At 36.7% G+C, this 121,896-nt stretch overlaps 14 protein-coding genes, 1 long non-coding RNA gene and 1 other non-coding gene across 24 annotated transcripts in view; 8 read left to right on the forward strand and 8 right to left on the reverse strand.

The window, feature by feature from the left end:
• The window catches only part of LOC112733470 (mediator of RNA polymerase II transcription subunit 16), a 10,529-nt gene extending 4,575 nt beyond the window's left edge, over window positions 1-5,954 (forward strand). For all 5 annotated transcript variants that reach the window (XM_072212572.1, XM_025782430.2, XM_072212570.1 and 2 more), the window contains exons 7-16: window positions 1-541; window positions 1,087-1,705; window positions 1,863-1,942; window positions 2,116-2,198; window positions 2,489-2,725; window positions 2,895-3,066; window positions 3,384-3,898; window positions 4,047-4,223; window positions 4,614-4,988; window positions 5,486-5,954. The exon at window positions 1-541 is cut by the window's left edge and continues 53 nt beyond it. In XM_072212572.1, coding sequence (XP_072068673.1) covers window positions 1-541; window positions 1,087-1,705; window positions 1,863-1,942; window positions 2,116-2,198; window positions 2,489-2,725; window positions 2,895-3,066; window positions 3,384-3,898; window positions 4,047-4,223; window positions 4,614-4,988; window positions 5,486-5,632 — 2,946 coding nt within the window. In that variant the 3' untranslated portion in view covers window positions 5,633-5,954. The remainder of the gene's footprint in view (window positions 542-1,086; window positions 1,706-1,862; window positions 1,943-2,115; window positions 2,199-2,488; window positions 2,726-2,894; window positions 3,067-3,383; window positions 3,899-4,046; window positions 4,224-4,613; window positions 4,989-5,485) is intronic.
• Window positions 5,955-6,888: 934 nt separating this feature from the next.
• LOC112733471 (uncharacterized) lies at window positions 6,889-11,099 on the forward strand. The gene is made up of 12 exons (XM_025782432.3): window positions 6,889-7,364; window positions 7,450-7,534; window positions 7,649-7,779; window positions 7,872-7,974; window positions 8,100-8,114; window positions 8,692-8,837; window positions 9,017-9,212; window positions 9,412-9,486; window positions 9,716-9,832; window positions 10,012-10,056; window positions 10,471-10,569; window positions 10,689-11,099. Exons 1-12 carry the CDS (start codon window positions 7,081-7,083, stop codon window positions 10,707-10,709), a joined length of 1,317 nt encoding a protein of 438 aa, XP_025638217.1. The 5' UTR covers window positions 6,889-7,080; the 3' UTR covers window positions 10,710-11,099.
• Window positions 11,100-11,764: 665 nt separating this feature from the next.
• LOC112736045 (stem-specific protein TSJT1-like) lies at window positions 11,765-13,690 on the reverse strand. Its single transcript, XM_025785407.3, has 5 exons — window positions 13,472-13,690; window positions 12,924-13,312; window positions 12,443-12,683; window positions 12,242-12,362; window positions 11,765-12,138 (listed from the first exon to the last, which is right to left on the reverse strand). Exons 2-5 carry the CDS (start codon window positions 13,130-13,132, stop codon window positions 11,945-11,947), a joined length of 765 nt encoding a protein of 254 aa, XP_025641192.1. The 5' UTR covers window positions 13,133-13,312; window positions 13,472-13,690; the 3' UTR covers window positions 11,765-11,944.
• Window positions 13,691-39,130: 25,440 nt separating this feature from the next.
• Window positions 39,131-40,141, forward strand: LOC112735428 (uncharacterized). Its single transcript, XM_025784964.1, has one exon. It carries the CDS (start codon window positions 39,131-39,133, stop codon window positions 40,139-40,141), a length of 1,011 nt encoding a protein of 336 aa, XP_025640749.1.
• Window positions 40,142-41,411: 1,270 nt separating this feature from the next.
• On the reverse strand, window positions 41,412-43,128 carry LOC112733473 (serine/threonine-protein phosphatase 7 long form homolog). The gene is made up of 4 exons (XM_072210890.1): window positions 43,066-43,128; window positions 41,849-42,573; window positions 41,673-41,754; window positions 41,412-41,594 (listed from the first exon to the last, which is right to left on the reverse strand). Exons 1-4 carry the CDS (start codon window positions 43,126-43,128, stop codon window positions 41,412-41,414), a joined length of 1,053 nt encoding a protein of 350 aa, XP_072066991.1.
• Window positions 43,129-64,145: 21,017 nt separating this feature from the next.
• Window positions 64,146-67,913, forward strand: LOC112733477 (E3 ubiquitin-protein ligase AIRP2). Of its 2 annotated transcripts, none has more exons than XM_025782437.3 (5): window positions 64,146-64,547; window positions 65,253-65,403; window positions 65,494-65,560; window positions 65,652-65,886; window positions 67,278-67,913. In XM_025782437.3, exons 1-5 carry the CDS (start codon window positions 64,468-64,470, stop codon window positions 67,486-67,488), a joined length of 744 nt encoding a protein of 247 aa, XP_025638222.1. In that variant the 5' UTR covers window positions 64,146-64,467; the 3' UTR covers window positions 67,489-67,913. The 2 variants fall into 2 exon arrangements, 1 of the variants encoding a protein (XP_025638222.1); XR_011870241.1 differs by having other exon boundaries at window positions 64,226-64,547; window positions 65,652-67,141.
• Window positions 67,914-68,053: 140 nt separating this feature from the next.
• LOC112733478 (tetraspanin-19) lies at window positions 68,054-69,852 on the reverse strand. The gene is made up of 6 exons (XM_025782438.3): window positions 69,638-69,852; window positions 69,342-69,441; window positions 69,039-69,119; window positions 68,858-68,962; window positions 68,578-68,749; window positions 68,054-68,487 (listed from the first exon to the last, which is right to left on the reverse strand). Exons 1-6 carry the CDS (start codon window positions 69,799-69,801, stop codon window positions 68,444-68,446), a joined length of 666 nt encoding a protein of 221 aa, XP_025638223.1. The 5' UTR covers window positions 69,802-69,852; the 3' UTR covers window positions 68,054-68,443.
• Window positions 69,853-69,974: 122 nt separating this feature from the next.
• TRNAV-UAC (transfer RNA valine (anticodon UAC)) lies at window positions 69,975-70,047 on the forward strand. Its single transcript has one exon. It is a non-coding gene; the product is annotated as a tRNA-Val (tRNA).
• LOC112733480 (general transcription and DNA repair factor IIH subunit TFB2) lies at window positions 70,014-75,334 on the forward strand. 2 transcript variants are annotated; one of them, XM_025782441.3, is made up of 16 exons: window positions 70,014-70,123; window positions 70,215-70,401; window positions 70,869-71,036; window positions 71,381-71,449; window positions 71,792-71,885; window positions 72,072-72,172; window positions 72,253-72,298; window positions 72,382-72,441; window positions 72,524-72,592; window positions 72,799-72,882; window positions 72,992-73,075; window positions 73,900-73,985; window positions 74,119-74,209; window positions 74,426-74,506; window positions 74,596-74,670; window positions 74,753-75,334. In XM_025782441.3, the coding sequence occupies exons 2-16, from the start codon at window positions 70,289-70,291 to the stop codon at window positions 74,885-74,887; spliced, it is 1,356 nt and encodes a 451-aa protein (XP_025638226.1). In that variant the 5' UTR covers window positions 70,014-70,123; window positions 70,215-70,288; the 3' UTR covers window positions 74,888-75,334. The 2 variants fall into 2 exon arrangements, with proteins under 2 accessions (XP_025638226.1, XP_072068674.1); XM_072212573.1 differs by having other exon boundaries at window positions 70,107-70,401.
• A 5,459-nt stretch (window positions 75,335-80,793) lies between these two features.
• Window positions 80,794-81,926, reverse strand: LOC140178201 (uncharacterized). Its single transcript, XM_072213420.1, has 5 exons — window positions 81,669-81,926; window positions 81,544-81,597; window positions 81,358-81,461; window positions 81,223-81,261; window positions 80,794-81,123 (listed from the first exon to the last, which is right to left on the reverse strand). Exons 1-5 carry the CDS (start codon window positions 81,850-81,852, stop codon window positions 80,992-80,994), a joined length of 513 nt encoding a protein of 170 aa, XP_072069521.1. The 5' UTR covers window positions 81,853-81,926; the 3' UTR covers window positions 80,794-80,991.
• A 363-nt stretch (window positions 81,927-82,289) lies between these two features.
• Window positions 82,290-88,247, forward strand: LOC112733481 (uncharacterized). Of its 2 annotated transcripts, none has more exons than XM_025782442.3 (6): window positions 82,290-82,947; window positions 83,563-84,523; window positions 84,621-85,145; window positions 85,705-86,166; window positions 86,546-86,907; window positions 87,306-88,247. In XM_025782442.3, the coding sequence occupies exons 1-5, from the start codon at window positions 82,466-82,468 to the stop codon at window positions 86,846-86,848; spliced, it is 2,733 nt and encodes a 910-aa protein (XP_025638227.1). In that variant the 5' UTR covers window positions 82,290-82,465; the 3' UTR covers window positions 86,849-86,907; window positions 87,306-88,247. The 2 variants fall into 2 exon arrangements, with proteins under 2 accessions (XP_025638227.1, XP_072068675.1); XM_072212574.1 differs by having other exon boundaries at window positions 82,333-82,947; window positions 84,621-85,595.
• Window positions 87,040-88,127, reverse strand: LOC112733482 (stress-related protein). Of its 2 annotated transcripts, none has more exons than XM_025782444.3 (2): window positions 87,990-88,127; window positions 87,040-87,858 (listed from the first exon to the last, which is right to left on the reverse strand). In XM_025782444.3, exons 1-2 carry the CDS (start codon window positions 88,014-88,016, stop codon window positions 87,253-87,255), a joined length of 633 nt encoding a protein of 210 aa, XP_025638229.1. In that variant the 5' UTR covers window positions 88,017-88,127; the 3' UTR covers window positions 87,040-87,252. The 2 variants fall into 2 exon arrangements, with proteins under 2 accessions (XP_025638229.1, XP_025638228.1); XM_025782443.3 differs by having other exon boundaries at window positions 87,975-88,103.
• A 6,251-nt stretch (window positions 88,248-94,498) lies between the features above and the next one.
• On the forward strand, window positions 94,499-97,264 carry LOC112733483 (monothiol glutaredoxin-S17). The gene is made up of 3 exons (XM_025782445.3): window positions 94,499-94,888; window positions 94,983-95,057; window positions 95,915-97,264. The coding sequence occupies exons 1-3, from the start codon at window positions 94,715-94,717 to the stop codon at window positions 97,139-97,141; spliced, it is 1,476 nt and encodes a 491-aa protein (XP_025638230.1). The 5' UTR covers window positions 94,499-94,714; the 3' UTR covers window positions 97,142-97,264.
• A 485-nt stretch (window positions 97,265-97,749) lies between these two features.
• On the reverse strand, window positions 97,750-100,541 carry LOC112733484 (heat stress transcription factor A-2c). Its single transcript, XM_025782446.3, has 2 exons — window positions 100,109-100,541; window positions 97,750-98,583 (listed from the first exon to the last, which is right to left on the reverse strand). Exons 1-2 carry the CDS (start codon window positions 100,382-100,384, stop codon window positions 98,236-98,238), a joined length of 624 nt encoding a protein of 207 aa, XP_025638231.1. The 5' UTR covers window positions 100,385-100,541; the 3' UTR covers window positions 97,750-98,235.
• Window positions 100,542-107,153: 6,612 nt separating this feature from the next.
• On the reverse strand, window positions 107,154-114,860 carry LOC112733486 (vesicle-fusing ATPase). The gene is made up of 21 exons (XM_072212575.1): window positions 114,532-114,860; window positions 114,258-114,352; window positions 114,092-114,173; window positions 113,948-113,998; window positions 112,933-113,103; window positions 112,409-112,563; window positions 112,220-112,328; window positions 111,941-112,040; window positions 111,806-111,861; window positions 111,340-111,405; window positions 111,171-111,253; window positions 110,812-110,945; window positions 110,345-110,555; window positions 109,666-109,797; window positions 109,530-109,590; window positions 109,338-109,397; window positions 108,552-108,610; window positions 108,384-108,471; window positions 108,100-108,222; window positions 107,803-107,868; window positions 107,154-107,651 (listed from the first exon to the last, which is right to left on the reverse strand). Exons 1-21 carry the CDS (start codon window positions 114,715-114,717, stop codon window positions 107,508-107,510), a joined length of 2,232 nt encoding a protein of 743 aa, XP_072068676.1. The 5' UTR covers window positions 114,718-114,860; the 3' UTR covers window positions 107,154-107,507.
• A 3,175-nt stretch (window positions 114,861-118,035) lies between these two features.
• On the reverse strand, window positions 118,036-120,918 carry LOC140178012 (uncharacterized). Its single transcript, XR_011869974.1, has 4 exons — window positions 120,737-120,918; window positions 120,587-120,641; window positions 120,386-120,508; window positions 118,036-118,315 (listed from the first exon to the last, which is right to left on the reverse strand). It is a non-coding gene; the product is annotated as an uncharacterized lncRNA (long non-coding RNA).
• Between the last annotated feature and the right edge of the window lie 978 nt (window positions 120,919-121,896).

Below are 121,896 nucleotides of genomic sequence, written 5' to 3' on the forward strand. Positions count from 1 at the left end.
CAGCTTCATTGGGCCCAGTGGCCTCCTAGTCAGAATGGTGCAACACCTAAGTGGTTTTGCACTAGTAAAGGACTCTTGGGTTGTGGGCCCAGTGGCATTATGGCTGGTGATGCTATCATAACAGACAGTGGTGCCATGCATGTAGCAGGTGTACCAATTGTTAATCCATCCACCATTGTTGTTTGGGAAGTCACTCCTGGGCCTGGAAATGGTTTCCAAGTAACTCCAAAAACAAGTACTACTTGTGGTGTTCCACCTCTTAGCCCACCCAATTGGGCTGGTTTTGCTCCTTTAGCTGGATATTTATTTAGTTGGCAAGATTATCTATTATCTGAAGCAAAGCAAGGGAGAAAACAGACAGAACAAAACCTTGGTGATGCTGTACCCCTATACTGTTCACCAGTTTCAAATTTTTCAGCATATGTGAGTCCCGAAGCTGCAGCTCAGTCTGCAGCCACCACTACATGGGGTTCTGGTGTAACAGCAGTGGCTTTTGATCCTACATGTGGTGGTTCTGTCATAGCCGTTGTGATTGTTGAGGGTATGAAGCTGATTCTGTTTTATTTTTCACCTGAAAGCAAGTTTCAGATTGTTCTATGCTATGGTGTGCTTACATCTGAAAATGACACACCACAAGTCTTTATTAGTAACGTGCTAAAAGATTACAGCTGATTTGTGCTAATTTGCTTGGAATCTGGTGTTTATTAGTTAAACATATAAAGTAACCCTTGTGTTGTGTTCAATCCCATCTTTTGTCTGCTGAAAAATCAATTAAGCTGTTATGAAACAAAATAATTTGAAGATAACAAGAAGATAAATTTGAATGTCAAATTACTTTCTAGTGGAACAGATAGAAGGTGTACCAAGTCCCCTTCCCCTTTGACACAGTGGTACCAGTCTCGCACTATTCATTCCTAGGTAAAGCTAATATTATTGTGTGTGGATAATCCAGAAGTATCTATATATACCTCTATTCTGTGATAGCTATGCTGTGATGCATATTTATCTGAATTTTATGATAGGTTTCATTCCTTTGCACTGGTAGTTGAACCAACACATTGACGAATAATTGATTTACTCGCACAGGACAGTACATGTCGCCATATGATCCAGATGAGGGCCCATCAATTACAGGGTGGAGAGTGCAACGCTGGGAGTCATCTTTACAACATGTTGTTCTGCATCCTATATTTGGGAACCCTACGTCTAGTATGGGTGGACAACCCCCTATGCAAACTGTCTGGCAGTCCAAAGTGGACCTTAGCATAGCACCAACAAATGATTTCAAGAATCATCAGGCATCTTCAATTGGAGTGGCTTCTGATGTGCAAAAGACATTTGACTCTGGTTCTGATAAATCAAAAATGGTCAATTTTGATCCATTCGATCTACCAAGTGATGTTAGGACACTTGCCCGAGTTGTTTACTCTGCTCATGGTGGTGAAATTGCCATTGCTTTTCTTCGGGGTGGCGTCCATGTCTTTTCTGGTCCAAATTTTGCACCTGTGGACAACTATCAGATTAATGTTGGATCTGCAATTGCTGCTCCTGCATTTTCTTCAACTAGCTGTTGTTCAGCTTCTGTTTGGCATGACACTGGCAAGGACCGTACAGTATTGAGAATAGTTCGGGTTCTTCCTCCTGCTATTCCTGTTAGTCAAGCCAAGGCCAATTCATCAACTTGGGAGCGTGCAATTGCTGAAAGGTGATTTCGAAAATCCCTTTTAGTAAGCGTCTTCACTATTTACTAATTGTAAATTTATAAATTCTACCCTTTCTTTTCTGCTGTCATATAAAGGAAGTTCTGATTTTTCTTTCATCAATGATTTGCACGTCTATGCTAACTTATGTTTCACCTACAGGTTTTGGTGGAGCCTTATGGTTGGCGTTGATTGGTGGGATGCTGTGGGCTGTACACAGAGTGCCGCTGAGGATGGTATTGGTAAGTAGGTGCTTAGTTATTTTTGTCTGCTTCAAGTTGTGCTAGTTAAAGAGAGAAAAGAGTATTTATTTTCACTTCCATAGTAAATCTCTGCCGTCTGCATAATATGCTGTTTTGTTAGTGTTGTGTATACTGACAAGTTCTTTTTTTGTGTGGGGGATTCTTCGTTTCAGTTTCACTTAACAGCGTTATTGCAGTTTTGGATGCGGATTTCCATTCTCTTCCTTCTGCTCAGCACAGGCAGCAGTATGGTCCAGTATGTTACTATTGCACTTTCACCATTTCAGCATCCTGTTATTGGCATGCATAGTTTATATAATTTGTTCGTGAATTTCATCATTATTGTGAGCAGCAGATGGTTATATAAAAAACTAGTCATATAAAACAATACACTCTGGTTTTGAATCATTTAAAATTTTGCTTGTCCCTCTGTTGGTTTCAATCTGAACAAAAAATCTGCTACAGTGCACTTTTCAACGAACTTGCACCCATTTCTGTTTAACTACCTTCAATGCTAAATGAACTTGGTTCTATTTATAATTGCAGAGTCTAGACAGGATAAAGTGTAGGCTACTGGAAGGATCAAATGCCCAAGAGGTCAGGGCAATGGTTCTGGATATGCAAGCTAGATTATTGTTGGATATGCTTGGAAAAGGAATTGAGTCTGCTTTGGTAAATTCTTCATCTTTAGTGCCTGAGGCATGGCATGCATCTGGTGAAACGCTATCAAACATTGATCCTGAATCAATGGCTATAGAACCTGCGTTAATTCCTACTATTCAGGTCTGCTTTCTTTACTATTTGGAAACTTTGCTTGCTTTATTTTGTTTAACTAGAATATCTAAAATGCAATTTTCTGGTTCACTGCTTGATTCTTTCCACTCTCATCAGTCATCATTGCTTTGTTCACTCTTGCAATTAATAAATTTTCTGCTCGTTTCAATTTCTGCAGGCTTATGTCGATGCAGTTCTTGATCTGGCTTCCCATTTTATTACACGATTGCGTCGTTATGCAAGTTTCTGTCGTACACTAGCATCTCATGCTGCAACTGCAAGCACTGGAAGCAACCGCAACGTGGTTACCAGTCCTACCCAAAGTTCTGCAACTCCTGCAACAAGTCAAGGTCAGTGTGATATTTTGTAGTTGAGAAGGTCTTCCATAAGTCCTTATAGTTTAAAAATTGTTGGTTTCCTATAGTATTGAAAACATGTTCATTGTGGTCCACTAATCCATTCTATTTTCAGGTCCCTGAATTAAAATATTTTTGAAACTCTAGTTTGGTCTGGTATCATTTTGAATCTACTGTAGAAATGCAAATTTGGTGCTTTTCTTCTAATGCAAATAACCATCTCATCTTGAATTGCTGTTTTATCGTTACCACCAGCACTGCTTTACTGTGTATTTTACAATTCAAACTAAAATGGTGACAATACTTTTCAGGAGGTCAAAATGGGACCACCAGTTCCATGGGGAGCACACAGCTGCAAAGTTGGGTTCAAGGGGCCATCGCTAAGATGAGTAATCCAACTGAAGCAGTGTCCAATCCAACTCCTCCTCCCATCAGTGGTCCTTCGCCATTTATGCCTATCAGCATTAACACAGGAACATTCCCTGGAACACCAGCAGTTAGACTTATTGGGGACTGTCATTTCCTTCACAGATTATGCCAACTGTTGCTATTCTGCTTTTTCTTTCGGCGAACACAACTCCCTCGCTATATGGGGGTTGCAAATAGAACCACTGATACCACTGTACAAAAGCCTCAACCAAATGCTTCTGCTACTGGCAAGACAGAGGAGACTACAAAACCAGTTTCAGCTGTAGTTAAGTCAGATGATGGTCCGACAGGTCGGGGTGGTCAGATTGTGCCTGGGATAAAAGCAGGTGAAGAAACAGCTCCTGGGCGTTCAAGAGTAGGAACTGGGAATGCTGGCCAAGGCTATACATTTGAAGAGGTATAAAATGATAGTGTTTCAGTTTATCTTGGTGACTCTATTTTTTGTGATTGTGATGTTAATTGTTTTCAACATTTTGTGTGGGAGTTTCTTTTCCCCAGGAGATTGTAAAATAGACTGTTTCTTAGTTCTTGTACTAATGATACAGGTCAAGGTGCTTTTTATGATACTAATGGATCTATGTCGCCGGACAGCTGGGCTGCAACACCCTTTACCAGTTTCCCAGGTGGGGAGCAGCAACATTCAGGTTCGGCTGCATTATATTGATGGGAACTACACTGTACTGCCAGAGGTTGTGGAAGCATCTCTTGGCCCACATATGCAGGTAACCTTGTGCTCTTCCTATTCTTTGAAATTTAGTATTTCCTGGGAGACAATTAAACTGATGGTAATTAGTATTTCATGATATTGGTTCAAGTTTGTCATGCTGCTTAATTAATGATTTGCATTGATGATATTAAAGTTAATGAGTGGCGCTCGAAAGTGTGGCCATTATCTTCCTTTGTATGAAGATTCCCTTCAACGGAAAATACTTACTCTGACTTAAATGATATGATGCGGTTTATTAGATCATATTTATGTTTTAAATTTTAAGCTTTCAATGTCTGTGTAGTTGCTTTTGTTGGCCCTGTACTTCCTCTGTTTTGGTGTCTCATGATTTATTTTGTCGGATAACATCTTCTGTGAATGACCCTGCCTAAAATGTTATATGCAGAATATGCCTCGTCCCAGAGGTGCCGATGCTGCTGGTCTTCTACTTCGTGAACTAGAACTTCACCCTCCAGCAGAAGAGTGGCACAGGCGGAATATGTTTGGTGTACCTTCATCTGAATCAGAGGACGTGGATTTTGGAAACGAAGCACCGAAACTAGTTACTTGTGACCCACTTGATTTCAGTTCATCGGAACAATGTGATGTATACTACGGAGCCCAGCAGTTATGGCCAAGGAAGCGCAGGATGTCCGAAAGAGATGCTGCTTTCGGGTTGAACACTTCTGTGGGCTTGGGAGCTTATCTTGGCATAATGGGATCTCGACGAGATGTTGTTACTACAACGTGGAAGGCTGGCCTCGAAGGAATCTGGTTCAAGGTTAGAAAAGAAGAATGATTTATTTCTCAATTGAGTTTTACCAATAATTATTAACTCTACAACTCAGGAATTCCAAAATATTTGTTGTATCATCAATTTTTCATGTGAATGCAGAGATCTATTTTGTAAATTCTCTAAATGTGAAATGCTAGTATAGATTCTGAAACAAGGTCATTTCAGCTTGAGCTAGAAATCGTTCAGTTACCCTGCAGAAACTAGAAACCATAGGACATTTTTGCCCTTAATTTTTAAAACTCTGGATATATTGTTTTGGTCTACAAGGATGTTTAACATCTCTTGACATGATAAATACCAGGCCAATTAACTTTCAGAATTATGTCTCTGAAGTTCCTTTGTATATATACCTTCCAATAGATAGGAGAAAAATTGCCAGTACCCAAGTGATGGAGATATTCAGAAATTATGAATGGTTAATCTCCTTATTGTATTGTATTCTGTATATCTATTGCATGATTTTGTTTACATGTGTGGTGCAGTGCATAAGATGTCTGCGTCAGACCTCTGCATTTGCTTCCCCTGGAGCTCCTAGCCCTCCTAGTAACAATGACAAGGAGATTTGGTGGATCAGCCGCTGGGCGTATGGCTGCCCAATGTGCGGTGGAACATGGGTTCGAGTTGTATAGAGATGGCTTTCTTATCCTTGTATTAGAACTTGAGTTCAATCTGGAGAGTATTGTGGATGAAATGTATAGTAGAGGGGTAGATTTTGTTGCCAATTATAATCATGTATTTTGGAGGTCTAACTTTACTTTCTTGGGTTTGAGTGGCTGTTTTGTTGATCACTCTGATGGGTCAGATGTTCGGAAATTAATTCAGGAGAAACCTCTGCTTTTGAGGTTCTGACCCTCTTGATTTGTACTATGAACACATCAGTGGCTTGCGCACTGGAATATTTTTGTCAATTTGCCTAATAGAAACCATGTAAATTATTAGATTAGCTTCGCACTTTCTTGTCTTCATGAGAACAACTACATTGACGAGATTTTTTTTTTCCGGAGATTATTTACTTATTTTCCAACACTACTACTTGTTCTTTTTGGTAACTTAAACATTAGAAGTTGTACTTTAAATTTTACATGAGATAAGTAGAGTTAGTGTGTTGTTAATGGGGATTGTTGGTTTATACGCTTTTCTAGTACAGTTCAAAAATTGATTGATTACGAAGAAAAGAAAAATGAAAGTAAAATTATCAGTTAGAGAAATAATTGTGTAGTGTAGTCTGATCAGTTAAAAAAAAAAAGAAAAATTTACCAAATAACTTCTCTTAAATTAACTGAGATTACACTACATAAACGTTGTTGTAGCACTTAAGATTAGTATGATTTTTCGTAAAAGTATTCCAGAAACAAATGCACTAGGTTTACGTTGGATTCCTGGATGGTAATTACTAATTAGTAATTAGTATCGGTTTTGGTTGAGTGAAAAAGTTTTTTTTTAAAATAAAGTATTTTTTATTTAATTTTAAATCTATTTAGATACATCTTTTTTTAAAAATTTATTTTTATTCAAAAAAACAAAATGTGTTTTTTTCAAAACTAATAATACTTTTTTTAAAAAAAAAGTAGAAGTAAAAGATATTTTTAATAATTATTTTTTTTAAAAAAAATCTGTTTAAATATAAAATATTTTTTTAAAAAACTAATCCAAACGGACCTAGTCTTGTAAACCAGCTCAAATGAGCAAAATGTATAAGCATATCTCGTGAAAAATTAGAGGATCGATGGAAAAAAAAATTGGAGACCATTGAGGACCCCCAAGGCCCATTTGCGAGATGTTTTTGATATTGGATCATTACTCCTTGGGCTAAAAATGTTTTTGATGGCCCATCGTGAAACCCATTAGTTCATAGAGAAAACGTTGCACCGTAATGCACACTACTACGCATCACACAACAGAAAATAATAATACTAACAATTAAAAAAAGAAAAAGAAAAAAGCAAAATAGGAGAGGGTGAGTGAGTTTGTGATCTGGTTTGGAAAAGGTTCAGTCTGAAGTTGAAGAACAGAGAAGTGAGGAGCAGAATTCAGCATTTGAATTGAATTGAAGAGAGATTAGAAGAGAATAATCGAGATGAGTCAAAGCGGAGGTGGATCTCACTCGCTGGCGTTTCGCGTTATGAGGCTATGCCGGCCTTCCTTCAACGTCGACCCTCCCCTCCGCCTCCACCCCTCCGACCTCTTCGTCGGCGAGGACATCTTTGACGATCCCCTCGCCGCCCCTTCCCTCCCCCCTCTTCTCTCCCCCGCCACCTCCTCCCCTTCCCCCGACCCCAACTACCGCTACCGCTTCCTCCTCCACCACTCCTCCGACGCCATGGGCCTCTCCGCGCTCCTCGTCCTCCCTCAGTCCTTCGGGTACTCTCTCTCTCAAATTTTCTCTATTCAATGTCACGTCTCACGAGTCGCTCACTGAAACTTGGGATTTCATTGCTGCCTGCAGTGCCATTTACTTAGGAGAGACATTCTGCAGCTACATCAGTATTAACAACAGCTCCACTTTTGAAGTCCGTGACATTATTATCAAGGTCCTTCGTTATTGCACTCTTGATCTGCGGGGTTTTTACTTTAATTTAATCTATTCTTAATTCGATTGATGATTTAGTTTAGTGAAATTGTTCGAAACGGTTTGTGACTGGCAGGCTGAGATTCAAACAGAGAGACAGAGGATTCTTCTTTTGGACACATCAAAATCTCCAGTTGAAACGATACGTGCCGGTGGCCGTTATGATTTTATAGTGGAACATGATGTCAAGGAGCTTGGACCTCACACGTATGTTCTAATTCCCCTATATACTCCCCTTGTTTCAGAATGTGTTTGCTTTGGGATATCTATTCATTGATTTGATTGTGGTCTCTTGTTAGGCTGGTCTGCACCGCATTGTACAACGATGGTGATGGTGAGCGTAAATACCTTCCCCAATTCTTCAAGTTCATTGTTGCTAACCCACTATCTGTGAGGACGAAGGTATTAATCTTGTTCCGTGTTAAATGGTATTCGTCGTGTATGAATGAAATCATGTCATTAAATGCTTCCTGATTGTTCTTCTGGCATTTAAATGACTGCTGCTTTTGTTGGAAATCTTTTTGCAGGTCCGTGTTATCAAGGTATGTTGATAATTTGAGTGTTCTATTCAATTGTAAGTGAATATCCTTCCCTTGATAAAATGCTGATCTTATTTCACTGAACCTGGTCAAATCAAAATGATTACATTGTTTGAATAATTGGATTTTGTATTACTTCTATGCATGTCCATGTTCTTAACTTCTTATAATGGGAGAGTATAATGAAATTTTAGATGACCTTCACCACAAGCGAGAAAATCCTTAATAGCATTATAGTCTCACCAAGTGCATTGCTTAGCTTCTAGTCGTATGAACACCTGTCATTGTAAACCTGCAGTAACCAATCACAACAATATTGTAGTTAAATCGTTATGTTGAAAATGTTAATATTACAACACCTCCCCTACCCGTTTTCTTTTCCAGAAAAAGCATTCACTTGTTTTGAGATACCCTACTTTGGATTTGCATATCCATGATATTTTGTATGTTATCAGCATTAGGTGAATCTGAATGCCATGTTTTCATCTTCGATGGAGACTGGAAATATGTCAGCTCTGTAAATTGAAGTGTTCACCCCTACCTAAACTTGTGCATCAAATTATGTCTTGATGGGTGTCAGGAAACTACCTTTCTGGAAGCTTGTATTGAAAACCATACAAAGTCAAACCTTTTCATGGACCAAGTCGATTTCGAACCTGCACAGAATTATACTTCGGCAACTCTTAAAGGTGATGGGCATCATTCTGAGAGAGAAAGTCTTATAAGGTCAGTATTATCCATACTGTTCTGCATGAAGCATTCCATAAGTCAATAAACATCAAATTTGTCTAATATTTTCGCTAATACTTCTAGGGTCATCTAGGGTAAATATATTTTCCATTTTTATTCTTTGATTGATCATTATTATCATTTATTATTAATTATGAGGCAAATTGAACTTTCAGAGAGACATTTAAGCCTCCAATATTGATTAGATCTGGTGGAGGAATTTACAACTATCTCTATCAATTAAAATCATCAGCAGACAGTTCTGCTCAATTAAAGGTTGAGGGAAGTAATGTTCTTGGTAAGCTCCAGATAACATGGAGAACAAATTTGGGGGAACCTGGTCGCCTGCAGACCCAGCAGATATTGGGGACTGTAAGTGCATTTTCTTTGTGTTCATGTAACTATATAATCTATGAGGGGTCATTCATGGGCATGCCTTCAATTTCCTAAATTATGATCATATTCTTTAATCTTTTCTCTTCATGCACCAGGAGTTTTCCTCACACATGTAGCATGCACACGCTAGATAGTCGACACAGATGTCTTACTCTTTGGAATTGTTTCTTTGCAGCCAACAACAAAGAAGGAGATGGAGTTGCAGGTTGTGGAGGTTCCGTCTATCATTAACCTTCAAAGACCATTTGTGGTAATTTGTAGTCCTTTGGTGTCTTGCTCATTATGCTACTCGTCATATAAATAGAAAACTACTGCTTAAATTATATAGGTTTCTTTGGGCATTGGTAGTTTTTCTCTTAGTGAGCAGGTATTGGTGAATATTAGATAGCAACTTCTGACCAATTACCATGCCCAACTTTTATTATACTTCCTCCCCCCAAAAAAAATGGATGCTGAGGTTGAATGTTCATTTGTTGCAGCTAAAACTGAGCCTTACAAACCAAATAGATAGAGAGATAGGCCCATTTGAAGTAAGCTTATCTGACAATGGATCATATGTAGAGAGAGCTGTCATGATTAATGGCCTTCAATCAATGGTAATGTATTTGTTTGCTTTCATCTGTGCCTTTGATTGCCAGTATTATCTCTATATTTATCTGTGATACATGGTGCTTATATTTTAAGTATGTTGTATCATATTCATAGCTTATGTTTGGATCATAGAATTGCTAATATTTAACTATGTCTGAGCTTATGGCTTTGGGTCGATCTACAGGTTGTACCACAGGTTGAGGCTTTAGGATCCACAGAGATCCACCTGGTATGAATTTAAATAATTTTGCTTATATTTGTCGGATATTTATGGGGAGATAGTATTGAAATCATATTACTGAACAATTTAGTCACTTTTAGCCTACTTTATTATAAAAGGTCTTTCATTATCTTCACTCTCAGCTATTTTTCATTTTTCATGAAATCCATTTTTTCTCTTAACTACTAGCTTATAATGATTACTACCAGTATTACGTGTTTTGTACAAATCACTAGTTGCACCTCTGATATTTTTCCCCTCCTTCAAAATAACTTAGGGTTTTGGATGGTGATGTGACAAAAACAAAAGTAGTTGACTTTACAGTTTACACTAATTGGGGGCAAGAAAGGATTTACAACTTATGCTTCATTTACAGTGACATACTTGGGTGTTTGATGCTTTTAGCAATCATGACTTGTGCAGAATCTCATAGCTACTAAAACTGGAATTCAGAGAATTTCGGGCATTACAGTGTTTGACTCTAAGGAGATGAAATCTTATGAACCACTCCCTGATTTAGAGGTTAGTTCTACAACTTGATTATATTTCGTCGGCAGTTACAGTTTTACTTGTAATGACTTAGGGTCTCCGCCCCAAAATTTGGATAACATTCTTTACTTATATTGAATGAACCATTGCAGATTTTTGTGAACATGGATTAATATTTTGGATGGGAAGTGGTTGTCATTGCCATTTTTAATCTTTCTGGAACATTGGTCAGCTGCACTTCAAAAATCATGTTTTGTATCATCAGTAGGTATCTTGTCAGATCAGCCATGTCCTCCATTGCTGACTCTATGATGCCCCTATGCTTAGATTCTATTCCAGCTATGGCCAACAACTCTAGCCTCTTCATCAAACCACAATTTGTTCAAGGTTGCATTTTTTGAAAGGGATGGGATCTTGCTTTTGTAGGTTAAAGGAACTACTTTTTCCCCCCTATTTCAATGTCATTAAAAACCTTAATTCCTGTAACTCCTTACTTCCTTGTACATGGTGTACATCACGATTTTTCTGATAATAGAATATGGGTCACTATACTAGTTTAGATATCTCTTAACACACGTATAGTTCATTTTATTGTTTATGACATCGAAGGACATGCTGAAGGGCACTGCCATTTGCAAACTATAATTTGCATATGGATAAGTAAGTTGTTATGGCATAACACTTGGAACAAATGTATTTTCTAACAGATCACAGTGATTATATATACCGAAATTATAAATTAAATTTAGATTGCATAATATATTAACAAAGTGCTGCATGTATCTGAAAATATTAACTAACAATTTAGTTTTAAATTTCATATACATACATATGTGAAAAATATACAAATTTGTTTCAAATTGTATCCCAAATTTAAGTGTTAATCCGGTTATTGTTTTGTTGAAGAAAGAAAAAAATGTTATAGTAGAAACTAACGTAACACGCAAGTTCACAGAAAAGAAGCATTTTTCAATCGAGTAAATACCTAAAACTTTCTTTGAAATTTTAGTTTCTCACTCTAATAAATGACCAACTAAATCCCATAAACTCCACATACATTCCCGTTAATCCCTTGGCAAAGTGCCGTTTAAACGTTGCTGACGTGGAACCTCATTTTTCTCTTTTTCTTACTGCTATTTCTCTTTAAGCTGAATAGCTTTAAATAAGGATTTAAATAGAGGTTTCAATTTTTGTTAGTAATTTTATTCAGAATAACAAGTAGAAATACTGTAATATAGATATTATTGATTCTTTTAATATATGCATTTTCGTAGCTGCTGTTCAAATTGAGAAATCTACCATATAAAGAAAATGTCACACCAGAATCATGCTGCAAAGTACCAAATTCAAACACATGTTTGTCTAAAAAGAAGAAGAGTATTGGATTATATTGGTTAATTAATAATAGTTAGGCTTGTGGGCCCCAGACAGCCCAGTTGGCTTCACTTCCAACACGTGGCATGATAGACTTCCTTGATTGGGAGTCAACGAGGAAAGTGGCCCCACACATGATCCCCTCACTGTCAACCCTTGGCATTGCCTTCAGCTTCCTATTTGGATGCTCATAACTCATCAGTCCATGCCCACTGTGAAACATGCACCCTGCATGCATTCACCATTCCAAATACATACATTAATTATTGTTCCACACATGTATGTGCAAAGTAGAATACAACAACTCTTGATTTCAACATATTATACCAACCAGAGGGAAATGGTGCAAATGATTTAGCACAGCTTGCTTTAATAAGCTCCTTGCTATCAGAAATAACTACAGATCCATCAGCTGCAATGCCCCAGAAGAGTCCAATATCTCCATTTGAATCCTGCTCCAATAACATAAACAAACACATTATTTAATTTGTGTGCATTATAGATGGACATTCAGAAAATGGTGGGTCCTTACTGATGCAACAAAAATTGTTCCATTCTTGTCATCATATATGACAAATGCAAAACTGCCATCAAGCTCTTTGAGAACCTGATCAGCAGGGTATGGACCCCTATCACGTAGTGTCCTATAAGCTTCAATTGTAAACATGGCATCATTGCTTCCCTTTGATAGTCTATACTGTTTTATGAGCTGGCTTAGGTTGTTCAGACCTCCCATGAATGCACAGTATATATTGTCCAAACCACAAAACATTCTGTGTCACAAACCTTTCTATCAGAAATACAATCTCACTAGTCAATATAATATAATGTTCCTTTCTTTTTTGCTTTGATGTGTAAATAGCATTCTTAATAATATATGCATACACAGAGAACATAAATATTGGTCAGAAATTTTAGATCCAATCCATTCACAAAACGGGTTTCTTTCTTTTATAAATTTCGTTCACTAGTTTCTAACCATTTTGAATTTTGAGTGATAGGTGTATGCATACCCATGATGAACTGATGGCTTTTTTGATGGGGAATAAGCAAGAAGAGCATCATTTCCAAAATTCATGGAGAAAGCATTGGAAGGATCAGATGACAAGAAATGGTGAAGGATCTCATTGGGAAGCATAGAGTTTGTGGATGAATCCATTGAAGCAGGGCTGTTGAGCTCTTTTGGTGGATCAACCAAACTGCTTTTGAAAATAGCCAACATCCTTGCCTTCAACTGAGGAATATTATTATTATGATTGTAATTAAAATTGTTAATATTAATACTACTTTTATTGTTAGTATCAGACTCCAACAATGTCACCACATTTTTCTCTTTTTTCTTTCCTCTAAGGAGTGAATACACCTTCTCAATGAAATGCACCAATATCAACAAACCAATTAACTGCAGAAACAGAAAGTAGATCATGAGATATAATTATCTCAGAGATTTATTTTAATTTAGACAATAATGAACAATGAAGTGTAAACATGAATAATGAAGAAACCAATAGTAAATGTAGAGAAAGGAGGAAGGAGAAAGAGTGAAAGGAAAAAGCATTACCAAAATGAGTAATCAAGATAGCTGCAGATAGAGAAGATACTAGAGAATGAGATTTAACGATGACACCTTTGAAAACGGAGAGTGAGAGTCATTCAATGGTGTTTAGTTTAATTATATATAGAGGGGCAGAGAGAGATTGTGTCAAGGTGGCAATTTTATCCAAATCAAGATAAATAAAGTAAATACATTATAATTAGAAGATCCAAGATAGAAAATGTTGCCGAAAATGGATATGCTTAGTTGCTTATAATAGAAAAGCCATAGTAGTAACTTAACTTTGTTCTACTTGAACCAATCAAAAGAGAAGAAGAAAAAGAAAGAAATAGTATGCATGTCTCTACAGATTTATTTTGTTGAGTTCTTTTATTTGGGGGGAAAAATGCTTGTAAATCTCTTTATTTTGAAATAATTAGCTGTCATTTTGAATAATATTTTGAGTTTAATACTATTGTCATTTTCACATTTTAATATAGTGTGCATGGGTATAATATATTCTACACAATTTTGAAGTTTAAACAATGAAGTATTTATATTTTATATTGTATAAACTAAAATTGGGGAGTGTAACTAAATAATGATCATTTTGAACAATATGAATAACCACCAATCAAATAAAAATACACTATATCATAATTTAATGCTACTAATTAAATTTAAGATTAATTTACTCTTTTAACCCTATTAATTCACATTGTTCACACATTGTTCAAAAATGTTGGTTACCTATACTTTTTCATTAAAATTTTGTCAATTAGTATTTTAAAGATATTCTTTAAAGACCTAAAGTTAAAATATATTGCTTAAGAAATTTTTTTAATATATACATATATATATTAAAAACATTCTTTATATATTGTTTACTTGTGAAAAGTAGTGTTGATATCCTTACCTAACAAATAAAAGTCAGACCCAACAAAACAAAAAGGCTCATTCAAAAGGGTGGTCTTTACAACACGTCTGACTTTTTTAAAGAGGTCGGACACGAATTTAATGAGACAAAATTCTACCTACCCAAGGCAGATAACTACCTCCAAAAATCTCTCCTACTGTCTCTATCTTTTCTAAAAGATAGATCCTAACAAACTCTCAAGATAAAGAGAACAGTTATCCATCCGAAAAGATGGAATTACTCCAACAAAAGTGGTTATCTATTCTATTATAAATACACTGACACCCCTCAGGTATAGGACACGTTTTACTCTACTAAAAAACCTGTTCAAAACCCCTGCTAACTTAAGCATCGAAGTCTCTTACAGGTACCACCCCCACCTCCTCACGAGGAACTTGGACAGGCAGCACCTCGGCACCAAAGAAGTCGGACGCTGCCATAGCAAGGAATCTGGACCTCACGTTCAGACTCAAATCACTGTTTCAGGTAACCCTCGGAACAAGTAGTAAAATTCTAAATAAAAATAAATAAATTAAGATTTAACTAATAAAAAAATAAAAATAAATAATTAAAAGACTTTTTATATAAATTATATAAAATTTTTAACTTTTCAGAAATTAATATAACTAGTAGTAGTAGTTGTTGTTGCTAGAAGTCACCAAAAAAGGTTGTTGCTAGATACAAAAGTGATTGTTTAATCCAATCCAACTATGCTTTTTCTTTTTAGCTAACCGTTCTTTCACAACTCTGAAAAATAAATGGAGTTTCTAAAAATCTGTGGCCCAATTCAAAGATCTTGCAATTCCTTTTAGAAAAACTGAAATCTTATAACAAAAACAAAGGGAAACTGAAATCTTTGTAAAAAGGATAAGTAGCTAAGTACCATAAAATTGTATTATTAGAAGTTAGAGTTCCCAACCAAAACTCAAAAAAAAAAAAAAAAAAAAGAAGTTCTAGAATTTTTTTATTGCCATAATTTTTATTAGTTAGAATTGTAAAGATAGTTCTATTCTATATTTCTTATAAAATTATTCTCCGCATCCAAATAATTTTAGCATCCAAGTTTATCTAAATAATTTAGAGGCACCGCGCTTCTTCTTATTCTTCTCCTTCTTCTTTACTTTCTTCTTTTTCGCGTTCCTCCTCCTTCACGTGTTTTCTTCTTATTGCCATTTTTTTATTGTTGTTGTTGCTGTATTTTTTTTTCTTTTTCTCCTTCTCTCTAGTGAATAAATAGTAGAAGGTGACGAGGAAGAATTTTAAATTATGCAGAACAAAAATGAATCGAAATTATATTCAGAAATGAACTGAAATTACAGTTCATTTTTTAATATAATTTCGGTTCATTTCTACAATTCAAAACTCTTCCTCCTCACCTACTCCTTCTTCACTAGGGAGAGAAGGAAGAAAAGAAAAAAAATACAGCAGCAACAACAACAACAAAAGAATGACGATAAGAAAAAAACACGTGAAGAAAAAGAAATGTGAAAAAAAGAAGGAGAAAGAGGAGAAATGCGAAGAAGAGGGCGAAGAAGAAGAAACTCCGTGCGTAAACGAGTATGAGAAGAAGAAAAAAAAAAAAGAAACGAGCGTGAGAATAAAAAAAAAAAAGAAGCAACAACACGTATAATCATGCTCTTTTAATGATAATAATTTTTGTTAATATTGAACCTATTTGAATAAAAAAATATTTAAATGTATACCAATCCTATTTCTTATATAAGAATAAGAATGTCATCCTCTAATCAACGAAAGCATTAATGTATGATGGCACATGTTGGTTTATATATTATGTGGCGACATGGAACCACCAAATTCGTTTTCAATGGACCTATTGTTTTCACTTGTCCCTATCATTACTCACCACCAAACATTATTTTCTCTTCTCCACTTCATTTCATCCCCACTTACAAGTATTCACAGTCTCTTCTTTCCTAATAACACCAAACATAGTTAATTCTATTTATTTTTGTACTACCTACCATAGGTACTGCATTATAACTAGTTTCTTTACATTGACTATTTAATTTTTTTTTTAATTTTATTGCACTTTGTTTCGATGATTCGCCTATGCTAGCTGTACATATAAGTATGTCTTAGTGTAAGAATATATAATTGTTTGAAGCAACCGATATTCTTCCTTTTCTACCTACTAGAATATAAAATTCTATCTAATAGCGATCATAACTTATTAATTATAGAAATCAAAAGACTACATTGTTGTCTACATTAAAAATATTATTATCATAATGATTTGTAATAAACGGGTAAGAAGAGAATGAAAATAATTGCAATCTTAACACTTATAATTTCTTCTTAAGAATAAATAATTTAAATAAAATATCAAACCCCATTGCGCGGGTAAACTCTAGTTGTATTAGTTTCAGTAAATTTCAGAAAAGGAATATATATATATATATATATATATATATATATATATATATATATATATATATATATATATATATATATAATTCAATTTAGATTTTAGATTTAACTAATATATATTTTAAGGAGACACGGTAAAATTATAATTAGTAAAAGTTTTTAAATTACTTAGTTTATATGCTTTCCAATTTTTTTTAAAAATGTTAGTAATCTTAATATGTAGAAAAGACAAAAGTTAGTTAAAACTCGTTTAATTTGTTGTGAAATAAAAGATATATATATAATAGAAATGTATAAATAGAAGACTCTAGTATTAAAATAATTAGCTCAATAATAATTTATATATATATAATAATATTATATGTTGTAATGTATATATATACAAAGATAGAAAGAAGTATTAAAAATAAAGAGAGAGAGAATCGCATTTGTTTATTGTTACAATCTCAATATAATAAAGATGATTAATATTGCTATTAATATTATATGTAAAGAGTAATAGAAAATAGAATTTAAAATACTTATAAAATAAAAGAAGAGAAAGAATTGTAGTAGAAATATAAGGAGAAGAGTATTTGATTGCAGCATAAAAGAGAGAAGTGATTTTATTATTACTTGCTTGTGTATGAAAAGAAAGGGAGAATAGTATTTTTGTTGTGTTACATTCACGGAGGTTCACCTCCTATTTATAGGCTTATGGAAGGAAGATTGTCAACCTTCATTTATTTTATTCTCTTTTGAGAATGTAAACTTTATATAGGAAATGGGCATCCACGTCCCATTCCTATCACAACACTCCCCCTTGGATGACCATTTAGGATTATTGCCTCGTTAAAACCTTACTAAAGAAAAATCCAGTGGGAAAAAAAACCTTAGTGAAGGAAAAAGAGTACAATATCCTTTAGTGATAGGGACTGCCTCATTAAAAACCTTGTCAAGAAAAACCCAATGGGAAAAAACCTGACCAAGGAAAAAAGAGTACAGTCTCCCCCTCTTGTCGACATCAGTTGATGTCTCGAAATCGGCGCATCCCAATCTCATGTACCAATCTTTCAAAGGAGGATTTTGGGAGTGACTTCGTGAATAAATCTGCCAGATTGTCACTTGAACGGATCTGTTGGACATCAATTGTCCCTTGATTTTGAAGGTCATGAGTGAAGAAGAATTTGGGAGAAATATGCTTTGTTCTGTCACCTTTGATGTATCCACCCTTAAGTTGAGCAATGTATGCTGTATTATCTTCAAACAGGACAGTTGGAGCTATCTTATGATCAATCAGTCCACATGATGACAGAATATATTGAATCAGACTCCTCAGCCAAAAACACTCGCGACTAGCTTCATGAATCGCCAGTATTTCAGCATGATTAGAGGAGGTTGCTGTTATCGTCTGTTTCGTGGACCTCCATGATATAGCTGTACCACCATATGTGAATAGGTATCCTGTTTGAGACCTCCCTTTATGTGGATCAGACAGGTATCCGGCATCTGCATAGCCAACTAGTTGTGACTTGGATCCATAGGGATAAAACAATCCCATATCAACCGTCCCATGAAGATATCGAAAGATTTGTTTGATTCCACTCCAATGTCTTCTGGTTGGAGAGGAACTATATCTTGCTAGTAAATTCACAGCAAATGATATATCGGGTCGCGTATTATTAGCAAGATACATTAGCGCTCCAATGGCACTAAGATATGGTACTTCAGGACCAAGGATATCTTCATTTTCTTCTTTAGGACGGAATTGATCCTTTTTCACATCCAAAGATCTTACAATCATTGGGGTACTTAATGGATGTGACTTATCCATATAAAATATTTTCAAGATCTTTTCTGTGTATGTTGTTTGATGAATAAAGATCCCACTTTTTATATGCTCGATCTGCAGGCCGAGACAAAATTTAGTCTTTCCAAGATCTTTCATCTCAAACTCTTCTTTTAGAATTTTTATAATTGTTGGAATCTCTTCAGGAGTCCCAATGATATTTAAATCATCAACGTACACAGCAATTATAATGAATCTAGATGCAGATTTCTTTATAAAAACACACGGACAGATATCATCATTCTTGAATCCGTTTTTGGCCAGATACTCAGTAAGACGATTATACCACATTCGTCCAGATTGCTTTAGACCATATAAAGATCTTTGCAATTTGACTGAGTATAACCCTTGCGAATATTCATTGGATGGTTTGGATATCTTTAGTCCTTCAGGGACTTTCATATAGATATCCCGATCTAATGAGCCGTACAAATAGGCTGTTACCACATCCATTAAATGCATATGCAATTTATGATATGCAGATAAACTGACCAAATAGCGCAATGTTATCGCATCCACTACAGGGGAATACGTTTCTTCATAATCTATACCGGGCCTTTGTGAAAAACCTTGTGCCACAAGTCGAGCTTTGTAGCGCACAACTTCATTTTTCTCATTTCGTTTTCTCACAAATACCCACTTATATCCAACAGGTTTTACATCTTCAGGTGTACGGACTACAGGTCCAAAGACTTCACGTTTTGCAAGTGAGTCTAATTCAGCCTTCATGGCTTCTTTCCATTTTGGCCAATCATTCCTTTGTCGACATTCTTCGACTGATCTTGGCTCAAGATCCTTACTTTCATGCATGATATCTAATGCCACATTATATGCAAATATTTCATTGACAATTGTCTTATTTCGGTCCCATTTCTCTCCTGTAAAGACATAATTTATCGAGATCTCGTCATTTTCACAATTTTCAGGTACCTGAACGTCTTCTGGCGTTATATCAGAATTTTGGACAACTGTCGGTGTCTTTACTATGTCTTTTTCAACAGGAATATTATTTACCTCTTTTCTCTTTCGAGGATTTTTATCTTTGGAACCGACAGGCCTGCCATGCTTCTGGCGTGTATTTGCTTCCGTGGCTATTTGTCCTACTGGGACATCAATTCGAATTGGAGCATTTTCCGCCCTGCCACGCTTCTGGCGTGAATTTGCTTCAGTGGCTACTTGTCCTATTGGGACGTCAATTCGAATTGAGGCATTTTCCGCTGGTATGTAAGATTTGGTTATCCTCTTTGTATTGGAAAATGCATCAGGCAATTCATTTGCTATTCTTTGCAAATGTATAATCTTTTGAACTTCCAGTTCACATTGCCCTGATCGAGGATCTAAATGCATCAACGATGATGCATTCCAATTAAGTTCCTTTTCAGGAAGCTTATTCTCTCCCCCTAATGTTGGAAATTTTGATTCATCAAAATGACAATCTGCAAACCGGGCTTTAAACACATCACCAGTTTGTATCTCAAGATACCTCACTATAGAGGGAGAATCATATCCAACATATATTCCCAATTTTCTTTGGGGTCCCATTTTGGTGCGATTAGGTGGTGCAATAGGAACATATATCGCACACCCAAATATTCTTAAATGGGAAACATTTGGCTGCTGGCCAAAAGCTAATTGTATAGGAGAGAATTGATGATAACTCGTTGGCCTCAAACGAATAAGTGCTGCGGCATGTAAAATAGCATGCCCCCAAACCGAGGTTGGGAGATTTGTTCTCATAAGCAAGGGTCTAGCAATTAATTGGAGGCGCTTAATAAGTGATTCTGCTAACCCATTTTGCGTGTGAACATAAGCTACTGGATGTTCAACACTTATTCCATTAGCCATACAATAAGCATCAAAAGCTTGGGAAGTAAATTCACCAGCATTATCAAGACGAATTGCTTTGATTGGATTTTCTGAAAATTGTACTTTTAATCGAATAATTTGAGCCAATAATCTCGCAAACGCCAGGTTGCGAGAAGATAATAAGCACACATGTGACCATCTCGAAGATGCGTCTATTAGGACCATAAAATATCTAAAAGATCTACATGGTGGATGAATAGGTCCACATATATCACCTTGAATCCTTTTCAGGAATTCAGGAGACTCAAATCCAATCTTTACTGGTGATGGCCTTAAAATTAACTTTCCTTGAGAACATGCAGCACAACAAAATTCACTAGTTTTAAGAATCTTCTGGTTCTTTAGTGAATGTCCATGAGAGTTTTCAATAATTCTTCTCATCATGGTTGTTCCCGGATGACCCTGCCAAGTTATGAATTCATTTGGGCTAATAAACTTCTGGTTTACAGTGGCATGTGATTCAATTGCACTAATCTTGGTATAATACAACCCAGATGAAAGTGAGGGTAATTTTTCTAATATAACTTTCTTATTTGAATCATGAGTTGTGATACATAAATACTCATGATTTCTCTCATTCATCGTCTCAACATGATATCCATTTCGGCGAATATCTTCGAAACTCAACAAGTTCCTCAGAGACTTGGTAGATAATAGTGCATTATTTATTATAAATTTTGTTCCTCCAGGAAACAAAATTATAGCTCTTCCGGAGCCTTCTATCACATTACCTGAGCCAATAATAGTGTTAACATATTCCTCTTTTGGCACAAGATGGGTAAAATATATATCACTTTTGAGAATAGTGTGCAAACTTGTACTATCCGCAAGGCATACATCTTCATTACATATCCTTGCCATTCTTCAAAAACAAATAATAATAAAATGAGTAGTATGCACAGTTAAATTGAATACTTGATCAGAATTATTTTTCTAAGAAACACTGTACATAAAATAATGTCATATACTAAAATTTTATTTTAAAATTTGACACATTTAATAATTTCAAAATTCATATTAATATTTCATTATTTATGTACATCACATTTGAAACTTAAATACATAGAAAATAAAACTTAACAATAAATTTTACATAGATACTTCACAATTTCACATATTAAACTATTCCATCATTGATCAAATGACCAATATTTCCTTCAGGGTCCTCAAAGAAATCAGATACATCATAATGAGTGGTGGAGTTCTCAGCATCATTTGAAACAAAATTTGTTTCCTTTCCTTTGTCGTTCTTTTTTAAAGATGCCTGGTAAAGATCGACTAGGTGCCTTGGGGTACGACAGGTACGTGACCAATGGCCCTTTCCACCACAGCGGAAACACTTCTCTTCGGTTGATTTATTCTGTCCGATATTCCTTTCTTTGTCCCACTTCTGGTGAGATCCTCTCTTTTGAACATAATTCTTTTTCCTTCCATAATTTTTCTTGTTATTAAAAGCTTGCCATTTACCTCTTCTGGGGTAACGATTTGCTGCATTTACTTCAGGAAATGGGGCGGCGCCAGCTGGGCGCGCTTCATGATTTTTCAATAACAACTCATTGTTGCGTTCGGCAACAAGAAGGCAAGAAATTAACTCAGAATATTTCTTAAACCATTTCTCTCGATACTGCTGCTGCAGGAGCACATTCGAGGCATGGAAGGTTGAGAAAGTTTTTTCCAACATATCATGATCAGTTATTTTTTCCCCACACAATTTCATTCGTGAGGTGATTCGAAACATTGCAGAATTATATTCATTTATAGATTTAAAATCTTGTAAATGCAAATGCGTCCATTCATATCGGGCCTGAGGAAGTATCACCGTTTTCTGATTATTATACCTTTCTTCAAGGTCTTTCCAAAGATCTGCAGGATCTTTTAATGTAAGATATTCATTTTTCAATCCTTCGTCAAGATGACGACGGAGAAAAATCATGGCTTTGGCTTTATCCTTCTGGGATGCATTATTTTCAGCCTTAATGGTATCTCCAAGATCCATTGAATCAAGATGGATTTCAGCATCTAGTATCCATGATAAATAATTGTTTCCAGATATATCAAGAGCATTGAATTCAAGATGAGAGAGTTTCGACATAATGAAAATTTGTTACCTGAGTCTTCCTAAAAATTTGATCAGAGTCTCGTGCTGATAACGTGTTGTGAAATAAAAGATATATATATAATAGAGATGTATAAATAGAAGACTCTAGTATTAAGATAATTAGCTCAATAATAATTTATATATATATATATAATAATATTATATGTTGTAATGTATATATATATATATATATATACAAAGATAGAAAGAAGTATTAAAAATAAAGAGAGAGAGAATCGCATTTGTTTATTGTTACAATCTCAATATAATAAAGATGATTAATATTGCTATTAATATTATATGTAAAGAGTAATAGAAAATAGAATTTAAAATACTTATAAAATAAAAGAAGAGAAAGAATTGTAGTAGAAATATAAGGAGAATAGTATTTGATTGCAGCATAAAAGAGAGAAGTGATTTTATTATTACTTGCTTGTGTATGAAAAGAAAGGGAGAATAGTATTTTTGTTGTGTTACATTCACGGAGGTTCACCTCCTATTTATAGGCTTATGAAAGGAAGATTGTCAACCTTCATTTATTTCATTCACTTTTGAGAATGTAAACTTTATATAGGAAATGGGCATCCACGTCCCATTCCTATCACAACATAATTTACCTGGGAAATAAAGCAGTGACATATTAGTTAGCACAATTTCCCGTATTTAATGTTTAATACTAAACCATTGAATCTTTTTAATTAACAGTTCTAAATATATTGGAAATACATCGTCTCCAATTTTTTTAACACTTAAAAAAATAAAGTGTGATCTTTTATCTTTAATTCTATAAGTGGGACCAAAAATAAATATAAAAGTGAGAACAATAAAAAATTAAATTTAACATTAGACATCATCCAATTTTCTTTTCACCAAAAATGATCCACTTCCTAAATATACTTAGGGTGTGTATGGTCCATAGATGTGTGATATTTTTTAAATTGAAGTGAATTTCGAATATACAGGAAATTAAATATTGTAATTACTTTCACTTTCAATATTTTTATTGAGGTAATTATGCTAATTGATGAGTTTTGAAAACTCTAAATTAATTTTTATGATAACTAAACATTATTAGTATAATTATTTATAAAATTATTAATTTGATCTTAAATCATACTTGTTTGATTAATAATTTTGTTGATGCAGGTTTCTATTGGGCCGAATAAATTGATCAGCCCAACATAAATTCATATATTCAGCCTTGGGTGTAAAAATGATAAATTAAGTGGCTGAAGTAATTTGTAGTTGATTGGTTCGAAAGGAAAAGAAAAGATCCTAAGCCCAAACAAAATTATATTTCAGCCTTGTGCAAGTTTGTTATAAGATTATTGGTTGAAGTGTTTATTATGGGCCAGTTTTTTATATCATTGATACAAGCCCAAATAATTTTGCTCGCTTGGACCGAAACCAACTTTTTAAAGGAAAGCAAATTGTTTTGCTTCCAACGGATCCCACCTTTCACTAAGTAATTGATCTCAAATTCAATTAATTTGAATTTAAGTTGTATTGGGAACCATGAGAGAGAAAACGTGATTGGCATGATTGATTGCATCAAGCTACACGCTACTCAGCAAAGGGAGCGGGAAATTAATTCACTATTACTCTCTTTCTTTGTTTCATTAATTGTACATAATTTCTCTTTCTTCTCTCTCATTTCTTTCTTCTCTATTCGGTCTTTACACAGCAAACCATGGAAGCTACAACTAGCCACTGTAGAGAAGAAGAAGCACGCCACAAGACCATCACAATGATGGCAAGAAAAAAGAAAACTAAAAGTATGTTGTGGCTAAGATTCTCATTCACTTGTAGTAAGATTTTGTGAAGAGATCTTGGCTTCTTCATACCAAAAATGAAAGAGAAGATCTCGGTCAGAGAAGAAGATCCTTGGAGAGGATGGCTTATCTCTGATTCTACTCAACCACCACAGAAGGTAGCTAGAGCGGCTACGTGATGGAAGAGACAGAGATTGGAGCAGATGAAGTTATCATCGTCATAAAGCATCAAGGGCCAGAAGTTCATCTTGGAGAGCAAGGCAAGGATGAAGGGCTCGGATTGATGAAGAGTGGTGACCAAGGAAGGACTAGAGGTAATTGCATGTTGGGTTTTGCATGAGTTATCTCTTCTCTCTCTCTGGCCGAACCGGTTCTGACTTGAAGAAGAAGAATATTGGCTTGGTTTGTTTGGTTTCAACCTTGGAGGCTTCTCCCTATAAGTAAGGGTGAACAGTCAGGGTTTGATTTCAAAGAGAAAGGAAAAGAATGAGCACAGAGTTTCTATAGCTTCCCAAGCTTACAGAAGTTCTTCTCCTTCAATGTTTTTAATTTGTATTTTTCTGTTTAATTTTGTCATGTCTTGAGTCTCATGGAAAAAGGCAAACATTGAGGTTTGTAATGAAAAAGCCATAGAGCGGAAAAAGACAGAGAGTGCAAAATTAAAAGAAAAAGCCATAGATGTCCTTAGAGGTCTTTTGTACATCTGTGTTATGTTTCATGATTCTGTGGGAATCCCCTTGTAAGTTGGGTTAGCACTTTACAGTTGAAAGCTTAGCAGTGACCAAGTCAAGTTCAGTTTGGGATTAGATTCTGGACTTGTCCCAGATAGGAAGGGTAGTTTCTAGGGAGAATTAGTGATTGTAATCAAGAATGATTATAGTGAAATTCTATCATTATTGTGATGGAGACTGGATGTAAGCTTCCTTGCACTTAGCAGCTGAACCAGGATATATCTTGGTGTAATTCTTTCTCTCCTACTCCATTTTTATTTCTGCTGCCTATGAGATAAAACTGGAAATATCTCGTGCTGACTGACGAGACAAAAAGAAAAGTCTCGTGGCTGGGGACGAGACAAAAGAAAAAGTCTCGTGGCTAGTTACGAGATAAAAAGACAAAAAGTTCTCAGAAGTGGTTTCAAAGGCCAGCAAGTATTGTCAAGCAAAAAGGGGGCTAAGATTCAACCCCCCTTCTCTTAGCCACTGAGAACCATCAATTGGTATCATAGCTTGGTCTCAAAGAGATCAAGCTTTGCAGCTTGGAGAAAAGATTCTGATGGCAGAAAACAGTGGCTCAAATTTGGTGTCCTACAACCTGACTGAAGGACAATCAAGCAACATGCCTCCTCTTTTTAATGGGAAAAACTATACATATTGGAAGGAGAGAATGAAGATCTTTGTGCAAGCAGTGGACTACAGACTTTGGAAGATTATCCTTGAAGGTCCTCAATATCCGACCGTCACAAGTGCCGAAGGAATTGTCACTCCTAAACCAGAAGCAAGCTGGACCGAAGAGGACCAAAAGAAGGTTGAGCTCAACGCCAAGGCTATCAACTTGCTCAACTGTGCTATTATCTTCGAGGAGTACCGACAGGTATCACGATGCACAACAGCAAAGGAAATCTGGGACAAACTCCTAGTTACTCATGAAGGAACCACCATTGTAAAGAAGACCAGGATAGATATGTTAAACAGAGAATATGAAATGTTTGCAATGAAGGAAGGAGAATCCATTGATGAGCTGTTTGAGCGCTTCAACACCATTATTGTCGGCTTGGATGCTATGGGAATCAAGTATCCTGAATCAGTGCTAGTGAGAAGAGTGTTGAGATGTCTCACAAAAGAGTGGGAAACAAAAGCATTAATTATTTCTGAGAGTAGTGGTCTTGACTCCATGACTTATGATGATATGAGAGGAAATTTACTTGCTTTTGAAAACACCTATTTAAAAAAGGATTCAAAAAAGAAAGGAATAGCTTTCTCATCTGTTACTAATCCTCTGGATGATGAATCCAGTGATGACTCATCTGAAAATGAATTTGTATTGTTTGCCAAAAAATCCAGGAAAATGATGAAGCTTAAGGAGAGAGGCAAATGAGGCAGCTCAAGAAAACAGAAGAAAGATCTCAGTAAGGTGACTTACTACAACTGTAAGGAAACAGGCCACTTCAAATCCGACTGCCCTAAGTTGAAGAAGGAAGAAAAGCCGAAGAAAGGAAAGAAAAAGGGACTGATGGCATCATGGGAAGATCTGGAAAATGATTCAGAAGATGATGAAGAAACCGAAACCATGTCTCAACCATGTCTTATGGCTGACCATGTTGAACAGGTTATCATTCCTAACCCTAACACTATATCTCTTCATCTTATGATAGATCATCTTTCTGAAAAAATAAGATGCTTTCTGCTGGATAATCAAGAACTTGAACAACAAATTATCATTCTTAAAGCAGAAAATGGATTTCTCAAAGAAAAGCTAAGGGAGGTAGAAACTGCTTGTGATCTTGTTGAAGAAAATAAGCAGTTAAAAGCCCAACTTAGGAGCTGTGAAAGTGACCATTCGGTTGTTGCATATGTTGATTGTTTTAAAAGAAATGAAGAGTTTCTTAAAGAGGTCAAAAAGCTTAAAGAAGACTTAGCCAAGTTCACGCAAAGTTCTGAAAATCTGAATCAAATCTTGGCTAGCCAAAAACCTCTTATGATAAAGCTGGTTTGGGGTTCTATAAATCTGTTGAAAAATCTCATTTTGAAAACATTGCTTCATCTTTCAATGATACAAGATTTTAAAACCCAAGAAGCTTTAACAAAATAGCAACTCCAAGATTTTGTAGACTATGTAACCGAAATGGACACTTTCCCAAACAATGCTTTTTTGGTGAAAGAATGATAGGTGATAAATTTTACAAGATTGTTTTTTATTATAATGGCTTAGGACATAAGAGATGGTTTAACGTGAAAGGATCCAAGAAAATTTGGATACCTAAGGTCACTTGAGCTTGTTTTGTAGGTATGCCTAGCATCCAAACGGAAGGAGAATATGTGGTATATGGACAGCGAATGCTCTAGGCATATGACCGGAAAGACAACCTTCTTCATAAAGCTTGATGAATATGATGGAGGATTTGTCACTTTTGGTGATGATGCGAAAGGAAAAATTGTGGCTGTTGGGAAAGTTGGTAAAAGCTTTTCATCTTGTATAAATGATGTTCTTCTTGTAAATGGTTTGAAACATAATTTACTTAGTGTAAGTCAATTGTGTGATCTAGGTTTTGAAGTTATTTTTAGAAAGTTTGTGTGTTTGGTTGTTTGTGAAAAATCTGGGGATATTTTATTTGAGGCTAAAAGGTACAATAATGTGTATGGATTGACTCTTGAGGACTTGAAAGAACAAAATGTAACATGTTTTACTTCTCTTGAATCTGAAAAATGGCTATGGCATAGAAAGTTGGGTCATGCTAGCATGTACCAAATTTCTAAGCTAGTTAAGAAAAATTTGGTTAGAGGAATTCCAAATATCAAATTTGATAAGGATCTTACTTGTGATGCTTGCCAATTGGGCAAACAAGTAAAATCCTCTTTTAAACCAAAAGATGGAGTCTCAACCAAAAGGCCTTTAGAGATGTTACACATTGATCTTTTTGGTCTAACAAGAACTCAAAATTTAGGAGGTAAACACTATGGTCTTGTTGTGGTAGATGATTACTCTAGATTTGGTTGGGTACTTTTTCTTGCTCATAAAAATGATGCTTTCCATGCATTTTTAACCCTTTGCAAGAAAATCCAAAATGAAAAAGATTTAAAAATTGCCCATTTTAGAAGTGATCACGGAAGAGAATTTGAAAACCAAGACTTTGAAAAATTCTGTGATGACTTTGGAATTGCTCATAACTTTTCATGCCCTAGAACCCCTCAACAAGATAGGGTGGTTGAAAGAAGGAATAGAAGCCTTCAAGAGATGACTAGGGCCATGCTTTGTGAGAATGAGATTCCTAAATTTCTATGGGCTGAAGCTGTAAATACAGCTTGTTACATTTTGAATAGGACAATTATTAGAAAAGGGTTAAAGAAAACTCCATATGAGCTATGGAAAGGAACCCATCCAAATCTTAAGTATTTTCATGTTTTTGGATGCAAATGCTTTGTACTTAACAATAAAGAAAGCCTTGGTAAATTTGATCCAAAATCCTATGAAGGGATGTTTGTTGGATACTCCACTACTAACAAGGCCTATAGGATTTATCTCAAAGAACATAGGACCATAGAGGAATCCATACATGTTACTTTTTGTGATTCTAATTCAATTTCCAGTGTTGTGATAGAAGATGATACAGATTGTGAAGATGTTATCAATAAAGGAACCAGTAAAAAAAATTCTAAATCTGCTCAAAATGAAGAATCAGCCAGTCCAGTTTTGTCTCGTTAGATTGGAGGAGACATTTCTATTTTGTCTCCTGAGCAGGCATGAGAAACTGAAACAGTGAGACCACCAGAAGTTCATCAAAGCACAACACCACTCCGGAAGCCCAGGGAATGGAAGTCTATAAGGGATTATCCTCATGACTTTATCATTGGTGATCCCTCTCAAGGAGTAACAACAAGATCCTCAACCAAAAGGCAATCCGAACCAAGCAATTTTGCCCTCTTGTCACAAATGGAGCCCAACAATGTCAAACAAGCTCTTGAAGATCCCTCATGGGTCAAAGCAATGCAAGAAGAGCTTGTCCAATTCGACAAGAATGAGGTTTGGACACTAGTACCTCATCCGGATGGTAAGAAAGTAACGGGTACTAAGTGGGTCTTTAAAAATAAACTTGGTGAGGATGGACAAGTTGTTCGTAACAAGGCTAGATTAGTGGCCCAAGGTTACGATCAAGAAGAGGGTATAGATTTTGATGAGTCTTTTGCTCCGGTAGCTAGAATGGAAGCAATTAGGTTGCTTCTTGCCTATGCTGCCCATAAGGGTTTCAAAATATTTCAAATGGATGTTAAATGTGCTTTCCTAAATGGCTTTATTGATAGAGAAGTGTATGTGGCACAACCCCCCGATTTTGAACATAAAGATTTCCCAAATCATGTTTTCAAATTATCAAAGGCCCTTTATGGCCTTAGGCAAGCTCCAAGAGCTTGGTATGAAAGGCTTAGTGCCTTCCTATTGGAAAATCACTTTCAAAGGGGAACCACCGACACAACTTTATTCATTAAAGCATCTAATGATGATATTCTCCTAGTTCAAGTTTATGTGGATGACATTGTGTTTGGTTCGGCCAATGAGTCCTTGTGTGAAGAGTTTGGAAAACTCATGACTAGTGAGTTTGAGATGAGTTAAATGGGAGAGCTTACTTTCTTTCTTGGCCTCCAAATTAAACAAACTTCTAGTGGTATCTTTATTCACCAAGAAAAGTATGCAAAAGAACTTATCAAAAAATTTGGCCTAGAAAGTTCCAAACCAATGGGAACACCAATGCATCCTAGCATAAAACTTGAAAAGGATGATGATGGCCAAGATGTGGATGAAACAAGGTATAGAGGAATGATAGGTTCGCTCATGTACCTTACCTCTTCTAGACCGGACATTATTCAAAGTGTGGGTGTATGTTCAATGTTTCAATCTCACCCAAAAGAATCCCATCTTTCAGCCGTTAAGCGCATCATTAGATACATTAAGGGAACTAGTGATTATGGCTTGTGGTATCCTAAATCTGATGATTTTTGTGCAGTAGGATTTTGTGATGCAGATTATACGGGAGATAGGGTGGATAGACGGAGTACATCTGGCATGTGTTGCTTCCTTGGAAGCTCACTCAACATGTGGTCAACCAAAAAGCAAGCCACAGTGGCTCTATCCACAGCCGAAGTTGAATATATTTCCGCATCTGCATGTTGTTCACAATTAATTTGGTTAAAAACGCAGTTGGAAGATTACAAATTAAAGATCAATGGTATACCCTTATTTTGTGATAATATGAGTGCTATAAATATTTCAAAAAATCATGTTCTGCACTCAAGAACCAAGCATATTGAGATAAAATATCATTTCATTAGAGAACATGTGCAAAAGGATACTATTGATATTCAATTTGTGAAATCTGAAGACCAACTTGCTGACATTTTTACAAAACCCCTCTGTGAAGACAGATTCTGTACTTTGAGAAAAAGTTTGGGAATGATTGATTTAAGTTCTATTGATAACTTGTGAAAATTTTGATTCTGCTCAATTTTGTCTCGTAGGAAAGGACGAGATAAAAATCAGAGAGTGTTGGAAGGGATGTATTTAAGGGGGAGACCGTGCCAAAATTAATTCTCATGGGTCCCACCAAATTTCTTTGACCCCACTCTGACCGTTTTGTTAGTTTCCTTGTGCATAAATCACAATCTCTTTGTTGTCTCATCAAATCTTGATTGGAAGTGGTTATTGTCAAATCAAATTCTTCTCCTCAACTAATCCCTTGATTCTAGGAAACCACTTTTCAGTTTATTTCAAATAAAAGAGAAACTTCCTTGGGTAATAACCGCTTCTTAATGGTCATTAACTTTCCTCCAATTCTCTCTCCACTCCTCATTTATTACGTCTCTAACCTCCCCACTCCCACACTCAATTCGGCCTTCATCAACCCTTCCTATTCCACTTCACCATTATCATCATGAAAAAGAAAACTGCACCTAGAAAAAGCGAACGGATTCTCTTCTCTCAAAAACTGTCCACACCACAATCACACACCCATATCCATATTCATTCTACATCATCATCTTCTCCCTCACCTCCCTCAAAATAAACCGACACCATGAGAAGGAAGGTCATAGCCACGAAAACCTCTTCAAGGAAGAAGAAAGAGAAAGTTCCTGTGGAAGAAGAGGAAGAATCTCACACCTCACCAATTCCATCATCACCACCATCTCCACCGAAGAAAGCCACGCCAGGAAGGAGTTCTCAGAAAACAAAGGGGTTCGCGCTACACAATACCAAGGAACCAGCAAACCTGGAATCCTTGGATTTCAAGAACAAATTCAGCAAACCACACTCTCACTATGATCCTGCCAGATTTAACTCCTGTGCTTCATATGAATTCCACAAAGAGGTTATGGAAAAGCGTCATCTCTGTCAAACTTATCTAGTTAATCTTGACTCTCTCACCAACAAAGGGATAAATGTCTCTTCACTTTTTGAACTTCTTCAATGGACTCCTCTGCTTCACATCCAGAAACCGATTTACCCAGGTTTAGTTCGTGAGTTCTACGCCAACATGCGACTAATTGATGGCACCATCCACTCATATGTGAAGAGGGTTCATATCACTCTTGACACTGGAACCATTGGGACGGCTCTAGGCTACAAGGAGGAATGGCCGAGAAGTGGGACTCACAGGTCGGCGTCACCTACAAGGTTGTCCTTCAACACATCTGTGAAAATCTCTCTGGCTTGGATGGAACAACTCCTACCCACAAAGCTCTCGGTCCCACCAATTCTCTGCTTCACAAGATTATTACCCACATTCTGACCCCTCAAAGCGGCTCCCATAATAGAGTAACATTCTCTGACTCTCTCATCATTTTTGCACTTGTTACATCTACTCCTATATCTTTTGGTTACCTCATGATCAGACACATGTGGGAGTTAGTTAAAAGCACCAAAAAGGCGAATCTGCCCTATGGAATGTTTTTAACAAGTATTTTTGAGTATTTTAAAATTGATCTCCTGAATGAGGCTGTAGAAAATAAAGTGTCTATGATCAAAGGAGGTAGAGCTGTTAAAGGAACCAAGGGCAAGAAATCTGTGGCTTCGGAGAGCGACTATGAGAGTCGACCTGAATCCTCCAAAGAAACCGAATCTTTCAAAGAAATTCTTACTAAATTTTTAAATATGTCGGAACTCATGATACAATTCCATAAGGCTGGACGCAAGCTAGCTTATGAAAATGAAAATGCTTGGATGAGATGCAAGGAAAAGGTCAGCCTGATGCTGGAGAGTCTTGAGGAGGATCTGGGAGTTGCTAGTGAGGAAGGAGTTGAGGAATCTGACCTTCATTTATCTGATAATTAATCTGTTTCTTTTAGTATTTGATATTGGCATGTTTAGGCTCAATTTGATACTCTGTTCTGTTTGGTTGGATACTGTTAGTACTATAACTCTGTGATACTTTGTGGATACTTTTGGAAAATATTTTGGATATTCTGGTTGCTATGTCAAATTCTTTTTGCAGGTACCCCTTGATGCCAAAGGGGGAGGAATTGGTTCTAAAAATTGAAATTGAAAAACAGGGGATGAAATTCTTTTGAGAATTCATGATCACCCTTGTTGAAATGAAACAGTTATTGCTTGATAATGCATGTTGATAATGCATTTGTTTTATCCTGTGATTGCTGCTGTTGCTTGATATTTATCTTGGTAAAATGCTTGGTTGATTATAATTGTGATGCATTTGTCTTACCTTGATATAATGAATGATGTTTTGGATTTATTTTTGGAAGTTCCTTTAAGTTGAGAAATATGAAATTTTCTATGGTTTGAGATGATCATAAATGATTAGAAAATTTTCCTTTGCTATGATCAATCTGCCTTGATTTGATTAGAAAATATTCAGGAAACATCAACCTGGTTGTTTTTGTATGTTTGAGCAGAAAATTAAATTATTAATAACAAATGAGTTTTGATTATCATTCAGTTCTGCTCATAAATCAAGCCATTCAACATTACATAATGAATATGTTGAATAACATTGTTGCCTTAGGCTTGATAAAAATTGTTACAGGTATGAAGCTTCCCTTGGTAAAATAGGCATACATTAAGGGGGAGCCTTGTGAAAATTAGAAAGGGGGAGAAATTCAAATATTCAAAGGGAGTACTCTATATTTCAATCTTTAATTTCTTTCCATTTCAATTTTAATAATGTTTGTCATCAAGGGGGAGATTGATGATTTTGGAAAACTCTAAATTAATTTTTATGATGACTAAACATTATTAGTATAATTATTTACAAAATTATTAATTTGATCTTAAATCATACTTGTTTGATTAATAATTTTGTTGATGCAGGTTTCTATTGGGCCGAATAAATTGATCAGCCCAACATAAATTCATATATTCAGCCTTGGGTGTAAAAATGATAAATTAAGTGGCTGAAGTAATTTGTGGTTGATTGCGCCGAAAGGAAAAGAAAAGATCCTAAGCCCAAACAAAATTATATTTCAGCCTTGTGCAAGTTTGTTATAAGATTATTGGCTGAAGTGTTTATTATGGGCCAGTTTTTTATATCATTGATACAAGCCCAAATAATTTTGCTCGCTTGGACCGAAACCAACTTTTTAAAGGAAAGCAAATTGTTTTGCTTCCAACGGATCCCACCTTTCACTAAGTAATGGATCTCAAATTCAATTAATTTGAATTTAAGTTGCATTGGAAACCATGAGAGAGAAAATGTGATTGACATGATTGATTGCATCAAGCTACACGCTACTCAGCAAAGGGAGTGGGAAATTAATTCACTATTACTCTCTTTCTTTGTTTCATTAATTGTACATAATTTCTCTTTCTTCTCTCTCATTTCTTTCTTCTCTATTCGGTCTTTACACAGCAAACCATGGAAGCTACAACTAGCCACCGTAGAGAAGAAGAAGCACGCCACAAGACCATGACAATGATGGCAAGAAAAAGAAAACTAAAAGTATGCTGTGGCTAAGATTCTCATTCACTTGTAGTAAGATTTTGTGAAGAGATCTTAGCTTCTCCATACCAAAAATGAAAGAGAAGATATCGGTTAGAGAAGAAGATCCTTGGAGAGGATGGCTTGTCTCTGATTCTGCTCAACCACCACAGAAGGTAGCTAGAGTGGCTACGTGATGGAAGAGGCAGAGATTGGAGCAGATGAAGCTATCATCATCATAAAGCATAAAGGACCAGAAGTTCATCTTGGAGAGCAAGGCAAGGATGAAGGGCTCGGATTGATGAAGAGTGGTGACCAAGGAAGGACTAGAGGTAATTGCATGTTAGGTTTTGCATGAGTTATCTCTTCTCTCTCTCTGGCCGAACCGGTTCTGACTTGAAGAAGAAGAAGATTGGCTTGGTTTGTTTGGTTTCAACCTTGGAGGCTTCTCCCTATAAGTAAGGGTGAACAGTCAGGGTTTGATTTCAAGGAGAAAGGAAAATAGTGAGCACAGAGTTCCTATAGCTTCCCAAGCTTACAGAAGTTCTTCTCCTTCAATGTTTTCAATTTGTATTTTTCTGTTTAATTTTGTCATGTCTTGAGTCTCATGGAAAAAGGCAAGCATTGAGGTTTGTAATGAAAAAGTCATAGAGCGAAAAAAGGCAGAGAGTGCAAAATTAAAAGAAAAAGCCATAGATGTCCTTAGAGGTCCTTTGTACATCTGTGTTGTGTTTCATGATTCTGTGGGAATCCCCTTGTAAGTTGGGTTAGTACTTTATAGTTGAAAGCTTGGCAGTGACCAAGTCAAGTTCAGTTTGGGATTAGATTCTGGACTTGTCCCAGATAGGAAGGGTAGTTCCTATGGAGAATTAGTGATTGTAATCAAGAATGATTATAGTGAAATTCCATCATTGTTGTGATGGAGACTGGATGTAGGCTGCCTTGCACTTAGCAGCTGAACCAGGATATATCTTGGTGTAATTCTCTCTCTCTTCTACTCCATTTCTATTTCTGCTGCCCAGGAGATAAAACTGAAAATATCTCGTGCTGACTGACAAGACAAAAAGAAAAGTCTTGTGGATGGGGACGAGACAAAAAAAAAGTCTCGTGGCTAGTTATGAGATAAAAAGACAAAAAGTTCCCAGAAGTGGTTTCAAAGGCCAGCAAGTATTGTCAAGCAAAAATGGGGCTAAGATTCAACCCCCTTCTCTTAGCCACTGAAAACCATCACTAATTATATTTAAAATTATTTTGTTTGAACAAATAGTTAAATTACCTTATTCATAAAATATCTAGTTGAGTTTATCTTTTATTTTAAAATGATCTTATCATGTATTAATTTTAAATATTAAGTAATACATATAATTAAATACATTTTGAAGTAAGGTAAAGAGTGTTAGAGATATAACCATTAATGTTGTCTTCTCCCATCAGCTTAAACTTTTGGATTGAGTGGTTTCATGACATGGTATCAAAGCTCTATGTCCGAAAGGTCAAGAGTTCGATTCTTAGTAAACCCCAAAAATAAAAAAAATAGCATAAAGCAAATAAAAGAAAAAAGAAGGCTTATGCAAAATCAAATAGAAAATGGAATCCTCTAGTTTTAGTAGTTAAACTTCCTTTCAAAATTCTTTTAAATTTGAAAATGCTTCTAATTAAATATTCAAATTCAATATTTCATCCTTACAAATTTTAACTTCTCTAGCCAATGAGTAATAGCTCAAATGGCATAGTCTCCCCATATTCAATTAAGAGGTTGCGAATTCGAGTCTCATATCTTTGGTAAAAAAAAAAAAAATTTAACTTCTCTCAAAAAGAAAAAAAAAATCCTCCTTGACATACATCATCTAAAAACATTCTTAGAGTTTGGCTTCAGATACATAATAAATTTATTATTAGTTAAATTTTTTATTTTAACAAATATATAATATATATTAAAAATTATTTTTATATTTTTATAAAAAATTCAATAAATAATTTTAACATATACCCTAAAAAATAAAAATATATTTTAGCTAAATCCATATACTTATGATGGTCGTAAATATGGAGCCATAATTTTGTTTAATTTATTTCTTGTGTACAATCATTGACATATACACTACTATATATAGTCTATATTACAATCTTATATTATTGAAGTAAATTAAAGGTGAAAATTCAGGTATACTCGACTTTACGTGAAGTTGATATCTGAAAGCTGTTAGATTTCGCGTAAAGTCGACTTTACCTGAGTTTTTATCTAAATTAAATAAAGCAGGAGACAAATGAAGAGGTGCCTCTTCTCTATCATGAATATAAAACTTAAATTCTTGCAAATTAGAGAAAAGAAAGGACAGTAGATCTGATTGTTGTTGCAACTGCAGCTTCGCATTTATGAATCAGAGCAGCCATGCATGATGATGATAAAGAAACTGTTTATATCTTCGATTAATAGCTTCTTCTTAATGTAGTATTTGAGAACATTTTAAGAAAATATCGTCTTTATATTATTATGTTATTTACTCCATAATTTTTATAAAAGTTAACTACTAAAATGATATTCACAAAATTTTAATTTCGATAAAATAACTCTAAAAATACGAATGATAAAATAAACTCTAAAAAAACAATAAATTTAATAATTTTTATATTTTACACATGTAAAAGGATCTGACATAAATATAATTTGATAGTATCGAATTGTGACTTATTAAATTTTTTAATTTCTAAAAATACAAAATAATAATACCAAATTGTCAAAAAAGTTATTTGATTAAATATAATTTGTAAATGTCATATTATATAAAAAATTATTTTTAATTAATAAAAGTAAATCAGCAATAATACCGATTTTTTTTGTGAATAATTTTTTTAAGGACAAAAAACGGCAATGTCGATTTGTCAACTCCCATTCTGATGGTTTTACAAATCCAAGGACATGTATTTAAATTTTGATTATATTATATCAATATTAAAATCAATCCTTAAAATTAGTTATTCATATAAAATATATGTTTGTTAGAATATAAATATATATTAAAATAAATTAAATTATATATATATTTATACATAAATATATTAATGATTGATTTTAATGACTAATTTTAATATTCGAATAATATTTTTAATTTAGACTAAATCTACCACATTTCAATATCCAAATTAATTTGCGATTTCTTTATTATTTGTTATTTTTTTATAACATGAATGAAAAGGCTCAATAATTTGTATATGGGAATTAGATTAGTGTTTTGCTTAGTAATGGAGGAATAGTGTGATTTACGCGATGGTGGACCTATCTTTAACACGCAGGGGCGTGGTGGCTGCGTGGAGTGGCAGGTGAGATGACGTGGCGCCGGATGAGTGAGACACGGTGGCAAAACGCAGAGGCGTGCTACCTCATCACGTGGGGGCGTGATGATGATGAGGCGGAGGAAGAACTAGCCACGCTGGCATCACGTGGGGGCGTGATGATGATGTGGCGCACCAGGATTTGGCCACGCAAGCACGTGGGGGCGTGGTGGGGTGCATCACGTGGGGGCGTGATGACGTGGCACGTGGGGGCGTGATGACACGTGGCAGTACGTGATTCGCCTGAGGCAATCAAAACGTGGGGGCGTAGTGAATGCTACCCTCTATATAAGGCAGTGCACAGCTTCATTTTCATTCTGAGGAAGTGTGTGAGTGTTCTTTGAGTGTGTTTTTGGTGTAATGGAGGGTACTACAAACTTGGTAGTGTATCGCGACGGTGAGATAATACGTAATACTCATGAGGGAGTGAGGTTTGTGAGCCAGAATCCGTTTTCGTTTGTGGTTCCATGCACCATGACGTTTATGGAACTTCAGAATGGTCTCTGCCAAAGCATGGAGAACGGAACGTTAATGAGAGTGAGCAGAATTCTGTACCGGAATCCGGTTGTAGTTTTTGGTGGTCTAATACAGTTTGATACCATGCCAATTACTGACGAAGTGACTATGCATAATATGTTTCAAATTCACCGGCAGACGCAGATGCGACAGCCACATATTGAGCTGTATGTTGAGTTTGAAACCGTAGAGGCGGAAGGGATTCAAAATGAATTAGAGGTGGAGGATGATAGAGCAGCAGTCTACGAGGGAATGAATAGTGACAGCGAAGAGGACTTCGAAGCTACTTATGAAGCCGGCGACGAAGACGAGGATGGTGATGTGGGAGTTGAGAAAGCAGCTCATAATGTAGTGGTTCACCCATCGATTAGTCAACCGATGAACGTGCCACCTTTTATGCGTGAGTTGGATCTCGACGCCATGCATGCACCGGAGTTTCCGGAATATTCAAACATAGGTACGTGATGACCAAATAATATGTTATCTTTAATATATACTTTGGATTGATTAGTAAACGATGATGGGCACTTTCTGTAGGCGTTCCTGATCCCGAGGACGGAGAGTTCCGGATTGGAGTGGAATACAGTTCTAGAAAGTCGGTCGTGGCAGCAATTAGAAGTTACACTATCGCTAGAGGAGTTGACTACGAAGTGTATGAGTCTGAGCCACAAACGTTCTATGCAAAGTGCAAGATGTACGGGCGTGGGTGCGACTGGCTTATCCGAGCCAGCTTGATACGGAAAAAAGGTTGTTGGGAGATACGCAGATACAACGGTAGGCACACGTGCACAACTGGAGTGATTTCACAGGATCATTCCAAGTTGGACTCGGACACAGTTGCTGAGGCTATAAGGCCATTGGTCGAGACTGACCCGTCCATAAAGGTGAAAACTATAATAGCCGAAGTCCAGTCAAGGTTCAACTATACCATCAGTTACGAAAGGCTTGGTTGGCAAAACAGAAGTCCATAGCGAATGTTTTCGGTGATTGGGAGGAGAGTTACCAAGCCTTGCCGTGGTGGCTCTCGGTTATGGTTCAGAAGATTCCTGGGTCAGTTGTGCAGATAGAAACACGCCCACTCTACAATGGGAATGAAGAGGCTCAAGGGGTAAAAATACTTCATCGCGTATTTTGGAGTTTCAATCCATGCGTTAGGGCATTCAGGCATTGCAAACCCCTAGTACAGGTTGACGGAACACACCTATATGGAAAGTACAAAGGTACACTTCTGGTAGCTGTTGCACAAGATGGGAACCAGAACATTGTGCCTATTGCTTTTGCTTTAGTGGAGGGGAGACAGCTGATGCGTGGCACTTCTTTCTAAGGAATCTGCGAATGCATGTTGTTAGAAAAGATGGTGTGGGTATGATCTCGGACCGGCATGAGTCAATTCGGGCAGCGGTAAATCGTTCCGGAAGTGACTGGCAACCTCCAAGAGCATGGTGGATGTTTTGTATAAGGCACATCGGCAGCAACTTCCTACGCGCATTCAAAGTCCCTCACTTGCAGAAGCTTGTGGTCAATATTGGGTATTCAAGAACGGTGGAGGAGTATAACATCAACTATAAGAGGTTGGAAGAGCGAGGTGAGGCATATGCCAGGTGGTGCGATGCCATTGGGCTTAGACATTGGGTATTGGCATTCGACGAGGGACATCGTTGGGGCCATATGACGACGAACCTTGTCGAGTGCATTAACTCAGTGTTGAAGGGTGCCCGTAATCTACCTGTGTTGGCACTAGTTCGAGCAACATATTATCGGTTAAATGAACTTTTTGTGCGGAAGAGTGTTGAGTCTTACGAACGCAAACGTGCGGGACATACTTACTCCGTATTCGCACAGCAGCGGATAGAGGCAAGTATGCAACAGGCTGGGAATATAGTCGTGCACCGTTTTGACAGACGGAATGAAGTATTTGAGGTGCGCGAAATGACTAGTGGAAAGGTGTTAGTCGTTGATCTTGCACGACGTACGTGTGACTGTGGGCACTTTCAGGTAGAACGAATACCATGTCGTCATGTTATTGCTTGCTGTGCTAACCAGCGAATCGATTGGCACGTGTATGTGCATGACGTGTACAAGATGTCAGAAGTTCGTAAGGTATATAAATTTGAGTTCTCACCGTTAGGTGATGCCGAGACATGGCCTCCGTATGAGGGACCCACATTGGTCGCTAATCCCGACTTGAGGCGAACGTCAAAAGGTCGACCAAAATTGACCAGATACTTGAACGAAATGGACTCACGCGACATGCGTGGTCCTCGGATATGCCGTCTCTGTGGTGCCCAGGGACATAGTCGGAGTCGATGTCCTCAGCGTGCCGGATCGAGTGGTGGGGGGGAATGACTTTTATTTTCATTGTATTTGTATTTTTGAATTTGCACTTTTATAATAAATTTTCTTTCTTGTCTAAGTCGTGTTTGAATTTTTAAATTTGATATTATCCGTTGATGGTTAAGAACATGATAAACACAGAACATTACAATACATTGAAACATAGTATGAAATAACATTTACTGCCTTACTGAAAGAAACATACATATTTTAACTACAGATAACATCGACCAACATACAGAACATTAAAATACATTGAAACATAGTATGAAATAACATCGACCAACATACAGAACATTAAAATACAGTGAAACATACTATCAAATCTTAAAAACCCAACCCGATGCTCACTTCTTACGACCCATCCAGTGCAATGCCTTATCCATCATGCTAAGACCTGGCTTTGACGGAGTATACCTATCAGGTGGATGTCGCTCCGTCCGAAGGTCATATGGGTGACCTGCAACTGGGTCACCCATACCTGTCTCTACCCGAGGTGCCGACCCACCCGCCCCTGCTGGATCTGCTGACCCACCCGCCTCTCCTGGATGTGCCGATCCACCTGCCTCTGCTGGAGCAGATGCACCGGGGTTGTACTCGTCAACAAGTGTGTATGTCCGCCGAAGGAATCCACTATCACACGATGCACCTTCCGACGTGTGGTCGGAAGCAGGATGCTCCAAACCATGGCTCATACCAACTGATGCCCCACGTGGATCAGCTGTACCCGACGGTGAATGCAGAGCACTAAAATCTGACCAACCACCCAAACTATCATTGGCCCAATTCTGTAGTTGTTGATCTCCGTGACCGCCGATGGAAAAGTCGAACCAATCATCAGTACCGGCTGGAATCGTCAGTACCGGCTGAGAGTGCTGCGAATGGTGGCTGGATGCACTTTGGTCCTGTGGCTGAGAGTGGTGGCTGGATGCACTATGGTCCTGTGGCTGAGGTGGCTGTGGTACATAATAAGGAACCGGCTCAAACACTGCATGCTGAGGTGGCTGAGGTGGCTGAGGTGGCTGAGGTGGCTCAGGTGCAGGTGGCTCCGGTGGCTGAGGTGCAGGTGCATGAGGAACATATGCCGACAATCTCAGCAGATGTCCGAATGAGCGCACGTACCAATCCCGATACTCCGGGGTCGGTATGAAGTCCCATGTCGGAAGGGGGTGTAGATCCCGCATACGAGTGTTTCGCCTGTTGCCCCACTCCACTATCCAATCCCCAAGCAAAACTGTCCAGTCATAAAGCTGCACTCCGCGAAGAGCCATGCAATGCTGCTCTAGTGGAATGTCCCTAGGTGCTCGCGGTGGGGCTGTAAGAACCCAAACTGACGCATCACTCGATCCGCAGGGTGCCACTCGATACACTCAAACGACAACAACGGAGCAACGATATCACACACATCAAGATGTCTGTGTAACTCGACGGGAATGTTCATTCCCTGGTACGGCCGCCACTCAAACTGCCACAGATAATTCGAATGTCAGAACCATAACATTAATCTTTGGATCTAGCATTCATTAAAACCATAAATAGTTACCTCCTGCATGTAGTCTATATCAACCCTAAATGTCACAACAGTCTTCTCCAACCACGCTGTACTCCGATCCGCATGACTCCACCTGAAACATGATACAATGAAAAAATCTATGTCAGTAACCGTAACTGAAACATGCATAATGAATATATTGTCCGACAAGAACCATAAATATTTACCTCATGGCAACTGGTATCTCAGCAGGTGGAAGGATATGCCTCGGTGCGGGTGAAATACACGGCATTCGCTCCCATGCCCAAACAAACAACAGGTTAAGAGGACCATCCATCTCCTTCGTATCATATCGTGATGCACGGCATAGTGCTCGGTAAAGATGAGCCAGACATGCTGAACCCCAACTATAAGTATGGATCCGCTCGAAATCGCGAAGCAATGGTAGATACTTCGCATGGGCATATGCGGTCGACTTATCTGTGAATAGAGTCGACCCTAACAGACAGAAAATCTGACATCTCACGTATCTCCTTATGGACTCTTCAGTGTCCAACGGCTCCGCATCTCTGACACTTCGAACCCAACCGAGCTTTATATAGGATTTTGAATTACGACTGAGAACCGGTTGACGACCGAATATTTCCATGCTGTGACTCTGAACGAAATCACTACTACTGTCAGTCCATCCACTCACGGGCTCTCCATCAATTGGTAAGCCAAATATATGTGCGACATCCTCCAATGTCACCGTAACCTCACCCACCGGCAACACAAAAGTGTGAGTCTCCGGCCTCCACCTTTCAACCAGAGCAGCTAACAACGGGTGAGATCCTCTTATCATCCCAATCCTAGATACGTGGTAGAATCCGGTGACACGTAAGTAGTTTTCAACCCTCGGGTTCCAACTCTGTGGCGGATCCAATTTACGCACCAACAAATTTCTGTTCGGCTGCATCAATAAAATTATATTTGTTATATTACCTATAAATATGCATGTATTATTAATAAACAAATATTAATAATAATATTTACATATTTATTTACTTCATTACAAACAAGCTATATATTTTTTTTTCTGATATTTATTTATTGATTACTTTAACAATGTATTAAACTTTTGAATTTGGTCAACATTTATATTATTTATTTATTTTACTATATATGGTATTATTTTTATATTTTTGCCGTAAAAAAATTTTTTTTTTTAAAAAAATTTTAAATTTGTCGTATTATAAAAAAATATTGTATAACAATTAACTAATTATACACAAAAAAGATTATATTTAAAATTAAATTAAATAACAGCAAATTAATTTTTTTTTTATTTTTATAACAGCAGAATAATTTAAAATTAACAAAAACAAACTAAATAAATAACATAAAAAACAGAAATAAAAATAAAAATACACAACCCTTCCGAGCTTATAATTTAGCAACTTACATAGATTGGATGATCCAAATAATTTACAATATGTTCCTCTGGAGCTTTATAATCACGAACCATTCTTTAAAATAAAAATAAAATAATATTTTTTTTTCTTCCCTTTTCCCTTTTTTTCCAGCTGGGAACGGTGAGCAACAACAACACAGCCCTCCTTGAAAGAACACTTCTCAGCTGCTTATATGGAGAAACATTAAGCTCTCCTGCCCACTCTCCATAAAATGCATAAGGCTAGCTTCCTTCTTCGTTTATATAGAGCTTCAAGCTCTCCAACCTCTGCTGCATGCTGTTTACCGGGGTGATACATGTCCCCTGCATGCCAGCAGCTTCAGCACGCCCCCCCGTGGTGCATCGGGACTCTGCCACGCCAGCTCCACCACGCCCCTGCGTGGTGCCAGTCGCTGCATGTCGGCCACCTCAGCACGCCCCCGCGTGGTGTGCCACGACGGATTCCGGCCCCGTCATCTCGCCCCTGCGTGGTGAGACACGTTGAATCCTGGCTTGGTCACCACGCCCCTGCGTGTTGACCACCACTTCCACCATCGGGTAAATCCCCCCATCCCCCAATATTCTCCCAATACACCAACACCTTTTCCATAAGAATAATAATTTCCGGAATGAAAACCTAGGGAGAATCTGAAAAAGCATTATTGTACAACATACTTTTTCGTACTTTCCATTTTCCAACTTGCAAATTTGTCTTGCTCATAAGCCATGAACAATGATCAAAGAACAGTATGAAAGCTGTCACCTTTTGATTTTGTTGTTTGCCCTTCCTTCGGGTGGTATTTTTTACCAATATCAAAATTTGGTGTATTTTTTTATGTAAAGACTATAAATTTAAATATCAGATTTATAATTTTTTATTTTGTTTAAAACATGCAAATTTAAAGGTTAGGTTTTTTATTTTAAATCTTTTAAAATATACTCAGATTTATATTTTAGTAATAAATGTTTTAAATGTGCAAATCGAACCTTTCAATTTATTTTACGACAAAAAAATTATTTTAATAGAAATTAGATATGTCAATTTATGCATTATAAAATTTCACTCTCAAATTTTTTTTACAAATTTTTATTATTTCTCAAATATGAAGATCCAATTGTTATTTAAAATAAAAAAATTAAAATTTATATAAAAAAAATACACCAATTAATCATGTTGCACTAAATTATACACCATTTTTTTCTATTTCTAAAAAAAATAGCTGAAAACTGTAGCCTGAGTTTCATTGTAGTACGGAAATCATTGAAATATAACTTAAAGTGGTTATTACATGTTCCTTAGTTTGGTTAATTGATATTTATGGATGTCACGTATTGAAATGCTAAAGTTGAAGGAAAAATGGCAACAAGTGAAATAAAACTATATTTTCTTTCCCCCCAAAAACAGAGTGTAAAAGTGTGAAGTTGGGGAAAAGGGGGGAGAAGTGTAACCACAAAATCAAATGGAAAAGGGAGCGTGGAGCGAAAGCTACCAAGAGCACTAGGGTAGGGGCAAACCAATAATAACAATTAATTATTGATTTATTGATGATAATGCATAAATATAAAGAAAAAGGTGGCATTGATAATTTGATATTAAATATTTTGATGAAATAAAAATAGATTTGAAATATCCTAAGACCATCTCCAGCAAGGAATTGATCTCAATTTCTATTTATAACCCATTTGTCATAAAAAGTAACTCCACATCAGTTTTTGCATTATAAACAGTAAATAGGAACTCAAAACATCTCTCTTCTTCATTAGGAGGAACTAATTTTAGTCCCTGTTGTGGTCCCACTTAATTAATTAATTAAAATAATTAAAATTAATATAGCTATTATTTTTTCAATAATATTATTTAAATTTATAAATTAAAAAATAATTTACTATTAAAAGATATTAATATTAAAAAAATCATATATAACAATAATACACAATATATAATTCGGAATTACATTAATTTGTAAAATTACTTAATACAAAAAAAATATAGTTAAATTTTATAGTTAACGACAAACATTATGAAATTGACATATGTGTTCAATCAAATTCTCTTTTAACTATCTATGCTGCTATCTATTTAATTATTATAATTATTAACTAATTTAAACTAATTTATAAAATTACTTAATATAAAACAAATATAATTAAATTTATTTGCAAAATTAATTAACATACATATAATATGTATGTAATATATATTTTAATTTATTTATATGTAACATATTTTTTAATTCATTTATATGTAATAGCAGCCGTTATAAGTTTCTCTAAGTGGGAACTCTCCTCATCGATCCATGTGAAGGAACTCATTTGAGTTCACACTCCAACGGGCAAAAGTGCCTTTATGTTAGAGGAGAAACTTAAAATAGTTATCATTGGAGTTGCTCTAAGACCATCTTCAGTAGGGAACTCATCCCAATTTCTGTTTATGGTCCATCTGTCATAAAAAGTAACTCCACATTAGTTTTTGCATCATAAATAATAAATAGAAACTCAAAGTATCTCTCTCTTCTCCATTAGGAGAAACTAACTTTAGTCCATATTGTGGTCCCACTATGTTGATATTGCTGCGGATCGTGAGAAAGTCATTCTTGGTGGCCCGTGGTTGATAGACGGTCACTATGTTGCAGTAAAGCCATGGGATATGAATTTTAGGCCATGCGAAAAATCCTTTGGATCAACGCTGGTATGGATTCGAGTCTCGGGACTTCCAATTTGGTGCTACCAGGAACAAGCAATGCTGCGAATTGCTTCTGCAATAGGGATTCCGGTGAAAGTAGATTTGGCTACTAAGCTTGCAGAAAGAGGAAAATATGCCCGAGCTTGTGTTCAAATTAATCTTGAGTTGTCTGTAATCAAACATATTATAGTGGAGGGTGTGACTTATGAAGTGGAGTACGAGAGTTTACTATTGATTTGTGCTACTTGTGCACGATATGGGCATGATAAATCGTTGTGCATGGAGAAGGAGTCCTTGGAAGGAAACGGGAATTCCTTTGGTGATGAAAAAAATAATGAAGCCCCGACACTAGTGCCACACAACAATAATGAGATTCAACAAGAGGCTGAATCAGAAGCTCGTGTTTTGGGTGAGAATCCTCGTAATTTGGGTGAGAAATTAGGAGTTGTTAAAGGGAAGGATGTGGTTACGAAATCATTGGCTCCTCACGTGCCTGATGGTCATGTTAATGAGGCATGCATGGATGATGGAGAGGGCTGGCAACAAGTGCTCCGTAAGGGAAAATTCACAATGGGTCAGTCATCAGGTTTGAAGGACCAAGATGGAAAGCAGCACAAGTTTGGTTCGAGAAGGGTTCCAAGACCCAATTTGCATGGTGATGGAGGTAAATCAATTGGTATTAGGATGGGGAAGCGAGAAAAACATGAAATTGCGCCATCTCCATCACGCAGAACTCCTGCACGTCGTGGAATTTCTCTACGGAAGCGTCATCGGCCTTCCTCCTTGCAGAACTCGCCAGTTGATAAAAATGGTGGCACAATGGAGGAAACCTTAGTAGATGGAAGCATGGCAGGTGCAGTGTCAGGAGGTCCGAAGGTGGCAATTATTGAGGATCAGAGTGTGCCAGTACCGCAGGACAAACCACCTATTGAGGTTGGTGATTCTGTTTAGAGTTTTATGTTCTTATTTATTCTGTCCCTATTATTTATGGATAGTTTAAATATGATTGTTTGGAATATTAGGGGTGCTTCTAATAAGTTAGCCCGTGTGCATTGCAAGGAACTTGTTAGAAAATTTAGACATATTTTCTTTATTGTGGTTGAAACTCACTCCCCTTTTCAGCATTTAAAATTATTCTGGGAAAGATTGGGGTATCACTCTGTTGGTATAGTAGAAGCAGAGGGGCATAAGGGAGGTATTTGGTTTCTATCCTCTATGAAGGGTGTTTGTTGTAAGTTCATTGATGCTTTTGATCAGGGTGTTACTGTTGAGGTTCACTTTGATAATTTAATTTGGAGGTGTAGTGGTATTTATGGCAGTCCTCAATTTAATAAAAGGGTTCTCCTTTGGGATTATCTTGTTGCACAATCCATGGTTTTTCAAGGACCTTGGATTGTTCTTGGTGATTTTAATGAAGTCAAATTTTCTCATGAATTTAAGGGCTGTCAGTTTTCTCATCAAAGAGCAGACATGTTTGCTACTTCATTAGGGGATAGTGGTTTGTTTGATCTGAAGACTATTGGGAGGCAGTTTTCTTGGTACAGGAGGGTGAAAAATTATGTTGACGTGGCAAAAAAGCTTGATCGAGTCTGTATAAATAATAGTTGGTTATCTATCTTTCCAGAGGCTTATGCAGAAGTTTTAAATAGGCTTCAGTCTGATCATTGCCCTATTCTAGTGCGTTGTAAAGGTCGTCCTCAGCCTAAAGGGAATCGACCTTTCCGATTTGTTGCTGCTTGGGCTACTCATCCTGGGTATAGGGATATTGTGAACCAGTCATGGTGGTTTGGTAATAGAGGAATTCATGGCAAGCTTTCGGAAGTACAGAAGAATTCACTAGAGTTTAACTCGAAGGTATTTGGTAACATTTTTGTTAAGAAATGTGAATTAGAGCAGCAGATTAATTATTTACAAAAGCGTTTGGAAGTGGTGGATAGTATTTATTTGCGTCAGAAAGAGCGACAGTTGCTTGATGATTATAATAATACTCTAGTGCAAGAAGAGCTCCTATGGTTCCAAAAGTCCAGAGAGCAGTGGGTAAGGTTCGGGGATAGGAATACAAGATTCTTTCATATTCAAACTCTTGCGCGAAGGAAGCATAATAAGATTCATGGCCTTTTTCTCAAGGATGGAGTGTGGGAAACTGATTCAGAGGTTCTGAGTCAAGAAGCAGAGTCTTTCTATAAAAGATTATTCTGTCATTTGGATGATGTTGATTTGGGTTGCCTTGGTGATGTGCCTCTTCCTTCTCTAAATGAGGAAGCTTGCAATAACCTTACGGCACCAGTTACTATGGAGGAAGTCAAAGCAGCGGTTTTTCACATGAACTCTTTTAAAGCTCCGGGTCCTGATGGGTTTCAAGCTTTCTTCTTCAAAGAATATTGGGAGATCATTGGTCTTGATGTTTGGAAGATAGTTAAGCAGGCATTCTCCGGTGTTCCTCTTGATCCGAGAATGTTGGAGACTTTACTAGTTCTCATTCCAAAGGTTGAATCACCGGTATCTATGAAAGATTTCAGGCCGATTAGTCTCTGCAATGTAGTTTACAAGATCATCACGAAGGTCCTTGTTAATAGGCTTCGTCCTCATCTTGCGGAGATTGTTGGCCCGCTTCAAGGAGGATTTATTCCGGGACGAGGAACTCCTGACAACATCATTATTGCCCAAGAAGTCCTCCACTTTATGAAGAAGACTAAATCAAAGAAAGGCACACTGGCATTTAAGATTGATCTGGAGAAAGCTTATGACAGAGTTGACTGGAGGTTGTTAGCTCATACCCTTAAAAGCTTTGGTTTTCCTATTCCTACACTTAATTTGATTATGAATTGTGTCACTGCTTCTTCCTTATCTATTCTTTGGAATGGGAGTCGTCTGAATGGCTTTACTCCTAGCCGAGGTCTTAGACAAGGAGACCCTATGTCACCCTATCTTTTTGTGTTGTGTATGGAACGATTGGCATGCTTTATTAGTCATCAGGTTGATTTGGGCTTGTGGGAACCGGTTGCTATTTCTAGAGGAGGACCAAGAATATCTCACTTAATGTTTGCGGATGACTTGCTTCTATTCTGTAAAGCTACAAAGAGACAAGTGCAAAATGTGATGTTGGTTTTAGAGACTTTTTGCAAAGCATCTGGGATGAAGATTAATGTGGAGAAGTCTAAAGCGCTTTGCTCCAAGAATGTCTCTGCAACAAGGAAAGAGGTTTTCACTGGGGTATCCTCTATCAGATTTGTCCAGGACTTGGGCAAGTATCTTGGAGTTACCCTTATCCATTCTAGGGTGACTCGTTCAGCTTTCAATGGTGTCTTGGATAAGATTCGGAGTAGGCTAGCAAGCTGGAAAGGAAGTTTACTCAATCGGGCTGGTAGACTTTGCTTGGTTAATTCTGTTATCGCTGCTATTCCCACGTACCAGATGCAGGTCTCTATTTTTCCCAAAGGAATCATTAGTAAATTGGAGTCTATGATGAGGAATTTTCTTTGGAAAGGACACGTTGATGGAAGAGGATTGAATCTTGTTAGTTGGAAGGTACTGGTTACTCCAAAAAAATATGGAGGTTTAGGGATTAGAGATCCTTATTGTGTAAATATTGCTCTTCTTGGGAAGCTAGTTTGGACTTTCTTCCAGCAGCCAAACAAGCTATGGGTCCAATTGTTGGATGCCAAATACCGATCATCTCTATATGACTGTTTTAGTTATCCTAAGAACAAGGACTCTCTCATTTGGAGGTGTCTTTGCAAGGCTTGGGAAGTGTTGAAGGATGGGTTTGATTGGTGTATTGGAGATTTGAAACAGAACTTTTGGTTTTCTAGCTGGAGGAAAGAAGGACGGTTATCTAATGAGATCGATTATGTTCACATTTCTGATTCGAATATCCGGATACAGGATATTTGGTCGGTTGAAAGGTGGCATTTGGATACTCTTTATTCTCCTTTATCTCAAAATCTGAAAGATAATATTCTTTCTTACAATCCAGATGAACAAGCAGGTCCGGAAGTGTGTTGGTATTGGAGTGGGTCTTCTGCCAAAGTCTATAACTCTCGCAATGGTTACTTGTGGTTGTGTAAGCAGCTGTTTGGTTGGGAGGAGTGGGAGAATTGGCTTTGGCTTTGGCGCCAGCTTGTTCTAGAAAAGCATAAATTTTTAGCTTGGTTGTGTCTTAAGGAGGCTCTTCCTACTGCAAGTTTTCGCTTTAGAAGAGGGATGTCGTCATCGGATAAGTGTCCAAGATGTCTTTCTAGCCAGGAATCGGTTTTACATTGTATTCGGGATTGTCCCAAAGCTCAGCTTGTCTGGCATAGGTTGGATATTTCTTGTCATCCTTTGGATTTGAAGAACTGGTTCTTGTATCATAGCAGAGAGCATCCGTTCAAGTTCTTTTCGGGACTTTGGTGGATATGGCGTGCAAGGAATAATGACATCTTTAATCCCGATGAAACTTGGCCTCCAGAAAAAGTGATTTGTCTGGCATTAACTTCAGAAAAGGAGCTTAGGAATATCTTTGAATTACAACGTATGTCCCTTCCCTCTACTCTAAATGGTTTTTGGGATCCCCCATCCATTGGTACTTTTAAGATTAATTGTGATGCTAGTTATTTTGGTTCGGGTGATAGTATTGGTTTTGCTTGTGTTATTAGAGATTGTAATGGGAGCTGGCAAAGGGGGTGTTTGGGAATGATTGAGAGTAATAGTATTCTTCAAGGAGAATTGTTTGCTATTTGGAGAGGATATCTCTTAGCTTGGGATGTGGGTCAACGAGATGTTATTTGTGAGACGGATTGTGTGGAAGTATTTAATCTTGTTACTTAAGATGGTTTTGGGTTTATTGATCCACTGGTGCTCAAAATAAGAGATATCATGCATTGGAATTGGCGGGTTGACTTTCGTTTGATTATGAGAGATGCAAACACGGTGGCAGATACTATGGCAAAGATGGCGATGAAGTTACAACTTTCGCATGTGGAGCTTCTTTCACCTTGGGAGGAGTTTAAGAGTAGTCTTAAACGGGACTGTCCCTCTATTTAGGCAGTTCTTTGTTTTGTTTGTTTTATTTTTCTTTGTTTAATTTATTTCAGTCACCAAAAAAAAATATTGTGGTCCCACTTAATTAATTAATTAAAATACTTAAAATAAATGTAATTAATTTTTTTAATAATATAATTTATAAATTTAAAAATAATTATTAATAAATTAATTACTATTTAATTATTATTTAAATAATTAATATAAATCATTAATTAAATAAAAATATAATTATTTAATATAACTAATTATTATAATTATTAAAAATTTAATTATTATTTAAAATAACCAACCCAACAAAAAATTATTTTGTTAAATGTAAAATTAAATTTGTTTTTTTTATGTAAGTAAATTTAATTAATTATAATTTATTATAGTAATATAAATAATATTTAATATTAATTATGATATAAATAATTAATATAAATTATTAATTAAATAAAAATTTAATTATTTAATCTAATTAATTATAATTTAATTACTTAATTAATTATTAGTTAAATAATTAATATAATTTATTAATTAAATAAAAATATCAGTATTTAATATAATTAATTATTATAAATATTATTGAATTAATTATTATTAATTATTTAATATAATTATTTAATTAATTAACATTTTATATAATAATTTATTTTTTTACCTAATTTGCCATATTTGGCAAGTGTTGATTGAATAATGGGAGTCCCCGTTCAGAGGGACTCCCTCTTCTTGAAATCAGTGAGAAAACTCGCTCTCTTTCCACTCCAAAGCTTCAACTCTTTTTTTCTCTCTGACATAATAGAAATTGGGTTCCATTTTTTAGCCCGTTGAAAATGCTCTAAAGCATACATATGTTATAGTTTGTGGTTTGTTGTTTTGAGCAATAATAAATTTCGTAATACTTTTATATTTGATAAATTTAATTTTTGCTTTTATTTGATATAATTTTAGATACTACATTTACATGCTACCATTTGAATCCTTCATTAATCTTGAGAAGATTAGAAGTTTATAAATTTAACCTCATTTTTTTGGTTAAATTTTACTAGCAAGTATTTTAAGAATAAAATTACTTATGTCAACAAATTTTAAAGGTTAGTATTTATTTTAATAATAAATACTTTTAAAACTTAACATTTATAGTCATTTTATAAATACTAATGAATTAAAACTTGTGTCTATTGATTAATCCACCATTTTATTTATTGAATATATGTCATACTAATAAACGTGCAGTAGTTTTTATGTTATAAAATTGAAGTCTTTTATGTTAATCCACTTAATCACATAATTATATTCACATAATAATAAATATATAAATTTAATTAAAATTTTTTAAATATAAATTCTATCCCTTTAAAATTTTAAAATGACAATAAACGTGGAGTAAAATCTCAATTAAACCAACAAATAAAAAATATAACATATATATAAAGTTTGTAGGGTCGTAGCTTTGCGCCAAAGCTTCCTGTTACGGCCTGGCCCAAAACTCGCGCGGGTCAACCCGACCCGAGTTCTCGCCGGCCCAGTGGTGCGTCCTCCACCCGACCCGGACACGCGTCCCGTACGGTTCGCACACAGCCGTGGGACAACACCTTTAGAGTATGGGCCTGCCCACTGGAAGGGCCCACTACTGACATGTATATAAGGGGGAGACTGGCTCTCCCCCAAGGTACGTCACATTCACACATTATTTCCTCTCCGCCTGCACATATTCTGACAAGGGCGTCGGAGTGTCTTTGCAGGTGGCACCCCCCTTCTCCATCAGAAGTGCTCGGGATTCCGCTCACCCGGGGATAGGAAACCACGACCAGACGAGCTTCCCCATCATCCGAAACGTTGACCTCAGGGTCCTAACCCGAATCGTCCGGTACCCGACCTACCGAACATTGGCGCCGTCTGTGGGGAAGAAACGTTCATGGATTTCGTGCTGGTCCAGACTGGGACAGGTTCCGAAGTAGCGCCTCTCGTGCTCGGGGGAGGCGCCGTCGCGACGGAATCCCGGCAGCAGCAACGGTCGCCCCCGAGGGATGCGACGCAGACTCACGAGAGACGCCCCTTCGGGGGGACGGGTGACAACCACGCCAGGATAATGCAAGAACTACGCCACAGAATGCAGGACTTAGAGCGCAGGCTAGCAGAAAGAGAGCGCGACCAACGCTCCCTAGAGCGGAGCCCCACCCGTTCCCGTTCAAGAAGCCGCTCGAGGCGCACGCCGAGCCCCCAATACGAGTCGGAGAGCACTGGGGAACGGGTACGCCCCAGAAGAAGAAGTTGCGACCCCATTATCTACGCCCGACACGAAAGGCGACGCGCGTCGAACAGAGGCAACGAGGAAGCCCACCGCGAGAATAATGAGTTGAGAAGAACTGCCCGAGGACCCGTCATAATAGGAGCGACCCCTTTCCACCGCTCTGTACTCGAGGTCCGACTACCAAAACATTTCGACAAGCCGACAGACATGAAGTATGACGGAACGCAAGACCCCCTGGAACACTTGACGGCCTTCGAGGCCAGGATGAACCTAGAAGGGGTGGGAGACGAGGTCAGATGTCGCGCTTTCCCGGTCACCTTAGCGGGCCCGGCAATACGGTGGTTTAACAACCTCCCGCAAGGCTCGGTGACCCAATTTACCGACATCAGCCGCGCCTTCTTGGCTCAGTTCACAACTAGGATTGTCAAAGCCAAACACCCAATCAATTTGCTGGGGGTGACACAGAGACCCGGAGAGCCGACCAGGAAGTACCTGGACCGTTTTAATGACGAGTGCTTGGAAATTGACGGTCTGACGGACTCAGTGGCAAGTTTGTGCTTAACGAACGGGCTCTCGAATGAGGATTTCAGGAAACACCTCACCACGAAGCCCGTCTGGACGATGCAAGAGATCCAGTGCGTGGCCAAAGAATACATTAATGACGAGGAAGTCAGCCGGGTCGTGGCTGCCAATAAACGGCAGCCCGCCTACAACCAACCCCGGCACTTCGAAGCCAGAGAAAGACCAAAGGAACACGCCAAGGACGGCGGTCCGAGTAAACCATCCAAACCGTTCCCCCGAGTTGGGAAGTTCACCAACTACACCCCCCTCACGGCATCGATCACTGAAGTTTACCAACAGATAGCAGAAAAGGGGATACTGTCGAAGCCCCGACCACTGAAGGACAGGACGGGAGGAAACAAGAACCTCTACTGCGAGTACCACAAGGGTTACGGGCACAAGACCCAAGACTGCTTTGACCTAAAGGATGCCCTCGAGCAAGCTATCAGGGACGGCAAACTCGCCGACTTCTCCCACCTTATAAGGGAACCAAGGAGACGCAACCGGGACAACGACAACGAGGACAGATCCCGACCAACAAGACGACGACAGGAGCCAGAGGGTGACGACCACGGTCTCACGGTGGTAAACGTGGTGACGGCCAAGAATACCGCCCCGAGGTCGAAATCGGCGCAGAAGAAAGATGCCAAGGTCTTAGCGGTCTCCACCCCACCTGTTAGAGGTCTTAAGGGTCTCCCACCTATCTCTTTCGGGCCGGAGGACCAATGGTTTGACGAAGTGCCGGAAAGTCCGCCCATGGTCATCACGGCTAGGGTCGGAACTGGCCTCGTCAAACGAATCCTGGTAGACACGGGGGCAGACTCAAACATCATGTTCCGAAATATTTTCGATGCCCTGGGATTGAGAGATTCCGACCTGACGACCCACCAGCACGGTGTGGTAGGGTTAGGAGACCACTTCATCAAGCCAGACGGAATCATCACACTCCCGACCTCTGTGGGACAAGGGCAAAGACGAAGGACAATCATGGCAGACTTTGTAATATTACGAGATTCGACGGCCTATAACATCATCCTGGGGAGAAAGACCATTAACGACCTGGGGGCAGCTATCAGTACGAAACTACTGGTGATGAAGTTCATCACCGATGACGGATCCGTGGGGTCCCTCCGGGGCGACTTGGAAACGGCGGTCGCTTGCGACCATGCCAGCCTTTCTCTCAGGAAAAAATCCAAGGAGGCGTCAGGGGTTTTCCTGGCCGACCTGGACGCCAGGGTAGACGACAAACCCAGACCAGAGCCAGAAGGAGACTTGGAAAATTTCAGAGTCGGCGAGGAGCACGATAAGTTCACATTCATAAACAGAAACCTCCCGCACGAAATAAAGGAGCCTTTGATGGAGATGATCAGGGCTAACGCCGACCTCTTTGCCTGGACGCCTGCCGACATGCCAGGGATAGACCCCCAGCTCATGTCGCATCACCTGGCCGTAAAGGCAGGAGCCAAACCAGTGGCCCAGAGAAGGAGGAAAATGTCGCAGGAAAGGGCAGACGAGGTAGCCAAGCAAACGGCCAGCCTCTTAGAAGCGGGATTCATCCGGGAATTGGATTACTCGACTTGGTTGTCGAATGTGGTTCTGGTTAAAAAACACAACGGGAGGTGGAGAATGTGCGTAGACTACTCTGACCTCAACAAGGCTTGTCCCAAGGACTGCTACCCCCTACCTAATATTGATACGCTCGTCGACGCAGCGGCAGGGTACAGATATCTGAGTTTCATGGACGCCTATTCAGGGTACAATCAGATACCGATGCACCGACCCGACGAGGAAAAAACGGCGTTCATAACGCCAGGGGGGGATCTATTGTTACAAGGTAATGCCATTTGGCCTAAAAAACGCAGGAGCCACATACCAAAGGTTGATGAATAAGATATTCAGCGAACTCCTGGGCAAAACAGTGGAAGTTTATGTAGATGACATACTCGCAAAGACCGCCCGACCTGACGATCTCCTGAGTGACCTTAACGACGTTTTCTCGTCCCTACGACAACACGACATGAGGCTTAATCCACTCAAATGCGCGTTCGCCATGGAGGCCGGAAAGTTCCTAGGCTTCATGATCACTCAAAGAGGAGTGGAAGCCAATCCCGAAAAATGCCAAGCGGTCCTTCAAATGAAGACTCCGGGTTGCATCAAAGACGTCCAGAGACTTGCTGGGAGATTGACAGCTTTGTCCCGTTTCCTCGGCGCATCGGCGGCAAGGGCCATACCCTTCTTCAACTTAATGAGAAAGGGAATGACGTTCGAATGGACACCAGCGTGCGAAGAGGCATTCAACCACTTCAAGCAAATCTTGGCGGCACCACCAGTCCTCGGGAAACCCAGAGCCGGAGAACCGCTCTACCTCTATCTATCAGTAACCGAGGAAGCGCTTGCCGCGGTCCTCGTTACAGAAGAAGCAAGGACACAACAGCCCGTCTACTTCGTGAGCAGGGCACTCCAGGGACCAGAGCTGAGGTACAGTAAACTGGAAAGACTGGCGCTGGCGCTCCTAGTATCCTCCCGAAGGTTAAGACAATACTTCCAGAGTCATCGTATAGTCGTGAGGACAGATCAGGCGATTCGGCAAATACTACAAAAACCTGATTTGGCTGGTAGGATGATGACCTGGGCCATCGAGCTCTCACAATATGACCTACAGTATGAGCCGCGACACGCAATTAAGGCCCAAGCGATGGCAGACTTCTTGGTGGAAGTAACGAGTGACCCTCCCGAGGAAACGGGCACACGGTGGAGGCTTCATGTGGACGGAGCCTCCAACCAAACGTCCGGAGGAGCAGGGGTCATCTTGGAAAGCCCAGCAGGGGTCATCTATGAGCAATCGACCAAGTTCGAGTTCCCCGTGTCGAACAACCAAGCAGAATATGAGGCTCTCCTAGGCGGACTAGTGCTGGCTCGGGAAGTCGGGGCGACGAGGGTCGAAGTATGCAGCGACTCCCAAGTCGTCACCTCGCAGATAAACGGAAGCTACCAAGCCCGGGACCCCCTCCTCCAAAAGTACTTGGAAAAGGTTAAGCAAATGACAAGCCAGTTCCAGGAGGTCATTATCCAGCACGTTCCAAGAGAAAAGAACACACGAGCAGACCTTTTGTCGAAGCTTGCGAGCCCAAAGCCAGGATCGGGTAACCGGTCGCTCATCCAGGGCATGGTGAAGGAACCAACGGTCACCCTCCACCTGACGGAGTCGAGCCCCTCATGGCTGGACCCCATTACCAACTTCCTGGAACTCGGCAAGTTGCCTGAAGATGAGAAGGCGGCCAAAGCTTTAAGAAGGGAGGCGGCCAGATACGCAATCATACAGGGACAACTATTCAAAAAGGGACTCAGCCAGCCCCTATTGAAGTGTTTGCACCCCGACCAAACGGACTACGTGCTTAGAGAAGTCCACGAAGGGTGTTGCGGACATCACATCGGGGGCAAAGCCCTGGCAAGGAAGCTCATCCGAGCAGGATACTATTGGCCAACAATGATGAAGGACTCGAAGGAATTTGTCACAAAATGCACAAAGTGTCAACAAAACGCCAACTTTCACAAGGCACCAGCCTCCGAGCTAAGCTCGCTAACGACTACACGTCCTTTTTCACAATGGGGAGTCGACCTCCTGGGACCCTTCCCGGTCGGCCCAGGACAAGTCAAATACCTCATTGTAGCCATTGACTACTATACCAAATGGGTAGAGGCTGAACCACTAGCCACGATATCGTCCTCCAACTGCCGGAAGTTCATGTGGAGGCAGGTGATAACCCGTTTCGGCTTCCCAGAGGTCGTCATCTCGGACAATGGGACCCAGTTCACCGACAAGAAGTTCATGGAATTCCTCTCTGGCCTGGGGATAAAGCAAAAGTTCTCCTCAGTAGAACACCCCCAAACAAACGGGCAGGTAGAGGCCGCAAACAAAGTCATCCTTCTTGGCCTAAAGAAGCGCCTGGACAGTAAGAAGGGAAACTGGGCCGACGAACTCCCCTCCGTCTTATGGTCCTACCGGACAACCGAGCAAAGCGCCACGGGGGAAACCCCCTTTCGCCTAACCTACGGGGTCGACGCGGTAATACCAGTCGAAATCGGCGAACCAAGCCCCCGACTACTCCTCGCGGGCATGAGCGAAGCGGTTGAGAAAGACCTGATCGAAGAAACAAGGGAGATGGCTCACCTAACAGAAACGGCGCTGAAACAAAGAATAGCCCTGCGTTACAACGCAAAAGTCCTCAAACGAGACTTCGAAGAAGGGGACCTCGTCCTGCGACGCAACGACATCGGCGTCCCGACCCCAGGAGAAGGCAAGCTGGCGGTAAATTGGGAAGGTCCCTACAGGGTAAGGGAGGTACTCGGAAAGGGCGCTTACAAACTCGAAAAACTTGACGGCAAGGAAATACCCAGAACATGGAACGCAAGTAACCTAAAGAGGTTCTACTCCTGACCCACCGGCTCACCGACCAGGGAACCTAGCCAGATAGTTAGTATTCGCCCCATCCACATGTTAATTCAACTTGTTTACTTACTTTGTGACAAATACTTACCCAACTGACGAGTAATTTTCACTTGTTCAAAATCTTTACTTGTTAAAACTTTCTTACTTCATATCTGTTCCTCGTGACCAAAATCTAAAACGGCACCCCGGGACTGATCACCCCGGGAGCCAGACGGCTCATAGGTCTCAACCAATTCGACGACTACGCGACCGAATCGGTCCGAACTGCTACCAAATGCGAAAACGGCAAGACGGGCACAAGATATAAGCCCGCCCAGAATAAACGGTAACACGAAAACGACAACACGACAAAATAATGAAACAAGCAAAAATCATAGCAATCAAACGACGATAACTTATAAAGCGTCAGAATACGGAACGGACAAGTAAAATTGTTCAAGGCAAACAAAATGACAAAGTATCAACAAGTTGTTCAACAAATGCATTACAAAATATCCTAAGTTGCGAGACTTCACTTCCTCGGCATATCGACAATTTTCCCGTCCTGGATAGTCTTGAAAACACCAATTGACGACGTCTCGAAATCAGGAGCAGCAATCTTCAGCTGGGCCTTCAGGGCATCTTCGGTCATCAAGATGGCATTCTTCCCTTGCTCCTTGGCCACCTTAAGCTTCTTCTTAAGATCAACGGCCTCTGCCTTAGCGGCTTTCGCCTCCGAGATGGCCTGCTCCCGCTCCTTTTCCAAAGCGACAACTCGACCCTGAGCGGCGTTCAGTTGACCTTCCAATGTCATCTCACGCTCAAGAAGCCGAGCCACGGTCTTATCGGACGCCTTCAGCCTCTCCGCAACAAACGACGACTTCTCCTCAGCAGCATTAAGCTTTCCCCCCATCTCGGACAGCTGACCCTGGAGGAGCTCAACTTGAGCCTTAAAGTCATTATTCGCCTTAACAGAAGACTCAAGCTTCCTCCGAAGCGCCTCCATACCAGATAGCTCAAACTCGGCCTTCCGAGCTATCACCGCCCCACGAAGCAAGGTGCGATACATCCACCTCGCCTGCCCGGACAGCTCGGTTGCATGAAAATGCTCTTCTGTCCCGGGTATCAGCTGGGAGTCAATGAACTTGGAAGCATCAAAATTCCTCTCCATTACGGTTAGGACCCCCTCCGGGCTGGAAGACATCTTTCATTTCTTAGGAGTGTGGATAAGCTCCACGTCGCTATCCGGATGAGGGGAGAGGGTCGCCTTCCCGTCAGCAGGACCCTCCTCATGGGCAGGGGAAGCCTGGCCCTCCTTTTCCCCTGACGGACCCTCCGACTTGCCGGCGTCCTTCTCTTCGGCATTCTCATCATCACTAGCCTCAAAAAAGGTCTTCATCAAATTCTCGAGACCGGTTACGGTGGCAGACATTTCCACTGCGAATAAACAACAAGAACGTTAGTCGTCAAACCGGAAATAAGAAGAACAACGACAAAGAAACATAGACAAACAAGAAAAGCAACTCACGAATATAGCTTCGACCGGCCTCCCGTTCACCCATAAGAAGGTGGGGGTTCACAGGATTCTTTTCAAAGATAGCAAGAAGAACGTTCGCTATCTTCTTATCTACAGCCGACAACCTCTTGTACGATACTTTCACAAAAGGATTCGACCCCGCGCCGAAGCTCCAGTAAGTCTGGATAAGGCGCTCCCCCTCTAACGACAACCAGAAGGGGTGGCGACACTTGACGGGACGAACCTTGAAATACTTATCCTTAAAACCATGGTAGAAATCCTCAAAAAGGCTAAAAATCTTCCTACCCTGGGCAGCACGGAAAGAAAGAAACCCTTTTCTTGCTTTCCCCTGTTTGGAGGGGTTGGTAAGGTTGAAATAAAAGAGAAAAACGTCCACCGACGCCGGTAGCTCTAAGTACTCGCAGACCATCTCGAAGCAGCGGATCGAAGCCCAGCTGTTCGGATGAAGTTGAGACGGGGGGACGGATATCCGGTTCAGCAGCGCCATTTGAAAATCGGAGAACGGTATCCGAACACCAACTTGTGTGAACATGGATTTATAAAACCAGATCCAATCGGGGACGCGGGGAGAATGAAAATTGAGCTCATAAATACGCTCATGAGGAAGCGGGACAATGGCCTCATAGTTGGCCTCCTCATCAGTACCCCCACACAAGTAGCCGGCTTACCGGAACTCCGTCAGCTCCCTCAAGTCCATCTGGTTGGGTGAACTCCTTATATCGTCAGTCACCCAAGCATACGGGTCGTAAGCCGCAGCAGATCCGGAAGACCGGGAGACGACGCGAGGCATACCTACAGCGGGGTACCACTCCGTTAGTCTATGAGGTCGGGAGCCCGAAAAATTCTCAGAAACTATACCTTTTCAACTCAATCATAACCATATACGACTAGAAACTACACCTACCTCACAAACCACCGAAAAAGGCCTATCCTGGAATGGTACCCCTTCCCTAACTCACCTATCCCAACACTACAAAAACCTCTTAACAAAAATAAAACCAGCCATGCAGTAGATGCAAACAACAAATCACACAACAACAGAGCATAACGCAGATACCAGAAGAGAGAAACCAGAAGATTACCTGGAACGATGAAGGAGATCTGGGCTGGAAGTAGAAGCAGGAAGGAGCTCGCGCAGGAAGCTTTGGATGTTAGGGAGAGAAGAAGTTGGAAATGATAAGAGTGGGAGGTGGATAGGGAGAAAACTGTTTAAAAACCACCCCCAAAAGCGCGAAAGGAAGCAGGGGCAAGATGGTCTTTGCGCACGGATTTTTTCAAATCATTATGAGCATTAAATGCCCAGCGCGGAGAACGAAACGGCAAACAGATGCCACAGCAGATCAAGAGACACGCGCACAAGAGACGCGTCCCTCCCACGATCAGCCGACCCAACGACAACGCACGAGTGTAAACATCACGCGCCACCAATGGCCTCCACGGCCATCGCTGACGCGTCGGGGGCACTGTTACGGCCTGGCCCAAAACTCGCGCGGGTCAACCCGACCCGAGTTCTCGCCGGCCCAGTGGTGCGTCCTCCACCCGACCCGGACACGCGTCCTGTACGGTTCGCACACAGCCGTGGGACAACACCTTTAGGGTATGGGCCTGCCCACTGGAAGGGCCCATTACTGACATGTATATAAGGGGGAGACTGGCTCTCCCCCCAAGGTACGTCACATTCACACATTATTTCCTCTCCGCCTGCACATATTCTGACAAGGGCGTCGGAGTGTCTTTGCAGGTGGCACCCCCCTTCTCCATCAGAAGTGCTCGGGATTCCGCTCTCCCGGGGACAGGAAACCACGACCAGACGAGCTTCCCCATCATCCGAAACGTTGACCTCAGGGTCCTAACCCGAATCGTCCGGTACCCGACCTACCGAACACTTCCTAAACCTGTCACTGAAAAGAAATTCTGTAAGAGAGTGAGAACATCGTCCTCGAAAAGAGTTCTTAGTAGAAGGTTTAAAAATGGTTATAAGAAGATATTTTAAATAAAACTATTTTCAGTTGCTGTAAACGTCAGTTCATTATCCAAATTTTAAAACTTATATTTTTCTTATAAAATTTCACACAAAATAACACTTCATACATTACACCATTTACTAAGAAACCATTTTAAACAAACTCACCACTGATTTAATCATTTTCGGCCTCTGGACCCAATTCAAAAAGTTATTCAATCAATACATTCATCAAATAAATAATCACAGTCATCCAAATAGTTCAATTCAATTCATAAGACTCATGTAATTATAAAATTATATTTTTTATACTATTATCAACTTATAATAATTTTTGAAAGTAAAATAAATTTAACAAACCACAAAAGACACTTTTAAAAATATATCGAATTTATCTGTTATAGTTTGACTGTAATTATTCTATAATGTGGTCCTTATTACAAAAGAATGTTATAATATAATTTTTAAATTTAATCTTTATAGTTTATTAAAAGACAGAAATTGATCAACAACTATTTTTTACAACGTACATTTATAAGAAAATAATATTTTTAGAAGAAAAATGTTAAAAAAAAGTTCAATCTTAATTTTATACAAGATTACATTAAACACGTATTTGAGAAGAATAATTTTTTGTTTATAATACTAAATTTTAAGTATAATAAATTTTTGTTTATAATAATAAGTTTAAAAATAATGCTTTCACACTTTTTTTTTTCCAAAGTTAAAAATGAGAGTCTAATACATGCCTTTTAAGTAAGTACGAGGAGATTATATGATACGTGTTTTAAATATTTGTGATATGAAAAGTTCAAGTGTTACTTAAAAGATATTAATTTATATTTTTAGAATATTTTAATTTAATTTAATATATTTTGATTTTGTTTATTTAATTACTAGATTGAACTTTATATTTATGGGTTTTAGAATTTTCTTTGTTTTAACCTAATAAGAGGTTATAAATACCTCCTTAATTATTATAGTCGTAATACAGAATGATTTAGAGGTTTAAAAATCTTTTTTTAATTTCATGATAAAATTATAGTGTAGACAATTAAAATTGAAGAGTCTCTCTTTTATTGCATCAAAAATTTGAGTAAAAATTTGATAAGTCTCTTCAATTTCATTCCCAAATTTTCACATTTATAAGTTATATTTTAATTTAAAAATTAAATTATTTTTAAAACTTTTATCCAAACATAATTATTGTTTTGAATTTTGATATATGGATAGGAAAGAGAATAGGAGTAAACTAAAGTGGATAAGCGCGTCATTCACTCATCCCGTCACATCATAAACGCACACCCTCCTCCACTTGGCCATTCGTGCATCTTTTTTTTTTTTTTTTTCCAGAAATTAATTTTTCGTTTCTTTTAAATAGATAAATATGAGAAATGCTATGTATTTTTTAATATATTTTTGTGTGTGTATTTTTTATTTTTAGTATTAAAAGTTATTAAGAAAATTCGAAAAAACCATTTTTATATATTGCAGAAAAATTCAGTAAAAATACGAAGAAAAATAATAAAAATTATTTATAAATAAAAATATTATGTGTTGGTGAATATTTAGTTTCAGAAAAAGGATTTGATTTGCTTAATGTGTTTTTTCCCCTTAGTTTTGTAAACAATAGATTGAAATAAGTAATAATATTTTTGTTATTGATTGTTTTACTTTTTTTGGTGATTATTTTACTTCCATGTCTTAAAAGAAAAAAAAATAGTAGGACTAAAATTAAAAAGTATTTTGGATACATTATATAGGATAATGGAGATATTGAACAAGATGTAAATTATAAGATCTAAGCAGGTCGGTCAAAATAGAGGAGCACATATTGTTTTATATGCGATAAAAAAGTGCCTTTAAAAATTAAAGGTAAATTTTATCGCACTGATATAAGATCGGCTATGTTTTATGGTACAGAGTGTTGGACGGCAAAAAATGAGCACGAACATAAGCTAAGTGTGGAAGATGTTGAGATGGATGAGCGATCATACGCGATTGGATAAAATAAGGAACGAAAATATAAGGGAAAGAGTTGGAGTAGCACCTATTGTGAAAAAGATGGTAGAATGACGTGATTTGGACATGTGAGAAAAATACCGACATAACACCCAGTCAGGAAGGTGGATGAGATGGAGGATGAACAAGGAGTGGAAGGCAGAGGAAGACCTAAGAAGATCATCTATGAAGTAGTCAAACAAGATCTACATGTAAACGGTCTTGCTCTCGCTGTAGGCATGATACATGACAGAGTTCAATGATATCGTTTGATTCATGTGGTCGACCGCATCTAGTGGGAGAAGGCTTTGTTGCTGTTGTTGTACTAAAATTAAAAATAATTTACTTTTAAATATTTTGTTTTAATAATAAGATAACATTTTGTAAAGTTATCTAATTATATTATTTTTTATTACATAATAAATATAAAAATTATTTTTTTTGCTCAAATAATATATAATTAGATAGATATATAAAATATAAAATTATAATAATACACATGATACATTAATTATTAATAAAAAAAATTAAATATTTATTAAATATTTAAATTTTTTTATATTTTTTAATAATTTTTTTTAATTTATAAACTTAACATTCTAATTTAAATCTATCAAAAAGAATTTATCTATCAGAGACCTTAACTAATGTACTTTCAACATTTGTTAGCAAAATTTGATGCAATCACAAATCACAAAAGTATCTATTAGAGACCTTAATTAATGTACACGTGTCCCGGCAAGTTCACCGTCTTGGCTTTCAAGAACAGCATCGAAGCAACACGAACCCCCAAGTCCCCAACCACTCTCTCTCTCTTCCGTCACACACAATCACACATACTTAACCCAATCCCTATTACTCATTCTTTTTCTGGATTCCTCACTCACTCCGTCACTTAACCAATCTCCATTCTTCTTCATCCACCGAGATTTTTTGTTTGTTTTTTGAGGTTGACTGTGAGTGAGAGTGGGAAATAGACATGTACGTTAATTCCATGAGAAAGTCCTTCAAGGACTCCCTCAAGCTCCTTGAAGCTGATATTCAACACGCCAATACCCTGTCAGTTTCTTTTTCTTCTTCTTTCTCTCTCTTTATCTTCAATTTTGAAATTTTTGGGCTCAATTTTGTTTTCTGAATTGAACGGTGATCATTTTCCTTTACAAGGTGCTTTTTTTTTTTGAAAAACGTCTTAAGGCCTCTCATACTTCAGCTTTTAATATTTCCCCCCTTCCTCGCGGGAAACGGTTGATGAATGCATAGTGTAAGATTTTTCTCGGTATGATTCTTCTTGGTGGGGGTTTAACCTCATGACAGTATTCTTACTTGGAATTTTCCTCATTAATTAGGGTTTGTTTAATTTGTTGAGTTATCATGGGCAGTGTTGATTTACACTTGATATTCCTTTTTGTCTTTTTCCCTCTAACTCCTTATCAGCTTTGTGAAAACTTAATACTTCTGAACCCCCTAGCTTAGCTACCTTTTTTCTTTAATCAAAACCTCGGCACATACCTCTAATTTTGTGTGTTTTTGGTTGCAATAATTTCTCCCCTTGAAATGTGACATTATCACATGTATTACAAGAGTTGAATTTCCCATTATGTATATGATGATATGCTTTCCCTTTGGTAAAATTCCCCCTGAAGGTTTAGTTAGTCTAAAGTTCTGAACAGTGGATTTTGTAGGGATTCCAATTTTAAAATTCTTCGTAATTATCCCAAATTATCTACAATTTTCATGATGCAAAATTCTTGTATGTATGTGTAGGGCGTCAGATTTTTCAAGGGAGTATGATGGTGCATGCCTTCAGATGAGAATGTCATACAGTCCAGCTGCACACCTCTTTCTTTTTTTGGTGCAATGGACTGATTGTCACCTTGCGGGAGCCCTGGGATTGTTGAGAATCCTAATTTACAAGGTAAGATGTTTTGGTTTTTGGTTGTGATGCAATATTGGAATGAAGGACATGGAGAACAATGAAGAGTGAAGAATTTGGATCATGATGTAGGTGTATGTGGATGGGACAACCACCATGTCTACCCAGGAAAGGAAAGCAAGTATTAGAGAATTCTATGGTATAATAACTTTCAACCTCTGGTATTAATGCAAGATTGAACTTGCAAATTTGCATGGGGTTGTTGATATCTTGGTTTATGGTTTCTGCAGCGGTCATATATCCCTCTTTGTTGCAACTTCAAAAGGGGGTCACTGATACGGAGGATAAGAAACAAAAGGCTATGTGCATGGAGAGGTATCGTAAAAGAGATGATGAGGAGTATTGGCAGTCTTCTGACATAGACATTGAAAGAGAAGATGAATGTGGGATATGCATGGAAATGAATGGCAAAGTTGTGTTGCCCAACTGCAATCATGCCATGTGCCTGAAATGTTACCGAGAATGGTACTCCCTCCCCTCCTTCCCTCTCTCTTTCTCTCTCTCCCCCCAAAAGAATGTGAATAATTTGTCTACTACTTTCTTCGATATGTTTTACCTGTGTTTCTGTGATAACAAATTTACCTCTATGGTTTAGTTTGGCTCGTGCATTATAATTATAGTTACTGTAACTTCTTCAAATAATAAAATGTAATCTGCTGGCTATTCCCAGGTCCTCAAGGTTTTGGGCTTGCTCAGTTAACCTTATAAAGTTAATGTCTTATGCCCATGCGTTCAGGACTTGGTCGTTTTATGAGTCTTACTATAAGAATGAACTGGTTTTAGAATCCCATGCTTGATTGCTGGTGTGATTTCATCATAGACACACCCACCAATCACCATGCATATAAATAGTTTTGTTTGTTAGATATAAAATGATGTGTGCTTCTACTTGACATTCTTATTGCTATTTGAATATGAGTATCAATAAATTAAACAAACAGAACATGGAAGTGTGAAAGAATTGGCTGTCTACTGTGATGATGGTAACCTTTTGCCCTTTAATAAAGTCTATTGCTCTTTGGTACAAGTAAGGTGCATACATCTTAACCTAATCAAATGTGTTTAGTTAGTGCCCTACTACTTTTTGGTGTACTAGTGTCTTGAAATAAAATTTATCTTTCTGTTTTCTTATGGAACTACTATGAGTTTAGTTGTATTTTGATGTTTATTAAAACTGGAAATATTAGGCTATGACACCATACTGTTTTCATTGTTAATTAGATCGAAAAATTGATCGTAAGGTGTCAGTATGCCGAACTGTCTGACTTTGAGGATTGTGTGTAGACTTGTATTCGAATTCCAAGGCATGGGGTTATACAACTCGTACTAGAGTAATGACTAGTTATTTCTTGAATCATAAGTTTATGCGAGAATGGAACATTGTCACCTTTAGGTTCTTGATGATACAAGCCTAGGTTTGATTGTCTATCATCTAATATCCATCAGCTAGTAGGTTATTTACTAGATAGGTAAATAAATAAGTTAAGCTCTGTTATGCTGAACAAGTTATTAGCAAGTTAAATCTGGTAAGGCACTGGAACTTGTTTGTGATGTTGCAAGTTGCAAAAGATGTACGCATTGCTGGCAACCTGGCATGTGACCTGGAGGTCACAGGAGTTGCGGAATCAGCCTTTTGAACAAACAAGGTGGGGCTGGAATCTGGGTCAAAAGTTTCCCTGTACCCTGTGCATGATGGCTAACGGGGACTTCATATCTCCAGGTTGCATTTATTGTACCCCACTCCCATGGTAGCCCGGTTATCGAAATTTTAGCTGCTGTCTTGTACCTCTGGAATGGTGCTCTTTATGTATTCTCTCAGTTAAACGATGCTTAAAGAATTGTGTATCCTTTTGCAGGCGAACAATCTCTCAGTCATGCCCATTTTGCCGAGACAGTCTGAAGAGGGTAAACTCTGGCGATCTCTGGGTTTTCACTGACAGGAGAGACATAGTAGATATGGCAACAGTAACAAGGGAGAATCTTAGAAGGCTTTATATGTACATAGACAAGTTGCCTTTGGTTGTTCCGGACTCCTTTTTTGAGGCCTATGACTCTCACATAAGGTAACCATAAGTGTGACTGCAACAGACAGATTTTAATGTATGCTGTTGTCTTCGGGTGGATACTAATTCCCCTCCAGTTGGAGTTCTAGCGACGTAAAAGCCCAAGCTCAACCCGGATTCTGCAAAATCTAGTTTATATATATATATTATAAATATCTATATCTATATATCTATAGAGAGTTGCAGCGGTTTGCTTCCCACTTCTACCAGAAATATCCAGCCCTGTGTTGTTTTGGGTTGGTGGTGAAGTTGAGATGTTGGTAAATTGTATGTAGCTTAGCTCATTTGTATATCCTGTACAGATCCAAATCCAATTACTTATTAACAAGAGATTTGCACATTCTGTTCCTTTTCATTTTAGTTCTGTATGTACCATTTCAGTAACATTTGTTTTTTTATCTTCGACTGAATGTATGTATTTTGACACAATGTCAGGTGGTTTTTCTGTATTGCATTGCATTTTATTTAATGTGGATTTATGGTTTTCTTTTTTTCAGTAAAAGAAAAAACCCTTGCTAGTTCATCATTTTGCATCTCTTACTAGGGTAAAGAGAAAGCAGAGAGAGAAGTGAGCAATGTAAATTGTGCTTTGTTACAACTTTTAACCATTCAATTCTCTCTTAATTCCAACTGTAAGAGCAATTTTTTTTTTTTTTTGGAAATTACATTACATTTGTGGCTCCAGGTAAGGTATCCCCTCTAACTTCATCGGCTAAAATTAGCCTTACAGAAACAGGATACATATCTAAGAATTGGACTCCATTGTTGCAAGTCCCTCCTTTGCCAAGACGTCTGTTACCCGGTTTGTATATTAATAAAAGGTATACTTATAACTTTTAACTCGCTTAAACAGCACGAAATGCTATAAAATCCCATAGCTCTGCTCCACAGCCTCGTCAAGTTTCTGAGTTTGCTTCAACATTATTATATAGTTATACTAATATCTCTATATCTCCACTTCACACTCTTGGAAAAGTTGCAACTGTATTCTTTATATATTTGCCTACCAGAGTTTTAAAACGAAAATCATGATCAGGGAAAGAAAAGAAAAATAGTTCCTATCTAAATAATCAGGAGTGTTAATAATGGGTACCTTCATCCCAGCATGTGTTGTTATTTAGAGAGTAATCAGGAACAAAAAGTGGTGGCTGAGCATTATGGTTAAGGAGGGAAAGCCTTGACCGAGTATAGTAATCATAATCACTGTCATAGTTAGGATCAGGACCATGAGCTTTTAGAACCAATGCAATTATGGTTGATAATCCCTGCAAGTGAAGACCAGAAGATTAGAACTTAAAACCTTCTAAAGTGCACAAGTGAAATGTCTCTGTACAAGTTAGATGAGCATAATGTTCGAAAAGTTTGTAATACACCTGTGCTGAGATGATCACTAGCATTATCCATTTGCAAACATCAAAATTTGACTCCACAAAATCCATGAAGTCGCTGAATTTTCCAGTTGGGTCCTCCGGCAAGTCCTGAAAGGTGCATTAGCAGTTGAAAAAAGTGGAAAAGAAAAAGAAATATCATTGCCATGATGAGTATTGAGAGTACCTTCTCCCAATCAGAATTGAGGAGAATGTCCGCTGTTACTGCACCCTCCAGCAGAAGAATTATGATCATGCTCACCATATACTAGCTTTGAATTAAGGCCATTAATCTCAAAATTATGGAAAGTGCAGCAAGCCAAATGTTCCACTTAGTTAACCAATAAAAAGTCTTTTTTCTTTAATATTTTCTTTAATAACTTAATTACAAGAATAATAATCACAAAATTGAGAAGTATTATGTGTGATTCAATTTGTTAGCTGTTCCATTCTACCGTATACACTTAACATAAGCAATGAAAAAGGATACACATGAGAGACAATAACCATTCATGCTATCTGCTGCCATATGTCCTAGACATGTTACCACACACATGAAAACACCAGTGCAAATTAAAGTATAAGCAAACCTGCAACAGAAAGTGAAAGCATAGGAGCATAAACCACTACTTCAAATCAAAAGCTCTAATATTAGTTAATATATAACATGGTTCTAATCATTAGTACTAATGCCATTATTAATTTATTACTAATGAATAATGATAACAGAAGGAAGATTTATTTTGAGAATAAAATAAATACATAAATGGAAGTATAATTGATTACCATGTCTCAGATACAAATTCAAAAGTAGGTGGTACATCTTCTCTTTCTTCTAGCCAAATTTTGATTATCCATAAACCATAAATGATCATTGACATGCCTACCATTCCCATGATAGAATTAAAGAATTTAAAGAATGATCTTAGGGTTCTTGCAATTGAGATCATGTTAGAGAGAGTATAAACAAAAAATCAATGCAGGTATTACTTGCACAATATGATTTACCTGCAAGGTTGCATATAAGCTATCAATATAGGAAATTTCCAAGAAATTATCGTTGCAAGTACAATTACCATGTAAATTAGATAATTATATTTGTTTATTAGCCATTGGACATGTAGTTGCTGTGGTGTAGTGGTTATCACGTTAGTCTTACACACTAAAGGTCCCCAGTTCGATCCTGGGCAGCAACAAATATTTAACCTTTTTCAATTTAACTCGCTGTTACAACTTACAACTCCAATCTCTTCTCCAGCGGCATAAACTCTGGTAAATTTTGTTAATTGAGAGTATTAGGGTTTTTTTTATCCCTTTCTCCCAATCCCAAGTGTTATATTCACGTTGTTTGGGTTTAACATAGGGCACTTCGATTGTTGAATCCATTGATCAGAATCGCACAAGGAAGTGAAAAAGAGAAGCTGTGTCAGACTCACAATGCCAGAGGTTAGGATCATTGCGAAGAATTTCATGGACATGGTTGCTTCCATGCCCGCTATGAAGCTCGATAAACTCTACGAAAATGGATTCATCTGTGAAGCTATTCTCAGGTCATTTTTCTTCCATCCTTTTCCTTGGATTTATTCAAGTTTCTGTTTTCACCCTTTTGAGAAAGCTGTTGTGGATGTTTTTTGATAGATTCTTACCTATGCTTCGACCACCCCGTGAATCGTATTTAATTTTCCTAGCTTTTCGGATTTTTTCTGGAATGCAAAGTTCATCAACTTCAATCACTATTAACGTTTTTTTTTTTTGATTTTTTTTAAGGTTTAGCTTACGGCTATTGTTAATGTTACTAGTTTTCGTCCATAAACTAAAAGTTTTAAGCTGCTAATGCATTCATTACACACAGAATTTAAAACTGTCTCATTGTTAACCTTAACTTTAAAATTCAACACTTGTTAGCCATACCTTACTTTTATAAAGCTTGATTTAAGTGCATTATGTGAAATGTATTGTTGTGACCATACTTTAGTAACTTGGTGGCTTTAAATGTATATATATCTTGAAATATCAGGTCTCTGCCGCCTCTTGGGAAGAAATATGTGTTACAGCTGCTTCATATCGATGTGCCTGTGGCGGCTAAATTATTGGAGGAGTGGGTGCTTCCAGATGGATATACCAAGCACAGAGTAGCCATTGATAGATTGGTTCAATTGAGAGTTTTCGTTGAAGCTGTTGACAGGTACTGCACATTTGTTCACTTCTGAAAACTTTTGTTATAGGTATGTTATTTGAAGATGACTCACAGAAATCTATCCTTTTGAATGATTCAAACTGGTTCATTTCATTTCAAAACACAATTGGGCAAATATTAGCCCTTAGCCCTTAATTTGGGATACAGACATCATTTTTCATGTCTTGTAATGTGGTTGAAGATCTTTGTTTGTGTATTATTTTTTATCCTTTTATGTGTCCACTGATCAAGCTTTAAAAGTTACCACAGTTCTAATATCTGGACATTTCTATTATCAGTTTGAAGCCTAACCATTTCTCATTTTCTTTCGTAATTGTTTTCCCTATTGTCAGGAAGAATGACAAGACTTACAAACTTAACCCAACATTCCAGAAAAGTCTCCAGCAACTTTTAGTACATGGGTAAGTTGTAGATTTTTTCCTTCATGTTCATGTTAATAGTTAGCTAATCCTGTTCTCATGTTACTATGACTATGAGAATGTATAAAATTGTTTATTTCAGTCATCCACTCTTTGCAATATGATAAAACTCTTCCGCTTCATGTATCATTTGTTAATTAACCTATATAACCGATGGTTAGTCTCTGCATAAAATTAAATGACTTCTACCATTTCCCCCTCATTCTGTTAGTTTTTAGGAAAGCAGTCAATCTTATAAATTATAATATAAAATGTAGACTGGTTGTGCTACAAATTTGAGATTTACTGTAACTGGTAATATTTCCATGTGATTAAATACTGCAGTGGAACTTTGCCAAGGGAACCAATGCCATCTAATATTACCGTAAGGCTCCCAAACTTAGAGGATCTTGAGGCTTATGCTCTTCAACAATGGGAGGTAGAGTATTCAATCTCTTGACTCCACTTGATGGTTGTATCTTGTATATAATCTATTTAAGAATTCTTTATATTTATTGATGCATAAGTCACTTTAGTAATTTGGTATCATTAATCTGCAGCACCCATTTGTTTAAATTTTGGTCAAAATGAAGGCTAACCTTTCCATGACGTTGTGATGAACTAGTGTTTCTTGTTGCAACTTATAAGCTCAAGTCTTGTGGAAAAGCCCTCAAATATTAGCTCTTCTTTGATGAAAGTTTTTCAGAGGCGGCTCCTAAGTCAAAGGTTTAATTTACTTGGCAACTTCTCAATTTTAACATAATACTCATTTGTGGACTTTTTTCTTATTTTTCATTTCGATACAGAGACAAAGAAGCTCCAAAACTAACTGAGAGTGGTTTCCAGTTCTTGGTATGCATTAAATGATTTACAAGCTACATGCACTTATTGTGATGATCGGCCTATATATTGAATGTATCTCTTGTCAACTATAGCTGATGGAAACAAATGCACAACTTTGGTACATCATCAGGGAATATATCTCTAATTCTGAGGTAACTAATTTCCTCCCTCTTTTCCCCCAATGTTTTTTGTTATTTGTTTTCTGCACGCTCTTCATCATCTCTTTTGGTGCAGGAGAGAGGTGTTGATGCAGCTGACTTGATCTCATTCATGCTGGAACTTAGTTTTCATGTCATTGGGGAGGTAAGATATTACTGGTCCTTGGTGCTTCGTGAATGGTGGAAATTTTCTTGCATAAGGATAATACTATGGTAATCTGTATTAGTTGAAAAAGTAGTGGTTTAATTAGAAACACTTTTTTGTCTTGTTGCTTTCTTTCTATAACAGTATTCCTATTATATGTAACTGTAGTGTAACAGCACATTGATGCACTTCTTTCCAATGTATAGGCATATAATATAAACTCATTGACCGATTTCCAAAGGAGCATAATTAGGGATCTAGCAGACCTTGGATTGGTCAAACTTCAACAGGTTACAATATTTCTTTGCTTAATTTTGGAGATAATATCAATAAATTCATGATGATTTTAACTCAGCAGTAATTGTCTTATTTTTTCTTCTTTTTGTTGAAACTTTACAGGGTAGGAAAGAAAGTTGGTTTATACCTACAAAATTGGCAACAAATCTTTCAGTGAGCTTGGCTGATTCGTCATCTAGAAAGGAGGTTTCTTCTTTTTCCTTGGATTGATTTATTTTGCTAGAAATTTTGGTAAATTGGCCTTGTTTCACGGTGTGGTTTCTTTTTGGGAGTCCCCTCAGGGCTCAGACTGACTTGCTCTACCATGAGTTTATCTGTTTCTGCTGCAACTTTTCTTTGCCTTGTTCATGTCGGCCTCCTTATTCTTTCCTTTGCATTCCTTCTATTACTCCCAATACATTTTTTGCTTGTAAGAAGATATAAAATTTGAAAACAAATTTAGATGTTGCGTTAAGATGTATGAATGTTCGTGGGGTTAATATTCGAAATGTTCCTAAAAGATCACGTGCACGTCAATTTGGTACTCGAAAAATCAAATGCCTCAGATTTGTCCCTGAAAGATATATAATGGTGAATCAAATTGGCCCTTCTGCTAATTAGATGATGACGTGACGCAAAATGATTATGCCATGTGTCATCATTTAAGTGATGGAAGGACTAATTTGACTCAGTTGTATCTTTTAGAGACTGATTCAAGGCATTTGATATTTCATGGACTAAATTTATGTTCGCTTGATATTTCAAGGACTATTTTGACTATTAATCAAATATATGTGTTTAGGGGCGTGTACTGGGTATCTAGGTTCTTTTGTTTGGTCATATTTATGGAGATTTCTGCTGGGCTGGTTAGGACATTTTGGTTGCTTCCCGTGCAAAATTTCAAGCTCTCAAAAATTGCGTATTTATTGTTTAAACTTTGACTAAGATTTTTAGGAGATTTGTTGATTCTTTTTGAATATACAGCCTCTTACAGCCTCAGACTGATGGCTTCCTACATTTTATTTCCCCAGGGGTTTGTGGTTGTGGAAACAAATTTTAGAGTCTATGCATACTCTACTTCAAGATTACATTGTGAGATTTTGCGGTTGTTCTCAAAGTATGCCGAAGAATAATATCCAGAATGCTATATTCTTATGGATATGAGTTGTTCTTCTTCCCAGATGTTATTTTATTACCAAGTCTGTTTTGTTTTTTAATATCCAGTAGCTAATTAATTGTGATGTATACAGGGTAGAGTACCAACTCCCAAATCTTATTGTTGGAGCTATTACAAAAGAAAGCTTGTATAATGCTTTTGAAAATGGCATTACAGCAGAGCAGGTAAGCATTAGAAAACCAATTTTTTTTTTCTTTTTTCTTTCTTTTTTTCCTTCCTCTCTTTCCTGGACCGTCTCCATGATTAATAGACACTAGTTTATTATTATTTAAACATTTAACGAATTTTTGTGTCACGATCTTAGTTTCATTGTTATTTCGTACCAGACCTCTAGGGAGTTTATTTCAGGGATCTTATTCAGACTGCGCATGGTTTTGCAGATTATCAGCTTCCTTCAGCAGAATGCTCATCCTCGGGTTGCAGATAGGACACCAACTGTCCCGGAAAACGTCACAGACCAGGTTTTAGATATGTATATGCATATATGTATATGTAACAACACGAGTGTTGGTTTTCATTTTTCTGATGCGTATTGCCGCAATGGTGACAGATTAGGCTGTGGGAATCGGATCTAAATAGAGTTGAGATGACTGAAGCATATTATTACGACGAATTCCCTTCAAGGGTATGCAAATTAGTATCCGAGTTCATTTCATGTCCTTGATCACGTTATGTCTAATATGATACGTTGTGTCGTGTGTGAGCAGGATGTATTTGAAGGTGCATGTGACACTGCCAGAGAATGGAACGGTTTGTTATGGGAAGACTCGAAGAAAATGCACATGGTGGTTAAGACCGGGGTACATACATACGTACGAGAGTATTTACGCAGCCAAAAGTAGAAGCAAAATGCAAAGACCATATGGAATGGTGCATCTGCATCCTGCTAACGTGCTATGGAAAACCAGGAAACAAAAATTTGCATTATCTTTTGCTCCTTGGAAGGGAAACAGATGGAAGAAGCAATGGGGTCACACATTAGGGCATTATTCTCTTTTAGTTTGATAAACACATGCTAAAATCTTTTTCCAATACAGCAGGGTTAGGTTATATTGTGGATTATGTTCGAGAAACAACTTTCGTGTAACAAGGAAATGCTTCTAGTTTGTTGACTAAATGAAAAAGGGTTAAAGATGCCAAATCTTTTAGTTTGATAGTCTCAATATGTTTGAGACTTCTGATGATCTTATTGTAAAATATGCCACACTTTTGAGACTTTTTTACTCCAAATATTCAATAATCTCTTGCTACTTATTCGTTATAAACCAAAATTTAGAATAACATGTAAATCTTGTGTTTCCACTCTCAACTATTTTATCTTACCATTCACTACTTCATAGTCAGTTCGATATTCCATTTTTGCATAACATGTATAACTAAATTAACTTGTTTGGAAATCAGAGAAAATATTACGTCTATGCCTTATTTGCAAGATCTTACCAACCAATAATTGAGAGGTGCAAATACAAATGAATATTATTAAAGTATGAACAGCAAGTGCAAGTTTCATTTGTTTGACTTGTATTTTTTCTTTTTTGGTTGATAGAGAAATTATCTTTTAAACCTTCTTTTGCATCCAGAAGTTTACTAAAATCTCGTTCCAACTTTTAATTATTTTGCCTTAGGTGGTATAATGAGTAGGTTAAAGGGTAAAGAAAAAAAAAAAAAAAGGCTAAAAACCTAACCTTTTTCTAATAATATTCAGTCAATTTTGTTATTTTTTCTTGGAGTTAATAGTCAAAATCGTCTCTGAAAGATACTCCGATCTCCATTTTAGTCCCCAAAAAATAAAATTAATCAAAATCGTCCCCAAAAGTTACTCACATTGATCGAGTTTGTCCTTCCATCATCTCAGTTGGTGATGTGGCTAACGTTTGCTGAGCTGGAACGTTAAGTGCCAGCGTGGTAGACTCCAGCATGGCAACGGTTAATGCTGATAAGATATGTTTGCCTATTTAGGTCAAATTGGTCCTAAAGCCACAACCCTAACCTAACCCCCAATCTGACGGATAAATGTGCGTGATTCTCGTAGTAGATGACGATGTATGTTTGAGGAGTCGCTGCTATGATGAGTGGAAGCCGCAACGGTGACCTGCCGTCGCAGTCTATCGGTAGCCATGAGTCGAACTCTTCCATGCGAAGGAGGAGGAAGATGAAGGACCAGACTTGCTTTTGTGGGTTGAAGACGACAATCAAGAAATCCGGCACAAGAGAGAATCCAGATAGGTTGTTCCACACTTGTGCGAGATACCCGATGAGTTAGTTTAGGATATATTAAGCTTGTTTTCCATATTCCTATGTCTATTCTGCTGGGTAGTTGAAGTTGATTCTCTTTTTTTTTGAAAATATTCAGAAGGGAAACCACTACAACTTCTTTAGGTGGGTTGAGGAAGATGGGTATGTAGCAGGGGCGGAAACTGATGCAGAGGTTGGTCAGTTGGTGGGGATTATGATAAATGGAGACTGAATGTGTCATGGAGATTGGGTAGCTTGGAGGGTGAGGTTAGAGCAATGAAGATGCTGCTAATGTTCCTGTCAGTTGCAGTGGTCGTGGCTACTGTCTTGTGTGTATCACTATTGTTCACATTAATCTCCAAGTAAAGCCACAGATAGAGTGTTATGTTCTTGTGTTTTAGAGGTGTTGTTAGATCTTTGAAATTGAATTAGTTGATATGTAATGATGATGTTACTTATGAATGAAAGTATGGTTTAATTGTGTTTAATTTAACATAAACTTGTTGTTTAAGCATGATGGATTTCATTGAGAATACATGATGGTGATGTTTGAACCATAAGTATCTATTCACCAAAAAGTTGTATACATCAGAATAGTCAAAATCATAGTAATCCATAACAAACATCATAATCATAATGATATCATATTGTCTTAGTAGACACACCACAAGGGTGATCAAGGATCCAGAAGTTAAAAGAGCAATCCAAAGCATAAGTTCAAACAACATTGTTCACTTAAACCAAAAAAACCTACTAGGCCTAACTTAAATGATCCTGAACACATAACCAGTTTACAGAGCCATGTTCCCAAAAAGCAAAGTTACAACTACATACAAAATATATTTCCTAGTTAAACATATTAATCTTTCTTTCTTGGACGCTTGAAGCCTGGAGTAGGCACGAATGTCATGAAGGTTTGCATCTTCTTTGCAGTGGCAGAAGTTGTTCCTTTCAATGTCTCAACAGATATGGCCACAGGTGACTGGGTGTAGGCATTCGATCTTGCCTTGCTTTTGATGACATGCAATTTCGGTGACCTGCCTCTCTTTGCACCCTGCATAGGCCAGTTGCAGAACCATTTAGCTTCAAGTAAATAAATGCAATTGGGGAGAACAAAAAGCAACAATAAAATAAAATAACCTGAAGGTCTTGAACAGGCAGTTGGGTATCTTGCATTGGTGGGTTTTCTCCTGGTTGGTTGACTTCCACCGCAGGTTGTGGCTGGACTGGGGGAGAAGGGGGAGAATGTGATTGAACTTCATTGTTGTTGCTTGGCTCATCTGTAGGAGGAGCAGGCCCTTTAGCAATGGCAAGCTGAAGTTGCATTTGCCTAGCTTGTTCCTCAGCATCCTCCTTTTTCTTCTTTGCACAGCTTCTCTTGTTGTGTCCAACTTCACCACAATACATGCACCTAATTGGGTTGTACTTCCTCTTTATCTTGGTACTTGACCCAACTGGCTGCTCTCCCTTGTCCTTTCTCCTCTTCTTGGTAGGCCTCTCAGGTTTTGGCTTAATTGGGGGTGGGACAGGGGCAGGTGAGGATGTTATCTCCCACATATCTTGTCCTTTCACCGGGTTAACATTGAAATAGTATGTCCTTTTATACGCCTCCATTGTCAACAACTCATGGCAATACTCCTCAGTCCTCTTACCATTTTTGTCCTGAATGGCTGAAATTGCATGCATACATGGCATCCCTGTGCCCAGTACAGACAGACAAACATTTTGAAAAAATCAAAAATAACACTAACTACTTCAAGCTAAGGGAAGGAGTGATGGGTTCTGAATGATTTACCTGTGAGTTGCCAGAACCGATAGGTGCAAGTGTGCTTCCCCAAGTCCACCACCATGTTTGTGGGCCAGCCATGTACTTCAAACAACTCCTCTTTATCATCCCCGCACCATTGGAAAGCCCAACGACTAGATAATTTTGTCATGACTTCTAGTCTGCTTTGCTGAACCGGGGGTAAAATTCCTTGATAAGTGCTCAACTTCAGTTTGTTATCGACCATGCTCTTCATGATTATTCTTCTCACCTCTTCAGCCAAAGTCAAAATCGGCTTGGTCCTTTCATGCTTTATTTTAGCATTGAATGATTCGTAGGCATTGTTGCAAATGTTGTCATTATTGGGATCCTCATTAAAGTACGCCTTAATCCAAGCTTTCTTCGGCCACTTTTCAAGATACTGCCAAGCCTGCTCGTTGATGACCTTTACTCTCTTCATGTTCCTCTCGAACTCATTACGCGTTCTTGATCTAGCACACTCCCAGACCAGGTCTTTCAACTCTGTGCTACCCCATTGTTTTGAAAAATTTCGCCACAGATGCCACACACAGAATCTGTGCTGGGCCATGGGCATGACTTCCTTCACTGCTGGGATTAGTTCCTGACAAATACAGAGAAACCCGAAAAGAGTGTTAATCAAATGAATCCCTCAAAGTTGATCATTAAATCAATTTAGTACTACAAGTATATCTCATTAAATCAAACAAAACCCAAAACTATGAATACGAGTATGAAAATTGTCCTCACCTTCTGCATGTCTGAAATGATGCACAACTTGTTATCATTGTAGTTGCCAAGGTCTAACTGCAACAGGTCCAGAAACCATTTTCAGTTGTCTTTATTTTTCACATCGACAATTGCATAGGCAACGACAAAGATGTGATTATTGGCATCCTGAGCACACGCCGTCAATATTTGTCCACTGTGCAGGGTCTTAAGAAAAGCCCCATCCAATCCAATCATTGGTCTACACCCAGCCTTAAAACCTTTTTTACACGCATCAAGACACACATAAAACCTCTCAAATTGAGGAGGACCCTCTGGCATTGGGATTACACCAACTTAAACTGTAGACCCGGGATTACTTGTAAGCAATTCATTAGCATAGTCCCAGATTAACCCATACTGGGCAACTTCATCCCCCTCTACCACTTTCCTAGCAGCTTTCAATGCTTTAGTGATGCAGGTGCTGTTGAGGTTTACATTACACTTCCTCACAAACCACTCATACACTTCACGATGTCTCATTGTAGGGTGCTTTCTAAGTTTTGGTACAAGTTTGCTTAGTGTCCACCGTTGGATCGCTGCCCTATTTTTTTGCCTTCTAGGACAGATATGGTTGTCAACGAGGGTTTTAATCTGCCAGGACCCGTCTTGCTTACTACGTGCACAGTATACTATCCAAAGACAACCCTCAGCCTTACACACAGCCTTAACCCGAACATTGTCATTCTTTGTAAACAATATGTTTCTACCTAGCTGGATTGTATAGTCCCTAGTTGCATGCATAAAATGTTCCTTTGATTTGAATATCATACTAACCTCAAATTTGAGGTCCCCGAACTTTGCCTTGTCAATATAATGAGGATATACGGTTGGTGATTCCTCATCAGAGTCCAGTTTCTGGCCTGAGTCCTCCGAGTGCCTGAGCCTCAGCATATCCCAGTTCCACATAATATCCCTTCACAAAGAACACGTCAAGTGTGTCAGCTTCAACTCCCATTAACACCTCTGTGTGATTCGGCTCATAGTACAGATTTTCACCCTCATCCTTTTTAAACTTCCCACCATGGTGAAATACAAACGTCATAGGAGGATCCTCCATCTACAAGTGCAAAAATAAATAAATGTAGTCAACAACAAAATCTGAAACAACTACAGCCTTACACCTCCATGTCAACACACAGCAAACAACATAATCATAATCATCGCAAACCCTCCATTCCCCAGAAAAAACCCACCGCATAACGACCAGGAAACCCCTAACGGCAAACGCATACAGAACATGTTCTTCCTAATCCGAACCCTAGTGACACTAGATGGTTCTTAGAACTAACTCAACCTAAACCAACGAACATCAACATTGCAAAATCAACAAAAACTGTCAAAAAAATTAAATCTTACCCTATGGCAGTTACTGTTCCTTCCTCCAACAGCGAAACTCCTCCGCGAGCTCCTCCAACTATCCAACGTAGTAGAGCCAACTCCTCTACAAGCCTCGACACGCACAGGAATCGTCAACAACGCTACGAGGTTCTGATCAAAGGATCTTTGGGCAGAGTACCAGAGTAGAGAGAAGACAAGGGGTTTTGGAGCGAAAGTTGAAGAGGGTTGTTATGAGAGGAGAGAAGGGAAGAACGTTTGAATATCCCACTCTGGACCATAAACGACGTTGTTCCGTTGATTTGGGAGTGGAGGAATGAAACTACGTCGTTTTGGAGTCTACCACGCTGGCACTTAACGTTCCAGCTCAGCAAACGTTTGCCACATCGCCAACTGAGATGATGGAAGGACAAACTCGATCAACGTGAGTAATTTTCGGGGACGATTTTGATTAATTTTATCTTTCGGGGACTGAAATAGAGATCGAGATATCTTTCAGGGACGATTTTGACTATTAACTCTTTTTTCTTGGCCAACTCTATGGTGCATTTCACTTGGTGCCTAACTATTGCCTCCTAGTCATATTGCACATTTTTATTAATCAGTGTATTTAGGGAAAAAGAATTGCTGAAAAGAAGCTGCTATTATTCACCAAGATTTCATCTGAGATTCATGAAGTTACTGACCAGATAGAAAACTACAAACCTAGCTCAACCAACTATCTTTAAATAAAACCATGCATGCAGTGGTTACACACTAGTTATGCTACCAATGAAAATTCCATATAACAATAGCAGGATGTAACATCAAACTAATTCCTATCTATGCAGAAGTATCCGGGTATTTAGGGTCTTCATATTGTGGCTTCTGCTTCTTTACAGGCTGAGGCTCAGGCTCAGACTTTGGTGGCCTATTAGGAATAACTTTATCAGCTATTTCTGCTTCAACCTCAAACTGCAATATATGCATAGATATACATATTATAAGATGAATATTCCTAAAACATCAACATGCAATTACTTATGGTTCATAATTATATTCTCAAACCTATACCCTGTAACTGCAGCCAGATACACAAGCATGGAAACATTCCTGTACATGAAGGGAAACATGAATTAATCCTATTAATATTAATTAAATGACAAAGCATGTTGTAACATATATAACTAGAAAAGGAAATTAAATTGCCTCAGAATAACTTTCAGATCCAGGAGAACGATCAATATACGCACTCCACTTCTGGTTCTCGAGTACAGGGTCCTTGTAGCATAATTGATTGCACTCCTCCAAACCTGCTTAACCAAATAATTAATACTGTATTAGATTTAATGAAAATTAAAAAAGCATGGATATGTTTAAGTAAAGGGATCTGACATTCTTCCCATGTGTCTCCATCTGCATCACAACCCTTTTTGCAGAATACTCTCCCTGCATACAAAGAAATTAAAGTTGAGAGAAGATGTAGCAGATGGTTCGATGAATGGATGGTGATTACATACATGGGATTTGGGTGAGTGCTGCGTATTTGTTGTTGCATTGGCCACCACATGGAGATGCCCATTGCTCTGGTATCATTCTTGTTACTTCTTTCACTTCGCGCGTAACAAACTGAAACATCAACGAGAAGGGATCATGTAACATGCACAACACAAAGGGTAGTTTCGTCCATGATGCATATTGCATGTCCTATTACTTCCCGCTGCCAACTGTATCTCCGACTTTCCTGCATCGTCTCAAAACACTTTCTTCCCAACAGTAATTCGTGGATCTCAACCCAACTAACATTTAACAAATATTTAAATATTTAAAAAACTCATTATAAAATACTTTATATTATTTAAATATCTAATTACTTAATATTGTATGAGCGTGTAAAACACTTTATATTAAAATTAAAATAATGCATAAATTAATTTTGATTTTTATTGTATCATCTTAAGTATCAAGTCAATAAAAATTGAAATGTACGCTAGCAGTTTTTAGAAACGAAATTAAAGAACGTTAAATTGGAACAAACTGACTTATAAATAATCTATCAATTTGGCACTATGTTAATTAAGATTTAAGAAAATTATTATCACAAACTAAAAGAATACAGACACCAAAAAATAATAATCCTAAAACACTACTTAGAAAGAGGGAAACGACACCGTTTAGCTCTCTACGTCATGGATAGGATCACGTAATAGGATAGCCAAGGAGTGAGTAAACAAACAAGAAAACTGAAATTCGGAACCCAATTCATAAACGGTTCCCCAGAGTGAGTTGGACTCAGAAACTCGGCACTGACTCAGCGATGCAACTCAGCAGCTGCACCATTAGCTGCAGCAGAAAGCTCTTCATTTCCCCTAATAAATCTTCGAAGCCAAAGCCTTTTTCCAAGCGGTGGTTGTGCTTGACGATCTCCAACTCGGCCGAGTTTAACTCACTGGAATCGGAGACACTAAAGACACTGGAATGGAGCTCCGTGTGCAAGCAGGTGGCGGCATTCACCTCCACATCCATGGGCTCCTCTGTCGCCAACAACGCCCGCTTTCCCGTCGGCCGCTCACCTCAGGAGAGCCAGATGCTTCTCGATCAAACCACGGCGGCGAGGCTCGTCTCTCGGCCGCCGGACTTCTCCGAAATTGAGGACATATCGGAGATTGTCGCCGTCGCCAGTTCCGGCCAGCTGCTAACCATCCGAGAGCTCTGTACCGTTCGTCGCACGCTTAAAGCCGTTAGGGAGGTGTTCCAGTATTTGGAACAGTTGGCTTCGGATTCTAATAATCCAGAGAGGTATAGATCTCTGAACCTTTTTGGCAATTGGTTCATAAATTTTACTCCTTTTAAAACTTTTTCGTATTATTCTGCTAGTTCAGTGAAATTGCTTGGTTTCATCTTTAAGGTGAATAAGAGTTAGAATTGTTTTATTTTTAATATCAGTAAATGTTTTTTATTCTATTATCCAATGATATGTTAACTCATCATCAGAACAAAAGGGGGGAAAGAGGAAAGAAGTGTTGGGGGGGATGGATTGTGTTATTACTTTCATAATAATCTTAAATCCTAATACTTGTTCGACTGAATAGATTGTCCAATTATCAGGACAAAAGATTTAGATATATGCTTTTGGTGTCAACCATTACTTGGAGTAGTAACCTATGTGGTTTTTATTACTTTCATTTTATTTTCTAATTCTATTGGTATGAAGTTATAAAACCTAGCTTTCCCTAATGTTCAAGGCATTTTCTTAGTCGGATTCAGTTCATAAGCAGCTTCTTTTATGCATTTGGCTAGCTATTGTATTTTTCTTTGACAAAGTTTGAAGCATAGATCATATGGTAGTGGATTCTCATGGTATGCATAGTGTAGTACTCAAATAACTTTATCCATGCAATTGTTTCCAATTAGGTACTCTCCACTTCTCGAAATATTGCAACATTGTAATTTCCAAGTGGGCTTGGAGCAGAAAATAGAGTTTTGCATAGATTGCAACCTTTTTGTTATTCTTGATAGAGCAAGTGAAGAGCTGGAGATAATCAGATCAGAAAGAAAGAGGAATATAGAAAATTTGGATTCTTTGTTAAGGGAAGTATCTTCTCGAATATTTCACGCTGGGGGTATTGACAGACCATTAATTACTCAGCGTCGATCTAGAATGTGTATTGGTATTAGAGCTTCCCATAGATACTTGCTTCCAGATGGTATAGTTCTGAATGTTAGCAGTTCTGGAGCAACATACTTTATGGAACCCAAAGAGGCAATAGATCTTAACAACATGGAAGTTAGACTTTCAAACTCCGAGAAGATTGAGGAAAGAGCAATTTTGAGTTTGCTCGCATCTGAAATTGCAAATTCAAAACAGGAGATAAATGATTTATTGGACAAGATTCTTGAAGTTGATCTTGCTTTTGCAAGGGCAGCTTATGCTCAATGGCTGAATGGGGTATGTCCTACTTTCAGTTTAAGCAATTTTGAAGGCTGTGATTCCGTTGAAGAGAACAATGATTTAACAGTAAATATTGACGGTATAAGGCATCCATTACTTCTGGAGTCCTCTCTAAAAAACTTTAAAGATGGTCTTGCACTAGGATGTGTAAATGATGCTGATGTGGGTAATGGAAATGGAGCTCTGAAATCTAAAAGTATGTCAAAAGGTACGTATGAATTCCCTGTGCCAGTGGACTTTAAAATTAGACAGGGAACCAGAGTGGTGGTCATCTCAGGACCTAACACTGGAGGGAAAACAGCTTCCATGAAAACGTTGGGCCTGGCGTCGCTTATGTCGAAGGCTGGAATGCATTTGCCTGCCCAGAACTGTCCAAAACTGCCTTGGTTTGATGTTATCCTGGCAGATATTGGAGATCACCAGGTAGTATCTGAACTATAATTTGACCCATAATGACTTTAATTTGATATGGTCTCATTTGCATGCCTGATCCTTTTTTCCCCACCTCTCCATATTGAAGTCCCTTGAACAAAATCTATCAACTTTTAGTGGGCACATCTCACGTATCTGCAAGATTTTGGAAGTGGCCTCGAAAGAGTCACTTGTTCTTATTGATGAAATTGGCAGTGGAACTGATCCTTCAGAAGGTGTAGCCCTTTCTACCAGTATCTTGCAATATCTGAAGGAACGTGTTAATGTGGCTGTTGTAACTACTCATTATGCTGATCTAAGTAGAATGAAGGAAAAGGATACCGGTTTTGACAATGCAGCAATGGAATTTTCACTTGAAACATTACAACCAACTTATAAGATCCTATGGGGATCCACTGGTGATTCTAATGCATTGAACATAGCACAGTCAATTGGCTTTGACAGAAATATAATTGATCGTGCACATACATGGGTAGAGAAGTTAAAGCCAGAACAGCAGCAAGAGAGGAGAGGGATGCTCTATCAATCATTACAGGAGGAGAGAAACCGATTAAAAACTCAGGCTGAAAAGGCAGCAGCCATTCATGCAGAAATTTTGAACACATACTACGAGGTAGAATCTTGATGTTTCTCTGGAAAAGGCAGCATCCGTTCTTTGTTTCTTGATTCCAATTTATGTTCCTTGTTCCACATAGTATTATAAATTCGTAATTAAAGTTCTCAAACCTGTTATAATAGAGAAAAAAGAAAACAAAGGGAAAGAGAGGACTGATCAATCAGCACATAAATTAGCATTACAATCAATATTCCTTGTCTTGGTTTATCCCTAATTTTCATCTTAAATTAGTTCACTAGTAACCTTTACTAGGCTGACAAATCCTTGGAGATGACCGAGCAACAATTGTTGAAAGTTCAATACTTTTTTGGGAGTTTATGTATAGAATATGACTGTGTGGTTGACTCTATTCACAATCACAAGATAACTACACTGTCTACACAGATTCGTCAATCGAAAAGGATTCATATAATGCCTTTGTTGCCAGAAAAAATTGTCTAGCAAAAGGTTTCTCTTGTTTTCTATAAAAATTTAATTGATTTCTATTATTTCTGGAGTACTTCATTTCCTTCTTTCACCTCCATCTCTTATAAAACTCTACAAATAAATTGTGAAGATCCAAGATGAAGCAGAGGACCTTGATAAACGTGAGATGGAACTTATGGCAAAGGAAGCTCAGCTAGTCCAACAAGAGCTAATGGATGCAAAATCTCAGATCGAAACTCTGATACAGAAGTTCGAAAAGCAACTCAAAATTGCTGATCGAGATAAACTCAGCTCACTTATTAGAGAGACTGAATCAGCAATAGCCTCCATTGTAAAAGCTCATACACCTGCAGATTCATTTCCCATCAGTGAAGCTGATCGTGCTTCATATACTCCACAACTTGGGGAGCAAGTTCATGTCAAGGGATTGGGAGGGAAATTAGCCACAGTGGCTGAATCACCTGGGAATGATGATACAATCTTAGTACAGTATGGCAAAGTGAAAGTCCGTGTGAAGAAAAGTAGCATCAGAGCTGTTCCGTCGAGTGGAAAGAATGTTGTAACGGGTTATTCCGCACTCCAGGGGAGACAGGTATGTAAAGTAGTTTATATCTTTTCTGTCTTGTATAGTTCAATTGATATAATTGTCCTTTTAGGAAAAAATTCGAAGTGATATGAAATTTCGTGTGTCCATCACTTGGATATTTCTAACACATTGCATAGATAAAGTAATTTCAGACCCGAACATTACTGTTTACTATGACCATTTTTCTGCATCAACTTAGACTATTTGTTTGTCCAGTAATACTAGGATATGATACATGAATGATTCTAAATGTTGAACATTTGACTTTTGTACTTAGATCGTTTTGAATGAATAAATTGAGGGATTGTTCAAATTATGAAAATTTTTGGGCTCAATCAAAATTCTGAATTTTTAACATCTGGATGTAATAATGTTGAATCTGCAGGATGGAGAATTGAGGAGAAATTCAGAGACCAACAGCAACATAGAACCTTCTTATGGTCCGGTAGTGCGGACATCTAAGAATACAGTGGATCTGCGAGGTATGCGACTGAAAGAAGCTTCCATTAAGCTTGAGATGGCAATCACCGAATGCAGGCCATACTCTGTTCTTTTTATTGTACATGGCATGGGAACCGGTGCTATTAAGGAGCGAGCACTTGAAATTCTGCGAAATCATCCACGTGTTACTAACTATGAACCAGAAAATCCAATGAACTATGGTTGTACCATTGCTTATGTCAAATGATGAAGCATTCTACTACACATCTTTGTCCCTATATACAACTTATGGTCTCTGTATAATAGGTATGTTATTTATGCATAAATATTAAATTGTAGATTTGCACTACATATGTTATATTATATTTCACCTTATAATGCACTACATGTCAACAGCACTAGTATATGCATCAATGCATGTATTTAATTACCACCAGAAGATAAAAATGGATTTCGTTTCTTTCAATATGGAATACAGTACAAACCAGAAAACGAAAAAAAAGTTACAAAATGATTTATATATGTTCACTATTTGCTCATCAAATTGAAGCCACTTCATTCATTCACATCCCACACCGCAAATCACCACAAAATCGCAGAAAAAAAATCATTAAACAGCAACAAAATTATCAACACAGCATTCTTGATTGATTATTCTTGCTTTTTGGTTTTTCCACTGAAAACCCTAGCTATTTTTTCCGTAGGCACCAAAGGCAGGTACGGAGAAACCCTATACCTATCCTCCACGGCGGCCATTACTGCCTCGTTGTACTTCGCCGTGCAGTATGCTGCCGTTGGCAGCATTGTGCCCACCAAGCGTGGGAACAGCGGCAGCGAGTTCAGCCTTTGCCAGGCCGAGGCTGCATATTGCTCTGCCACTGGCTCGTACCTCTCATACAGCTCCTTTGCGGACGGCTCATACTTGGTATAAACGTTTTTCATGGCGTCAGTAATGGTGTCTCTCGCGGCAGCGGGAGCAACCTGCATGGCAGCCACAGAGGCATCAACCTTCTTATCGGCATAGCGGAGGATCTCGTTGGGGACAAGGTGGTAATTGTTATAGATGGGTTCTATGACGTTCTTCATGCACTCTTCCACCGTCTGAACGCCGGGCTTCAAGGAGCCAGAGCTGTCCTTGGCATAGTTGTAGGCAGCGGACCACCGCATTAGGGCTTGTGTGCTTGCAGCGTGCACGAACCCAAGGTACTTTAGCTCTTGTGCTTGTGCTTGTGGTTGCTCTTCTTCGATTTCAGATACCTGAAAAATTAAGTGGTTTACGTAACGTTGCATATTGCATGGCATGCATGAACGAAATTATTAAAGATTAAACGTGAAAATAAACTAAAAATTAACAAATAGAGGAGGATAATTACGTTTACGTTAGGTACCTGGTTCTGGTGTGATTGGGATGCCATGAAATAAAGGAGTAGTTTGGTTTTGATTCTGATGATTGGATAATAAGAGGTTTTGTCTGGAGGTAATATGAGTTTGTAAAATTGGGAGCTTTTGTGTTTTTACTATAAATATTGTTGCGCTACTTTTGATTATATTCTTTATATATTTTTCTTTTTGTATTAAAAATAGAGTGTAAAAGTAAAATACAATTATTCAATTAAATTTATGTATTTAAATATTTTTTAAAATAATTCTTTTGTATATATTTACGGAGTATTTTATACATACTAATAATAGTAATTAACTGTAGGGTTAGGGTGTGGAAACCAATGGCTAGGCTGGAAATAAGGGACAAGGGTGCCTTAGTTTTAGAATAGAACCTCATCTGTGTGTGTTGACGTTATGCACTTATGGACTATCATTTTGACTTTTGACATACGTGAGCTGTCCAGAGAAAATTCTGTGACTGTTTACTATGGATAAATTCGAGTTTGGTCAACAAGATGGTTTTATCTTTAGTAACGGTTTTTCTCTTTTTAGATAGGAATAAATTATCAGTTTCTTTAATTATATTACGTATACAAAAAAATTAATTACTAAATTAACTATAAATATAAATTATATATTAAAAATATATAATATATAAATAAATATATCTATTTTTTGTGAGTAATTTTTAGCTAATTTTCTCAAAAATAGAAGGTTGGATACTCTTTATGATTTGTTTAATTATTATTAAAAAAAATTAATTTATGTCATCATGGTTAATACTAACTACCTCTTTAATCTTAGTTAATTAAACCAAATTACTAAATCATGGTAAACTCATTTTGCAAATTACAATAATTTTTAATTTAAAGAGATCTCATTTTTCAAATTTTTCACTCTATCCAATTTTTTTAATATGTTCCAGCCAAAATAAAATAAAATAAATAAAATAAAATCAAAAGCTAAAAATAAAAGTTAAAACAAATTCAAAACAAAAACCGAAACAGAAATTGAAAATGTCGAACAAATTCGAAAGACAGAGGATGTGTATAGTCTGAATCACATACTTAATTACTTATGATCATTATCTCTAAGATATCCACCCCTAATTTCCTTATAAGTGTTCTTCGTTTTTACTTTTGATTTCGCTTTATTTTGATTTTTTTTTTTTTACTTTTTTTTAGTTTTAATTTAATTTTATTTGTTTTATTATTTTTTGGGTTTAGAACACATTAGGAAAAAATTGGATGTATTGAGAATTGAAAAATTGTAAAATGAGACCTTTTAAAAACGAACGTAGTTTGAAAAATAGGTTTAACATGGTTTAGGAATTTAGTTTAATTAACTAAGGTTAGAGAAGTAGTGAGTAATTGAGTATTAAGAGCACTGTTAGGGGCTAGCAATTTTCTAATTTTTGAGTCAGCAAACAACCATCATTAGTATTTTTATACCTCAAACAAAATAAAGCCCAAATACATATAGAAAGCGTGTACTGACGCTCCTTTAGGCAGCGTTTGGTTTATGTATCTCTTGAGACAAAGACACAGAGACATAGACATTAAAGACATGGACACAAATTATTAGTATCTATGTACTGTGTTTGGTAAACATTGAACAAGACACAATAAAATTAGAAAAAGTCCATATTATCCTTATAAAAAAAAATAGCCACCATTGCTACTACTATCATCCACCATCTCCACCACTACAGATTTATCATCACACACGATTTACCATAAATCAATCAGCAAAAATTTTACAAGAATCAATAAGAATTTTTGTTTTTCAATAGAAAAACAAAAAAGGAGAAGGTAATTGAAGAGCAAACTGTGAAAAGAGAATACCCAAAGTAGAGGAAGAGGCGACAATGGCAAACTCAAAGAGGAAGAGGGAGAAGCGGCCATGGGCATTGCGAAGAGGGAGGAGAGGTGACACCGCAAATCTAAACGAAGGAGACGTAGCGATGGCACGGATCTGGACGAAGGAGTAGACGAATGGCGGCGCACGGATCTGGATGAAGGAGGAGACACAGCAGCAGTGCTCAGATCTGGATGATGTGGGAGACGCAGCGGCGGCGGCACGCGGATCTAGACGAAGGGGGAGACGCGGCGGGATGAATCTGGACGAGGAGATGCAGTGCTGACGGCGAATCTGGACGACAGGATGCGATGGGAGGAGGGAGGAAGGAGGAAGGAGGAAGGAGGAAGGAGAACAGTCACGGTGGATGGAGAAGGAGAGAGAGAAAAAAGAATTAGGGTTAAGAAATTAACAAAGGGTAAAAGAGTAAAAAATTGTGTCTAATTGATTGTGTCTCTATGTCTCAATATTTTGGAAGTACACTGAATACATGTATTTTGTGTATACTTGTGTACTAACGTGTCCATAAAAAATGTGTGTCTCAACAAACAAACATAGGACATGTTATAGCGTGTCCATGTCTCTGTGTCTGTGTCTTTGAAACCAAACGCTGCCTTATCACACGCTCTTTTTCTTCCCCAAAATTTCACACTCTCTCCTCTACACTCTTGCGGACCATCTTTCTTGCTCTCAACGCTAGAGCACGCTCAACACGAATCAGTATTCTTGAACTCGTTGTCCATCCCCAGTAGCATCTCCAATAGCAGCGGCGTTACTCTCTGCAACAGCATCTCTCAACTCTCTATCCATTCTCCTTCGTTTTTAGTGATGCGTTATACTTTTGCAAGGTTAATGTGAAGGTTAATGAGTTTTGATTTTTGTTCATTTATTGCTTTTTGCAACTCTTACCTTCTTGCTGTCCATCATTCTGTATCCATTCAAAACATGCAAGGAGAAACTCATAATGACACCCAAAAATATTACTCAATGTTTCTTGTCTATTCATGAAAAATCTTTAAGCACTCTATAATAAAAATTTCTTTTGATTTTGATTTTGATTCAGCATATCTTGTTTATGATACTTAAGTACTTTTAATTTATAAATCTTTGAAAAAATTTATTATGTTATTATCTCAGTTGTTAGTAGAACTTTGTTGTGGTAGAGCTTTGATAATGGCTACTGCACAATTAATTACTAGATTTTTTATATGTGTTTGTGCTAATAATATGTTTCTTAATTATCTTTACCAATTCTTCGGGTAAACCTTATCTTACTAACAAAATCAATGCACTTGGCATAATTTTGATAAAATTGATTTGCATCATCAATGGTTCCAAAACACATGCCAATCTTGGGCACATCCTGTACAAAAGTTAGCATACATCAGATAGTAAAACAAAATATCATTAAAGTAGGTGCAAACTATGTTAAGTCATGTGTGAAAAATTTCATTAAATTGGGTGTAAACTGTGACGAGTAAGGTGTGCAAAATCTCATTAAAGTGGGTGCAAATTGTCTGATTCATGCGTGCAAAGAATCATTACATTGGATGCAAACTGTGCTGAGTAAAATGTGCAAATCTGATTAAAGTAGGTGCAAAATGTCTGATTTATGTGTGCAAAATTTTATTCAGATAGATACAAAGTATCCTGAGTAAAGTGTGCAAAATCTCATTAAAGCGGGTGCAAAATGTGTTGAGTGAAGTATCTCGATTACTTTTAGGTATTGAATCAACAAAACCCTTTTGCATAAATAAGAATCCTTAACAAACTTCTAATAAATTGTTGCTAATTGGTTGGGACATAAAACTAATTACTGTTTTTATTGTTGCTAATTGGAGTTTCTTTGATGCCTTCAAAGATTAGCCTTTTGTTAATTAAGAATTGAAATAATCTACTAGAGATTTTTACCATTTTTTAGAGATCAAATCAATCCAAGAAAGATACTCCACATTAAAGCAAGTTAATTCAGTTAAATACAGTTCACACAACTATAAAATTACAAAGATATCCCTGTTTAATGTTCATACAATATTATAACGTTCTCTAACTGCTAACTAATTTGTAGAGTTAGAATACAACTTTTTGTCAAAAAAATAGCATATCTTTTTGAATCCCATAACTACTCATCATGAGTCATAAGATCATAAGAAACATGTCATATTACTAAATACTAAATATTAATCTCTTTTCTTCTCTCTCTTTATCTCTCCAAATATTTGTTTGTTCATTCCTCTATTGATTGCACTTTTTTACTTTAGTTACTTTTAGGTTTTTATGGAACTAACTATACAAAAGAAAATGTAAAACAGAACCCTACAACAACAGACCGCATTTAAATGCATCACCAACCAAAACAAAACAACTACATAAAACACAACACTACCTATTAACTAACTTAGCCTCACTTTCCTAACCCTTGGAAATTATGTAGTTCCAACCCTAAGAAAATCATAGAACATGTTTACTGTTATAGAACAATTACAAATTTGATGCTCCTACTTCTACTTCGGGTTCTTAGCAGCTAAGGTTAGATCAGTTTCATTAAGCATGCATCTTGTCTTATTATCTATTTTCCTTTCTTATTTATTTCTATACTTATTTCATATAAATTAATAAATTATTATTTTGTTAAGAGGTCAAACTAGGTGAAATATAAAAAGACAACAACAGTACATAACTTAAATTACACTGAAAAATCAAAACAACAAACAAGAAATACTAACATTTTTTATATTTTCTATCTTAGTCATTTCATCAAAGAGTTGGTTTGCTTTAATTGTGCACTATTGCATTATGAAAATCAAAATCGAATAAGGTATAATTTGAATTATGTACATTCAATTTAAACTCTATTATGAAAAACAAAAACAGCATGCTTTGCGAGCTCAGAAATTCATAATCATAATCATCATTGTGTTCATTGATGCACTATGAAAATCATTACAAAAATCATGAAATTAGAAGAGGGAGAAACTGCTTACTTCAATATTTTGTTCTTCTAACACTGATTTCATCATTGACATGGAGCGAGAAAGTAAAATTCTGAGTTGTTCTGCAGCTGAGAAGAAATGAGCGACAGAGAAGAAAATTTTTATCCAAGAATAAAAGGTGAAGCTTCAAGCTTTGTCAACGAAAGTGCGATCGTCGAAGAGCCGGCTAGTTCCTTGGAGAAGAGCGTGCGAGAAAGCCGTTTGTGATAGCGCGTGAGACAGTCCTGGTATAAAAACACATGCTGGTTGAATGATGGTTAAATCTTGTTATATTTGCTGGTCCCTGAGAGTTTCTGTAGTATTAATTACGATAACACAAGTTAATTTTTCAATAACAATTAAACAAATTATAGAGTATACAACTCTCTATTTATGAGAAGATTGTCTAAAACTATAATATTTAATACTTTTTAGTAGGGGTGCACATGGGTCGGGTGAAGCCGGATTTGATGTGACCCAGACCCGACCCGAAATATACACCGGGTCCATTTATTAGACCCGAACCCGGCCCTAGACCCGATGAAACCAATACACTTTCGGGCCACAATTATACCGGGTAAAAACCGGGTGAAAACCGGGCCGTTAACATTACATTACGTTGATACCTTCTTGTAAGCTAGCATGTAAAAATATCCAAATTTCCAAGACTCCAACCATTATTTAACATGGTAAAATTCACTTAGAAAAATATAACAAGAACCAACTCTTCTTCAAAATTAAAGCATAACCACAATCAATGCTAAAGTATAACCACAATCAATACTAATATTGTCTAATAATACCAAATATTTAAATCCATACAAATAACACAATATTATGCATTCTAAACATAAAACATTAACTTATAGTCTTATAATGACTAATAATACAAAATATTAAGATTTACAATACTTAAATTCCACATAAGAATAGTCATGATCCATCACTAATAATACAAAATATTAATTGTGTATGATGACCGGGCCACCGGGCCGACTTCGGGTGACCCGAGCTATGGCCCGGACCCGACCCGAAATAATGACCGGGTCTATTTTTGAGACCCTTACCCGGCCCTAAACCCGATGAAATCACACCAAATTAACCCCAAAAGTGTTCGGGACCGGGCCGGACCTTCGGGCCGGGCCGGGTCTGTGCACCCCTACTTTTTAGGACTAAAATATGACGTTTAAAATTTAACAATAGGATAATATTAAATTTGTTTAAAATTTTTTGGGATTAATATAAAAAATTTGATACTTTTTAGACTAAAATAAAATATTTAAAATGTTAATCATCAAATAAAAATTTGACCCAAATTTTAAGAACCAAAATAATATATTATTTTTTTTATTGGAAGAATAAAGAACCAAAATGAACGGGTGCCAATGTGACTTATTTTGGGTCCACTAGAATTATTTTATTTTTTATAGTATCTCCCAATTCAAAAAGTTAAAAATTAATTCGTTACAGATCTAAATTATTCTCACATACTACATGTTCTCAGGCCCATGAGATATGACCCATAAACGATTTGATTTGGGTAAAAAATAGAAACAGAGGTAGAGCCCAAAGAATAATACAGACCGGAAAAAGGAACGAGGGAGAATGCATGGACCCAAAAAGGAATAAAAAAAAGTTGTGAATAGTTCATAAATTCATATCAACCGGACACGAGTCGTGGAATCGTAATTTATGGACCCCACAAGAGCATCGCGAAAAAAAAAAAATTAGAAATTAGAATTATGACATCGATTAATTAATAGATAGAATTGAATAGAATACAGAGAGTTGTGTTGCTGGGTTTGAGGGTGTGACTGTGATCGTGGTTTAGGGTTTTATTTGGGGATTAGCCCTACTCCAGTTGTAACTTGTAATAAATCAGAATCAGAATCAGAATCAGAATGGGTGGTGGATCAGTGAAAGATGTGCAGTCGAAAAAGGAGCTCCATGAGGTGGTTCACGGCGGCGCTCCAGTGGCGGTGCACTTCTGGGCGTCCTGGTGCGAAGCCTCGAAGCACATGGACCAACTCTTCTCTCACTTATCCACTGACTTCCCTCACGCCCACTTCTTAAGGGTTCGCTTTTTTACTTTTCTTCTTCTCCACTTCCTCCATTTTCATTTCAATTACTTTACTGTGTGGTTGGTTTTGCTTGATTATTGGTGTGAAGGTTGAAGCGGAAGAGCAACCAGAGATATCCGAGGCTTATTCCGTCTCTGCTGTCCCTTTCTTTGTCTTCTTCAAGGTAAATTGCACCTTTTTCTCTCTTGAATAAAAAACTCTGCTGATAGTTAATTGCTCGATAAATAGTTAAACGGCACCATAGCTGAATCAATCAAGTGTAAGGATCAAGGACAACTTATGATTCTCTGTATTTCAATCTATTGGGGCTTTTCTGCCTATCTTAGGTTCGGTTTGATTTCACGACTCGTATTGATCCCATGAATGACAATGTTTCTACTTTCATGATCAATTCGGTAGTATAGTTTGTTGCAGTGTGCTTGTAGTTGATTGGTTTGGACACATTCACATTACTTTTAGCCACTGATGGTGACTTATTCCCGTAGTTGATGTTACTACTTACTATGGAGTATAATATGGATGTAATTTCTAAAAGGAGCAAGTTCCATATCTAGCATTGTTTAGTCAGAGTGAAAACCTATGGTGTCTTTACTCAGCTTGACTACTTATGACCGATAATTCATAAAATAGAACGGGAAGTATTGATTGATTACTCTATTATTTCATTGGTCTTTGTTTTGTATGCACATAAAGGTCGGAACATGATTATTAAAGTTGAACGTTTTGATTATTGTGATAATGTGATGTGATGAGAGAGTTTCCACAAAGTCTATTACCGTAATTGAGTGTTTAAAATGATTTATGTTGAAAAATAGTCAAGTGTGAGCCTTTCCTGCATTTCGACCAGGGAAATTTTCCCCAGTACAATGCAAAAAGCTGCATTTATATATTAAGCTAATTTTGGAGTATAATTTATTAGTTATATGTTGACTGTGGGAGCCAGGTTGATTATTAAGAGTATAGTGTTCACCTCCTTCTGGTTGATTTTTTTTAGTTGACTAGAAGTCATTTTTCTGTCAGGATGGCAAGACCTTTGATACATTGGAAGGAGCAGATCCGTCAAGTTTGGCCAATAAGGTTGCTAAAGTAGCAGGCTCAATCCACCCTGGAGAAGCTGCTTCTCCTGCCAGTCTTGGGATGGCTGCAGGAGCTGCTGTTCTTGAAACAGTGAAAGAATTAGCAAAAGAAAATGATTCTTCCAAGGCAAAAGGTCAAGTTCAACCCGGGCTTGGTGCTCCACTGGAAAAGCGATTGCAGCAACTCATTGACTCTAATCCTGTCATGCTTTTCATGAAAGGAACACCCGAAGAACCAAAATGTGGGTTTAGCCAAAAAGTTGTTGATATTTTGAAGAAAGAAAAGGTTAAGTTTGGAACTTTTGACATCCTGTCAGACATGGAGGTTCGTGATGGCTTGAAGAAGTTTTCCAACTGGCCTACATATCCTCAACTTTACTGCAAAGGAGAACTTCTGGGTGGATGTGACATAGCAATTGCTATGCATGAGAGTGGGGAATTGCAGCAGGTTTTTAAAGATCATGGGGTTGATACCACTGATGAAACAAAAGTAACAGAATCAGGAAATGCCAAGGGTGGCATTTCAAAATCCACCGATTTGAGCACTAAATTAACCTCTCGGCTGGAAAGCTTGGTAAATTCAAGTCCAGTTATGCTGTTTATGAAGGGAAAACCGGAGGAACCAAAGTGTGGATTCAGTAGGAAGGTTGTTGATATTCTCCGACAAGAGAATGTGAACTTTGAGAGTTTTGACATTCTTTCTGATGAAGAAGTTCGTCAAGGGCTTAAGGTTTATTCGAACTGGTCCAGTTATCCTCAACTATATATCAAGGGAGAGCTTATTGGTGGATCAGACATTGTGCTGGAGATGCAAAAGAGTGGAGAACTTAAGAAGACTTTACATGAGAAAGGTATTCTTCCCAAAGAGAATCTTCAAGATCGTCTGAAGAAATTAGTTGCTTCTTCACCTGTGATGCTTTTCATGAAGGGTACCCCAGATGCTCCGCGATGTGGTTTTAGTTCCAAAGTTGTGAGTGCCCTTCGAGATGAGGGTGTGAGTTTCGGGTCCTTTGACATATTGAGTGATGAGGAGGTGAGACAGGGATTGAAGACATTCTCAAACTGGCCTACCTTTCCTCAACTCTACTACAAAGGTGAGCTGATAGGTGGATCCGACATTGTGATAGACCTGCAGAATAATGGGGAGCTGAAGTCAACCTTATCTGAGTAGGTTTATTATTAGTAGTACATTTAATAACGGGTTATACTTAGAAGCCATTTTGGTGGTGTATTGAATCTTGATTCTTGAATGAGTTTGATGACATTTTATATGGCAAATTTTGATGCTGAGTCAGGAGGTTGTGTTTGATGATTAGAATGTTTTACATGGATACTATATCTCTTTTCATAGTTAGTACATCATTTTTGCGCTCTATTGGAGATTTGCAGGTAGATTTATTTCAGACCATCAAAACCTTGAAGAACGATTTTGGAATGGAAGTTTTTTCTGAGCCGTTGGGGAAATTCTAAATATTTGATGCATCTTTTTTTCAGACAGGATACCTGATGTGAATTCTATAACTTAAATGAGACCGGTTATGTACTAGTATATGCATCTTTGTCTTGGGATACACCATATATGTCTATATGCATCTCGTAATAGAAGAATGTATAATTAGATTTCTATACCTTAAATGTGAATTCTATAAGCATCTTTGGCTTGGGACACTCCTGAAGTAACGTTGCGAGTGAGGTGGTGGAATCTAATAGTATTCTATTTCTTCTGAGATGTTTTTTCGATGATGGAGGGGCATGTTTTTCTATACATGAAAAATGTCATTTCGCCCACCAAAAAGGGTGGGATACAAAACCTTACTCACTTCATTCATTTGTATAATAAAATCCACAACAAAAATTACTATAAACCAAGACCTACAAGTCTTACACATGACTAGAGTAAGTTTATTCATTTTTGGTAATTTTCATTAGTATTGGTGTTTGTATTATATAATTAGAATCTCAACTAATAATTTGAGTATGGGTATTTTTCATGTCCAAGACATGAATTCAAGATTACTAAGAAGAAAACAGGATTGTTTGCCGTATCACCAATCTGGTTTTAGTACTAAATTAATTATATTTTGAACACTATGTTATTGCTAAGGATGAAGCTAATTAAGAGGGAAAGCCGTTGTTGCATGTTGGTGCTGATCATTTCAATGCCTTACTCACATGTGACTAAACCAGGAACTTTGAAGAATTATTCCATGAAAAGCACTTTTTTCTTCCTCTCTCTATTTCACTATGTCATTAATTGAATATGAGCTAACATTGTCCCCGACTTTTATTTTGGTGGTTGTCCATAACTTGAGAGAGACACTCTAACAACTTCATTTCAAGTGATTTAAACTCAGCTATCTGCATTTGCAGCTCCAACCTCTCCTTCTTAAGGTTCTTGTTCTCCTCCATAAGTAGTTGATGGCTATTATTGTTGTTTTCTTCCATTGAATTATTAGAAGTGATTGCATTTTCCTCTGAAGAAGACTTGAGGTATGAAGGGAACACGCTAGGCTCGCACTTTTTCCTTGTGATCTCAACTAGCATATCCCTACACCCTCTCTGAAATTTCTCATGCTTGAACTCCCATCTTTTTGATGATATTTTCTTGAATCCCTGTCATTTTCCAAACACAAATCGGTAAAATGGAGCACTATTTTCCGAATTTTCTTTTAGTTTATACGGATATTATATTACTAAAACACTCTGCACTATAAAATATAAAGTGAATCCTCACGTGCAGTTGTCTTTATATGAAGTTAGATAGCTAAAAATCGTTAGATCTCAATTTAGCCAAATAATTTTTAGCTATCAACTTCATGTGAAAACAACTGCATGTGAGTTTCTACCAAAATATAAATTATTTAACTTGCTTGCTTGGGTAATATAAAATAATTTACATATATAGGAATCTAATTATGCATTGTTCTAACTCAACTACCTATTAATTAAAAGTCTTACAAAGTTAATTATACTATAAAAGTAGCACAATAAATTGTATAAGTATGCTTGTGAATGTCCTAATATATTTATTGTTGGAGCTTTAATTTGTAAGTCTTTGAACATAAAATATTTTTCAAATTTCTGAGGGACATAGGATGCGAGGTTTTCTTTAAAAGCACTGAATACCTATGAAGACAAAACATAATATAGTTATATAGATAGATCACTGAAGATCGTGACGCCAAAGAATTTTTCAAAAAAAGATCGATATTCTTTCACCATATAAATATAGCACGTTGTAATTGGAAACAAGCAAGCTAAGGTTAATTATTATTACTATTTTCAATTTGAGGGTGCTGTACAAATAGCATGCATGGTACGTCGACTTTGACTTTGGGTTAAGATAACTGATTTTGACCATATCTAATGTATTTATCTATATGTATATACGTGTTACTTAATTGACCAAATTCTATGTGCACGTGGTTTGATTTGTTATGTTTGACTGTGATATTTATTTTTTGATAAGGCTGTTTACAATTCGAATTGAAGAAAGCTAGTGACTGAAGAAGCTAGCTATGGAAAAAGGGTAGGTGAAGACCATGAAAAGATACCAATAGGATATTTTTTTGGGTATCAGTTTTAATTTTTACAGTAACTAAACTGATTTGAAATTTGTATTAGATATAATCTTTAAAATAATATTAATATTAGTAAAGAGATATTGTATCATTTTAAAGAAAGATTAGTAAAATAATGTAATTTATATACATATATCCATTAAATGAATATTATAAACTTGTTATATAAGGTTGTTAAATGAAATGAAACCAAGTATTGGATTGACAAATTTTACATTAAATATCAATTTATTTGATATAGTCTTATAAATACTTATGTGATATTGTGTAAAACCTAAAATGAAATGAAATTAAAATCAAGTATTGGAGATGGTCTAAAACTAATATATCCGATCAATCAATATTAATCATGACATTAAAAAAAATTGAAGAATGATAATTTCTGTGTTGTGTTTTAATTTCCCCATAATTCATTTGTATTTATCTAATAGATATTTTGCATTATAGTGAGCCAGTAGTCACAAGTCTAATAAACTCAGAAAACATCTTAAATCAGAAACGATATATGGTTGTATACATATTGTTATTTGTTAGAAATAAGAAAGAAAATGACTTACATATGTATTCAATTGGCGAATGAAGCTTGAGAAGTTATTGTGCTTGAAAAATCTAGGCAAGGTGAGGTCAGAGAATTCAGCCGGAGACCATACAATAAAACCACTCCCATCTCCATTCCATGAAACTATCTTGCCGCCGTTGCCGCTTTCTTCCAACAAATCATAAGTCTTCAAAAGAAAAGGTGCCGGACACCGTGGCCTCACCGACTGCCCTACTTGGCCACCACCATTATTCCCTACGCCAAGGTTGAGTTCTAACACATTACTACTATCCATTTTCGTTGCTTGGTTTATAATTATGAGAGTTTAGCTAATTAGATATAACTCTAGAGCTTCTTTCATTATTTGTTTTGCCGAAACAGTTACATATTCTACACAATCTTCCATATATAGCACACACACACACACACACTTTTTATTTTCTACGCCAACCATTTGGTAGCTAGGAAGGTACTACTACCTAGTGCCGTGGAAGGTGGACAAATTTTATTATTATTATTATTATTATTTCCTTTTATTTTGTCTTCTTATTTATTCTTTTATTTGGTTTATTTTACTTTCTTCATTCTCCCTTTATTGTGCATGCCACGCTTAATTGCTTTCTTGTGGGGAAAAATCAATTAATACTAGAGTCTCGTTAGGGAGAGAATAGACTATTTGTACAATGTGTACGCTATTGAGTTACAAAATAAATATTTTCATACTATCTAGAATAACCATCCGAATACTAGTAATAATAAACATCTTTCAAAAAGATTAAACTAATTTTGGAGTTCACCAAAGACCGAATTCTTGACCTTTCAGATCTAGCGCTCTAATACCATGTCATGATACCACTCATCCCAAAAGTTTCAGCTAATGAAAAAAAAGTAACACTAATGGTTATATCTCTAATACTCCCTAAACCTCCATTGTACGCATTGTACAAATATTCCATTGGCTTCTCATACTTTCTCATAACAAAATAAAGCAGACAAGTCTACTACTGTCTTGAAAAACGGATAGAAAAAGTCTAGAAGACAGCAGCAGCTTTGTTAAATTTTGGTCAGCATGTAATTAGCAAAAAAAGAATAAGTAATTTTATATTATTAGATGAAATTTCACACTATTAAAAACATCATTAATAATTATTTGATAAGTATAAATCACAAAAATTATTGATTCCCTAACATTTTTCAAAAGAATAATATCTATCATACTTTATTTATTAGTCAGAGCTTTATATTTTTTGTATTTTTTATGCAGGTTAATTTGAGTTTTATTTAAAATTTTATTATTAATTAATAAATTACCGTACATATTAGACAAAATTTAAAATTTTGTAATATTTATCTAAATAGATTAATGATACTGCACCAACTCAACTTGAACATGTATTAGCTAGTCAGAGTTAGAAAGTTTAACGAACCACTGTACATGTGACAGTGACATGTATCTTAATATTGATTATTAATACTTTGTTCCTATTAACATACTTACATACATATACATACATAATGATAAAAGACCAAAAACAAACTAATTGATTTTTGACTTTGTTATTAGAACAACACTACTAATTGGTAGACAAATTGAAACTTGAAAAGTGCTATTGACTAAAGCCTAATAAAGAGTAGTAAGAAAGAGTGCAGTGTGTGATAATTAATGCTTCTAATATTCAGTCCAACACTATAATATTTTGGGTCTATGGTCACGATTTTTTTGGTCACGGTAAAAAACCGTGACCATAGACCCTCTATGATCAAGGTTTTTTACTGTGATAAAAAGAAAAAAATTATAGTCACGGTTTTTACAAAAAGGGTGACCATAAAGTATCTATAGTCACGGTTTTTTAAAAAAGAGTGGTTTAAAAAGGTCTATAGTCACAGTTTTGGGAGGTGACCTAAAGGGGTCTATAGTCTCGGTTTTTTACAATGATAAAAAAGGGTCTATGATCACGGTTTTGGGGGTGACCTAAAGTGGTCTATGGTCACAGTTTTGGGGGGTGGCCTAAAAGGGTCTATGGTCACGATTTTAGGGGTGACCTAAAGGGGTCTATGGCCATGATTTTTTACGGTGACCAAAAAGGGTCTGTGGTCACGGTTTTTCAAAAAAGGGTGACCTAAAAGAGTCTACAATCACAGTTTTGGGGGTAACCTAAAGTGGTCTATGATCACGGTTTTGGTGGGTGGCCTAAAAGGGTCTATGGTCACGGTTTTTTACAGTGACCAAAAAGGGTCTATGGTCACAATTTTTTCGAAAGAGTGACCTAAAAGGATCTATGATCACGGTTATTAAGGGTGACCTAAGATGGTCTATGGTCACAGTTTTTTTTTTTAATTTATTTTTTTATTTTTTTTAATTATCCCTCCCCTTAAACGCCGTCGTTCCCACACCCCCTGCCCCCAAATCCCAAAATTTCTCCCTCCCTCCCAGCAAAATCCCCATTCCCTCCTAACTTAAAACAAAAAGAACCCAATCACTTCGCGTCACAACCCCATTCTCACCGTTTTCCTTCGAGCCAGCCCCCACCTTCGCCGAGCTCCTCCGAACCCCCTCCATCGTACGTCGTTTCCCTTCCTCCTAACTATTGTCGTTCACCTTCCTCCCAGCCCCTACTTCGTCACAGCCCCCAAATTCTGCTGCTGGAATGAACAAATTCTGAATTATTTGTGCAGTAGTGATAACTTTGATGAATTTCTGAGTCTAAGCTATCACTACTGCTGCATTCTTGCAATAGCTGCTATTTGAAGTGAATGATAGTTGTGAATAATTCTTGAGTGTTGCTTTGGATGAATGTTTTTCTTCTTTTGCTGCATATGTATTACATCATCAAAATTATTTTTGTAAGATATCTAACATGTTTATTTCTTTTACGTACGTGCAGGAAGACATGATGTGATGAAGAAAATATGTTCCATACAAATATCACATAGGATGGGTCTTACAATGACCTTAGTTATGTAAATGTAATATTTTGATGTGTTATGTACTTTTTGAGGTATTACATGTAATTGAAAAAATTTCACTCTATTTGAATTTGTGTTGTTTAGACTAAAGATTAAACATATCTATCTTATAATGAAACTTTTATGATTTAGATTTCTTGAATTTCTTATTTTTAGATTTATTTTATGATTATTATCATTTTGGGATGTGATTATAATTTAAAAAAATTGAATCTCAAAAACAACAACAGGCTATAGTCACCGTTTTAAAAAAACCGTGACCATAGATAGAGCTATGGTCACGGTTTTAAGGAGGGGTGACTATAGAGGCTATGGCCACGGTGACAAATTGTGACCATAGATAGGGCTATGGTCACGGTTTTAAGGAGGGGTGACCATAGAGGCTATGGTCACGATTTTAGGTGGGGTGACCATAGATAGGGCTATGGTCACAGTTTTAAGGAAGGGTGACCATAGAGGCTATGACCACGGTGAAAACCGTGACCATAGCCTTATCTATGGTCACGGTAAAAAAACGTAGCCTAAAGTGTCAGATTTTAAAAATTGAAACCGTGACCATAGATCAAAAAATCGTGACTATAGACCTATGGCCACGAGAAAATAGGCCACAGTAAAAAACCGTGACTATAGATCCAAAACCGTGACCATAGATCTATGGTCATCCTTTTTACTAGCTACCGTGATTATAGGCCTTTTTTTTGTAGTGCAAAAAATAAAAAAATGAACCCATATATAATATATGTATATAGAATTTAATATCATCTGTAAAGATAAAAAAATAAATATTATTAATCTAAAACCCATTAAATTTCTGGTACTAAAATTAATGATAAGTATAGAAAGTATTTAGTAGAAAGAAGAATAACATAGTAATCTGGTTAATCGAGAAAAACCCGTTCAATTCTTTTATATATACCTTTCCTTAAGATTAATTTTCTGTATATTTATCCTATATTTACTAAAAAATATTATTAATATATTAAAATTAATTACTAAAATCAGTTATTAATATATTTATATATAAATATTTGTAAAATATAATTACTATAGCACATATACTTTTATTTTTAAAATATAATACTAATAATATTACTATCCATCATTAAATAAAGCGACTAATAATTTGTATTGGATTAGGGACTAGGACGTTGTACAACTACATCTTCTCTAATCTTCGAAAAACTCATGTAGAGAAATTAATTCTAAGAGAATCTTCACGTTTTTGTTCTTTTATAAATAATTAAATTAAATATACATAGTTTTCATTTTTCAACCATCACATAAAATAGTTGCATTCACACACCTGATCTAGACTCATCATCAAATATGGTGTCACTTCATATGGGTCCAAGAAAAAAGGGTACACAGTTATAGAAATTCAGAGGAATGGCCGAGAAGTTTGACTTATATATTTTGGAAGGGCCACGATCTTAAACCTTCCAACGTTTGCTCAACTTTGGCATAATGCATTATTATTATTAGGAATTTGCTTTTTCCAAATTCATGATGTAACCATGCATTTCGGCTACTGCAAATGCATGCCACTTTACAATTTGCTGGCAGCTGTGAAGAACATTCTTTATTATGTATTTCTAATTTTCTATGTTAAAGTAGTATTGGTTGATAATAAGTTTGATCTATTATCTATATGCATTATCATTGCAAAAGTCTTGTCCATAAATATTAATATCTAATAGTAATAACGAGTTAATTATATATATAGAAGTGATATATATTTTTCTTTAAGATAATATATATGTAGAAGTTAAATATTTTCATAGTATCTAAGTGGATATTAGTATTAATTTTTTACAATAACAAGATATAAAAATAAAGACATAATGATATAAGAGTTGTGCTAAAGATACTTATCAAAGTTGTTCCTGAATTATTAATGATATATATATATATATATATATATATATATATATATATATATATATATATATATATATATATATATATATTACGAAATTATTTTTTAGACATCAATAAATTTTATTAAGATACTTGTAAACTAAATTAAATCCACAATATACCCAGTTAAAATTTCTCCAAAATTTTAAAAAAGAAAATTAAAAACAAATAATTTCATATTTTTGTTGTTACTCTTCTTTGTAAAGAAATTGCCAAAATGGGTGTTTACATAGAAAAAATGATTTCTCATATAGTTATTGTTATAATTAGAACCCACCATACTTTGTTAATAACGCATGGAAAAGTATAGGTAACTAACAAGATTTTTGAACAATGTGTAAACAATGTGAATTAATAGAATTAAAAGAGTAAATTTAAATAGTAGTATTAAATTAGGGTTTAGTGTATTTTCATTTGATTGGTGGTTATTCATGTTGTTCAAAATTTTTATTGTTTCCCTAGCACTCCCCATAAGGAATATATACTGTTGTTAATGAACGAGAGATTTTGGAACCCTAAAAGATGATGGAATCCACTTAATAGATAGCATTGAGACAATTTACATGCATGCCTTGAATATATATTGTTCCACTCACAGGACTCACAACATTAAAATAGCGAGTGTATGTTGAAAAGTTAGGTTAATATGTTAAATCATTTAATTATCAACAAAATTGGAGTTTAAATACTGTACAAACAAATTATTTAACATATAGAATTATAAACATTTAAAATTTTTAAAAAATATTAAAATGACTTATAAAGTGAAGACAATAGAGGAATGTTTGGTTAAACAATAATGAGAGGATCTTTTAACACTCAATAATAAATATTAGTGAGGTTATTCATAATTCATTCGTGATAAAAAAGAACGAAAATATTTGATAATAAAAAATTAATCAAAATTAGCTAAAATTTATCTTATTTAAAATAATTAATGAATTTTAAATAAGATAAGTTTTGATATTTTTCTTTTAGCATTATCATTAAGTTCTTTTATAATAAACTCTGGTGTTAATGTGTTGAAATCTTTCCTTTAAAACACAGCGCCAGATATTTTTATTTACAAAACTTTCTTTAAGATTTTTCCCCAACAACACTTTTCCTTCTATATTATTATTTAAATTAAGTGAACCTTTTTCTTCAAATAAAAATGAAAAAGAAAACAAAAGAACAGCAGGAATGCTATGCGAATAGTACTAACATGCATGAAATAGGTGAAAATTGATGCGAAAAGAGTAAGAGAGATATGAGATTGAGTTGAATTGCTTGCGGTCTAATCACAATGGATGACTTTTTAGTCAAGAACTTCATTATTATGTAGTCTATTAGTTAGTGCTGATTACTAATTTACTATCTAAGATGACAAAATACAGTTAGATTATTCAAATTACTATATTATGAATAGTCTCTACATGTTTTGTTCAATGCCTTAATCCTCGGTATCAGCAGCCATTCGCAACTTATGGTTTCAAATGAACAACAGTTGGCAAAGCATATAATATGGGTATTTTTTTTTTTCTTTTCTTATTCTTTTTAAAATAAAAAAGCGTTTCCAGGTTGCCATGTTATGTTACGTAGCATATTCGTTTTCTTTTGTGAAAGGGAAAGAGGCGACAAAGAAAAACAGCTTTGTATTATTTCGACTAAAAAGATTAGTAGAACAAACAGTCGTTTTGAAAGAGACATAAAATTCCGCCATACTTTCTCTTCTCTTTTTTCTTATTCTACTATTTTTTCCTCTTTTGGGTGATTGTGATTTCCGATATTTTAGATAATTGCTTTGAATTTCTAGCTGCGGAGTAAGTGCTCTTATCCCGTTACTGCTAAATTGAGGAGACATTTGTAAATTCTCGCATTTTATGACAACCATTCATATAGATTATTGTAAAACATGCATTATTCTGAATAGAGGACAGAATAAAAAAATGAAAATTTCAACCGATATATAAAGCTGTAAACTCTTATCTTTTCTTTTTTCTCTTAGGGAAAAAAAAAACTGAATATTATTTAGAGCCTTGGCTTATTGTAAGTACACAAACCGAAACAGAAAAGCGTAGTTCTTGGGTAAAAGATTGAAAATAGCAATGTAAATGAAAGTTGACTATGCAAGCACTCTAATTACAAAATTCTAGTGGTTTAATACTCTTGAAATAATGATGTTGATCAGGAATAATAACTAAGCAGTAAAGCTAGGTTCTATGTGATTATTCTTTTTAGCTTCAAAGTAAGTTCATAATAATAGACACCAGATAAGAGCTACAAGAATGTTACTTTTTTCTGGGTATGCCAATCTCCATTTCCAAAGCCACACAGGCACATACGATAAAACAATGACTAGAAACTCTTTCCTCTCAAAGATACTCAGCACGAAAAAGCAACAGTGAGTGAGAATGCCTAAGCAAAACCAGAGAGAACTAACAAAGCAAGCAAAGCACCAACGAAAATATACAAAGAAAAATGGAAAAAAGAAAAGAAAATGATATTACAATACAAAGTGGATCATAAGTATGTCATCTAAAGGTGACAAGAAATTATATTCTGACAACATCCTGGAGGCAATCATAGAAATGAGAGATACTGATCTTCTCTTTGCCAGAATAGATAGCTTCTGCAGATCCACCTTGAGCCCCTTGTGCTGCCATCTCAATCAACATGTACAGCTTCCTAATAGGCATCTGAAAATCAAAATTTAACGCACAAGAGACCCAGTTAGAATCAGTTCTTTGCAACCACTGGTTTCCCATTGAATAACCCACATATACAAATAAAACCAAGCTTCAACAAACCCTACAATTAAGCAAATGCAACATGAAATGGGTTACTCACATCATTCATTGCTTCTGCAGCAGCATCAATATCTTCATGAGCAAAAACATTCAACTGTTCTAGGACCTGAAAGTTTAAAGAGGACAGAAAATAAGACTTGACAGAAAAGATAGTTGTTAAGTCATAAGTGAGACGATCACTTAAATTTCAACAGATGAAACAACTGACTTGTTATCTAGAGAATAGAATAACTTCAATAATATCAGGCAACATTTGAAACTTTTTTGGTGCACGTCAATAGCCTATAAATAGCTTGAGTCGCATAATGCCACAATGTTAAGAACAAAACATGTTTACCTTCTTGGCATCATTTGTGTTCAAGGTAGGAACATGGTAAGTGACAGAGAAAGTATCACAAAATCCAATCGAGTCCAAGAAAGTCAATTCGCTTGTTGTACCAATAACCATGAGTTTTTTCCCCTGACAACACAGTGTAAAACAGTAAGCCGTGAGCAGCATCAGCATCATAAACTACACTGGTTTTTCTCAATTCCTTGAAGTTTATTCCTGTTTCTGTAAATTGTCTCGTACTGGAACATTGCCCGAAAAAGAAACTGAAAGGGTAAGTACAAATAGAACACCTTTGGAGGAAGCCGTTTGAGTAGGACCAATAGTGTCTGAGAAATCAAGTTTGAAAACCGGGGACCAATGGCTACGTACTCCAATAACCTATATATAGAGACCGTTGATCATATGTTTAAGGACCTCCAACAATTGAGGATACTAAAAGAAGGATCAACAATTCTTACCTCTCAATGTCATCAAGGACAATAACACTCAACGGTGACTTATATGCATCCTCAAAAACCTGTTGACAACAAGACCTTAGGATTTACATGATACAAAACCATATAAGGAAAATGCAAAAACAGATTAATGTTGCAATGCTAATGTATTAAGGCACATATACTTCACTATTGACTAAAACTAAAGCCTATCTTGCAAGGCCAAGAAATCCGTCTTCATAAATTATATAAACTAGACTAATACCTGCTCAATGCACGGAAAATATAGCCAAAATTAAAATTAAAAAATTTGACTATGAAATAACTAAAACATGGATCAATTGTCGTGTAAAAATTGAAAAATTCAAGGTTTTAAAACCTTTTTTTAAAATATTTTTAAGATGTTAATTAGATCATGTTATTTCTAGAGATTTTTTTTTTCAAAATTGTAAATAGTATAATAAGTTGTAATATCTTTATGTTATTAAGCTTATTTTATGCTTGTCTAACTATTTGCTCAAGAAATGAAAAATACGTGATAAAACATCCCCCCCCCCCCCCCCTTTTCTTTTTTCCCCTTTGTTTTTTTCCCTACAATATAAAAAAATAAGAACCATGTACCTTTTTGGCTTTTTCATCTAATACTATCATTCCAAGATAGATGGGGAAAAGACTTCTTATAATTATAAGAAAACAGAGAATGGCAAATAGCTATTGAGAGGCTACTTTGGTCTCTCTTTTAATATATTATACATAGACTCAGTACTAAGTAGATTTGAAGAATGGCTAAAATTCTTAAATATGACCAACCTTAATAATCTGTGCACATTTAGTGCTCTCATGTAGTCCAATCATTGTTTCAGCTGAAACCTACAAATTACAAAAGATCAAAATAAAAAAAAAAATCCAAAAATATTATTATATAAACTAGGAAGCAAACTACAACAACAGAAGCAATGCAGATTCATAAAGAGTAATATTCAAGAGAATTAGAGAACTTACAATCTTGACATATGGGAAGTCACTGTCAATACCAACAGTAGCTGCAAGTGCGGTCTTACCACTATAACAACAAAGTAATTTAGAAACATTCTATCAAAAACAATTCCAATGAAAATTAAAATGAAAATTCGCTTACCTGCCACTGGAACCTTCCAGAAGACAAGTAACAAGTGGGCTTCCTCTGCTTACTTTTACTTGCTCCACTAGTAGCATTGCTCTTTGATAGATGTGCTTATGTCGGTCACCACAGTCAACCATGCCATGGAGTCTATAAATCAAATGAAACAAATAATATTACTTAAAGCATATTTCCTGGTTTCTGTTTACTTCCAGACAGGCTTTGGATTTCCAATTTGCCAACATTTATTATCTAACTAATAGCTACTTTTGAAACAACTAAAAAAAAGGCATAAAACAGCTAAAAAATCAAAGAGATTTTTACAAAGGTAAAGGGACCATCACAAATAGCGAGAAACATACGAAAACTTTTAAAACCATCAAATTACGTGGTGCAGGACAGTTAAATTAAGGGACGGCAAGACTTGTTTTACTGTTCTTTTAAATATCTTGAAATATAAATTTATTTGGTAGTATAATAAAAAAGGAAGCATTCTAATGTTCAAATGAAGCAACGTGTTAATGGCTCTCCATTTATCATATAGCATACTATCAGCTAATTAACCCTAGAAGGGCAAATCTGACGGCACCCAATAGTTTACTTTTTATCCAAATTTTCGGAATGATAATAAGGCAAGAATAAATAAATGAAATAGCTTAACCAACTTCTGAAAATACTAAAGAATTCTGATTAGTACCTGCATCTTTCAAGATCATCAGTGGAAGCCCCAAATGCAGGAATAACTTCTTGGAGTGCATTCAAAAAGTCATCCATGGTAACCTTAATATTCTCTTCCTCAACTTGCTTCGTGAGATCCTCTAGACTCAGTTGTCGATTTAAAGCATATGAGACCGCACTTTTCACAACACCTTCAAGTTCTGCACCACTGTAGTTTTTTGTTCTAGCAGCTGCAAAAGATAAGGCAAACCCAGAGTAAACCTTTGCTGACCTTCATAATTGAACAAGTGTGATGCTGATAATTTTATTATCCACTTTTTTTGGCGAAATGATAAGTAAAAGCTTGACATCGGAAGTAGCTGATCTTGCTTCAAAATATTTATTAGTAAAGAATCAACCTAATCAAGATTACTTATTGATTACTTCCATCAAAGACATAAATATACAAACTTATATCATCCTAAATTTGCCATAATAAACACATACCAAGCTCTTGAAGATTCACATCGGGAGCAAGAAAAGAATTCTCTTTCATCTTGTTAGTATGAATTTGAAGAATTTGCAATCGACCATTTTCATCAGGAAGGCTTATCTCAACCTGGACTTCCAACCGCCCTGGTCTACAAGCAAAAGAAATGGCAACAACTAAGAGGTATGCACTACATATGCATACAGTTACTATAGGAGTTTATTATAAGAAATCAAAGCAGCAGTAGATTGGATAACAATTCCAGAATACAATAAACAATAGCATATCCTTGTTGAGTGTTCACAAATTTACATTCATACTTTCCACACGAAGCATATTTAAAAAACCTACAAGAAAGGAGGGAAAATTTAGAGACCTTAAGAGAGCCTCATCAAGCATATCCTTTCTGTTGGTCATTCCAATAAGCAAAACATTATTTAGTGACTCCACACCATCTATCTGCAAACCAATCAGATTGTTTATTAGATATGCTTATGACTAGTAGAGAGGAGTTATTATTTTAATAAAAAATGATTTAAACTGACCTTAGTAAGAAGCTGGTTCACAATGCTATCATGAACTCCAGTACCATCGCGAGTTGAACCTCTTGACTGCACTCACACCGAGGAAGATTGTGTGACTAAATATAGATCAGAGAATTCTATGACAATACAACTTTAAGCTCAATACTGCAATTTGTTAGGGATAAGGAAACTCGTATTAAATTAAATCTTAATATTTAAAATTCATTGTACTGCAATTTTGAGTAGTCAATGTAACTTAAATAAATCTGAAGAAAACTACATGAAAAAAATTTCACCTTAAAAGCTTTTATGACTCTAATTTAACTATCTACAAATCCCACAAAGGAGGGTCACATAGTATTAGTAGCATAGAAAATCTGAAGCATCTAATATTGACACAGAATGATCATGAATTAACAGTAATCAACAAATAGGCAAATAACACATTGCATGATTCATGTTGGTCCAAAGTTCAGAAATTCCATACCTTACAAATAGCATCGATTTCATCAAAGATAATTACATGCAAATCACTTTCATCCCCTGAAAATACAGTGATTAAGAAGAGTGAATTATCAGAAAATTTAATCTTAAGTACATGCAATCTGTGTTTCTCTATCACCTCGGCTCCTCTGCTCTTGTTCAGCATCCGCAAAAAGGTCCCTCACATTCTTTTCAGTTTCACCAACAAATTTGCTCAAAACTTCAGGGCCATTTACAATCTAGTACAGCCACACAAGGAAAATTAAGATTGTACAAAATTTATTAAGCACCAAATGGTAAAAAGTTCAAGAAAGCTTATTCCAAGACAGTCACTAGTCCAGTATGAGACACAATTAGAAGCCGTCGCTGCTTCCAATTGTATCAGGAGCAATTTATTACTCAAGTACAAGGAGTAAACCTTTGGTTCCTTCCCATTCAGAATTTTCCCAATTTGCCGGGCCATAAGAGTCTTTCCAGTTCCAGGGGGGCCATAAAGCAACATGCCCTTCACATGCTTGATCCCTAATCTGAGACATCAAAGTATTCAAGTAAGAAGACGATATATCATAAAATAGTGCATAGGTGGGTGACAATATCAACATATTACTTCGATGTCACGTGGGGAGGGAAAACACGGGAGGCAAAAGCTCTTCGAAATATATCTGCAAACTCTGCACTCAGGCCTCCAATACCCAGAGACTGAAGATTAAACTCTTTCTGCTTAAAAATGTTGCTAGTGGCAGCCTCACGCTGATTGACAATCTGCAAAGCGAAAAAATGCAATTATTATTATAGCTAGTAGGGTTCAATTAGAAAACTATAATAACACATCACTGTAATACATACTAAAGGATTGTTTATTACAACACAGGAGCAGATATAATAAAACCAATACTAAATTACTGCACATGTTGAATGACTATATGAAATTCATAAGATTTTCAAACATATTGTTTGTATGAATATTCTAATGTGAAGGTTAGCATAGCACTCCCCAAATCAAAATGAGTGACCCTAATCATCACAAGCTAGTTAAGCCATAACCATTCAGAATAATCAAGAGGAGAGGGTTAGGGGGAAAAAAGAAGGAAAAAAAACCAGTTAAATGTCAAAAACAAATTGGAAACTCACCTTGATTCCACTATCACGTGCTGTTTCAAAAACAACATATGTGTCATCTGAGATCATCCCTCTTTCAAGAGCATTAGTCTTTTCTTGACCCTCAACAGCAGCTTGAGTAACTGTGAAGCTATAATTATTTCCATGATACTCAAATAACACTTTCTGCCCTACTGTCATAACCTGCATCACATAAGGTCCAACTTAAATACATATTAATCAAGCAACGAGAGATGAATGTAAATAACAGGAGCCAATAGAGGGACCCCTATTACAGCATGTTCCAAAACTTCATATGAATTAAAAATTAAGGTCAGAAGAGAAGAGAAGAAAGTTGGAAAGGGAAAAACATGCACGAGGGAGACAATGAAAAACAACAGCACGGGCAACCTGAGAAACATTAGAAAATGAATTGATCTTCCATTCAACCAAATGTAAAGCACAAATCATGATTCACATAAAAGATACAACCCTGATAACCCAACCGCCTGGCTTTCTTTTGAAACACTCTCTTTCCCCTCCTTGTGGAAAGGCTAAAACAATGGAAAATTATCTTCTTCCACATAGATGTAGGAAAATAAATAGATAAATAATTTATGACTAAGACACTCCTTGCAAGTTAAGAAAACCAAATAGAACACCAATAGTTCCCTTGGCATTGGCATGCTAAATTAAAGACCAACTATCACTTGATTAATAATTTAATTATATTATCATAAGCACATATTTATGCAAACAAAACAAATTAAGTTGTGCAACAACGAAGAGACATCTTCCTTTCCGAAATCAAATTAGTATTATTTAGAGACCACAGGACCATGTCTATTTCTAAAGTTTTCATAATCAGAAATTAGGGAAACTATTAGATCAGTAAAAAAAAAAAAAAAAAAAAAAAAAAAAAAAAAAAAACTAGAATTAAATGAGTAATAAGCAATAACTAAAAGGCCACAAAAACTATCACTTATGCACACTCAAAATTGTCCAAGTAATGACATGGAACATATAAGTAGCCTAGAGAAGGACTAACCTGGTTTGCGAACCTTTTCCGAAGTTGCTTAGACAGTTGGGGAGCATCAATCTACAAGCCAGACAGAGCATCATCGGCAATTTTAAATCCTAGAGCAGTCCAATTGGAAACAAACAAATCGGTTAACTTAAAATTCAAACGTACCTGTTCACTCTTTGCTCCTTTTTTAATGAATTCCAGTTCAAGGGTTAACAATGCCAGGTCGAAGTTTTCAGGTGGCACAAATCTATTAACAACAACACGAATCATAAAAATAAAATAAGAGTAATTTATTAAAAAAACATAGAAAAAAAGAAGAAAAGAAAATCACCTGGTGACAGGAATGGATTCAGCAGCGGAGACTTTAACACAGCGACGTTGAATGGAATTGAGAGCAATCTGGCCACTGCGAATGTTCTCATGAGCTGTATATCTCAGTTAAGAACACAAAAAGCAAAACCACAAATCGAACCTATCCAATGCATTGACATTAATTCACTAATCGACATTACCATAACGAATTTAACAACGCAATAAAAAAAATAAAAATCCATGATCAAATTATACGTTAAGAAAACTGAAATGAAAGGCGGTGGCGAAGGATATGAGAAAGAGAAGACGAAGGAGTCGCCAACGAAGGCGAGGAAGAGGTTGGAGCGATTGGGGACGGCGAAGTTGCGGAGATCGGAGGAGGAACAGAAGGCGAGGTTGGTGAGGGCAAGGTCCTGCGACGGCGTGTTCGTCACCACCATCGATGTGGAGCCCGACGACGAACCGAACAGCGACGCCATTTTAGTTTATGTTTCCTACCAGATCGGAGCTAATGGCAATGGATCCCTTCCCTTGATAGATTAGATATATGCCTTGCGCGGGAGGGAGACCGAGACACAGTACAGATGTAAGATTAATCTAAGAACAAGAGCAATAGAAATAGTAAAATACAAGCTTATTAGAATGCATTTTCTTTCAAGACATATAAACACTTCTCTTTTTTATTTAACAAGTAATAAATGTGATCCGTGACTAAGTGTAATAAAAAAATAAAAAAAAAACTTAAAATTAATACATTAACTAAATAAATTTAATTTCTTGAATGTAAGAAATAGTATATTCAAAGGTGTAGTTTAAACTCGTATCATTCATTGTAATGTTTACAAAAATCCTTGGGAGTAGCAATTTTTAATAATTTTGTTTGATATTTGGCCAATATAAATATAAATTATTTTTAATAAATAAATTTTATTTATTAATTTATATGTAAAAATTTTAATAAAAATAAAATTCTACATCCAAGCAAAATTCTTATTCAAGTTTATCCAAGTTGTTGTAACAAGGAAAAACTATCAAAAGTACCCATAAAGTTTACGAATGCTGACAAAAGTATCTATAAACTAAGGAAATTAACGCTGTACCCATGAAAGATGGGTTTCGTAAGACAAAAGTATCCAAATTCTAATTTTTTTAATAAAATTCATAAACTACTCCACCCTCAACCTCAACTCACTTTTTCAACCTTCCATAACCCAACCTACACCTTTAAAATTCTTGCCATGGAGTCCAAAACTACTCCTACAACAGACCAGACCGAAATCAATGGTGGTGGTGGTGGTGGTGGTGGTGGTGGAGGATCGGACCTCAACCGGTTTAGTCACAAGTTTACCGAACCTTCTTTCTGCATGTAGCAGTACCACGATCTCTCTCTTCTCAGGTGCACGATGACGGTGTTTTCCTCGGTTGGGTCAAGCGTGCTACGACAACGTTCTCCTCGACTGGAATAGGCGCACCACGGCGACGTTCTCCTTAGGTTGGGTCACAGGCGTGCGACGAAGGTATTGAGCCACCTTAAGAGTGAGGAGGAAGCAGTGAGAGGGGAGGAGATTGACAGTGATGGGGTAGGTGGGTGACGGCCGGTAGCGGGGAGGTAGGAGGAGAGATATGTGATTCTGTAAGGATTTTTGAGAGAGGAAGAAGTGAGGAGAGAGGAAGAAGTGGGAAGAGAGGGAGTGACGGTAGAATGGGGTTAGAGTGGGGTAGTTTGGGAATTTTATTAAAAAATTAACAAAAAATTAGGATTTGGATACTTTTGTCGTACGGAACCCATCTTTCATGGGTATAGCGTTAATTTCCTTACTTAATGAGTACTTTTATCAACGTTCGTAAAATTCATGGGTACTTTTGGTAGTTTTTCCTTGTAACAACTTTTCAAATCACGCTCTCCTTCTCCTCCTTGTATTTCTTCTTCCAAATTCGCTCTTCTTCTTCTTCTTCCAAATTCGTGTAAGTTCTTCTTCTTCTTCTCTTCCTCTTAGAGATTATCAATTCAATTCAATTCAATTCATAATGAACCGAATATGTTATTAAGGTGAACAATTGTATAGTACTAAATGAACGGAACATTATCCATTATATAAAATCAAATTCATAACAGTTTTCTGCATAATGAACTGAACACGTTATTAAGATGAAATAATTGTATAGTACTAAATGAACAGAACATTATCCATTATATAAAATCAAATTCAAAATACATGTGTCTATAATTTAGAGATTATCAATTCAATTCAGAACACCTGCGTCAATTCAATTCAATTTAACAATTGCATTCTATTCAATTCGATTGAAAAAATAATCCATTAGCAAAATGTTGGTGTTGTTGGTGATGTCGATAACGAAAGAGGAGAAGAAGAAGAAGAATTTGCGTGCGCGAAAAAGGAGGAGGAGGAGGAGGAGGAGGAGGAGGAAGAGGAGGTATACGTGAATTTGAAAGAAGAAAAAGAGGACGTATGCATGTATTTGAATAAACTTGGATGAAAAAATACTTAGATGTGTAGCTACACCCTTTTAATAAATGTATGTATAAACTGTATTGACTTGCGTATATAAATTCTGCTAAATATAACGGTGCAAATTATGTTATTTTTGTGTGCAAATTCCTATAAAGAGTAAATAGTCATTTCTAACTATAAAAGATTAAAGCACGGATAATACTGATTATAACTAATCTAAATAAACTTGTAACAATGAAAGATTATATTCTTTTGACATTTCTAACCAAATGTTAATTTATAAAAAATGACGTTAGTTTTCAATCCTACGTAGTTTGTTGTCGTAATGTAATATCATCTAAATTCTTCCTTTCTCTTTGAATACTCTCTTTTATTTCTTCTTCTTATCTTTTTTTTTTTTTAAACAGAAGCTTAACACAACAACGTAGAGTAAAAGAAAGAAACAATTTCTTTTCATCTTCTTTACCTAATCAAAATCCTAAACTCTAATTTGTAAAGGTGGAACGAAACAAAAATAAAAAAAAAATAAAATGGCATAATTAACATGAAGATTTAGTCTAAGATAAAAATTTGAAAACAATTTTAAATGGCTGAAAATTAAAAGGTTTGAAAAAAATATTTTTTAATTGGCTAATTTTTCATCTTGGACACAATCTTTTGCAAACTTCATCATTTCTATGAAACTCTAGTTCTTCTGTCCCGTTTTCTATTATTGAAACATAACCCAAAAATTCAGTATAACAAATATTAACAGCTCAAGTTACGAAAAGCCAAGTATATATTATTTAATAATCTTTTTAAAGACTGTTAGTAATAGAGATTCAAAATCACGGGACAAGAGACAGAGACATAATATAATGACTTATTGAGAGGAAGAGTAAAAGTTGAAGCTATGGTGATGACTCTTAGAAAGGGATTGTGGCATTTCCATTGTGGACGTCCAATGCCCTTTGCTACTTTCGTCAACAACTTTTCAATAAAGCGGTTACGTTCTGCTGCAATAGGGTTTCGATTGGCTTCACTTCAATGTGGATTGGTTCATTCTGAGACACCAGTGACAATGGATGGTGTGTTGGAAGTGATGACCATGGAAATGAGAATGGAGCAAGGAAAGATTGTAACATCTTAATTATTTTAAGCCTTACCTCATGTCGTAAAACAAAGGTTAATTAAAGGTTACGACAATTCTAAATCTTATACATAAATATATATAGAAGGAATAATAATTCTAAAAGCCCGATAAAAAAAATAAGCTCAAATACGGAATTACAAAATACGAACGTTCACACGAAGCTACAAGCATAAGAGACAAGATCCACTATGTGAGATAACAAGATATATGTAGTTATATAAGAATATAATAATCATAAGATACTAGCCACAGCCCGCGGAATTTAGGTCGACTAATTAACTACTAACATACAGAGTTTTGAAAATAAAACAACTTATACAGAATATCTCTCATAAAGTAAGCCTCTAAAGCAAAATAAAATACAAAAGTGAGAGTGCTAATAAAAATAAATTAAAAGACTCCAAATACATGATAAAGGTCCTTCACTCTGTCACCATCAAGCAACTCACTGAGGTGGGTTGTGACCTGCATCTGAAAAACAACAACAGAGTATGGAATGAGAACCGGAGATTTTCAGTATGATAACAGTGTCCAGTAATGTAAGATATAAGACCCCAGGATGCCAGAAGCAATCCTAGAGCTTCATATCCGTCATAAGATTCAACTTAAAGCATACTAAAATTAAAACCATAACTTTAAAACCTTTATAAAAATAGGTAAACTAACTTAGGGGATTTCTAACTATCAGTTCACCGCTGTCCCACAGCCTTCTCCAGCCTAACCGCCACGCGATTCCATCGCCACCGTCTTTCGATCCTCCTCAATCCCAGTAGAAAAACACAGGTAATAGCAATGCAAGTAAAGTACAAGTATAAAAATATATATCAAGTAATTCAAATAGGCAATTGGGCATGTTATACAATTAAGCAAACAATACAAGTCGACAAAGCAATCAAACAGATAGAAAATGCACATGATGAATGCCTGTCCTATTGGCTGTGATATCACATTGTCGGTTCAACTGCCAACCCGACACATCTCCATGGAGATGTCCCCCTTCGGAATCATAATGGGAACCCCCCGAGATACGGTGCTCGGAACACCGTCCAAGATTTTGTGCCTGCACACTCTAGTGATCCGAAGGGATGCGAGCGGGATACTATTGCCACGGACCTCACATCTCAATGTAAGCGGGACGAACCACCGTCCTTACACCGCCGCCGCTACCTCGACAGGCGGGATCCAACCAAACCGTCCCTGCCAGGCGCATAGCGTCTCAACAATCTCAGTATAAAACAGTGATTCAGTGGTTTTCAGAAATCATTTTTCAATATATCATAGATCCATCACTCAATTTCGAGTCCCAGACTCATCTCAACCACTGCCAATCCATAATTTTCATTCCAAACTCATTACTTCACCGCTTTTACAATTCATTTACTATTCTTCCTTCTCACTCTACCAAACCCATCCTTAGTACACCAGAAACCTAAGTCTCTGTTCTCTGACTTTTCAAGAAAATACCAAATAATTCCACCCAAGACCTTCTCTATGTTTTAACATAAAAAACGAGCCAAAAATTCGTAAATAGGTGTCACAGAAGTTTACAAGCTTGTTCGAAAGGTGAAACAGTTAAAAACAAGACTTTAGTTGAAAAACAGGGCATGTGCGTACGTACAGAGGAGTGCGTGCGCACGCCCTGGAGGATTTTCAAAGTGTGTGCGTACGTATAGAGGTGTGCGTACGTACAGAGAGTAAAAATTTCAACTCTGTTCATCCGCACAAGGCGTGAGTACGCCCTCAACAGAGTGCACCTTCCAACGTGTGCGTGCACATAGCTTGCAAAACTTCGTTGGTTGTGTGTGCGCACAGAGCGTGCTAGCGCTCCCATCAGTAGCCATATCCCCGTGTGTGCGTGTGCACAATTTCAAAAATCCACAGGGTGTGCGTGCGCACACAAGCCAGAAATCACAAATTCTACAGCATTCACAGAATTCAGATTTCAGACACCAACTTTCAACGATCATATCTTTCTCTATAAAATTTAGATTTCTACAAAATCTATACCATTTTAAAAGTTCTTTAAATTATCTTTATTTTGATACAAAAATCATTCAATTTCAAAAATCGTAGCTCAAGATATGATCCGTCGAAGTTAGCCAAAAATTCATTTTTTACCAAAAATCTCTAAACCTCAATTTTACCAAACTCTCAATCCAAAATCATTTATTCCATATTCAAAAGAGTCCTAATGTACCTAAACCATATTCATATACCTTCAAATCATTCCACAACCTATCAATATACAATTTCACCAATTCCATCCAAAAAATCACACTTTCATGCCTCAAATTCTCAATTATTACAACTCAAAGCATCATTTATCAACATCAATACACTTCATAAATCATTATCAACACCCAATTTCATCATTTTTAATCCCACATCATAAATTAACTTCAACATTCATCAAAATCACACCTTCATCAAAATCATCATATTATCAACATTTATTATCAACCAATTCAATCTTATTCTAAGGTCTACTAGTCTAAGTGTCTAGAGATATTACATGTTACATAAAAGAAACTAAAACCATACCTTGGCCGATTTTCAATATGCACAAAACACCAATTTGAGTCCAAGCAAGCTTTCAACCCAAAATTAAGTCACCAACAATTCACCAACTAATTCCAACAAGCATCAACAACCAATTTTTCCAAGCTATACACATTAATTACCACAAATCAATACCTAGGGTTCATCAAAATCACAATTTCACAAGGTAAAGAGTTTCCTTACCTTTTTCGATGGTGTTTGGGGTACAAACCATCAATAACCCAACCTTAAGTACTACCTAAACAATCAAAACACAAAAATTCATTCAAAATTATTACCCACATTTTCGGATTTTTAGGGCAGAAGGAAAGAGATGAAAATTCGAAATCTCACCAGCAAATATTAGATAGAATTAACGGGTTTGATGAGAACTTCGCGTAGCCACTGACGGCACGTGAATCGAAGCACCGTAACTCGAGTTATGGCCACCGAAAGTTGTATGTGAATAGTAACACTCTTTCTTCTCCTCTCTTCTCTTGCAGCTGCTAGATTTAGTGTGTGGATGGGTTATGAGCTGAAAGGACTCATTTTAAGTGTATTTATATGTTGGGTTTGGGCCCAATTTAGGTCCAGTCCAATTCGTTAGCGTTTTTGGCCCGTTTGGCACAATTTTGGGCCAAACCTTTAAAATTAGTACCTGATTTTCAATTCTAAATATTTTTCTAAGATTTTCTACTGTTTTTAATTATTCTCGCACAGTCCCGGACATACTTCAGCCGGTAGTACCGGTTAATTTACCGGTACATATTTTTACGCAATTTTTCAAAAAAAAATTACATTTTCCAACTCAAAAAAATATATTGAGTTCAAATATCATATTTATATTGTTTAATTAATATTCTAAAACCTTGAACCTAATTCAGGAAATTAAATTATTATTATTATTTATTCGCTAATTAATCGATTAATTAATTCGCGGTTCTTACAAATATGGTGGCTTAGAGTTTTGATTTGGTAAAGAAGACGAGAAGAATATTAGAGAAAAAGAAAGGATTTGGATGACATTACCATGAATACTTTTCATAAACTAACATTTAATTAAAAATGTCAAACAAATATAATATTTCATGGTTATAAAGTTTATTTAAATTAATTATGGCCAATATTGTTAGAGGCTCAATCATTCATGGTCAAAAATAAATATTTATTCTTTTTATAAATAAAAATGTAAATTATTATTGACTAACTACTATCTCAAAATAATAATATTTGTTAGTCATATAACACTTTTGTAATATTTAAATGACTTTATTTATTAAAATACTTATGAATTTGATGCATTATCAATATTTACATGGTTAATGCAGTAAAATTAAACTCAATATTTATTTCTTTAATTATATTTATATGGTTTTACTCTTTAGTTTTTTTTAATGCGTTTTTTTTTATTTCTTTTAGTTACCTTTAGTATATTATTTCTTTAATTGTTTGGAAAAGATAGTTAAATTATTTTTATTAATAAAATATATAGTTAAATTTATCATTTATTGGTT

Source organism: Arachis hypogaea, chromosome 13 (assembly GCF_003086295.3).
Source record: "Arachis hypogaea cultivar Tifrunner chromosome 13, arahy.Tifrunner.gnm2.J5K5, whole genome shotgun sequence".
Classification (NCBI taxonomy): Eukaryota; Viridiplantae; Streptophyta; class Magnoliopsida; order Fabales; family Fabaceae; genus Arachis; species Arachis hypogaea.

Excerpts from the sequence above, each read along its gene's own strand:
- LOC112736045 (XM_025785407.3), bottom strand. The coding sequence starts at position 13,132 with ATGTTGGCTATTTTCAAAAGCAGTTTGGTTGATCCACCAAAAGAGCTC. Across the intron at positions 12,684-12,923 it reads AAGCCATCAGTTCATCATGG|AATGTTTTGTGGTTTGGACA; the intron begins GTATGCATACAC and ends TTTGTGACACAG. Across the intron at positions 12,139-12,241 it reads ATTTGCACCATTTCCCTCTG|GGTGCATGTTTCACAGTGGG; the intron begins GTTGGTATAATA and ends GAATGCATGCAG.
- LOC112733477 (XM_025782437.3), top strand. The coding sequence starts at position 64,468 with ATGTACGTTAATTCCATGAGAAAGTCCTTCAAGGACTCCCTCAAGCTC. Across the intron at positions 64,548-65,252 it reads ATTCAACACGCCAATACCCT|GGCGTCAGATTTTTCAAGGG; the intron begins GTCAGTTTCTTT and ends ATGTATGTGTAG. Across the intron at positions 65,887-67,277 it reads CTGAAATGTTACCGAGAATG|GCGAACAATCTCTCAGTCAT; the intron begins GTACTCCCTCCC and ends ATCCTTTTGCAG.
- LOC112735428 (XM_025784964.1), top strand. The coding sequence starts at position 39,131 with ATGCATGTTGTTAGAAAAGATGGTGTGGGTATGATCTCGGACCGGCAT.
- LOC112733480 (XM_025782441.3), top strand. The coding sequence starts at position 70,289 with ATGCCAGAGGTTAGGATCATTGCGAAGAATTTCATGGACATGGTTGCT. Across the intron at positions 72,883-72,991 it reads GATTGGTCAAACTTCAACAG|GGTAGGAAAGAAAGTTGGTT; the intron begins GTTACAATATTT and ends GAAACTTTACAG. Across the intron at positions 73,986-74,118 it reads ATTTTGCGGTTGTTCTCAAA|GGTAGAGTACCAACTCCCAA; the intron begins GTATGCCGAAGA and ends TGATGTATACAG.
- LOC140178201 (XM_072213420.1), bottom strand. The coding sequence starts at position 81,852 with ATGCAATATGCATCATGGACGAAACTACCCTTTGTGTTGTGCATGTTA. Across the intron at positions 81,598-81,668 it reads AGCACTCACCCAAATCCCAT|GGAGAGTATTCTGCAAAAAG; the intron begins GTATGTAATCAC and ends CTTTGTATGCAG. Across the intron at positions 81,124-81,222 it reads TATCTGGCTGCAGTTACAGG|TTTGAGGTTGAAGCAGAAAT; the intron begins GTATAGGTTTGA and ends CATATATTGCAG.
- LOC112733483 (XM_025782445.3), top strand. The coding sequence starts at position 94,715 with ATGGGTGGTGGATCAGTGAAAGATGTGCAGTCGAAAAAGGAGCTCCAT. Across the intron at positions 94,889-94,982 it reads CTCACGCCCACTTCTTAAGG|GTTGAAGCGGAAGAGCAACC; the intron begins GTTCGCTTTTTT and ends ATTGGTGTGAAG. Across the intron at positions 95,058-95,914 it reads CTTTCTTTGTCTTCTTCAAG|GATGGCAAGACCTTTGATAC; the intron begins GTAAATTGCACC and ends TTTTTCTGTCAG.
- LOC112733484 (XM_025782446.3), bottom strand. The coding sequence starts at position 100,384 with ATGGATAGTAGTAATGTGTTAGAACTCAACCTTGGCGTAGGGAATAAT. Across the intron at positions 98,584-100,108 it reads TTCGCCAATTGAATACATAT|GGATTCAAGAAAATATCATC; the intron begins GTAAGTCATTTT and ends GGAAAATGACAG.
- LOC112733473 (XM_072210890.1), bottom strand. The coding sequence starts at position 43,128 with ATGGTTCGTGATTATAAAGCTCCAGAGGAACATATTGTAAATTATTTG. Across the intron at positions 41,755-41,848 it reads GAGATACCAGTTGCCATGAG|GTGGAGTCATGCGGATCGGA; the intron begins GTAAATATTTAT and ends ATCATGTTTCAG. Across the intron at positions 41,595-41,672 it reads ATATAGACTACATGCAGGAG|TTTGAGTGGCGGCCGTACCA; the intron begins GTAACTATTTAT and ends TATCTGTGGCAG.
- LOC112733478 (XM_025782438.3), bottom strand. The coding sequence starts at position 69,801 with ATGATCTCAATTGCAAGAACCCTAAGATCATTCTTTAAATTCTTTAAT. Across the intron at positions 69,120-69,341 it reads ATGGTTATTGTCTCTCATGT|TATATGGTGAGCATGATCAT; the intron begins GTATCCTTTTTC and ends ATTCAAAGCTAG. Across the intron at positions 68,750-68,857 it reads TAGTGATCATCTCAGCACAG|GGATTATCAACCATAATTGC; the intron begins GTGTATTACAAA and ends CTTCACTTGCAG.
- LOC112733482 (XM_025782443.3), bottom strand. The coding sequence starts at position 88,016 with ATGGCATCCCAATCACACCAGAACCAGGTACCTAACGTAAAC. Across the intron at positions 87,859-87,974 it reads ACCAGGTACCTAACGTAAAC|GTATCTGAAATCGAAGAAGA; the intron begins GTAATTATCCTC and ends TTAATTTTTCAG.
- LOC112733481 (XM_025782442.3), top strand. The coding sequence starts at position 82,466 with ATGCAACTCAGCAGCTGCACCATTAGCTGCAGCAGAAAGCTCTTCATT. Across the intron at positions 82,948-83,562 it reads GATTCTAATAATCCAGAGAG|GTACTCTCCACTTCTCGAAA; the intron begins GTATAGATCTCT and ends GTTTCCAATTAG. Across the intron at positions 86,167-86,545 it reads CCGCACTCCAGGGGAGACAG|GATGGAGAATTGAGGAGAAA; the intron begins GTATGTAAAGTA and ends TTGAATCTGCAG.
- LOC112733471 (XM_025782432.3), top strand. The coding sequence starts at position 7,081 with ATGAGTCAAAGCGGAGGTGGATCTCACTCGCTGGCGTTTCGCGTTATG. Across the intron at positions 7,535-7,648 it reads TCCGTGACATTATTATCAAG|GCTGAGATTCAAACAGAGAG; the intron begins GTCCTTCGTTAT and ends TGTGACTGGCAG. Across the intron at positions 9,487-9,715 it reads ACCTTCAAAGACCATTTGTG|CTAAAACTGAGCCTTACAAA; the intron begins GTAATTTGTAGT and ends CATTTGTTGCAG.
- LOC112733486 (XM_072212575.1), bottom strand. The coding sequence starts at position 114,717 with ATGGCGTCGCTGTTCGGTTCGTCGTCGGGCTCCACATCGATGGTGGTG. Across the intron at positions 112,041-112,219 it reads TGAATGGGAAGGAACCAAAG|ATTGTAAATGGCCCTGAAGT; the intron begins GTTTACTCCTTG and ends TGGCTGTACTAG. Across the intron at positions 109,591-109,665 it reads CTGGAAGGTTCCAGTGGCAG|TGGTAAGACCGCACTTGCAG; the intron begins GTAAGCGAATTT and ends TTGTTGTTATAG.